Source organism: Salmo salar, chromosome ssa10 (genome assembly GCF_905237065.1).
Source record: "Salmo salar chromosome ssa10, Ssal_v3.1, whole genome shotgun sequence".
NCBI lineage: Eukaryota > Metazoa > Chordata > Actinopteri > Salmoniformes > Salmonidae > Salmo > Salmo salar.
The window spans coordinates 103,629,190-103,743,015 of record NC_059451.1 but is presented as its reverse complement, the minus strand read 5'-3'; the positions used below and the strand labels follow the sequence as shown (position 1 = coordinate 103,743,015).

The 113,826-nt window shown below is 42.5% G+C and overlaps 3 protein-coding genes across 6 annotated transcripts; 2 read left to right on the top strand and 1 right to left on the bottom strand.

The window, feature by feature from the left end:
- Window positions 1-12,166: 12,166 nt before the first annotated feature.
- On the top strand, window positions 12,167-45,359 carry slc17a8 (solute carrier family 17 member 8). Its single transcript, XM_014125382.2, has 12 exons — window positions 12,167-12,809; window positions 26,854-27,106; window positions 31,093-31,211; window positions 32,407-32,521; window positions 32,768-32,855; window positions 35,135-35,221; window positions 38,464-38,606; window positions 40,134-40,283; window positions 43,644-43,776; window positions 44,102-44,212; window positions 44,641-44,768; window positions 45,018-45,359. Exons 1-12 carry the CDS (start codon window positions 12,709-12,711, stop codon window positions 45,357-45,359), a joined length of 1,770 nt encoding a protein of 589 aa, XP_013980857.1. The 5' UTR covers window positions 12,167-12,708.
- A 12,191-nt stretch (window positions 45,360-57,550) lies between these two features.
- Window positions 57,551-94,596, top strand: LOC106561422 (bile acid receptor). 4 transcript variants are annotated; one of them, XM_014125384.2, is made up of 10 exons: window positions 57,551-57,732; window positions 65,583-65,799; window positions 67,705-68,082; window positions 83,692-83,832; window positions 87,959-88,101; window positions 88,587-88,682; window positions 89,468-89,567; window positions 91,712-91,858; window positions 93,528-93,641; window positions 93,929-94,596. In XM_014125384.2, exons 2-10 carry the CDS (start codon window positions 65,703-65,705, stop codon window positions 94,165-94,167), a joined length of 1,455 nt encoding a protein of 484 aa, XP_013980859.2. In that variant the 5' UTR covers window positions 57,551-57,732; window positions 65,583-65,702; the 3' UTR covers window positions 94,168-94,596. The 4 variants fall into 4 exon arrangements, with proteins under 4 accessions (XP_013980859.2, XP_013980858.2, XP_013980860.1 ...); XM_014125383.2 differs by having other exon boundaries at window positions 88,584-88,682; XM_014125385.2 differs by lacking the exons at window positions 57,551-57,732; window positions 65,583-65,799 and adding an exon at window positions 66,131-66,274 and having other exon boundaries at window positions 88,584-88,682.
- A 6,044-nt stretch (window positions 94,597-100,640) lies between these two features.
- On the bottom strand, window positions 100,641-105,571 carry LOC106561423 (complement C1q tumor necrosis factor-related protein 4). Its single transcript, XM_014125386.2, has 2 exons — window positions 105,483-105,571; window positions 100,641-102,361 (listed from the first exon to the last, which is right to left on the bottom strand). Exons 1-2 carry the CDS (start codon window positions 105,511-105,513, stop codon window positions 101,268-101,270), a joined length of 1,125 nt encoding a protein of 374 aa, XP_013980861.1. The 5' UTR covers window positions 105,514-105,571; the 3' UTR covers window positions 100,641-101,267.
- Between the last annotated feature and the right edge of the window lie 8,255 nt (window positions 105,572-113,826).

The window sequence follows — 113,826 nt, the reverse complement described above, 5'->3', positions numbered from 1 at the left end:
TGACCCTTTACTCAGTACTTTATTGAATCACCTTTGGCAGTGATTACAGCCTTGAGTCTTCTGGGGTATGATGCTACAAGCTTGCACATCTGTATTTGGGGAGTTTCTCCCATTCTTCTTTGCAGATCCTCTCAAGCTCTGTCAGGTTGGATGGGGAGCGTCACTACATAGCTATTTTCAGGTCTCTCCAGAGATGTTCGATCAGGTTCAAGTCCGGGCTCTGGCTGAGCCATTCAAGGACATTCAGAGACTTGTCCAGAAGCCACTCCTGCGTTGTCTTGGCTGTGTGCTTAGGGTTGTTGTCGTGTTAGAATGTGAATATTTGCCCCAGTCTGGGGTCCTGAGCGCTCTGGAGCAGGTGTTCATCAAGGATCTCTCTGTACTTTGCTCCGTTCATCTTTCCCTCGATCCTGACTAGTCTCCCAGTACCTGCTGCTGAAAAACATCCCCACAGCATGATGCTGCCACCAACATAGGGATGGTGCCATGTTTCCTCCAGATGTGACGTTTGGCATTCAGGCCAAAGAGTTCAATCTTGGTTTATCAAATAAACTTTTGTTTGCCACATGCGCCAAATACAACAAGTGTAGACTTTACCATGAAATGCTTACTTACAAGCCCTTAACCAACAGTGCAGTTCAAGAAGAAGAAAATATTTACCAAGTAGGCTAAAATAAAAAGTAACACAATAAGAATAACGAGGCTATATACAGGGGCCACCGGTACCGAGTCTGTGTGCAGGGGTACGAGCTAGTTGAGGTAATCTGTACATGTAGGTGGAGGCGAAGTGACTATCCATAGGTAACAAACAAACTGCGGGGGGCGGGGGGTCCGGTGCCGATTTTTATGAATTGTTCAGCAGTCTAATGGCTTTGGGGTAGAAGCTGTTGAGGAGCCTTTTGGTCCTAGACTTGGCGCTCTGGTACCGCTTGCTGTGAGGTAGCAGAGAAAATAGTCTGGAGTCTCTGACAATTTTATGGGCTTTCATCTGACACTGCCTATTATATAGGTCCTGGATGGCAGGAAGCTTGGCCCCAGTGATGTACTGGGCCGTTCGCCCTACCCTCTGTAGCGCCTTACGGTCAGATGCCGAGCAGTTGCCATACCAGGCGGTGATGCAACCGGTCAGGATGCTCTCGATGGTGCAGCTGTAGAACCTTTTTGAGGATCTGGGAGCCCATGCCAAATCATTTCAGTCTCCTGAGGGGGAAAAGATTTTGTCGTGCCCTCTTCACGACTGTCTTGGTATGTTTGGACCATGATAGTTCGTTGGTGATGTGGACACCAAGGAACTTGAAATTCTCGACCTGCTCCACTACAGCCCTGTCGATGTTAATGGGGGACTGTTCAGCCCGCCTTTTCCTGTAGTCCATGATCAGCTCCTTTGTCTTGCTCACATTGAGGGAGAGGTTGTTGTCCTGGCACCACACTGCCAGTTCTCTGACGACCTCCCAACCTCAGGAGGCTGAAGAAATTCAGCTTATCACCAAAAAAACTCACAAACTTTTACAGATGCACAATCGAGAGCATCCTGTCGGGCTGTATCACCACCTGGTACGGCAACTGCTCCGCCCATAACCGTAAGGCTCTCCAGAGGGTAGTGAGGTCTGCACAACGCATCACCGGGGGCAAACTACCTGCTCTCCAGGACACTTATACCACCCGATGTCACAGGAAGGCCAAAAAGATCATCAAGGAAAACAACCACCCGAGCCACTGCCTGTTCACCCTGCTATCATCCAAAAGGCGAGGTCAGTACAGGTGCATCAAAGCTGGGACCGAGAGACTGAAAAACAGCTTCTATCTCAAGGCCATCAGACTGTTAAACAGCCATCAATTACATTGAGTGGCTGCTGTCAACATAATGACTCAACTCCAGCCACTTTAATAATGGAAAAATGTATGTAATAAATGTATCACTAGCCACTTTAAACAATGCCACTTTTATATGTTTACATACCCTACATTACTCATCTCATATGTATATACTGTACTCTACCATCCACTGCATCTTGCCTATGCCGTTCTATACCATCACTCATTCATATATTTCTTTATGTACATATCCTTATTCATTCCTTTACACTTGTGTCTATAAGGTAATTGTTGTGAAATTGTTAGGTTAGATTACTTGTTGGATGTTACTGCATTGTCAGAACTAGAAGCACAAGCATTTCGCTACACTCGCATTAACATCTGCTAACCATGTGTATGTGACAAATAACATTTGATTTGATTTAAGGATGATGGAGGCCACTGTGTTCTCGGGGACCTTCAATGCTGGTACCCTTCCCCAGATCTGTGCCTCGACACAATCCTGTCTCGGAGCTCTACGGACAATTCCTTCGACCTCATGGCTTGGTTTTTGCTCTGACATGCACTGTCAACTGTGGGACCTTATAAAGATAGGTGTGTTTCTTCCCAAATCATGTCCAATCAATTGAATTTACCACAGGTGGACTCCAACCAAGTTGTAGAAACATCTCAAGAATGATCAATGGAAACAGGATGTACCTGAACCCAATTTTGAGTCTCATAGCAAAGGGTCTGAATACTTATGTAAATAAGGTGTTTTTTTATTTATTTGTAATACATTTTCACAAATTTCAAAAAATCTGTCATTATGGAGTGTTGTGTGAAGATAGATGAAGAAAAAACATATTTATTTAATCAATTTTAGAATAAGGCTGTAACGTAACAAAATGGAAAAAGTCAAGGGGTCTGAATACTTTCCAAATGCAGTGTAAGTTGTCTCCAATAAAGGGGGTGATTTAGAATCCTCAGAGACTGTTCTAATAGCATCTGTGTCATATCATGAAGATTTGAATCATTAGGGTCTTTTTTAGTCAGAAAGCTACGGCCACCGCTGACAAAAAAAAATCGCTTTTCAATGCAGACCTCTTTTACAGCACTATACAGCTATTTTCTAATGTACTGTTAATGATATATAAGTTGTCTCCAATAAAGGGGGGTGATTTGGTATCACCATGGGCATATAAAAGTTCCAGAGTGGGATCTTATGGCCCATTTTTAATAGAGAAATTGGCATAGGATGCAATGAAACCGGCAAGTATCCTCGTGGTTAGAGGTTTGGGCCTGTAACCGAAAGGTTGCTAGATCGAATCCCCGAGCTGACAAGTTAAAATCTGTCATTCTGCCCCCGAACAAGGCATTTAACCCACTGTTCCTGGACCGTCATTGCCTAGTTAAATAAAGGTTAAAAAAATAAATACAAACAATATCACAGCCGTCCTTTTACTTGCACATCCTGCAGAGGGTGAACACTTTGAATCCATTTCCACATTTACTCTGTTGTTAATGCTTACAATTTGGATTCTAACTCTAAAAGTAGCAGATATCGCACTCTAAACTTTGATATGCCCGTAGAGTATTATGTTCAACGCTTCCTTCATTCCAGGAGGTAGAGAGAGTATGCATGGAGACCGCAAAAGCCCTGTCAAGCCCCATTTGTACAATCTAAACTTTTTTAGTAGCTACAGTATTAGAACACAAAAACCTTGGACTTTTTCGACTAACCTGCATTGGCAAAAATGATGGAGCATTTTAGTTTCATGCATATTCTTTCCCTCTGATCATACACTATTGGACAGCGTCCTGAAGACTTTTACAGTGAGTACAGAGCTCATCATTGAGTGAGGAAGGTGTTATAATTTTCGTATTTCTCTGTATTTTGCAGTACATGAACCCTTTTCCATTTCTGGATTTGAACATTGAAAATAATAGTTCCATGACAAACACTATGATCTTGTTCCAATACTGTTGATATTGCTGTGTCTCTGTATGGTTGGCTATATAGTTGGTATATATGGGTCAGTAATACTGAAGTCAGTTCTGGTCCCAGAGTGAGGTCTTAATACTATGATAACCAAGTTACCCTGAATAAATTAATTCTGTATAGTTAATTATTGAATAAATGAATAGAATAAATGAATTATTCTCTGAATAAAACCAGAATAAAAAAATAACAAGATGTTCTTGTCATTATTTTATTTTAACTTTACATGATACTTTGTATTATAATTGGTAACTGGTGAATAGACTACACACTGTATTCACATTTCTACCCACATTTCTGTCCACAAATTTTGAATCAGGTAATAATTAATCAAATACATGTACTGTCTGTCCAATTGATGTAAACATCGAAACACAAATATTAATTTTAAAAAGCTAAAGACCTTCACAGCATAGGTCTGTTGTTTTAACAATGTAATACAATTTATGTTACACGTGTCAATAACAGTTTATAGTAGTGTAACATAACTGTTTATAACAATGCACAGCACATCTACCAGTCCACTGATGCCTTTCAAGAGCATAAACTATTTTGTTTCTGAATCCAGAGACCACTTACTAGGTGCTGCATGGGGGACAGTGCCATCTAGGGGAATGGAAATTGAAATATTATTCCAGATATTATTTAATGAAGACTATTGAACTGTCAAAAATGAATTCCTTTTCAAGTCATTCATATTTAACATTGTTTTTTAATACACATTTTGATTTACCCTTATTAACATAACATTAATTACGTTTTCTGATTGCATATTTTATTTCATTTACCTCAGTAGGTTTAATTTCTTCCCTGCACGGGACCTCCCAAGCACGTGCACCCAAAAAAATGGGCATACTGTACCAGCCCGGCGCTGGACGTTCTGCCACACTATGCGACACAAAAAATTGCCGCCCAGATCCTAATCCGGTTTAACTATAATAGGCTAGTGTACAGCAGGGGTTCGCTATAGGTTTGGCCGCGGGCCAATTCTTCTCTATGCTAATAGTTGGCAGAACATAATAGCGGCCCAATTCATAGGCAAATTAAACAAGAATGTATAATCAGTCAAATGTCAATAACATGTTCTAATATCTTCTGATTACAGTGATAATATCACCAATGTCTCTATTAAATTCGTTGATTGGGGAAAAACAGCTGGCAATCAAGAGAAACTTTCGCTCTGAAAAAGTCTCAAAGGAAAGGTGGAAAATGAAAAGGGATGTTTCAGGGAATAATGGACAGCATAATAGGCTTTCTTACCATGTAAGAAAGCCTATTATGTCAAACCAGAGTGTTTTGTTGGCAACGAAACAGTTGGCAAAATGCCGCCCTTGTCAAACTGCAGCTCTAGGCGGCTGCCTAATCCTGCCTAAAAGGCGTGTCGACCGTGGGGCTTAATCATATAATTATATTTAAAATCACTATGAATTCAATAACATCTCTGTGTGCCTAGAAATCAAGATTTGTCATTTAACTTTTAAAATGTAATACCTTTTATATTGGCATTAACACAACCAGTCATGATGTTTTCATCTGATTGTCAAACAAATCACTTCAAAGGGCTCCTTTACTAGGCTACCCGCGCATGTTCATCCGTTCACAACATATTTCCAGCCTCCAAACAGTGGTGAATGGAAAGAGACATCTGTTACACAAAACACCAAAAAGTGTAATGATGTTTGGTGATTGTCATTAAACCAGAATTAATGCCTCCACTGCTGTCAGCGCATGTCTCGGTGTCAGCCACTCATCTCTGCCTTGGCAAAACCACATTACATTTTGGAGTGTAGGCTATAGGCCTACCACCCGTTTTTAAGTCCATTCGCTCATTTTTCATGTCTCTGACATATGGTAATGATAAATAATGATGTAATAGTCTACAGTTTTCTTGACATTTTGTTTTCATTATTGTGATAGGCTGATGATTTACCGGTAGGACATACACCCGCTATTTATTTTGCAGGTACATTTATTTTATCCACCTTTGCAGAGTACCTATTTACAATTATACAATGGGTGGGTCTAATCCTGAATGCTGATTGGTTAAAACTGAATTCCAGCCGGTGTCTATTCCACAAGTTACCACTGGCTAAAACTATGACCTTAAAATGCCTATTTACTCTGTTCCAACTGACTCCACAATCCACTGTCTCATCAGCCCAGCCAGGCAATTTATAAACTTGATCTCCTCTATAAAAAGCATCTAGACATTATCTCACATTTCTTTTAGACTAACATTCCATTTTCAACAGCAGAGATTTGTATAAACCTTGCTGTCTGTCTCTCCGACATTTACAGCATTGTTTCAATATTCAAATTCTATCTCCAGCTGTTCCATAGTAATGCACGTGTCGGGAGTCGGGGTGAGACAGACAGGTAGGCAGCTGTTCTCAGCCAGTCGAAATCTTGAATCAGCATAATTTTTATGGATATATACAAACAACTATCAATAGAAAACAGACAAAATGAAATGAAGTGCTGCTAGTTTGAAGTCTTTCCAACTTTAGTTTGAAGTGACTGTGTTAGCTGTGTTGTTTGCTAGCTTTCGAACAACAGTGTCTTGACGAAAGATAAAAGGTTCTATGCCAGGTGAAATGGAGCATGATGTATCCAAATAAATGTCACTAGACAACAGCTTAAACAAATGCAAATGCAGTTACTTCGTTGTTATTCTGGCTGCACTGTTTGACGTGACTGTAAATTAACCGTTGGCTAGCTACAGTGGTTCCTCCTTTAAAGGTTTTGAGCTTACACTGCAGGACATAGAGGTACCCAGCGTCACGGCTTCATTGCTCCAGACCACCGCAAGGGGAAGTTAGAGCACTCATTATGCATTTGGGTCCCAAGGTTTTTATATGACCAATCATATCGAGTGGTTCCAATGACGAATTTGACGCGAGCCAACCGTCCCTGGTGACTTTCTTCAGCAAAGATGGCTGACAAAACATTACGGTGGAAGCTAATTTAAGTAATTATCCCGTCATAACAAGTCAAGCAAAACATTTACAATTGATAGGAATATGTTAGTTAATGTAGAGAACTCCAGCTGTCCTATAGTAATGAACGTGTTGGGAGTCGGGATGAGACAGTTTGCAGTCTTTCCAGCTTCAGTTTGAAGTGATTGTGTTAGCTATGTTGTTGGCTAGCCCCTCTGAACAACCGTGTCTTGACGAGAGATCACACGACAGGCGAAATTACGCCTCATTAGCTCATTGTTATGGATGTATCCAAATAAATCTCATCAGAAAACAGCTTAAACAAATGCAAATGCAGTTGCTTTGCTGTTTTGCTGTTATTCATGTTATTTGACATGACTCTAAGTTAGCCGTAGTTGGCTAGCTAGAAAGCAAGGGATAAGAACGTTGCCAGCCAGTATGGCAATGGAACATTTAGAACGAACGACTGGGTAGCGTCCATAGATACAGAACAAGACTGAACAACTGGGTCGTGTCTCTGGCAACCGAATGAACGACCAGCCAGCTTGGGAAGCAACCCTAGATTTGTGTCGAGACTATATCTTGTGGAAGGATGAAATAGTATGAATAAATTCATCAAAATAACATTTTTTATTAAAATATGTAAATCATTATTTGAATATGTTGGTAACCTGTTGTATAAAAGTGATAATGCATTACAGGCAACATCCGCATTGAGCTAAAGGCTAGAGCTGCCGCTTTCAGGGAGTGGGAGACTAATCCGGACGCTTATAAGAAATCCCGCTATGCTCTCAGACGAACCATCAAACAAGCAAACTGTCAATACAGGATTAAGATTGAATCCTACTATACCGTCTCTGACGCTCGTCGGATGTGGCAGGGCTTGAAAGCTATTAAGGACTACAAAGGGAAACCCACACGCGAGCTGCCCAGTAATGCGAGCCTTCCAGACGAGCTAAATGCCTTTTATGCTCGCTTCGAGGCAAGCAACACTGAAGCATGCACGAGAGCACCAGCTGTTCTGGATGACTGTGTGATTAAACCAAGCCATGAGGTCGAAGGAATTGTCCGTAGAACTCCGACACAGGATTGTGTCGAGGCACAGATCTGGGGAAGGGTACCAGCATTGAAGGTCCCCGAGAACACAGTGGCCTCCATCAACCTTAAATGGTAGAAGTTTGGAACCACCAAGACTCTTCCTAGAGCTGGCCGCCCGGCCAAACTGTGTAATCGGGGGAGAAGGACCTTGGTCAGGGAGGTGACCAAGAACCTGATGGTCACTCTGACAGAGCTCCGGAGTTCCTCTGTGGAGATGGGTAGAACCTTCCAGAAGGACAACCATCTCTGCAGTACTCCACTAGCAAGGCCTTTATGGTAGAGTGGCCAGATGGAAGCCATTCCTCAGTAAAAGGCACATGACAGCCCACTTGGAGTTCGCCAAAAGGCACCTAAAGAGTCTCAGACAATGAGAAACAAGATTCTCTGGTCTGTGTGGTAACGCTCTCTGTAGCCAAGGCGAACAAAACCTTCAAACAGATCAACATTCACAAAGCCGCTGGCCCAGACGGATTACCAGGACGTGTACTCAAAGCATGCGCGGACCAACTGTCAAGTGTCTTCACTGACATTTTCAACCTCTCCCTGACCAAGTCTGTAATACCTACATGTTTCAAGCAGACCACCATAGTCCCTGTGCCCAAGGAAGCGAAGGTAATCTGCCTAAATGATTACTGCCCCGTGGCACTCACGCCAGTAGCCATGAAGTGCTTTGAAAGGCTGGTCATGGCTCACATCAACAGCATCCTCCCAGACACCTTACACCCACTCCAATTCGCATACCGCCCCAACAGATCCAGATGCAATCTCAATCGCACTCCACACTACCCTTTCTCACCTGGACAAAAGGAACAATGCTGTTCATTGACTACAGCTCAGCGCTCAATACCATAGTGCCCACAAAGCTCATCACTAAGCTAAGGACTCTGGGACTAAACACCTCCCTCTGCAACTGGATCCTGGACTTCCTGACGGGCCGCCCGAAGGTGGCAAGAGTAGGTAACAACACGTCTGCCACACTGATCCTTAACACTGGGGCCCCTCAGGGGTGTGTACTTAGTCCCCTCCTGTATTCCCTGTTCACCCACGACTGCGTGGCCAAACACGACTCCAACACCATCATTAAGTTTGCTGACGACACAACAGTGATAGGCCTGATCGCCGACAAACGATGAGACGGCCTATAGGGAGGAGGTCAGAGAACTGGCAGTGTGGTGCCAGAACAACAACCTCTCCCTCAATGTGAGTAAGACAAAGGAGCTGATCATGGATTACAGGAAAAGGCAGGCTGAACAGGCCCCCATTAACATCGACAGGGCTGTAGTGGAGCGGGTCGAGAGTTTCAAGTTCCTTGGTGTCCACATCACCAACAAACTGTCATGGTCCAAACATACCAAGACAGTCGTGAAGAGGGCACGACAAAACCTATTCCCCCTCAGGAGACTTGGCATGGGTCCCCAGATCCTCAAAAGGTTCTACAGCTGTACCATCGAGAACATCCTGACCATTTGCATCACAGCCTGGTATGGCAACAGCTTGGCATCTGACCATAAGGCCCTACAGAGGGTAGTGCGAACAGCCCAGTAAATCACTGGGGCCAAGCTTCCTGCCATCCAGGACCTATACAATAGCCGGTGTCAGATGAAAGCCCATAACATTTTCAGAGACTCCAGTCACCCAAGTTATAGACTATTTTCTCTACTAACTCACGGCAAGCGGTACCGGAGCACCAAGTCTAGGACCAATATGCTCCTCAACAGCTTCTACCCCCAAGCCATAAGACTGCTGAACAATTAATACAATCGCCATCGGACAATTTACATTGACCCCACCCCCCCTCCCTTTTGCACACTGCTGCTACTCGCTAGTTTATTATCTATGCACAGTCACTTCACCCCTCCTACATGCACAAATTACCTCAACTAACCTGTATCCCCGCACACTGAATCGGTACCTGTGCCCCCTCGTTATTGTTATCCTTATTGTATTACTTTTTATTTTAGTCTACTTGGTCAATATTTTCTTAACTCTTCTTGAACTACACTGTTGGTTAAGGGCTTGTAAGTAAGCATTTCACGGTAAAGTCTACACTTACTGTATTTGGCACGCGTGACAAATAAAGTTTGATTTGATAATGCCTTCGAAGCCGGTGTTTGGAGGATATATTTACACGGTTTGCAGGCCCTTGACTTGGTCTCGGGCCTAACAACACCCGTTCAAATATATCCTCCAAACACCTGCTTCTCGGGCATTATCACTTAAATAAACACTAGAACTCAACAATAAGCCTTAATACCTACTAAAATAGCATGAATGGGAGAGGGTGGAATCAGAGAAAAATAACGTATCTTGAAACAGGAAAAATGTGCTACGATTTGTTATCTTGTGTTCAAGGAAGCTGAGAACTTTTATTTTGAAACGTTTTGCTCATTTAGACCCATTAATGTTGCTTAATGCCGCAGATTTCATGGAGCTGTGAGAGTCAACGTAGCCTACAGTAGTCGTCACTACCACAGCCACAAAGTCCTAAACCCCGCCTATTTCTTAGATTTCTCTTCTTAAAATCTGATTTTTAACCTAACCCTAACCACACTGCTAACCTTATGCCTAACCTTAAATTAAGTCCCATAATCTGATTTTTGTTTTGATAAATTTTTATAATATAGCCCATCTTGACTTTGTAGCTGTGGTAACTAGTGACAACCGCCTACAGCAGGTGATCTATTCTACTGTATACAGCTATGTACTCAACAGCAGGGGCGGTACCAGAAGGGGGGCCGGGGTGGCACCAGCCCCTCCTTGTGTGCCAATTTTCAATGCTATTTCTGATACAATTTGCAGATTTTCCATGGCCACCCATGACTGGTTCTTGGTCCCCCCATTAGAATATTACTAGAAACGCTCCTGTTCAACAGTGAGGCATTGGTCTAGCTATGGTTGTCCATGACCCATCATCGACAGCTCCAATGCCCTCCACATTCATCCAGCGCAGGTTTTGATGGATTTAAACTTAAGGTATCTTGTATGGAGGGCTGAGGCTTTAACATGGAAATAGGCAGACATACTATCCAAATTAAATAGATAGACACGTTCTTTTCTCTCTGGAATTATTAACAAAGAAGAGGTGAAGCAATTGTGCTTAGAGAACCACTTTAAATTATGCACCTTTTAGAAAGGGGTTATAGACTTAGCAATCGGTTCATTATAGATATGGTCTAGGCCTGTACCTCCTTCTAACCACTAGATGGTAGGCACGGCTTTTCCTGAAAGTGTAAAGAGAAGAACCCAAAAGGAGTTGAATGTACACTCCGGACCCCATTGTCTCCGACAGGTGGCATCATTTTAACGTGACACATCTCAAATGAACATTAATGCAAACATGAAGAGTCGTTGCTCTATCTGACGTGAGACAACGCTCCAGGCCCAAGTTTTATGGCCCTATCAATGACCCATCATATGAAACCACAACCAACATATCATAATGTCGTCCCAGATAGCATCTCCATCCCAGATAACTCCATACTGAGTTACACTCCTAGAGCATCATCTCCACCTCAAGGAAAACAAAATCCAGAATTCCCTCATTTCCTCTTAGGCTAAATGTTCTTGCCACCGAATTGGAGGGTCTGGATAGTGGGTCCTTGCAGAAAAAGTGGGTGCAGGGCATTTTCACAACACACACACACACACACACACACACACACACACACACACACACACACACACAGCACTGCCCCAAGCCGTCACTCTGGAGCAACCCATTAGTGAAACAGAGTCTAGAGCTCGGTGCACCACCAGCAGTCTACTGATACATTTTTAAATCTCAATATCCCCATGCATATTTAATGACCTGGCAAATAAAGAGAGTCACACTGGAAGAAGGTGGGCTGGTGGGGCTTGCCCGTATCAGTTAAATAAGCATGAAGTTAGGGAAACCCCCATAAAGGTGTCATTTGGTGTGACTGAATAGATGCACATGCAGGTAAGTGTATACCTGCAGAGTAGTATGACACTGGCGATAGTTAGCTACAGTATCTCTGTCTGAATAGCTCACAGGTAGCTAGCTCTGTTGCTGCTGACAGATAATCCAAGTGATAGTCCTATGGAAAAGCTGCCAAAGAATGGGGAGTGGTGTACCGGGAACATGATTATAGTTGAGTTTTATGTTTCACCACAGCAGCCACGGTACTCTTGTCTCTCTTTGAATGCGGCTTGTCAATATTTAATCATTCCTCCACTAGGTTGGTATCAGATGAACATGGTTGGCTGAGGAGGTGGGGCTAGAGGGCTGGGAGCTAATGAGGGAACAGGGGGTGGACTTCAGGAGGGGAGGCAGACAGGTACCCCAGCCCCTCCACGCAACGAGTGGTGGAGCTATCAGAAGGCGAGGAAAGCAAAGGGGGCTGTTCACTCCTACTGCACCCACCCACACAAAGCTCACCATGCGAAGATACTGAGGTGGTGGATTGTACTCTTTCACTCTCTCTTCCTCCCTCCATGTATCTCTCTTCCCACTGAACCTTCTGAAGGTGACGTGACCCATGCCATGCTAGGAGTTCTATCTGGTGCCTTGGACCTTGAGGTGTACATCTGCACACCCTTAGCCACAACAAGAACACCTCCACCTAGTCATTCCTCACTGTGCCCATCATCCCCTTGCCTCCCAGTCTGATCCCCTAGTCACGCCAGAGAGAGGCAGACAGCACAAGCCCATCTCACATCTGAGGAACATCTGAGGGACCCGTGGCACCACACAAAGGCGGAACCAGCCCCATGGTGCATAAGAACTCAGGAAAGATGAGCAGCCACATCTAGCAGATCTTTTTTGTCTTTTTCAGAGCAAAGCGTGCAAGAAATAGGGGGAGAGACATACTCCTGTGAAATAAAGAGAGGGAACAGGACAGGGAGAAACGGAAGAGGATGCCTTTTGGGGGGTTTTCGGGGCTGAAGGAGCGGGTTCTGAAACCAGGGAAGGAGGAGGTGAAGAATACAGTAGGAGACGGTCTGGGGAACCTGCAGAGGTGAGTCTGGGACTGTCTGGAAATTATGGGGGAACTGGGATTGTATAGGTGTGAATCCCTACTCTCTGTCTGAGAGATGTGTGTGACTCAATGGGGGTGAAAGCACGGCACGGTGCGGGTTTGATATCTTCTTATAGCAATAGATCCGATAATTTCACATAAGTGAGTTGTAAGATAATATTTCGGAGTACTTGTAGGTATTGTATCTTAGTTATCTTATTGTATTTTAGGATCTTTATATAAAAATCTGTATATATACACACTGTTAAACAATTGTGGTCCTATAATCCCAAACATGGATCATTTGGTCAAAATTCTTAAATCTATGAACAAAGCCAGTGGTGGGGACGAGGAGGGTTGAAGAACCTTAGAGGCAGAACATGAAGCTCACCATGTACTGTACCCAGAGATCCCAGAGATAAATATTTCATTCTTTTTCTTGCCAGGCAATCCCAGTGATGTAATCACAGGTTTTATTTTAAGACATTATGATACATATTTCATATCTGATACATATTTCACAAGGGGAGGATGATGAATATGGAACTTCCATGTATGAGGTAGATTGTTGTCTTAAAATAGATAAACCAAGTAAGTGGGCAATTTCCTGTGAAAGGGAATTTTGCATGTTGAGAGCCAGAATGTTCACTGTGCAGTCTGAAATAGATCAAGAGCAAGCCAAACAGTGTGAACAGTTGATTGATTATTTCGGAATCTACAATATGAAATTGTATAAAGAAGGTGAACTGGACATATTTATCCAACAAGCAGTTATCATGTATATAAGGATTGTAATATCAGAACACTAAAAATGTGTTTTCATTCCAATTGTATCAATCTGTGGTCAGCTAACTTTTTATTTTATGTCATACATTTACTTCAGTTTAATTTGAAACACTGTACAAACACAGGGAAAATGCTGAATTAAATGTTTTATTAAAGTCTACAAGGATCCATGCCGTGGGAAAATGCTATTCCACCAAACTGCTAAAATCAATACTAGCAGGTGAAACTAAAGAAATGCGAATCCAGAGAGACCAAGAGAGGAAAAGAGGAATTAAGCATGAGCAGAATGAATCATTAGGCTTAATCTCATTTTCAGATGAAACCTGTTTGTTTTTTCAAGAGGGTATTCCAGATTGCTCTGGGACAGACTACATTATTTATCGAGTTATATATTATGGATCCAGTTAATCACTCTTTCAATTTTGCCTTATGAATCAATTATAGCCTGACTATAAAGTGAGCATCATGAAAATTATTCCATTTAGTAATTAACTTAACACTTCATTTGACACAGTACAGAAATTACCAGGTATTTTCTACCAAACAACCGCGCTAAATGGTAAAAAAAAAAAAAATCATACCAAAGCAAAATAATTTTTCCCATGAGACGTAATTTTTGGTCTGAAATACAAAAATCACACGGAATGACATGGTTCTCTCAGTAGGGTCTCTCTAGAATGTTGCAGATGCTGACTAGTCTGACTGTTAACTGACACTGTTTAAGCCCATTCGTAATAACTTCTTTAAATATAAGCTGTCCTTGGTACAAAAAAGGTTGTGAGATAATGACATTGAACAATAAAACACACAGCCTCTGTTCTGTATGACCTGAGTGACAACTCAACAGTCGTATAACTTCATAGACACAGTGGTGTAATGTAAGTAAAAGTACTACACTCTAAAAAGAAAAGGTTCCTGGAGTATCCTTGAGGGGTTCTTCAAATTGAAACTGTGGGGGAACCACTATAACATATTTGAAAAACCCTTTTTGACCTAACCCTTTTTGTCACGCCCTGACCTTAGAGAGTCTGTTTTATTCTCTATTTGGTTAGGTCAGCGTGTGACTTGGGTGGGCAAATCTATGTTTATATTTCTTTGTTGGCCTAGTATGGTTCCCAATCAGAGTCAGCTGTTTATTGTTGTCTCTGATTGGGGATCATACTTAGGCAGCCCTTTTTCCCACCTGAGATTGTGGGATTTTGTTTTTGCATTGTGCTGTCTAGCCCTGCAGAACGTTACGTTCGGTTTTGTATTTTGTTGTTTTGTTGGTGTTCATCTAATAAAGAAAGATGTACGCTTACCACGCTGCACCTTGGTCTCCTCATTCAAACAATGAGCGTAACAGAAGATCCCACCACAAACGGACCAAGCAGCATGGTCAGGAGGAGAGGACACGACGGAAACCCGAGGGGTGAGTCCGAGACCGAGGAGGAATTCTTGGATCGTTTGAGCGAGGAGTGGTTGGCAGTGGAGAGGGACGAAAGAGCTTGGAGGGGTTGGAGTCTGGAGCAAGACAGTCGCTTTGAGAAGCGTGTGACCTTTCAGGCACCATGTTTTGCGGAGATACGCAATGTGTCTCCAGTGCGCATCCACAGCCCGGTGCGTTCTGTGCCAGCTCCTCGCACTTGCCGTGCGAAAGTGAGCATTCAGCCAGGACGGGTTGTGCCGGCTCAGCGCTCCTGGTCTCCAGTATGCCTCCTCGGTCCAGGATATCCTGTGCCAGCTCTACGCACTGTGTCGCCAGTGCGCCTTCACAGCCCAGTGCGTCCTGTGCCAGCGCCCTGCACTTGCCGGGCTAAAGTGAGTATCCAGCCAGGACGGGTTGTGCCAGCTCTACGCTCCAGACCTCCAGTGCGCCTCCATGGTCCATTATATCCTGCACCGGATCAACGCCTCAGGTCTCCAGTGCACCTCCACAGCCCAGTACGTCCTGTGCCTGCTCCTCGCACTCTTCCTGAAGTGCGTGTCCCCAGTCAGGTATGTCCTGTGCCTGCTCCTCGCACTCGCCCTGAGGTGTGTGTCACTAGTCTGGTGCCACCTGTCCTGGCTCCACGCACCAGGCCTCCAGTGCGCCTTCCCAGTCCAGAGCTTCCGGCGACAGTTCCCAGTCCAGAGCTTCTGGCGACAGTACCCAGTCCAGAGCTTCCGGCGACAGTACCCAGTCCGGAGCTTCCGGCGATGTTTCACAGTCAGGAATCTCCAGAGACGGTCCACAGTCCTGAACCTCCTGAGACGGCTTACAGTCCGGAACCTCCTGAGACGGTCCACAGTCCGGAACCTCCTGAGATGGTCCACGGCACGAAGCCTCCAGTGGTGATCCATGGCACAAAGCCTCCAGTGGTGATCCATGGCACGAAGCCTCCAGTGGTGATCCATGGCACAAAGCCTCCAGTGGTGATCCATGGCACGAAGCCTCCAGTGGTGATCCATGGCACGAAGCCTCCAGTGATGATCCATGGCCCGAAGCCTGCAGTGATGATCCATGGCCCGAAGCCTGCAGGGATGATCCATGGCCCGAAGTCTCCAGCGACGGTCTGCGGTCCGGAGTCTCCGGCGACAGTCCCCGGTCAGGAGCCTCCGGCGACGGTCCCCGGTCAGGAGCCTCCGGCGACGGTCCCCGGTCAGGAGCCTCCGGCGACGGTCCCCGGTCAGGAGCCTCCGGCGACGGTCCCCGGTCAGGAGCCTCCGGCGACGGTCCCCGGTCAGGAGCCTCCGGCGACAATCGGTGGTGCGGTTCCTCCAGCAGTGATCTACGGTCCGGAGTCCGTGAAGACGATCTACGGTCCGGAGTCCCCGGCGACAATCCCCGCACCAGAGGTGCCACCGAACTGGGGGGAGCCTTAAGCGGAGCGGGGTCTGCGTCCCGTACCGGAGCCTCCACTGAGATGAGATGCCCACCCGGACCCTCCCCTATAGGTTCAGGTTTGCGGCCGGAGTCCGCACCTTTGGGGGGGGGTACTGTCACGCCCTGACCTTAGAGAGTCTGTATTATTCTCTATTTGGTTAGGTCAGGGTGTGACTTGGGTGGGCAAATCTATGTTTATATTTCTTTGTTAGCCTAGTATGGTTCCCAATCAGAGGCAGCTGTTTATTGTTGTCTCTGATTGGGGATCATACTTAGGCAGCCCTTTTTCCCACCTGAGATTGTGGATCTTGTTTTCGTGTTGTGCTGTCTAGCCCTGCAGAACGTTACATTCGGTTTTGTATTTTGTTGGTGTTCATCTAATAAAGAAAGATGTACGCTTACCACGCTGCACCTTGGTCTCCTCATTCAAACAACGAGTGTAACAGTTTTGATGGATCCTCGAATAACCTTTTGAATAACATTTTTGGGGTTAATTTTTTAACTACCCCCCCTCCCCTATTATTATTAATATGCATAACAATAACACAATATTTTTGTTGTCAGTGTTTATTTTAATGGCAAAGCAAAATTAAGAAATCAAAATAGGAAGTAAACTCCCAGCAGAGCCCCAAGTCCAATGGATATATCCTCTTGCGTGTTGATGTTAATGTGTGGATGTTATCCGTATCCATAGACAGAAGGATTTTGCAGTGCATGGTGATCAAACAAGTTTCCTGTTATATTCATCAGAGGTTTAGAGAGGGGGAAATCTGTGAATCCAAAAAATAGTAATTATACAGATGATTAACAAAACATGCACACAACAGTATTCATACCTTGGTTTTTGTGGTGAACGTGAATTAAAAAAACTGTTTTGATTATGGTTTTCATACACATACCTTGTCCATAATCTAGAGGCCTATGGGATATTCATTGAAGAGGTAAGAGAGGAGGATGGTAAACGTGATCTGCATAACATACCATTACCAATTGACATACCTTTGTATGCCTCCTCCTCTGTATACCTGCAGACACAGACACAAAAGCAGTTCAGTTATCTTCACCTACATATAGCCTACATATTCTTACCTATTTGATTGATATCCATTGAATTGTGTCCATTTACTGTTTTAGAAAGATTTGCACAAATATGAAAAGATTGATGGTATCATCATAAAACAATATCAATTTAGATATTCCTTCTAACCCCCCCCCCCCCCCCTTAAAAGATTTAGATGCACTATTGTAAAGTGGTTGTTCCACTTGATATTATAAGGTGAATGCACCAATTTGTAAGTCGCTCTGGATAAGAGCGTCTGCTAAATGACTTAAATGTAAATGTAAATCATACAAGGGACAAACCTTACCTTAAATTGAGGAGATCCTTAAATATTTCAGTTAAGTGCCTGCACCTGCTGTCCTTTCAAATCCAAATGTTTCAGTTGGGCAGTTAGGTTCCTGCAAGAACCCCCACCTCCTATGGGGTTCTTGGAGTAACCTTTTTGTGGCAATTTTCAGTGCAAAAAACTCAGTTTTTCAAAGAACTTTGAGGATCTTAAACAAACCCTTGTTGAACCCATCATTTTTACAGAAGTATTTGGGGGGAAACTGTACTTTCCAATTATTCATTTTTTTTACTACTTTTACTTTTACTTCACTACATTCCTAAAGAAAATATGTACTTTTTACTCTCATACATTTTCTCTGATACCCAAAGGTACTTGTTTCATTTCGAAAGCTTTGCAGGACAGGAAAAAGGTCTAATGTACTTATCAAGAGAACACGTAGTCATCCCTACTGCCTCTAAACTGGCAGACTCACTAAACACAAATGCTTAATTTGTAAATGATGTCTGAGTGTTGGAGTGTGCTTCTGGCCATCCGTAAATGGAAAATAATTGTGCAGTCTGGTTTACGTAATATATTTAATTTGAAGGGATTTATTGCATTTACTTTTAGTTTTGATACTTTTAGACTTTACTAATGTAATATTTTACTGAGTGACTTTTACTTTTACTTGAGTCATTTTCTATTAAGGTATCTTTACTTTTACTAAAGTATGACAATTGGGAACCTTTTCCACCACTGGATAGACATAATGACGTCATGGACCTCATGCAGACAGGATGATGTCACACTTAACTTTCATCTGACTGGAAAACAATAAATCACTTTGGATTTATCAAGACATTTATCAATTAAATGTTGTTCTTGTGATTTTACATATCACTTTTAAACAGGGATCCATACTCTTTCTCTTTAAAAGACAAGGAGATCAACAAGGAAAGCAACTTTGTTTATTATACCATCAGTTGACATGATATGTCAGTTGAATGTCAGAAAGTACAATATAGGTTACAGTTGGCTGTTTGTGTGTTTTTGATGTTGCCACTTGCCACTGCAGCTTTGACCAAAATGATGAAATTGAAAACAAGCTCTTGAGAAAGAGAGTTGTTTTCAATTCTCTGTTGAGGCATAATTATCTCCATGTTTTTTATCCACTCGGTAGATCAAAGATCAATTTGGTCTACTTAGAGGATAGAAACGACTTTATTAAAAAGGCACTAATACTATTTTATTAGTGTTGAGGCGAGCCAAGCATCATTTCCTCCTTCTGATAATGATCAACCATTCTCATAGCATTTGTCCAGTCTATTTTAGATAACAGAGAGCACGATCTGTGAGCTAGGAAATAGGGATGGGGGATGGAGAATGCAGGGGTCCCTTACGGAAAAAACGGCTGAATTTCACAAGATCTTTACATGTGACAACATGCAAAGCAACGTGATAACATGAAACTACACATGTGAAAACATGTTCACATGTAAAGTGTTCCAAAATAAATAATGTAATATTCTGTAAGAGGTGAGTTGGGGAAGATGGATAGGGGCTGGGGATGACAGGGGTGAGTTGGGAAAGACAAGGGTGGCAAGCTGTGGGAGGCAGGGATGAGTTAGATTCTGCTTGCTAATTGGTAATGGGAGAAAACAGGCTTTTGTTCATTTACGAATGTGGGCCTTTCAAGCAACTCCTCATAAAGGTGTTCTTGCACATGAAAGACTTGTAAAAGAAGAGGACTGGATAGTGTACATACTATAGACCTCTAAAGAGTGCATGGGAGTAGGAATGGAGCCCAACATCTTTGACAGCAGGGGACTAGATAAAAAACTATATATATACAGTACCAGTCAAAAGATTGAACACACCTACTCATTCAAGGGTTTTTCTTTATTTGTACTATTGTCTACATTGTAGAATTATAGTGAAGACATCAAAACTATGAAATAACACATATGGAATCAGGAAGTAACCAAAAAAGTGTTAAACAAATCAAAATATATTTTATATTTGAGATTCATCACAGTAGCCACCTGTCACACTTGTCTTCAAGAATGGACCAAGGCGCAGCGGGAATGTGGATACTCATAGTTTAATTCCAAACACAAGTAAAGCATCCACAGGGAAAACAATAAACGGTACTCACAAAGACAGGAACAGTTTTGCAGGCACACAACACGCAGTGCAAAAACAACTACCCACGAAAACCAAACAAACACACACCTACTTATGGGACTCCCAATCAGAGGCAACTAGAAACACCTGCCTCCAATTGAGAGTCCAGCACCCAAAACTACACATAGAAAAACAAACCTAGAACCTATACCAAACTAATACACCCCACTACACCACACACAAAACAAATATACCTCTGCCACGTCCTGACCAAATATAATAGAAATAATACCTAAATATTGGTCAGGACGTGACACCACCCTTTGCCTTGATGACAGCTTTGCACACTCTTGGCATTCTCTCAACCAGCTACATGAGGTAGTCACCTGGAATGCATTTAAATTAACAGGTGTGCCTTCTTAAAAGTTAATTTGTGGAATTTCTTTCTTTCCTTCTTAATGAGTTTGAGACAATCAGTTGTGTTGTGACAAGGTAGGTGTGGTATACAGAAGATAGCCCTATTTGGTAAAAGACCAAGTCCATATTATGGCAAGAACAGCTCAAATAAGCAAAGAGAAACGACAGTCCATCATTACTTTAAGACATGAAGGTCAGTCAAAGAGGAACATTTCAAGAACTTTGAAAGCTCCTCAAGTGCAGTCACAAAAACCATCAAGGGCTATGATGAAACTGGCTCTCATGAGGACCGCCACAGGAAAAGAAGACCCAGAATTACCTCTGCTGCAGAGGATAAGTTAATTAGAGTTAACTGCACCTCCAATTGCAGCCCAAATAAATGCTTCACAGAGTTCAAGTAACAGACATCTCAACATCAACTGTTCAGAGGAGACTGTGTGAATCAGGCCTTCATGATCGAATTGCTGCAAAGAAACCACTAATAAAGGACACCAATAATAAGAAGAGACTTGCTTCGGCCAAGAAACATGAACAATAGACATTAGACTGGTGTAAATCTGTCCTTTGGTCTTATGAGTCCAAATTGGAGATTTTTTTATTCCAACCGCTGTGTCTTTGTGAGGCGCAGAGTAGGTGAACGGATGATCTCCGCATGTGTGGTTCCCACCGTGAAGCATGGAGGAGGAGGTGTGATGGTGGTGTTGCTTTGCTGGTGACAATGCCAGTGATTTATTTAGAATTCAAGGCACACAGAACCAGCATGGTTACAACTGCATTCTGCAGCAATATGCCATCCCATCTGGTTTATGCTTAGTAGGGCTGTCATTTGTTTTTCAACAGGACAATGACCCAACACACCTCCAGGCTGTGTAATGGCTATTTGACCAAGAAGGAGAGCGATGGAGTGCTGCATCAGATGACATGGCTTCCACAATCACCCGACCTCAACCCAATTAAGATGGTAGGGGATGAGTTGGACCGCATAATGAAGGAAAAGCAGCCAACAAGTTATCAGCATATGTGGGAACTCCTTCAATATTGGAAAAGCATTCCAGTTGAAGCTGGTTGAGAGAATGCCAAGAGCGTGCAAAGCTGTCATCAAGGCAAAAGGTGGCTACTTTGAAGTGGCTACTACTTTCAGGCCAGGGTTTTAGAAATGTTTGCACATGTATAATTTTTTTTTAAACAGAAATACCTTATTTACATAAGTATTCAGACCCCTTGCTATGAGACTCGAAAATTAGTTTCCAATGATGATCCTTGAGATGTTTCTGCAACTTGATTGGAGTCCATCTGTGGTAAACTCAAATGAGTGGACATGATTTCGAAAGGCACACACTTGTCTATATTATAAAAAAATGTTTTTTAACTAGGCAAGTCAGTTAAGAACAAATTCTTTTATACATTGACAGCCTAGGAGCAATGCATTAACTACCTTGTTCAAGGGCAGAATGACAGATTTTTACCTTGTCAGCTCGGGGATTTGATCTAGCAATCTTTCAGTTACTGGCCCAACGCTCTAACCACTAGGCTACCTGCCGCAGTGCACTGTCCCACATGCACTGTCCCACAGTTGACAGTGCATTTCAGAGCGAAAACCAAGCCATGAGGTCAAAGGAATTGTCCGTACGGCTCCAAGACAGGATTGTGTCGAGACACAGATCTGGGGAAGGGTACCAAAATATGTCTACAGCATTGAAGGTCCCCAAGAACACAGTGGCCTCCATCATTCTTAAATGGAAGAAGTTAGGAACCACCAAGACTCTTCCTAGAGCTCGCCGCATGGCCAAACTGAGCAATTGGTGGAGAAGGGCCTTGGTCAGGGAGGTGACCAAGAACCTGATGGTCACTCTGACAGAGTTCCAGAGTTCCTCTGTGGAGATGAGAGAACCTTCCAGAAGGACAACCATCTCTGCAGCCCCCCACCAATCAGGCCTTTATGGTAGAGTGGCCAGACATAAGCCACTCCTCAGTAAAAGGCACATGACAGCCTGCTTGGAGTTTGCCAAAAGGCACCCTCAGACAATGAGAAGCAAGATTCTCATGTGTGATGAAACCAAGATTGAACTCTTGGGCTTGAATGCCAAGCGTCACGTCTGGAGGAAACCTGGCACAATCCCTACAGTGAAGCATGATGGTGGCAGCATCATGCTGTGGTGATGTTTTTCAGAGGCAGGGACTGGGAGACTAGTCAAGATCGAGGGAAGGATGGACGGAGCAAAGTACAGAGAGATCCTTGATGAAAACCTGCTCCACATTCACCTTCCAACAGGACTACGATCCTAAGCACACGGCCAAGACAACGCAGGACTGGCTTTGGGACAAATCTCTGAATGTTCTTGAGTGGCCCAGCCAGAGCCCGGACTTGAACCACAGTACTGAGTAAAGGGTCTGAATACTTATGTAAATGTATATTTAATTTTTGTATTTTTTATAAATTTGCAAAAATGTCTAAAAACCTGTTTTTGCTTTGTCATTATGGGGTATTGTGTGTAGATTGATGAGGGGGAAAAAACAATTTAATTCATCTTAGAATAAGGTTGTAACGTAACAAAATGTGAAAAAAGTCAAGAGGTCTGAATACTTTCAGAATGCACTGTATATTGCATTTATGGTTGTTCTATGTTTTGCTACCGCTAATGCTTTGACTAGGGTTGCAAAGCTACTGGTAATTTACCAAAGTTAATGGAATAATGGTAATTAACAATCTATGGTAATCTATGGCAAGTCTGGTCATTTATCATTGGGAAAAAAAATATTACGATTGTCACGGTTGTCGTAGGAAGGAGCGGACCAAAGTGCAGCGTGTGTCGTTCCACATTATATTTTCACTGTGAAACTATGCAATACATACACATAAACTAAAGAACAAAAACAACAAACCGTGAGGCAGAGGTGAAACATACACTAACTCAAAAACAATCTCCCACAAACCCAGGTGGGAAAAACACCTACTTAAGTATGATCTCCAATTAGAGACAACTATGACCAGCTGTCTCTAATTGGAGATCATCCCAAACAAAGCCCAACATAGAAATACAAAACTAGAACATAACAACATAGAAAATCTAAACTAGAAAACCCTCCCTGTCACGCCCTGACCTACTCTACCATAGAAAATAACAGCTTTCTATGGTCAGGACGTGACAGTACCCCCCCCCCCAAAGGTGCGGACTGCGAACGCACCTAAAAAAAAAAGGGCGGGAGGGTGACAAATGTCTATGGCGGCTCTGGTGCAGTACGCAGAACCTTCTCATCCCGCGGATCCTCCTGCAGAGGAGGCGGCTCCGGTTTGGGCCGTATCCCCCGCTCCGCCCGCTGATCCCTCCGCTTTTGTGTCACTGGACCCTGGATCGTCGCCAAAGGACCCGGACCGTGGATCATCACCGGAGGTTCTGGACTGCATACCGCCGCTGGAGACTCCGGACTGCGGACCGCCGCTGGAGACTCCGGACTGGGGAACGCCGCTGAAGACTCCGGACTGGGGAACGCCGCTGAAGACTCCGGACTGGGGAACGCCGCTGAAGACTCCGGACTGGGGAACGTCTCAGGAGGTTCCGGACTGTGGGCCGTCTCAGGAGGTTCCGGACTGTGGGCCGTCTCAGGAGGTTCCGGACTGTGGGCCGTCTCAGGAGGTTCCGGACTGTGGGCCGTCTCAGGAGGTTCCGGACTGTAAAACATCGCCGGAAGCTCTGGACTGGGCACTGTCGCCGGAAGCTCTGGACTGGGAACAGTCGCCGGAAGCTCTGGACTGGGAACAGTCGCCGGAAGCTCTGGACTGGGAACAGTCGCCGGAAGCTCTGGACTGGGAACAGTCGCCGGAAGCTCTGGACTGGGAACAGTCGCCGGAATCTCTGGACTGGGAACAGTCGCCGGAAGCTCTGGACTGGGAACAGTCGCCGGAAGCTCTGGACTGGGAACTGTCGCCGGAAGCTCTGGACTGGGAACTGTCGCCGGAAGCTCTGGACTGGGAATGCGCACTGGAGGCCTGAGGCGTGGGGCTGGCACAGGTGGCGCCAGACTGGTAACAAGCACCTCAGGGCGAGTGCCGGAAGCCGGAACAGGACACCCCGGACTGGGCAGGTGCACTGGAGGCCTGATGCATGGGGCTGGCACAGGTGGTGCCAGACTGGTGACACGCACCTCAGGGCAAGTGCGAGGAGCAGGCACAGGGCGTACCAGGCTGGATAGACTCACTGGAGGCTGGGTACATGGGACAGGCACAGGATATACTGGGCCGTGGAGGCGCACTGGAGGTCTCGAGCATAGAGCTGGCACAACCCATCCTGGCTGGATGCTTACTCTCGCCCGGCAAACGTGGGGCGCTGGCACAGGACGAACTGGGCTGTGAATACGCACTGGCGACACAGTGCGCAGCGCTGGCGCAGGATATCCTGGACCGAGAAGGCGAACTGGAGACCAGGAGCGCTGAGCTGGCACCACCCTTCCTTGCTGAATGCTCAACCTAGCTCGACAAATGCGGGGCACGGGCACAGATCGCACCGGGCTGTGATCGCATCCCTTCACATGGTTTAAGAATAGGTAAAGACACATTCACATATGAAAACCATGTTCCATCCTGTCCTCTTCCCTTTCTGATATTCTGCATAGCACCAGAGACATATAAAAGACAAGCCTGACCTCTCCCTTCTCTGGGCCCCAAATGACTGAGCCCCAGCTGAGGGAAGAAGTACAACTGCCAACACCAAAGTCCAAAGGGATACATTCTAATAACAAATATATCACATAAGCATATTATGCAGATAAGACATCTTAATTATCTATGTTACCCAACTAATTCTGATTCATCCACCACAATATGGTTCAAGAGAAAATAGCCTAATTAATGAAAAAGCATCTTATCAACAATGGCATTATTTTCAGTTAACTCTGCAACTCTTCCAACTCTTGTCTTTTTTCACAACTGCCCCAAAACATTTACAACAAAGACATTTTGACATAGTAAAATAAATAAAAGTGTGTAAAAAAAACAATAGAATGTGTTGAAATCCTCATATTAAACATTAAATACAGGTTTGTTATTTTTTTATTTTAAAATCAGAAGGCCACACAGATTGCCAGAGATAATTAGACACCTCTTATAATCTGAAGTACCCCCAAAAAAGCCAATAGATTTCATCTGATCAAATTCTATATATTCCTTGAAAGTTAAAAAGCTTCTGGTAGTTTACTGGTAAACTTCAAAAGTTTCAGGTAATATACCCTTCCTTTGCAAGCCTAGTTTTGACACTTATTATGTTTTTAAGTGCTTTTAAGGTGCACTTTACCGGTTCTGCAGCAGATAAAATTAGCGCTCTATAGTCATTTTTACATTTTAGTCATTTAGCAGACGCTCTTATCCAGAGCAACTTACAGTAGAGAATGCATACATTTCATACATTTTTTCTCTGTACTGGTCCCCCGTGGGAATCGAACCCACAACCGTGGCATTGCAAACACCATGCTCTACCAACTGAGCCACACGGGAGCCACTTAGGGAACCTGATTATGGTGCAAATTCTAAAATGGCTGACATAGTGTGTCAATGGACAACGCAAAACACTATGGCTGAAGACAGTTGATAAGATGCTTCTCTCATTCATTTCAATGGGTTGGGTCAAAGGTAGCAAATAAAGCCTCTACAGCTTCTCTATAGGGCATGGTTTCCTGGCCCTTAACATAACAATTGTAGCAAACAAGGGATTTTTTCACGGTGTCTTATAAGATTGGATACGAGTTTGCAAGACTCTCCTTTTTGCCCTGTCCATCAAACACTCTGTCTGTAAGCTGCCTGGAGGTGTGTTGAGAATATCTATTACACTGTCATCCATTGGGTTTGTGCTGTGCAAATGAACTCCACACCAATGTAACAAAGAGGCTGATACTGTTTACATTCAGTTTGTTTGTGATGGATGGGATGATGCGTCAAACACTGACCGTATTTGCCGGTGTATCACGACAGCTGTCCATATGAAGGGGATTGAAAACACATATATATATATATATATACATACCATTCAATAACAATGGCTGTCTGTGCTAGGGAGACCAAATGCATGATTAAAACAAGACCCCTTGAACCCCATATGAATTTCTTCCCAGATAGAGGTACTCAGGTGGAGATCTGAAGCGGCCAGATGAAAGCAATACCTGCTCGCTGCGGGATGAGGGCAGAGAGGGACGCTGGGTAGTGGAACAGGTGTACAGAAGTGGGGAGGAGGGTGAGGGGGAACCAAATATCAGATGCACAGTGACCTTTTCAGAATGGCATGCTGAGTTCACCTTGTAACTCTCATGGGTAGTGGGCAGTTTCCTTTCCTTCCTGTCTTTTAAAAACTGTTTTAAATATCATAGTAGATTTAATGTAAAGTGTCATTCAAGGGTATCAGGTATACAAATACTTTTTGTATACACCATACTTGTTTGTAGTAGGCCTGTGTAGTGTGGTATGACAATGTCATCCATTAAACACTTACCAATGTCATCCTGTTGAACTTCGTAGGAACGTTGACTGTTTTCTCAACTCCCATGTTTTGTGTTACAGGAAAATTGATGGGACCAATGTGGACGAGGATGACCAGATGGAGCTCACGGAGGACGGGCAACCGGTGGCTCCTCGCCACAATCCCCCTCTATTTGACTGCGGTTGCTGCGGCCTGCCCAAGCGCTACATCATCGCCATTCTCAGTGGGCTGGGCTTCTGCATCTCCTTTGGCATCCGTTGCAACCTGGGGGTGGCCATTGTGGAGATGGTCAACAACAACACAGTCTACATCAATGGAACACCTGTACTCCAGGTGAGAGAGAAAGACAGAAATCACTGACATAAAATAAATAAATAAATGATCCATAGGGGCCTCCTGAGTGGCGTTACTACAGACCCGGGTTTGATCCCAGGCTGTGTCACAGCCGGCCGTGACCGGGAGACCCAAGAGGCGGTGCACAATTGGCCCAGCGTCGTCCGGGTTAGGGGATGGTTTGGCCGGCCGGGATTTCCTTGTCCCATCGCACTCTAGTGACTCCTTGTGGTGGACCGGGCACCTGCAAGCTGACCCCGGTCGCCAGTTGGATGGTGTTTCCTCCGACACATTGGTGCGGCTGGTTAAGCAACCAGTGTGTCAAGAAGCAGTGTGGCTTGGCAGGGTCGTGTTTCGGAGAACACATGGCTCTTGACCTTCATCTCTCCTGAGTCCATAGGGGAGTTGCAGTGATGGGACAAGACTGTAACTACAAATTGGGGAGAAAAAGGGGTAAATGTACCAAAAAGGATTTAAAAAATATATATCCATAGTGCATTATGTGTGCATTATGGGGTGTGTATAATAGGAACCTTGTAGGATAGCAGTTGTAAGGGCAATGAAGCAGCATAAGTTCATATGTGGAGCTGTGGTTCCAAGGCCTATTTACAAAGTTCAAACTTCAATATTCAAAAGAAAATAACCTTCAGGCTTGAATGCAGCAACACATGACCCCACTGCCTTTAAATGTAATTGGCATTTCACCAAACTCCTATATTCCAATCATACATGGTTGTCTTGTAAAAATATTGAAACATACTTAAATATTTTGTCACTGAAAGGTCTGGACACAAGACAGATTGGTAGGCGGGCATCAAACATTTTGGGGAAATACAGACTCAAAAGAAAGTAACAGTTTCTTGAGCGAAATAAAAAACTTCTTCCTCATGAATTTAGTAAAAAACCGCAGCTCCGAGTATCAAACAGTAAATAAATGCAACAATATGTAGTACTGTATATCTTTTTTTATTGTCACATACACCAGATAGATGCAATGAAATGTTTTGTTTCATCCATAGTAGTACAGCACCCCTGGAGCAAATTAGGGTTAAGTGTCTTGCTCAAGAGCACAACAACAACTTTTGCACCTCGGGTATTCAAACCAGCGACCTTTAGGTTACTGGCCCAATGCTCTAACTGCTTGGCTACCTGCAGCCTTATAATGAAACAGATAGGAAACACACTAGTTGAATCAACGTTGTTTCCACGTCATTTCTATGAAATTACGTTGAACCAACGTGGAATAGATGTTGAATTGACATCTGTGCTCACTGGGTAGCTGTCTACAATGTTGCAAAAAAACGGAATGAAGCGATGTAACAATAGCGATTATTGTAAGATTATATTGAATATAGATTTAAGAAATATGCTGTTTAACTTGAGAAAACATAAAGCATTTTCAGTACAGAAACAATGCGTTTGATCAATTGGCGGGAATTTGGAGAGTGCACCAGTGGAGAGACGAGCTTAGTGTGGCTTCGCCACAGAATGATATCAGTGCCAGCAGTGCCAGTGAATGAATTTTGCCAACATACCTTTTTTATATCACTCCATAGTAGTGAATGGGCATGTGTAATAGGCTTCTTAGATGACAATAGTCAATAATCAATGTGTTACGCTCGTCTGAAGAAGGAGACCAAGGTGCATAGTGGTTGGCGAACATTTTTCCTTTATTAAAAATGAACACCGTCAAAACAGCAAAATACAATACAACGAAAGTAAAGTTCTGCAGGCTACACAGATACCTAACAAAAACAAGATCCCACAAAAACCCAGTGGGAAAAGGCTGCCTAAATATGACCCCCAATCAGAGACAACGAAAGACAGCTGCCTCTGATTGGGAACCATATCAGGCCAACATAGAAATACAATAATCTAGAATGCCCACCCAAATCACACCCTGAACTAACCAAATAGAGGAATAAAAAGGCTCTCTACGGTCAGGGCGTGACAGTACCCCCCCCAAAGGTGCGGACTCCGGCCGCAAAACCTGACTCAATAGGGGAGGATCCGGGTGGGCATCTAGCCTCGGTGGCGGCTCCGGTGCGGGACGTAGACCCCGCTCTGCTCGCAGATCCGCCATCCTCGGTGGCGACTATTTTGGGGGTCATCGCCGAATGATCCGGACCGTGGGTCGTCGCCGGAGGACCCGGACCGTGGATCGTCGCCGGAGGGTCCGGATCGTAGATCGTCGCCGGAGGGACTGGACCGCCGACCGTCGCCGGGGGCTCCGGATCGGGGACCGTCGCTGGGGGCTCCGGACAGGGGACCGTCGCTGGAGGCTCCGGACAGGGGACCGTCGCTGGAGGCTCCGGACAGGGGCCTGTCGCTGGGGGCTCCGGCCCATGGATCGTCGCTACGGGCTCCGGGCCATGGATCGTCACAGGAGGCTTCGCGCCATGGATTATCACTGGAGGCTCTGGGCCATGGATTGTCACTGGAGGCTTCGTGCCATGGATCATCACTACAGGCTCCGGGCCATGGATCATCACTGGAGGCTTCGGGCCATGGATCATCACTGGAGGCTTCTTACGTGGAGCTGGAACAAGTCTCACCGGACTGGGGAGATGCACTGGAAACCTGGTGCGTGGAGCAGGCACCAGATACACTGGGCCGTGGAGGCGCACTCTAGGTCTCGAGCGTAGAGCTGGCACAACCCGTCCTGGCTGGATGCTTACTTTCGCCCGGCAAATGCGGGGCGCTGGCACAGGACGCACTGGGCTGTGAAGGCGCACCAGAGACACCATGTGCAGAGCCGGCGCAGGATATCCTGGGCCGAAGAGACGCACCGGAGACCAGGAGCGCTGAGCCGGCACAATCCGTCTTGGCTGAATGCCCACTCTAGCACGGCAAATGTGCAGGCACAGAGCGCATCGAGCTGTGAATGCGTACTGGAGACAGTGCGCATCACCGCATAACACGGTGCCTGACCGGTCACACGCTCCCCACGGTAAGCACGGGGAGTTGGCTCAGGTCTAAACCCTGACTCCGCCAATCTCCCCGTGTGCCCCCCCCCAAAAAAAAGTTTTTTGGAGCTGCCTCTCGGGCTTCCGTTGTTGTGCTAATTCCTCGTATCATCGCCGTTCCTCTCTTGCTGCCTCCATCTCCTCCCTTGAACGGCGATACTCCCCAATCCGCGTCCAGGGCCCCTTTCCATTCATAATTTCCTCCCATGTCCACTCATCCTGGCCACATTGCTTGGTCCGTTTTTTGGTGGATCTTCTGTTTCACTCGTCTGAAGAAGGAGACCAAGGTGCAGCGTGGTAGGCGAACATTTTTCCTTTATTAAAAATGAACACCGTCAAAACAGCAAAATACAATACAACGAAAGTAAAGTTCTGCAGGCTACACAGATACCTAACAAAAACAAGATCCCACAAAAACCCAGTGGGAAAAGGCTGCCTAAATATGATCCCCAATCAGAGACAACGAAAGACAGCTGCCTCTGATTGGGAACCATATCAGGCCAACATAGAAATACAATAATCTAGAATGCCCACCCAAATCACACCCTGAACTAACCAAATAGAGGAATAAAAAGGCTCTCTACGGTCAGGGCGTGACACACTGATTAATCTAGCATCACCGGTTAGCCAGTCGTCAATGTAGTCATCAATGTAGATCAGAATACCAAATTAGATTGCATATCAAAATCTTTGAGTTTAATTCTGTCAATTAACTCCATGAATCATCCATTCCTGAAACAGGGGAACATGATAGGAGATGAACAAACCCTTGAATGTTGTTTTATGTTGTATTATAGTAGCATTGTAATTCAACAGCTGATATTTGGATGGAAAAGTTCAAGCGTTGTTCTGAAGGACAGCAGCATCACCCAAACAGTCCTCTGGCTCTATTTTCAATCTCAAACAACACAATAGCACCCGACACTCACACACACACACACACACACACACACACACACACACACGTGAAAGAACTCGTAACCAGTTAAATACCCTATATTATATAACTCTGTTCCCCAGCCAGCTCAATTCAACTGGGACCCAGAGACTGTGGGACTGATCCATGGCTCCTTCTTCTGGGGTTACATCGTCACACAGATCCCTGGAGGCTTCATCTCCAACAAGCTGGCCGCCAACAGGTTAGGCCTTCCCACTGCTAATGATCTCCCTCCTTGAGACTCTGAAATTAAAGGGAAATGTAAGGTATTTTGATAGAACTGGTTTGTGGGTGGACTACAGAGGGTTAAATAGGTGACTAGGGTGGGTTTGGAATGGATACTTGTGCTGAGGGCAGGAACAGACAGATTGGGTGTCTGAAATAGGCAGTTAGTCAATGTGTGTGGTGAGGTTTAGAACAGAAAGATAGGGTATTTGGAATTGTTAGTCAGTGTGTGGAGTCAGAGCTATAAGAGAAACGTTTTAGGAGCCTAAGTGAAAAGGGCATGTAGTTTGTGTGTGTGGTAAGGGTTAAACTGGTGTGTGTGTGTGTGTGTGTGTGTGTGCACGTGTGTGTTTGTGTGTGTTAGGTAAGGGTTAAAGCAGCAAGGGGTAAAGCCGTCTGGTGTGTGTGTGTGTGGTGAGCGTGCAGATCTGATGGGGCCGATAGCAGTCCTGTAATAAAAGTTTCACAGGAAAAGAGGACACGCCATTGACAGAGTTAATAATGAAAGATCCTGCCTCTGATTTCTCCCTGAGACGCCAGCCACTGGAATATTACAAGTGTCACTTACACCCGGTTTTGGAAAAGGGATGGGTGGAGCGAAGAAAGAGGGGAGCAATGTTAATGAAGCATAAACGTATGGGATCTCTGTATCTCTGTCTGTCCTTCAAAGGCAGATATATTAGATCTGTCATATTGTGATGTTGGATTGGTCATTTTAAGCTGGCACCTGCCAGAAGGGCAGGTTAGGGGAGAACTAGTCTTGCAGTGCCATAGATCACACTGTATTCTCCTAGAACGGCTAGAGTAGAGGATAGGGGAGACCTGGGAGGGACTGACTAATTCAGGAACATTGATGATTGGTGTTGAGTTAATGGAGGTAGTCTTTGGTGCTCACATTTTTTCAACTGTGACTGTTTATGACATTTAAGTCTACAGCAGTACAAACCATGACAGTATGTGGTGGGTTGTTGTTGACTTGGTTGTTGTATGTCACAATTGGTCAATGTTCCATCAAGCTTTTCAAATGCTCTAAGTAGCTGTTATGTTACATTCACAGTATTTTTAGCTCATATGTCATTTTGTATGCATTATTGAAAGAACGTGCAATGCTACCCTTTTTTTCGCCATTGTTGTCTACAACCTAGTCACACTATAATGTAATGTTTCCACAGAGTGTTTGGGGCGGCCATTTTTCTCACGTCCATACTGAATATGTTCATCCCTTCAGCAGCCAGAAGGCACTACGGCTGTGTCATGTTAGTCCGCATCCTGCAAGGTTTGGTGGAGGTGAGTCGTCTTCAGTGTTGCCAGATTTCATTGACACTTTCAGGTCGAATCTAAGACAGAATCTCACAAAATCTACTAAATGTAGCCCAATTGAAGGTGTCAACAGTCGTCGTCATAATGACTGATCATTTGACCAAGCTCATATACAGTACATATGTAGACAGTACAGAAACACATGTTTATCTGTATCTCTTTACTCAGGTTGATTATTCAGAATAATGATGCCATATAATGTTTCTTGTACAGGGTGTTACCTACCCTGCATGCCATGGGATGTGGGCCAAATGGGCCCCTCCCCTGGAGAGAAGTCGACTGGCCACCACCTCATTCTGTGGTAAGTGATATGAAAATTGACAAGCTTAATATAGGTGCAATGTTTGAGTCAAATAAAGTTAATCGAATTTCTTCCCATTCAACTGTTTTTCTTCCCATCCAATTGAGCTTTATGAAATTGTGCTGACGATTTTCCACAATAGCAAAACTTTCAAGTGAAAAGATGTGGTAAAAGACAGGAAAACAAAAATGTAATTCATTCAGTAAATCAAATGGATATTCAAAAATACCCTGCCTGCCTTTCTGTTGAATCCATAACCACAGTCAACCCTATTAGTTTAAAGGCCTAATGCATCCATTTTTATCTCAATATCAAATCATTTCTGAGTAACAAGTATATAGCTTGTGATGGTTTCAATTAAAATGGTCAAAAATATTTTAAAAAATAGATTCTTAGTAAAGACAAATTCAAGCAAGAATTTTGCTCGGACTGTCTCAGAGTGGTCTGAGTGGGGAGGAAAAACTGAAAACTAGCTGTTAATGGCAGAGGTTCGGAACTCTCTTTTTGGTCTATTAACAAAATAGCCGTCTGGTGTTTTCACCAGACAGGTCAAAACCTCCATCCCACCAAAACAAGCTTACATTTCAGGCGGTCTTTTCCAGTGGTGTAAAGTACATAAGTAAAAATACTTTAAAGTACTACTTGAGTCGTTTTTTGGGGGTATCTGTACTTTCCTATTTATATTTTGGACAATTTTTACTTCACTACATTCCTAAAGAAAAGAATGTACTTTTTACTCCATACGTTTTCCCTGACACCCGAAAGTACTAGTTACATTTGAATGCCCAATTTGTCGGGGCGTGGACTCTACAAGGGGTGGTGGACCATTCATGATACACGCGGGAAACTGTTGAGCATGAAAAACCCAGCAGCGTTGCAGTTCTTGAGTTCTACAGACCAGTGTGCCTGGCACCTACTACCATACTCCATTCAAAGGCACTTAAATATTTTGCCTTGCCCATTCACCCTCTGAATGTCACACATACATAATCAATGTCTCAATTGTTTCAATACTTAAAAATCCTTATTTAATCTGTCTCTTCCCCTTCATCTACACCACAGGAGGTTGGTGGCACCTTAATTGGTTTCCATTTGTTTAATGCCATTCCATTTTCTCCGTTCCAGCCATTATTATGAGCCATCCTCCCTTCTGCAGCCTCCACTGATCTACACTGATATATGTGGATTTAACAAGTGACATCAATAAGGGTTCATAGCTTTCACCTGGATTCACCTGGTCAGTGTAAGCCATGGAAAGAGCATGTTTTGTATACTCAGTGTATACAAAACACTGAAAACTATGTTTTTGGCTGCACTGGGCCTTTAACTGAATCCATTGAATAGATATATCATTGTTCTCTGCCTAGAGATGTTTAGCATTGTGGTAAAATGGCTGAAAATAGGGACTGGGAAGCTTGTTTTGTTTTGCAGATGTCGGCTGTTGTTCCCCATGAAAATGCATTAAAACAGCCATCTTTCAGAATAAACTGGTGCCATGACAACCGGCGCTTCCAAACCCTCTTGACATCGCCTCTGAATGAAAGATTGCCCTCACGCGCTTCACCTGCTCACTCTGAAGGAGGTCCTCTCCCATTCAACCCAAATGAAGTGTCATATTGCCTACTGTCCAAAAGCACAGTCATGCTCCCGGGCCTCTACAAATCGAGAGTGTTTATAAGGCCATCAGATAATAGAATATACATTAAAACATCCTCTCCCAAGGACAGTTTCAATGAGTCCTAATTTGATGAGTCCAATACGGTTGCTGTTGCATCTTTATGCTTACCAAGATGACCTATGAGACATGGAATACTTTTCTACACTCTTAGAAAAAAAGGTTCTATTTACAATCAAAAAGGGTTATTTGGCTGTCCTCATTGAAGAACCCCTTTTGGTTCCAGGTAGACCACTTTTGGTTATAGGTAGAACCCTTTTGGATTCCATGTAGAACCCTTTCCACAGAGGGTTCTACATGGAACCCAAAGGAGTTCTACCTGGAACCAAAATGGGTTCCCCTATGGGGACAGCCACAGAACCCTTTTGGAACCCTTTTTTCTAAGAGATGTTTTTCTAGTCCTGTGTTGAAGAAGAGTTGCTGAGAGGCTGCAGACTGATAATAATCTAATAGTCAAAGTGTTTTCACCTACCTCTGGATCGTTGTGATACCTTGGCATCACTATTTAATCATTTTATTGGGGTTTCCTTTAGATGGAGTCCCATTACACACCAGACAGAACTACAACAGTGGCATAGTCATATTTCCCTTTCCTTGTTTCCAGGTTCCTATGCAGGTGCTGTGATTGCCATGCCTTTAGCAGGAGTCCTGGTTCAGTTTGTTGGATGGCCCTCAGTCTTCTATATCTATGGTAAGATTCAAAAAGTCAATATAAAGGCAAATTGTTAAATAGAATTGCTGTGATTTACAGTTCTTTCATACAGGTATGCAGATCAAGGATTTCATATTGAGTTTGGGTAGGGAAAATCAGTGAAATGCATTCACCTAAATTCAGATACTCCAGATGACTGACATTACCAAAGATAGTGATCTTTGTAAAACAGGGAGATGTCTATGATCTAACTAGCGATAGGGTGAAAATTGTCTATTGAGTTGCTAAATGTGTATCCAATCTCAAATGATCTCAATGACTTCAGAACAGCATTCACAAGACCAGGCCTAACTATGATAAAGTGGGTGGATGATTCCCATTTGAGCAGCAATCCATGTATTACACTAGGTGTCACTTGTGTGACATGCAACGCATTATACCATCAGTATTACACCAGTCTCAGGTTGTTCTCTGTTTTGCTTCATCAGTTTTGTCCATTTGATCTAAACTGTTATTTAATTAAGATATATTCACAATCTCATAAGACTCTTTGTGCCTGCTGCATTTCAATATCACTTCTGTAGCTCTGTTGTGATCTAATCACATGATTAATTGACTGAAATTAATGTTTTCCTGTCTGGGATTTCTACTTAATTAATCTTTCATTTTGTTTGAATAATAAAAAATCATTGAGGTCTAGAATAGGTCAAGGCCCAGTTCTAATTAGTTTGCCATATCACTTACATAGAGATGGATAGAGGGCGCACTTGCATCATTTTAAAGTTGTCAACTGTGTGGGACTTCCTATGGGTTAAAGGAATAATCCAACACAAACCACTAATTCCTATGATTAACAGTGTTAAATAACACTACTTTGTGAATAATTTTTTGGGGGGTGAACAAATGTTTCATTGTGTTGGTAGAAATATGTGAAAATTGTTTTTGGAAATCTGTTGCAGCTCAAGTCTACCTCAAAACCCGCAATGCAATGCCCTCTGAACTGGCTGGGTAGCTAGCTAGGTATAAAACAAAGCTACGCACAAAAATACCAGTCATTATCAGCATGTGAAGTAGCTAGCGACCTGTAAAATCGGTTTAAAAAACTGCAATATCAATTTAGGAGTCTATCTCACTGAGTCCAACGTGCAGTTCGTCTCTGACCAGAGCGTGAGCAGAGTACGTTTCTTTCCCGCAGAGATAATTTTGAGGAGATGGGAAACTCCGTTAGAATCGTATTAGCCCCATTGTGTACATTGCCCATGCGTCGCCAATGGGCCGCACGGTGCATTCTGAGCGATTCTGGGACAAGGAAAGCTCTCCTTCAAGGAGTGAATGGGAATCAATTGAGTGCTAGCTCAAAAACTGAACATTAGCATGTATTTCGTGAACAAGAAGTACAGCGTTGCAAATATTTTCCAAGACGTGAGATAATTAACTTGTTCTCTGTAATTTCGTACTGCTTTGGAATCGTGACATTACGTACCTTCGAGGAACATACATTCCCTGACTTTGAGAAGGGATTGTGTGACGATTAGTTTAACAGCCGCGTGACGCAGCATGACAACATGAATGTGATGGGTCGACAGTCAGTTGGGTGGGATGTTTCTCCATTCATTGCCCAATGGGATTCCTCTCTCCTCCTTTCTGTAATATTTTTTTTTTCATTTTCTTATTTTTATTTTTTAAATGTATTTTTTAAATTTTTATAAAAAACTTTTTTTCCTCTTTCTGTAATATCTCTGTTTCCCCACAGACATAGAGCACAAAGCGACATATGGTACAGTACTTGAAGGAGAAGGAGAGTTGAATAATTTGGAACACAGTTTAAATTGAGCACATCTATGTAATATAAACGGATGGATGTGTTCTAAACAAGTATGCCTATACCATATATTGGCTAATTTGGTGATATGGAGTGCAGGAAACTGTTTTAAAAGTGTTATGAAATGTGTTATCCCTCATCTCCAGTGATGAGAATGATGTAGCTATGACGTGTACCTACACAATTTCCAGATTTTTACAGCTAGACCACTTAGAAGTTAAATCATGGGGAATTTTTATATTTTACCCACTGATAGAACATCGGCTTTCACCAAATTTACAGGACTTTCAGGATTTATATTTCTGGTGTGGTGGATAAGGAGGGATCATATAATTCCATTCATGTCAGCAGGAGAGATTTTTTATTTTTGTATTTTATTTCACCTTTATTTAACCAGGTAGGCTAGTTGAGAACAAGTTCTCATTTACAACTGCGACCTGGCCAAGATAAAGCAAATCAGTGTGACACAGACTTACACATGGAGTAAACAATAAACAAGCCAATAACACAATAAACAAGTCAATGACACAGTAGAAAAAAAAGAAAGTCTATATACAGTGTGTGCAAAAGGCATGAGGAGGTAGGTAATAAATAGGCCATAGGAGCGAATAATTACAATTTAGCAGATTAACACTGGAGTGATAAAAGAGCATATGATGATGTGCAAGTAGAAATACTGGTGTGCAAAAGAGCAGAAAAGTAAATAAAATAAAAACAGTATGGGGATGAGGTAGCTAGATTGGGTGGGCAATTTACAGATGGACTATGTACAGCTGCAGTGATCGGTTAGCAGCTCAGGTAACTGATGTTTAAAGTTCGTGAGGGAAATAAAAGTCTCCAACTTCAGCGATTTTTGCAATTCGTTCCAGTCACTGGCAGCAGAGAACTGGAAGGAAAGGCGGCCAAATGAGGTGTTGGCTTTAGGGACGATCAGTGAGATATACCCGCTGGAACGTGTGGGTGTTGTTATCATGACCAGTGAAATGAGATAAGGCGGAGCTTTACCTAGCATAGACTTATAGATGACCTGGAGCCAGTGAGTCTGGCGACGAATATGTAGCGAGGGCCAGCCGACTAGAGCATACAGGTCGCAGTGGTGGATGGTATACGGTGATCTGGTAACAAAACAGATGGCACTGTGATAGATGAGCCAATGAATGAGGTGTTCCCTCTTTCCATCTCTATGATCTTTTACAAATCCTGGACACAGATTAAGCCTAATCCTGGAATAAAAACATTTTCAATTCAAATTCTCCATTGATCTTGCTTTTTAGTCCAGGACTATGCTTTTTAGTTCAGGACTTTGCTTAAACAGTGTCCAGGAAACCGCCCATAAATGCTTCACATTTACAATATGAAAAATCATCTGTAAATCTGTTGATAACAGACTAGTTTGTTAGATCCATATGACGATATGAGCATTGATGATAACCTGTATTTTTTATTTCTATGCATTCAGGTGTATTTGGGATTATATGGTACATCTTCTGGCTCCTGCTTGCCTATGGGAGCCCAGCCGCCCACCCCACTATAAGCGATGAGGAGAGGATCTACATAGAGACCACCATTGGCGAGGGTGTCAAAATATTGAGCGCCACTGAGGTATGCCTCTGCTCAATCTGGCTGTGGTCAGATGCATTAGTATAGACTATCATACACTGAAAAAATATATAAATGCCACATGTAAAGTGTTGTTCCCATGTTTCATGAGCTGAAATAAAAGATCCGAGAAATTTTCCATATGCAAAAAAAGCACATTTATCTCAAATTCCGGCACATATTTGTTTACATCATTGTTATTGAGCATTTCTAATTTGCCAAGATAATCCATCCACCTGACAGGTGGGGCATACCAAGAAGCTGATTAAACAACATGATCAATACACAGGTGCACCTTGTGCTGGGGACAATAAAAGGCCACTCTAAAATGTGCAGTTTGTCACACAACACAATGTCACAGATGTCTCAAGTTTTGAGGGAGCGTGCAATTGGCATGCCGACTGCAGGAAAGTCCACCAGAGCTGTTGCCAGATAATTGAATATACATTTTTATATTTTTCTCTAAAATGACGTTGTACGTCCAACCGGCCTCACATGTATGACGTGATGTGTACGAGTGGTTTGCTGATGTCAATGTTGTGAACAGAGTGCCCCATGGTGGCAGTGGGGTTATGGTATGGGCAGACATAAGCTATGGACAACGAACACGATTGCATTTTAGCGATGGCAATTTGAATGCACAGAGAGACGAGATCCCGTGACGAAATCCTGAGGCCTGTTGTCGTGACATTCATCTGCCGCCATCACCTCATCTTTCAGCATGATAATGTAATGCCCCATGTCGCAAGGATCTGTACACAATTCCTGGAAGCTGAAAATGTCCCAGTTCCTCCAATGACCTGCATATTCACCAGACATTTCACCCATTGATCATGTTTGGGATGCTCTAGATTGAGGTGTACATCAGCGTGTTCCAGTTTCCGCCAATATCCAGCAACTTCACACAGCCATTGAAGAGTAGTGGGACAACATTCCACAGGCCACAATCAACAGCTTGAACAATTCTATGAGAAGGAGATGTGTTGCGCTGCATGAGGCAAGTGGTGGTCACACCAGGTACTGACTGGTTTTCTGACCCACGCCCCTAGGTTTTTTTTTAAGGTATCTGTGACCAACAGATAATGTACATATCTGTATTCCCAGTCATGTGAAATCCATAGATTAGAGCCTAATTCATTTATTTAAATTGATTGATATCCTTATATGAATTGTAACTCAGTAACGTCTTTGAAATTGTTGCATGTTGATATTTTTGTTCAGTATAGGTATAAGATTTATGTTATTTCAAATATTCTGTTCTTGTAAGTACTGTACTTAGAGAAGTTTTATGACACCCATATAAGATGTTATCAAGCTTGACAAATGAAAACATAAATGGAGACATAAGCAGGTTTAACAACAGTACTGCACAGGCTACCTATTTGAGTGCAGTTGACCCTTGAAATTGGTGACAAGCTTGACAAATGAAAACATAACCCAATACATAACCCAGGTTGACCTCTGAAATTGACCCATGAAATTGAGCCATGAGTCAGTGAGATCAGGTCCCTCTTCTCTGGCCCACCACAGAAATTCAAGACTCCATGGCGCCGTTTCTTCACCTCCATGCCTGTCTATGCCATCATCGTGGCTAACTTCTGCCGTAGCTGGACCTTCTATCTGCTCCTCATCAGCCAGCCAGCCTACTTTGAGGAGGTGTTTGGCTTCTCCATCGGCAAGGTTGGTCTCACAGTTACTCTGTGTGGTATAGATCTAAGAAGTCTCAATGCAATTTGTTATCCATGAAAAATGGGACCACAATCATGGGCGAATTGGACATAATGGCCATTCTGGCAAATGCCAGACGGGCTGGATCATGGGCTGGTCGAAATTGACACAGATACAAAAAAGTTTTATGTAAAAAAAAAACTATGAAAAAGGTGACATGACCAGCAGTCCATGTGCCTGTTTTTTGATGTTGCGTAATTTCTCTGTTAAACTAATCTATTATGGATGGTTTTCTGACAGGCTGAGCTGAGGACATGCAAACTCACATTCAAAGTTAAACGCTTCATCAGCAAAGACCTGCTCCGACTCTGTCATCAGTTAGACAGCCAAGATCATGGATTGTAAAAAGCGGTAAAGGTGCCTATAAATGTTGAAAGAGCGCAGCAAATGGGACAACACATTGTATACAATACTGAGCAGTACAAGTGGAATCAATTATCATAAGACTCAAATGGATCATAATTTTCAACATCTAGATTATGTCATACATGAAAGAAAGTACAAAATGTTAGAGAAATGTTTGGCATGACACTAAACATAATATTAATAAATCAAATCAAATCAAATTTTATTGGTCACATACACATGGTTAGCAGATGTTAATGCGAGTGTAGCGAAATGCTTGTGCTTCTAGTTCTGACCGTGCAGTAATATCTAACAAGTAATCTAACAATTTTACAACAACTACCTTATACACACAAGTGTAAAGGAATGAATAAGAATATGTACATATAAATATATAGATGAGCGATGGCCGAACGGCATAGGCAAGATGCAGTAGATGGTATAGAGTACAGTATATACATATGAGATGAGTAATGTAGGGTATGTAAACATTATATAAAGTGGCATTGTTTAAAGTGACTAGTGAAACATTTATTACACCCAATTTTTTATTATTAAAGTGGCTAGAGATTTGAGTCAATATGTTAGCAGCACCCACTCAAAGTTAGTGATGGCTGTTTAACAGTCTGATGGCCTTGAGATAGAAGCTGTTTTTCAGTCTCTCGGTCCCAGCTTTGATGCACCTGTACTGACCTCGCCTTCTGGATGATAGCGGGGTGAACAGGCAGTGGCTCGGGTGGTTGTTGTCCTTGATGATCTTTTTGGCCTTCCTGTGACATCGGGTGCTGTAGGTAGTTTGCCCCCGGTGATGCGTTGTGCAGACCTCACTACCCTCTGGAGAGCCTTACGGTTGTGGGCGGAGCAGTTGCCGTACCAGGCGGTGATACAGCCCGACAGGATGCTCTCGATTGTGCATCTGTAAAAGTTTGTGAGTGGTTTTGGTGACAAGCCAAATTTCTTCAGCCTTCTTCACCATGCTGTCTGTGTGGGTGGACCACTTCAGTTTGTCCGTGCTGTGTACTCAGAGGGACTTAAAACTTTCCACCTTCTCCACTACTGTCCCGTTGATGTGGATAGGGGGGTACTCCCTCTGCTGTTTCCTGAAGTCCACGATCATTTCCTTTGTTTTGTTGACGTTGAGTGAGAGGTTATTTTCCTGACACCACACACCGAGGGCCCTCACCTCCTCCCTGGAGGCCGTCTCATCGTTGTTGGTAATCAAGCCTACCACTGTAGGGCTGTCTGCAAACTTGATGATTGAGTTGGAGGCGTGCATGAACAGTCATGGGTGAATAGGGAGCACAGGAGAGGGCTGAGAACTACCCTTGTGGGGCCCCAGTGTTGAGGATCAGCGGGGTGGAGATGTTGTTTCCTACCCTCACCACCTGGGGGCGTCCCGTCAGAAAGTCCAGGACCCAGTTGCACAGGGCGGGGTCGAGACCCAGGGTCTCGAGCTTAATGACGAGTTTGGAGGGTACTATGGCGTTAAATACTGAGCTGTAATCGATGAACAGCATTCTTACATAGGTATTCCTCTTGTCCAGATGGGATAGGGCAGTGTGCAGTGTGATTTTGATTGTGTCGTCTGTGGACCTATTGGGGCGGTAAGCAAATTGGAGTGGGTCTAGGGTGGAGGTGATATGATCCTTGACTAGTCTCTCAAAGCACTTCATGATGACGGAAGTGAGTGGTACAGGGCGATAGTCGTTTAGCTCAGTTACCTTAGCTTTCTTGCGAACAGGAACAATGGTGGCCCTCTTGAAGCATGTGGGAACAGCAGACTGGGATAGGGATTGATTGAATATTTCCGTAAACACTCCAGCCAGCTGGTCTGCGCATGCTCTGAGGTCGCGGCTAGGGATGCCGTCTGGGCCAGCAGCCCTGCGAGGGTTAACAATATTTTACTCACGTTGGCTGCAGTGAAGGAGAGCCTGCAGGTTTTGGTAGCGGGCTGTGTCAGTGGCACTGTATTGTCCTCAAAGCGAGCAAAGAAGTTGTTTAGTTTGTCTGGGAGTAAGACATCAGTGTCCGCGACGGGGCTGGTTTTCTTTTTGTAATCCGTGATTGACTGTACACCCTGCCACATACGTCTCGTGTCTGAGCCGTTGAATTGCGACTCTACTTTGTCTCTATACTGACACTTAGCTTGTTTGATTGCCTTGCTGAGGGAATAGCTACACTGTTTGTATTTGGTGATGTTTCCGGTCACCTTGCCATGATTAAAAGCAGTGGTTCGCGGTTTCAGTTTTGCGCGAATGCTGCCATCAATCCACAGTTTCTGTTGGGGAAGGTTTTAATAGTCACCGTGGGTACAACGTCACCGATGCACTTGCTAATAAACTCGCTCACCGAATCAGCGTATACATCAATGTTGTTGTCCGATGCTATCCGATGCTATCCAGAACATATCCCAGTCCACGTGATCGACGCAATCTTGAAGCGTGGAATCAGATTGGTCAGACCAGCTTTGAACAGACCTGAGCACGGGAGTTTCCTGTTTTAGTTTCTGTCTATAGGCTGGGACCAACAAAATGGAGTCGTGGTCAGATTTGCCAAATATGAGGGCGAGGGAGGGCTTTGTATGCGTCGCGGAAGTTAGAGTAGCAATGATCCAGAATTTTGCCAGCCTTGGTCACGCATTCAATATGCTGATAAAATTTAGGGAGCCTTGTTTTCAGATTAGCCTTGTTAAAATCCCCAGCTACAATACATGCAGCCTCAATATATGTGGTTTCCAGTTTACATAGAGTCCAATGAAGTTCTTTCAGGGCCGTCGAGGTGTCTGCTTGGGGGGGATATACACGGCTGTGATAATAATCAAAGAGAATTCTCTTGGTAGATAATGCACAAGGAGTGCACATTTAGTTTTTTGCGTTAGCACTACACAGCCAATAAAAATAATCAACTCATCCTCTAGCCTGATGCTCTTACCATTATTTCTGGGTGTTGTCTTGTTCCTCCTCACAGGTGGGGCTCCTGTCTGCTGTGCCTCACATGGTGATGACCATCGTAGTGCCCATCGGTGGCCAGCTAGCCGACTTCCTACGCAGTCGTAAAATCATGTCAACTACAAACGTCCGGAAAATCATGAACTGCGGAGGTATAGTACCCAGGACAGAATGACTTCATTTCCCTTACATTGTACTTAGGAAGGGCATAAAACTAGCACTGATACAACGTGACTCCATACTTTTTTATATAACAATTATGGCATTTCCTTCTCCTAATGTTGACATTTTGAAAACATTTGTGGAATATTATTTCTCTGACTTTAGCTGAAAACAAAATTGAGATTTCCTTGGAATGTTTCCTAGCGTTGTAAGAATGTTCACTGTTTGCTGGTTATGGTACTGTATCATGTCTGATAAAGCTAGTAATCAGGATTTGATAAGGTGGCCTTTGACCTTGCCCTGTGACCCCTGCAGGTTTTGGAATGGAGGCGACTCTGCTGCTGGTGGTGGGGTTCAGTCATACACGTGGGGTTGCCATCTCCTTCCTGGTGCTAGCTGTGGGCTTCAGTGGCTTTGCCATCTCAGGTAAAAAGCTTCAGTTCAGCACCATTTAAATGTATTTATAATGTATATAAGCCGTATTCAGTCAAATCAAGTTCCAAACATCGTTATTTGTGTGTTTCTGATGTAAAGTCCTGAGCCCATGAATAAATGTTGAGTGTGGGGTTTTATCCTTCTCTTACTCCTGTATGGGGCAAGTAAGAGTAAGACAGATATTTAGGGTTTTCCTCCTGACTTGGTGCATTACATTACTGTTTGGCTAAATGGTTATTTATTAATTCAAATTGACATTTTTAAAACAACATTCATAAGAGACAGCATCAATAGTGTGTGGTATTCGATATCTAATAATAAATAATACATGAGATTTATGTAGCGCTTTTCCCAAATATGCTTCTACAGTGGGGTACAAAATGTATACTGATATACTGTACTTGTTATGGCATCCTCAGGGTTCAATGTAAACCACTTGGACATTGCTCCTCGCTATGCCAGTATCCTAATGGGCATCTCCAATGGTGTTGGCACACTGTCTGGAATGGTGTGCCCCCTTATTGTTGGAGCACTGACTAAACACAAGGTATTGTAACATTCAACATTACAGATACATTCTAACAGCTGTCAATGAGATGAGCAAAATTTGCAAGCATAAGACCTCTGCATCCATATTAGGATGTCCCTCAGTTGTCAGACAAAACTCCCCCTAAGGGACTTCCTAATATGGATACCGTATGTAAGTAACATTACTGGTGAACTAGACTATGACATACTTATTTTACAACATTGTCACTCATATCAAATGTTACCATGTCTGTCCCCTTCCCCGTAGACCCGTCTGGAGTGGCAGAACGTGTTTGTGATAGCCGCCATGGTGCACTACACAGGGGTCATCTTCTATGCTATCTTCGCCTCAGGCGACAAGCAGGAATGGGCAGAACAAGAGAGCACCAGCGAAGATAAGGTCGGTATTATCGACGAGGATGAGCTGGCCGAAGAGACAGAGCTCAACAGCGAGATTGCCATGGCACCCAATAAAAGCTATGGAACCACAGAGAACTCATCGGGTCGCAAACAGGGCTGGAAGAAGAACAGAGGAGTCACCATGCAGGAGGATAAGGATGATGGGAACTTGCACCACGGGAATGGGAACTACCAGGAGCAGTATCAGTGATGCACCTAATAATCAGGGGCATTGGCTGTACTGTTTTTCAAAATTTTCCTGGAGTGTGCATTTGCACACTTTATCGCATAGAAAACCAGAGGAAACCAGAGGAGGCTTAGTGGGAGGGGCTATAGGAGGATGGGCTCATTGTAATGGCTGGAATGCAATGAATGGTACGAAGTCAAACATGTGGTTTCCATATGTTTTATGTGTTTGATACCGTTCCATTAATTCTTACAATGAACCTGTCCTCCTATAGCTCCTCCCACAAGTCTCCTCTGGTGGAAACTCCCTCCAGTCAATGCTTACACCAATCCTATGCTTTTATATCCATGAGGTGGAGTGTGCAAATGCCCACTTCTGGAAAAGGTTATAGAATCTCTATTGACCCCCTATTCACTGTGCACTACTACTACAGAGAATAGGGTGGCACAGTCACTTGAGCAGCACTGCAGGACTTCCCCTTCAAGTCAACATCCAGTGAAGGAAGAAGAGTAAAATTCACACAGCCTGGCAGAACTATCAGTGGTCATTCTTCTGAGAAGTTACAAAAGAAGTTACAGCATCTATCATTGACCACAAACTGACCTTTTGTTGTCGTTTGGTCATTTGTGACGACCACCTCTATTCGGTTGCAAAATTTGAAATTGTGTTTTTTACATAGGATAAAAGTAGAGAGTCAGAGCTAAAAAATGGCACATCCTACTCTGCCGTTGAGGAACAATGGGAAAGTAATTCTGCTTTGAAATTTGAACAACTTCTAACCCCACTTTTGAGAAAATGGCCCTTTGTCTACAACTATTCAGCATTGTTCACACCCTCTTAAGCCCCACACATCTCTTTAAGGATCCACATGTGAGGCCAAGTGCTAAACAGAGTGAGTAAGGTAGTGTAGTAAACAACCAAAGATTTCAAGACTAAAAGTGGTGAAAGTAGTAGCCTACAATAAGGAAAAACACCAGGTAAAAATACACGTTATCTAGTCCTTTGCCTATATCCTAATCTGACTTTGGTACAGGTCATGTTGTTCTTCACATTACTGTCTATTGTAAACACACACTGTATCAAATAAAATCTAAGTTTATTTGTCACATGCACAAGATACAGAAGATGTAAATGGTTACTTACATATTTGCATAGTAGCAATATCAAAAATAGAAAGTGTCCAGTCACTTTTGTCTAGACATGTACACATGTTCATGAAATCCAGTAGATGGCCATAATCACCCCCAGTCACACCTGGCTAACTTGATGGGTCATGTAATCATCTGGCAAATTGGAGTATTTTGTTTAGAGATGTGAACCATAAACTAAACCCATAGTACTAGCAATACAAATGGATTGTCATAGCTAGCTACCATGCATGAAATGCTGTAGTATGAATCTGCAGTTAGCCAAAGCTAAACAACTTGGTTAAATGTTAGCTAACTAGCTAACATTAGGCTATAACTAGCAATGCAAATGGTTTTCTGAAATATGAATAATATTACTACACAGATCATTCATGTTACGTAATGTTAGCTAGCGAGCCAGCAAGCTAACATTCGCTAGCTAGCTAACAGTATGCTTTAACTTGCAATGAAAACAGCTTTGAAAAAAATAAAAACGTATAATATGTAGCTAGACTCTTACCTGTAAACATGGATGAACGCTTCACGGCAGACTGGAACCCTTTTAATTAAGTAAGACATACTGTGTCGTTTCCGTTTTGTTTGTGCAGCTTGTTTGGCCCGCTGTGTCAAATCACTCTGGTTTACACTGACTGTGTACATAAAGTAGTCCATCGCAACCTTTTCCCACTGATCTTTGTCAATAGCACCAGCTACATTCTGGGCAGCAATGCTGTTGAGAGCAGTAGCAAAACTTGTGCAGTTCTCCATGATTAATGTTATATATTTCAAAAAAGCCGTGGTAGCAAGGACTATCTACACATACTGAGCAGCTCATGTTAGCTAACGACAGAAACGTGCTACAATGCAGACCAATATGAACTCATCTCTTGGCATGTACAGCCTGTCCATTATCTCAGCCAATCATGGCTAGCGGGAAGGTTCCTGTCTTTTTCAGTGGCTAAACCGACTAGGCTCGTAATTTAACAATTTTATTTGTATTTACAGATGGCATATAAGTTCGTTATTAAGGCACATGAAATTTCATATGTTCCAGAAAGAATTTCTGTCCAAAAAGCCCGATGTAATAATTACGTTAAAATGCCTCTCCTGTGAAGTAGTGATGTGTGACTTACGCCTAGCTTCATGAAACGGGTCACATTTTGTCCATTTGACGGTTTTACCTCATACCAAGAAATCTTTTCATTATTGTGTGGTCCCTGATGATGAGGACATTTTCAGTTACAAAGTATTGAGCCTGAGGCTGAGTAAGTGTTGTCATATGAGAGACAAATTAGTCACATTTGTCTGGTAGGAACTCATTACAATATTTGATGTAAAAAAATATATATTCAGCTACATGAATGTATTCAACTTGGGTATAATACTACCTTCAATTGCTCCTTGGAATCTCATATTTCCCATTTGTGAAGTCGTAAAAAAACGACATAATTGTGTTCAAGTTTTGAAGTCAGAACAATTATCAGACCAATAAGATTTTAGCTAGCTAGATGAGCTAACTAACGTTGATAATAATAAAGTAAGCTAGCTTACTAACATTTTCAACAGTAATGTTAAACTAGCTACATCATCCACATTGTCAAAGTTTAACATTGTGAAAAATTAATTTGATTTATCATGGGAAAGGCCAGTGATGAAATGTCACAACTCATAAACTTGCGAATCAAAATTATCCCCACTTTCCCAATTATCCCCACTTTCCCACTTTGACTTGGAGGGTCGTTCAAGTTGTTATTTCCAACTCTGAACCTTGTAATTCCAAATTTCCTACAGCACTTGAAGGCAGCATCAGACATGACAAATTAATACATTCATATTTTATGTCATTATAAATCTAATCAACATCTAATTTTTATTTATCAAGCACTCATTTATACAGTATTGGTCTGTACATAAAAACCGATTGATCAAATGCAAGATCAATCAAACATACAAATATTCATAAATGGATACCACATCAGAATTTCTACGACACATGGTTTTGATACACTAACATGTTTTTAACTCAATTTATCTGAATCTAAAGAAACGTAACACTTCTGTCATACCTCTCTCTCTTCCTTACAACTGCTGACCAACCTTCTTTGCACAGTAAGTGCAGATGAAACCTACTGTAGTGTGGCTTACCTTTCATTTAATGTAAATAGCTTTGTTTGGTGTCAGCTATGCAACTAAGGGGTATGTGCATATCATGAATGTGACTGGTTTTCTTTCCAATAAGAAGACCACAATGTTAAAATGTTCTGCCTTGTTTGTTGCTTGTACCGATTTGCTACTGTTCAGTGATGACACTCTACCACAGCATTCAGCCTGCTGTCCATGACTTAGCAGGCCCTAGTCCCACTGTTCCCCTTTAATGCACTATTTTCAGCATTGCTATGTGTAATTTTGGTGCTGTAAGCTCTCAGTAAGACAAATGTACTGTGGAATGTAAAACTGCACATATTCTCCAATTCAATATCTCATGGAGTGGGTTGATGTCACATATCATCATGCAATCATCTACTGTTTATCTATTTGATATTCATGTTTATTCCCAAAAAATGTAAATCATTTTCTGAATGTAAATAAGAGGTAGATTGACTACTCCTCAAACTACTGCAATCTATTGATGCAATTACATTTTAGTCAATATTATATGGGATAAATATTATTATTGCTATTTTTGGGACTATAAAATCAGTGATACATGGATTGTTTAGTTTTTTGTACAGTATTTAATTATTTGTCCTTCTATTGTTTGTGGAATAGCTGATTTAATATATGGACTTTACTATTTTCAGATTTGCCAGCTTTTAACCTAATATGATCTATTCGAGGTTTATTGTTTAAAAAAGTAACCACACTGAACAAGTCTTAACTATGGATCATTGAGTAATGTAAACCAAGTTGTTTTTCATTCCACCACTGATTGTTCATTTCAAAGTTCTTTGTGGTAAATCCACCATCAAGTGCAATTCGTCAATTGTTTTATTTCAAAATAAACCGTACTGTTTGAAACACAATTTGTCCGATTGTAAATGGGGGCAAAGCTGCTTTCAGGCTTGTGTGGACGTAATTATTTACACTCCAACTTGTACACCTCAAACTGATCTCACACACAAGGTCAAAGAAACCACAAGGCCTTACGGTAAATTCCATGTATGGTTTGAAGGTAAACATTGTTTGCCATGAGTAATTGAACGCATTAATAAAAACCACATTCACACCGGTTTCCTCCCATGGAAGTTGGACTGTCTTTATCTGTCACTATGACACAAAATGGCCACTCCACAATCAACACTAAACTGTGTGTTTACATTGGTGGCTCAAATTAGCTCTCTGAATCAATGTGACAACTCCACAGACCGCTCTGTTTCCCATCTTTCAGTAAACATCCTTCCCCTTATCTGTCCTGTTCCTAAACACTTAGATCCATCAGTAAGCTGCTTCATTCTCACATTGATTGATAACTAGCAAATTAGTGGGCCACTTTAGTTTACAGTAATTTGTGTAGGCAAACACTGTGTTTATTGTAATTCCTGATTTAAAATGGGCTACTATAAGTGGAAAGCTCAAGCGGTAGCTCAGGATGAATATAATGAATAGAAAATAATGAATTGAAGCGTGTAATTTCAAGATAGGCTATTACATGTTCTTTCTATCCTGTATAAGACTAGTTGTAGGGATTTTCAGAGGAGGGGAATGCTGTGTCAGCTTGCTATATTCTTGTTATCTGCTATTGTACAGTATGTTAACAAGTTGTTCTGACAGATAGACCTGAGAAGGGTTCAAGGTTATGGACCTTGTTATTGGTTCATATTCATTGCCATTTTTGCGACAGTCCTTGGAGGTGGTTCAAAATAGTAAACAGTCAGCTTTTCCATTCACAATCAATAACTAAACATGAGGTGAAAGGAGAAAGGGTGAACGTGCATGAGGAGTGAAAAGGGATAGCATATTGTACACTACAAAAATAAGGGTGATTTATTTTTTGAGGGCCATACTATACCGTATATGAAGCAAGCCATTCAACACTTGTCTGTGCTTTGCTATGACACCACAAAAAATGCTGCATCTGTAGCACCATTACTTCTGGCAGTGTTTATTGGTAATGACCACACTACAACATGTCCACCACGATAAACCAATGGAAATTGCACCCATACCCTCACTCAAAAACACCACTGGAAAGCAATACAATCTATGTAATAGTGGAGAAAATACAGTAGCCTACTGTACATGTTACATGGTTCTCAGACCCACTACGTGTCCTTCTCATGAGGCTATCACAAACCAGTCACCTCCAAGCCCTTGGATACAGAGCAGCTATTTAGTCCACAAACAGGCAGCCGTCAAATGCAAAGGTCTGTTGATTTCAGATCGACTGTCTGTTCTGTTGACTCAGAAGGGCCTCTTTGGATGGAGCAACAGACCCATTAATGATTAAACGCTTGTTTTTTAAATATATATATATATATATATATATATATTCCCCCTACGTATTTATTTGGACTGTCACGTCCTGACCAGTATAAGGGTTATTTGTTATTGTAGTTTGGTCAGGACGTGGCAGAGGTTATTTGTTTTATGTGGTTCGGGGTGGTGGTTTATTTAGTAGGGCGTTTGATTTATTATTTCCGGGTTTTGGTTTATGTTCTATGTTTTGTACTTCTATGTTCTATCTGGGTTGGTGTATTTCTATGTGTAGGTTAATGGGGGGTTGGACTCTCAATTGGAGGCAGGTGCTTTCTCGTTGCCTCTGATTGAGAGTCCTATATATGGGTAATTGTTTGGTTTAGTGTTTGTGGGAGATCGTTTCTTTTTTTTATTTCTGTTTTATTTTTATTTTTTTATTATTTTTTTGTACATTTTTTGTCCTGTGTGAGCGTGACAAGACTGCTTTGTTGTTCGTGCGTTTTGGTGTTCTCGTTATTTAAAATAAATATCAAGATGAGCATCCACATTCCTGCTGCGTTTTGGTCCTCCATTCCAGACGACAACCGTTACAAGGACAATGAAGCTGCAACTTTTAATTTGTCTCTATACTCCAGCATTTTGGATTTGAGATCAAATGTTTTATATGAAGTGACAGTACAGAATGTCATCTTTTATTTGAGGTCATTTTCATACATATTTGTTTTACCGTTTAGAAATGAATGCACTTTATGTAGCTAGTCCTCCCATTTGAAGGTGTCATAAGTATTTGGACAAATTCACTTATAGTGTATTACATTTAGTTAAAAGTATATTATTTGGTCCCATATTCCTAGCACGCAATGACTAAACTCAGCAAAAAAATAAATGTCCTCTCACTGTCAACTGCGTTTATTATCAGCAAACTTAAAATGTGTAAATATTTGTATGAACATAACAAGATTCAACAACTGAGACATAAACTGAACAAGTTCCACAGACATGTGACTAACAGAAATTGAATAATGTGTCCCTGAACAAAGGGGTGGGGTCAAACTCAAAAGTAACAGTCGGTATCTGGTGTGGCCACCAGCTGCATGAAGTACTGCAGTGCATCCCCCCCTCATTGACTGCACTAGATGTGCTAGTTCTTGCTGTGAGATGTTACCCCACTCTTCCACCAAGGCACCTGCGCGTTCCTGGACATTTCTGGGGAGAATAACCCTAGCTCTCACCCTCCGATCCAACAGGTCCCAGACGTGCTCAAAGTGATTGAGATCGGGCTCTTCACTGGCCTTGGCAGAACACTGACATTCCTGTCTTGCAGGAAATCACACACAGAACAAGCAGTATGGCTGGTGGCATTGTCATGCTGGAGGGTCATGTCAGGATGAGCCTGCAGGAAGGATACCACATGAGGAAGGAGGATGTCTTCCCTGAACGCACAGCATTGAGATTTCCTGCAATGACAACAAGCTCAGTCCGATGATGCTGTGACACACCGCCCCAGACCATGACGGATCCTTCACCTCCAAATCGATCCCGCACTAGAGTACAGGCCTCGGTGTAATGCTCATTCCTTCGACAATAAACGCGAATCAAACCATCACCCCTGGTGAGACAAAACCGCGACTCGTCTGTGAAGAGCACTTTTTGCCAGTCCTGTCTGGTCCAGCGATGGTGGGTTTGTGCCCATAGGCAACATTGTTGCCGGTGATGTCTGGTCAAGCCCTCAGTCCAGCCTCTCTCAGCCTATTGCGGACAGTCTGAGCACTGATGGAGGGATTGTGTGTTCCTGGTGTAACTCGGGCAGTTATTGTTGCCATCCTGTACATGTCCCGCAGATGTGATGTTCGGATGTACCGATCCTGTGCAGGTGTTGTTACACGTGGTCTGCCACTGCGAGGATGATCAGCTGTCCGTCCTGTCTCCCTGTAGCACTGTCTTCAGTGTCTCACAGTACGGACATTGCAATTTATTGCCCTGGCCACATCTGCAGTCCTCATGCCTCCTTGCAGCATGCCTAAGGCATGTTAACGCAGATGAGCAGGGACCCTGGGCATCTTTCTTTTGGTGTTTTTCAGAGTCAGTAGAAAGGCCTCTTTAGTGTCCTAAGTTTTCATAACTGTGACCTTAATTGCCTACCGTCTGTAAGCTGTTAGTGTCTTAACGTCCGTTCCACAGGTGCATGTTCATTAATTGTTTATGGTTCATTGAACAAGCATGGGAAACAGTATTTAAACCCTTTACAATGAAGATCTGTGAAGTTATTTGGATTTTTACATCAAGCTTGTGACTCTACAAACTTTTCACACAATAGCCATAACGACAAAGTGAAAACATGTTTTTAATCTTTTTTGAACATTAAAATGTTATATCTCATTTACATAAGCATTCACACCCCTGAGTCAATACATGTTAGAATCACCTTTGCCAGCGATTACCGCTTTCTGGGTAAGTCTCTAAGAGCATTCCACACTTGGATTGTACAATATTTGCACATTATTCTTTAAAAAGTTATTTAAGCTCTGTCAAGATGATTGTTGATCATTGCGAGACAGCCATTTTTAAGTCTTGCAATAGATTTTCATGCCGATTTCAGTAAAAACTGTAACTAGGACACTCAGGAACATTGAATGTTGTCTTGGTAAGCAACTCCACTGTATATTTGGCCTTTTGTTTTAGGTTATTGTCCTGCTGAAATGTGAATTTGTCTTCCAGTGTGTGTTGGAAAGCAGACTGAACCATATTTTCCTCTAGGATTTTGCTGGTGCTTAGCACTATTCTGTTACTTTTTATTTAAAAAACTCCCTTGCGGATGACAAGCATACCCATAACATGATGTAGCCACCATCACGCTTGAAAATATGAAGAGTGGTACTCAGTGATGTGTTGTGTTGGATTTGCTCCAAACATAACGCTTTGTATTCAGGACATAAAGTTCATTTCTTTGCCAGATTTTTAACAGTTTTACTTTAGTGCCTTATTACAAACAGGATTCATGCTTTGGAATATTTTTTATTCTGTATAGGCTCCCTTCTTTTTACTCTGTCATTTAGGTTAGTATTGTGGAGTAACTATAATGTTGTTGATCCATCCTCAGTTTTCTCCTATCACAGCCATTAAACTCTGTAACTGTTTTACCATTGGCCTCATGGTGACATCCCTGAGCGGTTTCCTTCCTCACTGGTAACTGAGTTAGGAAGGATGCCTGTATCTTTGTAGTAACTGGGTGTACTGATACACCATCCAAATTGTAATTAATAACTTCACCATGCTCAAAGAAATATACAATCTCCCTGGACTTTGTGGTTGAATATGTGTTTGAAATTCTCTGCTCGACTGAGGGACCTTACAGGTATGTGTGGGGTACAGAGATGAAGTAGTCATTCAAAAATCATGTTAAACAATATTATTGCACACAGAGTGAGTCAATGTAACTTATTATGTGACTTATTAATCAAAGTTTTACTCCTGAACTTATTTAGGCTTTCCATAACAAAGGGATTGAATACTTATTGACTAAAGACATTTCAGCTTTTACATTTTTATTAATTTGTAAAAATGTCAAAAACATTATTCCACATTGACATTATAGGGTATTGTCTGTAGGCCAGAGACACAAAATCTCAATTTAATCCATTTTTAATTCAGTAACACAACAAAATATGGAAAAGGTAAATTGGTGTGAGTACTTCTGAAGGCACTGTATGTTGTGCCCAATAGAAATTAATGGTAAATAATGTTTAATTTTGGAGTCACTTTTATTGTAAATAAGAATAGAATATGTTTCTGAGCACTTCAACATTTATGTGGATGCTACCATGATTGTGGATAATCATGAATGTATCGTGAATAATAATGAGTGAGAAAGTTACAGATACACAAATGTCATATCCCCCCAAAAATACTAACCTCCCCTGTTATTGGTAATGGTGAGAAGTTACCATGTTTTGGGGGTCATAAACAAACTGCAAATGCATCCAACAAGTTTGTAGAGTCACAAGCTTGATGTGGTCATTGCGTGCTAGGAATATGGGACCAAATACTAAACTTTTGACCAAATGTAATACAATATAAGTGGATTTGTCCAAATACTTATGACACCTTCAAATGGGGGGACTACAAATATAAAGTGCATTCATTTCTAAACGGTTAAACAGTATGCATGAAACTACCCTCCAATAAAAGGTGACTTTCTCTTCTGTGGCCTCATATAAAACATTTGATCTCAAATCTAAAATACTGGAATATAGAGCCAAATTAAAAGTTGCAGCTTCACTGTCCAAATAAACACGTAGGCGAGTGTGTATTATGTAGAAGCTTATAGAGACACTGGGGCCTATTCCAGACAGTATTCTCGTCATAGCTTTCCTCCTACTACATCCAGCTGTGGATGGTCAATCACCGACCATTTAGAATCCCACCGTACTTTCTCCACTATGCAATCTGGTTTCCGAGCTGGTCATGGGTGCACCTCAGCCACGCTCAAGGTTCTAAACGATATCATTACCGCCATCGATAAAAGACAGTACTGTGCAGCCATCTTCATCAACCTGGCCAAGGCTTTCGACTCTGTCAATCACCGCATTCTTATCAGCAGACTCAATAGCCTTGCTTTCTCAAATGACTGCCTTGCCTGGTTCACCAACTACTTCTCAGATAGAGTTCAGTGTGTCAAATCAGAGAGCCTGTTGTCCGGACCTCTGGCAGTCTCTATGGGGGTGTTTCTCTGTATATATCAATGATGTCGCTCTTGCTGCTGGTGATTCTCTGATCCACTTCTACGCAGACGACACCATTCTGTATACATCTGGCCCTTCTTTGGACACTGTGCTAACAAACCTCCAAATGAGCTTCGATGCCATACAACACTCCTTCTGTGGACTCCAACTGCTTTTAAATGCTAGTAAATCTAAATGCGTGCTCTTCAACCGATTGCTGCCCGCACCTGCCCGCCCGACTAGCGTCACTACTCTGGACAGTTCTGACTTAGAATATGTTGACAACTACAAGTACCTAGGTGTCTGGTTAGACTGTAAACTCTCCTTCCAGACTCACATTAAGCATCTCCAATCCAAAATTAAATCTAGATCCACCTTACTATTTCGCAACAAAGCCTCCTTCACTCATGCTGCCAAACATACCCTCGTAAAACTGACCATCCTACCGATCCTTGATTCGGCGTTGTCATTTACAAAATAGCCTCCAACACTCTACTCAGCAAATTGGATGTAGTCTATCACAGTGCCATCCGTTTTGTCACCAAAGCCCCATATACTACCCACAACTGCGACCTGTATGCTCTCGTTGGCTGGCCCTCGCTACAAACCCGTTGGCTCCAGGTCATCTATAAGTCTTTGCTAGGTAAAGCCCCACCTTATCTCAGCTCACTGGTCACCATAGCAACACCCACACGTAGCACGCGCTCCAGCAGGTATATTTCACTGGTCATCCCCAAAGTCAACACCTGCTTTGGCCGCTTTTCCTTCCAGTTCTCTGCTGCCAATGACTGGAACGAATTGCAAAAATCATTGAAGCTGGAGTCTTATATCTCCCTCACTAACTTTAACCATCAGCTGTCAGAGCAGCTTACTGTACCTGTACCTGTACACAGCCCATCTGTAAATAGCACACCCAACTACCTCATCCCCATATTGTTATTATTATTATTTTTTGCTCTTTTGCACCCCAGTATCTCTACTTGCACATCATCATCTGCACATATATCACTCCAGTGTTAATGCTAAATTGTAATTATTTCTCCTCTATGGCCTATTTATTGCCTTACCTCCCTAATCTTACTACATCTGCACACACTGTACATAGATTTTTTAATTGTGTTATTGACTGTACGTTTGTTTATCCCATGTGAAACTCTGTGTTGCTGTTTTTGTCGCACTGCTTTGCTTAATCTTGGCCAGGTCGCAGTTGTAAATGAGAACTTGTTCTCAACTGGCCTACCTGGTTAAATAAAGGTTAAATAAATTTTTTTTAAAAGCAGTGAGGGGAATTATTTCTTACTGTATGGCCGCCACATTGGCGAAACAAACTAACACCAGGCTCCAAATCAAGACACCCTTGAACAGTGTTTTATGAAGAGGATCCCTTATCTGAGTTGAGACTGCCAACATGTCTACCCGCAAAATACATATTTTTTTCTTCAGCTCTACAATTATTATTTCCTTATATTTTCTTGCTTTAGCAACTTTTTCTGCAATCCATCAAAACTTAGAGTGCTTTATCTACACTACAGTATATTGTATAAACACACCTTACAATAGGTGGCCTAGCCAGGAGAGCAATTCCAGTGTGTCTGCCTATAGGCCTTGTGTTAAGGTACTACTGTAAATTATTACATTCTAAACACAGCATCATAGAATATTTGTGTTCGTTATGATTTATGGAAAACATGAACTACAGTATCTAATGAATTCCTTGCCTCACAACTTATTCACTTGTGCCTCATCCAAGACTTACTTCCTGTGACTAATTGTGTGTGTGTCTGTGACGTGTCAGAGGGAGTGTGCTGGTCTGGTTATCTCTATGTTAGGCAGCAGACATGGCCACCACATCGCTTGGTTGGATGAGGAAGGTTTTTGGGGATGGGAGGAGGCGGGGGAGGAGGGGGAAGAGGGGTAGTGCGTTCATGGAGAGGAATGGACAGCTTAATTAATAACCACTGTCCTCTTTCGCCATGACCCCAGCCAGTCACACATACTCTTCCTACAACCCCAGACAGCCAGATGCTCATTAGCAAATATTGATGATTCTGTACTTTACGTGGAGATCAGAGAGAGGGTGAAGGCTGGGACTAGACTGGATTTACACAGGGGAAATCCACAGGGAGGAATAAGGTAAGGACGAATGATAACTCAAACATGTATCACGTATAGCGAGCGGTAAAAAAAATTACTTGTAATAACTGGTGAGAGGGATAGGTTGACTCGTTGTGTAGGCTGACAAACTGGCCTTGACGCCCTCGTTGGGATCTTCATGTGGGCTGCGGTTTAATCTCTGGGGAAATTAGCCCTGAGTAATTAATTAAAGCTACGTCAGGTAAGATTTATAAATCCAATGGTTCACATCAGGGGTTGGAACTGAAATTATTTCCCAATCGTGTCATTCTAAACAGAACTATACATTTCTTTGTTCCATTCCACTGTTCTGACCAGAAAAAAAACAGTTTTGAACCCCCAAAAAAGTATCAGTTTATATTGTTTCTTTTTAAACCGCTGAAATTGACATTTTATACATTTAGCTCAACATAAAATGAGTTCACCAATCTGTGCGGATAGAGCAGCTTGATATAGAGCAGGCAAGCTATAGTTGTTTACAAGCATTGGACAGATAAATGTAGGGTGCAAGATGCCACTGAAATTTTGCTTGTGGGGAGAGAGTCGAAAGAGGGTTGAGGAGGAGCTTGGCATCTTGTTATGACATGCATTATTTGAATAAGTGTAACGTCGACACAAGGAATCAGGAAGCAGGTGCAGTTAGTGAGTTTAATATTAACGAACGTAGACCGATACAAAACGGAAGACAAGATAACATAACCAATACTGCCTGAGGGGTGAGTACAATGAAGTGCTAGATAAAGGGGGAGTAATCAGGGAAGTGATGAAGTCCAGGTGTGTCTGATGATGAGGTGCAGGAGTGTGTAATGAAGTTTGCCAGGTGTGCGTAATGATGGGTTGCTAGGACCGGTGGTTAGTGGACCAGCTGACGTTGAGCGCAGAAGAGGGGGAGCAGATGTGACAGTACCCCCGCCGACACGCCACTCCAGCCGCAGGATGACGCCGGCCAGGAGGACCGTCCCGAGGGCATGGAGTAGGTCGGTTCGGACGGCGAAGGCGGAATTCTCTGATGATGTTGTCATCTAGAATGTCATCCACCGGAACCCAGCACTGCTCCTCTGGACTGTACCCCTCCTGGTCCACCAGGTACTGGAGCCGACCCCCACGACGTCCAGGAGTGATCTGACGGTATAGGCGGGACTCCCATCGATGTCCAAGGGAGGCGGAGGGGTGTCATGGGGGACGGCATTAGCCAGGGGACCAGGAACCCCCAGCCTGAGGAGGGAAACATGAAAAGAGTGTCCGGTAGTTAGTGGGGAGCTGTAATCGGTATGTTACCTCATTGACCCTCCAGAGGACTTTGAATGGCCCCACAAACCGGGGGCTCAGTTTCCAGCAGGGCAGGCAGAGCGAGAGGTTCCTGGTGGAGAGCGAGACATGATCACCAGGACGGGAACCTCACTGCGGTGGCGGTCCGCCTGCTTCTTCTTCTGGCAGACGGTGCGTTGGAGCCGGACGTGGGCAGCTTTCCAAACCTCCTCTGCACGCCGGAACCACTCGTCCGCCGCAAGAGCGTCGGTCTGGCTCGGGGTCCACAGAGCCAGGGCTGGCTGGTACCCCAGGACGCATTGGAAGGGAGACAGCCTGGTAGAGGAGTGACAAAGTGAATTCTGGACGTATTCAGCCCAAGGAAGGAATCGGGCCCACTCACGCTGCCGGTCCTGGCAGTGACTCCTCAGGACCCTCCCTTGCTCCTGGTTAATCTTCTCCACCTGCCCGTTAGATTGAGGCCGGTACCCAGAAGTGAGGCTGACCGTGACCCCCAGCTTCTCCTTGAAAGACTTCTATACACGTGATGTGAATTGGGGGCCACGATCGGAGACAATATCCTCCTGAAGGCCCTAGTGCCCGGAAGACCTGCTGGAACAGTGCCTCTGCGACCTGGAGAGCAGTTGGGAGACCAGAGAGAGGGATGAAACGGCATGATTTTGAGAATCTGTCCACAACCACAAAAATGGTGGTGAAACCATTAGAGGAGGGTAGATCAGTGATGAAATCAATGGAGAGATGAGACCAGGGACGCTGAGGCACAAGAAGGGGAAGGAGTTTCCCTGCTGGAGAGTGCCTGGGAGATTTAGATTGAGTATATACTCAACATGAGTTGACATAGTGTGCAACATCCTGCGCCAAAGGGGGCCTCCAGTATTTCTCAGAAAGGGATTGAATGTTGCGGGTGATAACTGGGTGTCCAGTGGCGAGGGATGTGTGTGCCCCGGTCAGCAACCGATCTCTGACCCCCGTGGGAACGTAGATGTGTGCCGGATGGCAGGTGGCAGGAGCGGGTTCCCTCCCCAGAGCCTGGCGGATGTCCACATCTACATCCCTAAACACGAGGCCAACGATACGGGAGGACCGATTGATGGGCTGGCAGACACTCACAGGGCCCTCTACTGACATGGAACCACAGGGTGCGGGAAATCAGGTCCTCCGACATCCTGGTCTCCAGGCGGTAATACTCCTCTCTGACCAGGAGATGGTGGGATTATGGAGTTGAAACTACGGGAGATCAAGGATGACTTTGTGCAAGGGTGCGGAGGTGATGAGGAAGGAAAGGCTTTCCTGGTGCTTGGGTCCCACGATGAGGAGCTGTGACTGTGCGTAATAGTACCGGATCCCAATGGTCGCATATCCAATGCTTGGACCGGAAACGGAAAGGAGAGCGGGTATGAGGTGATGTGCAGGGAGGAGACAAGGGCCTGGTCAATAAAATTCCCGGAATCCACTAGAGCTGTAGAAACAATAGATGAGGGACAGCCAGCTAGTGAAATGGATACTCATGCCTAACCCAGGAAACGGATGATCACAGGGCTGTCCCTCTGCTCTCATGGATTCCGGTTTGAGACGTACCGGACACCATTGGAGCTGGTGCCCCTCCTGGCCGCAATAGGGACAGAGCCCTAACTGCCTCCGACGGCGTTGCTCAGCCGCGGGGAGGCATATGGCCCCTACCTCCATGGGTTCAGGCTCTGAGTCAGAGCGGTCAACGAAGGAGGGAGAGAGGCGATGGGGGTGCCGACGCTCCCGAAGAAGGTCTTTCCCAAACTGTTGCCACAAAGTTGGAAGCACAGAATCATCTACAATGTCATTGTATACTGTAGCGTTAAGATTTCCCTTCACTGGAACTAAGGGGCCTAGTCCGAACCATGAAAAACAGCCCCAGACCATTATTCCTCCTGCACCAACTTTACAGTTGGCACTATGCATTGGGTCAGGTAGCGTTCTCCTGGCATCCGCCAAGCCCAGATTCATCCGTCGGACTGCCAGATGGTGGAGCGTGATTCATTACTCCGGAGAATGCGTTTTCACTGATCCAGAGTCCAATGGTGGCAAGCTTTACACCACTGGAGTAAAAGTAAAGACACCTTAATAGAAAATTACTCAAGTAAAAGTGAAAGTCACCCAGTAAAATACAACTTGAGTAAAAGTCTAAAAGTATTTGGTTTTAAATATACTTAAGTATCAAAAGTAAATGTAGTTGCTAAAATATAAGTATCAAATGTAAAATTATAAATAATTTTTAAGTCCTTATATTAAGCAAACCAGACAGCATCTTTTTCTTGGTTTATTTATTTACGGATAGTCGGGGGCACGCTCCAACACTCAGACATCATTTGCAAACGAGCATGTGTGTTCAGTGAGTCCGCCAGATCAGAGGCAGTAGGGATGACCAGGGATGTTCTCTTGATAAGTGTGTGAATTGGACCATTTTCCAGTCCTGCTAAGCATTCAAAATGTAACGAGTACTTTTGGGTGTCAGGGAAAATGTATGGAGTAAAAAGTACATCATTTTCTTTCGGAACGTAGTGAAGTAAAAGTAAAAGTTGTTAAAAATATCAATAGTAAAGTACATATACCCCAAAAAACTACTTCAGTAGTACTTTCAGGTATTTTTACTTAAGTACTTTACACCACTGGAGATTACATGGCTGTGTGTGTGATTTTATACACCTGTCAGCAACGGGTGTGGCTGAAATAGCCAAATCTACTAATTTGAAGGGGTATCCACATACTTTGGTATATATAGTGTATCTACCTCAATTACCTCTCATCGTGTATTTATTGCTCGTATTATTATTTCTCTTTTTTTCTCTGCATTGTTGGGAAGAGCCCTTAAGTAACATTTAACTGTTAGTCTACACCTGTTGTTTTACGAAGCATGTGACAAATAACATTTGACTTTATTTACTAGACTATGCTTCGGAAGGGGATGTGCAGGTAGCCTACACATGCACACACACTGGCAAATAGTTTTAGCTGGCAGGCAGACACTGGAATAAGTTTCTGAGTGATAGAGTGAGGGATTTGCATAGGCACTTTGTTGCATTTTTTGGTGGAAAGTATAGATCCCTTTTGTTACCAGTTCTGATTCTGTTCCTCAAGAAATGTCTTTATTTTCTGTTTTTCTGTTCTGTTGCCTGAACCGGTTCCAACCCTTGGTACACATGGTGATTTACCTCCTCTCTGTTCACTGCAGCCTGATGTCAGTTATGGCCACCATGGGTGCTGCTAGTCAGTGATAGATTCAGGGAGTCCATGGAAAAGTTTGGGGAAAGGACTGTGTTTACTTAACTGTGATATTAGAGGAATAGAATAACACCTGTGTACTGCACAGGAACAGACCTCATTCATAGGGGTTGGGTTAAATGCGTAAGACACATTTCGGTTGAAGGCATTCAGTTGTGCAATTGACTAGGTATCCCCCTTTCCCAATACAGAATGTAACCTAAAGGGATTCAGTGTGGTTATGGTTACACCAAAAGGGAAACAAGACATGACACGAGACAAGGTCCTGAGGAAATTACATTTTCAGTGGCTTTAATGCAGCCAATCTTACCAAATGTAACCAGCGAAACACAAACTGAAATTAAATTATTTGACAATGCATGCTATTGTATTATACATAGCCTGTTATAGAAAGTAAATGTTGGCTTTCTCTACTGTTTATGCACCATTGTTTTCAGCAGTTCATTATCAAGTACAGTAATTCAATAGTATTGGATTATCCAATGAGATGTTTTGAGGAAATAGAATACCATAATACTGGGAACCTCAATTTACGGCTTTCGTTCGTTCCAGTAGCCAAGAGACTTGGAAGTCTGGCAACACAAGACTACTGTTTAGTAAACACTTTAAGACTACTGTATAGTAAACACTTTAAGTGGATGGCAAGTGTACTCCACCACAGTAGGCTACTTCATTGTTAATAAACCAAGATAGCTTTGCCCAGCCCATTAGTGTTGTATGGTCCCTTCCAGAGTTTTAATAAGCACCTATCTTACCCCTCTCCTTCACCTCCTACGGGGAACACTCAGAGTGTCACCTCACCTTGGCCTGTATGTAAAGAGGACCTGTCAGGTGTGTTGGTATAAAGACTTAGTACCTGAGACTTAATTACTGTACGTCAGAGGGTAATACTGTCTTACCCAGGTCAACGGCTATTGTAGCACTGGGGAGAGTTGCAAGGGAGGTCCCATATACTGTAAGCACAGAGGAGGGATGCATTTAATTTTTCTGCGGTAGATGAGGAGTTTCTTTCTTTTAATATGATGAATTAAGCCATTTACATTCCTTCATAAGAATTGTAGAGGTATGGCCATTGTTAAATTTGCATAAATCTGCAAATACCATAATTACCATAATGTAGAATAATGCATTGCCAATGTATACAGTGCCTTCAGAAAGTATTCATACCCCTTGACTTATTCCACATTATGTTGTTACAGCCTGAATTCAAAATGTATTAAAAATAATAATAATCTCACCCATCTACACACAATACACCATAATGACAAAGTAAAAATGTGTTTTTAGGAATGTTTGCAAATGAAATAAAGAAATATCTTATTTACATAAGTATTCACACCCTTGAGTCAATACTTTGTAGAAGCACCTTTGGCAGTGATTTCAGTTGTGAGTCTTTCTGGGTAAGTCTCTAAGAGCTTTCCACACCTGGATTGTGCAACATTTGCCCATTATTATTTTCAAAATTCTTCAAGCTCTGTCAAATTGGTTTGTATGTCATTGCTAGACAACCATTTTTAGGTCTTGCCATAGATTTTCAAGTAAATTTAAGTCAAAACTGTAACTCGGCCACAACTGTAACTCGGGAAATTCACTGTCTTCTTGGTAAGCAACACCAATGTAGATTTGGCCTTGTGTTTTAGATTATTGTCCTGCTGAAAGATGAATTCATCTCCCAGTTTCTGGTGGAAAGCAGACTGAACCAGGTTTCCCTCTAGGATTTTGCCTGTGCTTAGCTCTATTCCGGTTTTTTTTATCAGAAAACAACTCTGTAGTCCGTGCTGATGACAAGCATACCCATAGCATGATGCAGCCACCACTATGCTTGAAAATATGGAGAGTGGTTATCAGTAGTATCTTGTATTGGATTTGCCCCAAACATAACACTTTGTATTCAGGACAAAAAATAAATTGCTTTGACAAATGTTTTGCAGTATTACTTTAGTGCCTTATTGCAAACAGGATACATGTTTTGGAATATTTGTATTCTTTACACGCTTCCTTCTTTTCACTCTGTCACGTTAGTGTTGTGGAGTAACTACAATGTTGTTGATCCATCCTCAGTTTTCTCCTATCACTGCCAATAAACTCTGTGACTGTTTTGAAGTCATCATTGGTCTGATGGTGAAATCCCTGAGCGGTTTCCTTCCTCTCCGGCAACTGAGTTAGGAAGGACGCCTGTATCTTTGTAGTGACTGGGTGTACTGATACACCATCTAAAGTGTAATGAATAATTTCACCATGCTCAAAGGGATATTCAATCTCTGCTTTTTTTTTACCCATCTACCAATGTGCATCAAAGCTGGGACCGAGAGATTGAGAAACAGCTTCTATCTCAAGGCCATCAGACTGCTAAACAGCAATCACTAACTCAGAGAGGCTGCTGTCTACATTGAGACCCAATCACTGGACACTTTAATAAATGGATCACTAGTCACTTTAAACAATGCCACTCTAAATAATGCCTCTTTAATAATGTCTACATATCTTACATTACTCATATCACATGTATATACTGTATTTTATACCATCTACTGCACCTTGCCTATGCCACTCGGCCATCGGTCATCCATATACTTATATGTACATATTCTCAGTCACCCCTTTAGATTTGTGTGTATTAGGTAGTTGTTGGGGAATTGTTAGATTACTTGCTAGATTTGTGTGTATTAGGTAGTTGTTGGGGAATTGTTAGATTACTTGTTAGATATTACTTCACTGTTGGAACTAGAAGCACAAGCATTTCGCTACACTCGTATTAACATCTGCTAACCATGTGTATGTGACCAATACAATTTGATTTGATTTGAATAGGTGCCCTTCTTTGCAAGGCATTGGATCCCTGGTCTTTGTGGTTGAATCTGTGTTTGAAAATCACTGCTCGACTGAAGGACCTTACAGATAATTGTATGTGTGGGGTACAGAGATGAGGTGGTCATTCAAAAATAATGTTAAACACTATTATTACACAAGCAACTTAGTAAGTGACCTACATTTTTACTCTTAAACTTATTTACGCTTGCCATAACAAAGTGGTTGAATACTTATTGACTGAAGACATTTTCGCTTTTCATTTGTAAATAACATAAAAACGATTCAAACAACATAATTTCACTTTCACATTATGGGGTATTGTATGTAGGCCAGTGACCAAAAAAATCTAATTTTAATCCATTTTAAATTCAGTATGTAACACAACAAAATGTGGAAAAAGTCAAGGCTTGTGAATACTTTCTGAAGGCTAAAGAGTTGTCCGTGAGGTATTTAACACCAAGTAGCTTAACGAAATGTCAAAACTAACACTAACATTATGTCTGGGTGTATCTTAGTTTTCTTACAGGATTGGACTGGAAAGAACTTACTTCTTAATTCCCTCCTTGTGTTTTGGCCAATCACACCATCTTTACTCTGAGCTGAGGTTCTGAGCTGAGTTCCAACCAGATTTGTGAATGAATGAGTGGGTGGGCCACGACGTCAATGTGGTGGGACTACTACAGATCCCTCCCAACGATGGATTCCCACTGTCTGAGAGCTCACACTTCTTTGGTAAGCAACCTCCAATGACTAGCCTGGTCCCAGATCAGTACTGTATGTGCTTCATCCAACTCCTCTTACTATTTGTGTCATGCAATACATAATATGCAGTGTACCATGTTATATACAGTATATGCATATGGCATGCCAATGATAGGGGAGTTGGCACATGTCGATCTGGGATCAGGCGATCCAGTTGACACCTATGACACACATTACCTCTCAGTCAGTTGCAGCCAGTCACACAGGCCAGATGTGAAAGTGATTTTACACATTACCAAAACAACTACGTTATTGATGGGCATAAATGTGAATGTCAAGTTAATAAGTAACCATGAAAACCTTTGCTCCCCTTTTTCATTCCTGAGTCAGTCCTCAAGCAAGCACAAAACTGTTCTGTTTTAGGACTGTTGAACCAGCATTTTAATTGAGAATTTCCTTTTCTGAAGACAATAGAGAGAGTTATGCTGAAGTAGAAGAAGTAACGGTAAGAGTAGAGCCGCAGAGGGGGATTACTTTTCAGTTGGTCAGAGAAAGAAAGAGAGAGAGAGGGATGGAGAGAGACAGACAGAGCGACAGAGAGAGAGAGACAGAGCGAGAGAGAGACAGAGAAAGGGGAGGTTTTTATTCTGGGTGCCCTGGGTCACCCTGAGATGGCCATGGTCCAGATCAAATCTTCAGGTCAGTGTCTCACGCCTGTCGATCGTGTTGCGTCAGTTTGGGTTATGTGTGTTATCAGATGAGTTTGGATTAACTCAACACTATAAAACTGTACGGCTACATTCCAGCTGTTTTTTGTTGTTGCCCAGTATGTATTTTACCTTAATGTATTTTAATGAATAAAAGTGGAATTAAGGTATCAAAATGGTTCAAATGCTAGCTGACGTCTAACCTTCAAGGGTTCACGCTGACAAAATAGGAATAGGATTATTATATTTTATGACAGAGTAGATAAACCTGATGATTAAGCATTTCTGAAATATATAAATATGTATAATATAAGTAGAAATATAAGTATAGATATATGCAGTAAGTACAGGGCTGTCAGGTAGCCAAGTGGTTAGAGCATTGGGCCAGTAACTGAAAGGTTGCTAGATCGAATCCCTGAGCTGACAAGATAAAATCTGTTGTTCTGCCCCTGAACAAGGCTGTTAACCAACTGTTCCTAGGCTGTCATTGTAAATAAGAATTTGTTCTTAACTGACTTGCCTAGTTACAGTAAATTAAGGTTAAAAAGTACTATATCTCTTTGGAAGTAGTTAGTTAGACCAAGCTGTCCTTTCAGTCTGTTATGGCAGTGTTCTGTGAGAGCATGAGGTTAAAGGTAGACTCAGCGAAATGATGTTGCCACAGATATTGAGATGAGCTACATGCAAGACTTTGCTCTTACACAGTCACACGCAGAATCTGTGCATGTGCATGGGTTAGCTTCATGCTGTTACAGTGTGGTAGCCAGCACATCAAAACAGTGGAGAAGTTGAGCCTCGTGCTTCAACGCTCTTAGTTGTTGAAGAAATTGACCCACTATGCTGTTTACTTTTTGCATCTACTTCATATCGCTGAGTCTACCTTTAAGTTTTTCTGGGTTTATATGTGACTGTGTAGATTACTATCCCCTGTTATGTTAACGTTTAAATACTCTAATTCAGTCACTATCTAATACTACTGTAGCTTCTGCTGGGAAGTGTTTTTTGTCCGATCAGATAAATGGTTTTGTTGTGACTCACTATGCTTGGGAAAATACAGGACTAATTGGCTTGGGAAATGTGTAGCTATTGTGGCTTTTCTGAACCATGCTGAAAAATATGCAGACTATTGGCTATAAAAACTTAACATCATTAAAATCATCAGTTTATTGCACACTTCTATTCAGTGATACTATAATTTAATCTATGCCTCTTTCTTTTCTCCTTCCAGATATTCTGTCAGAACAAGGGAGCCCTCTGGTCCAGGAACAGGAAGTCTTACCCTTCACCAGCTATCCCAGCATGCAATACCCCTCGGTGGAGCCCACCATGTCCTCCCCGCCATACTACTCCAGTCAGAACTACTACCCCCAGTACAACGGCGATGAGTGGTACTCACCCACAGGGATGTGTGAACTGAGGAAAGGACCCCTAGAGGGCACTTATAATGCTGAAATGGAAGAGGCATCCACCATAGTGCCTGCGGTGTGCGATAAGACCCGGCAAACATCCCACACAGGCAGTGTCAAAGGGGAGGAGCTGTGTGTGGTGTGTGGGGACAAGGCATCCGGGTATCACTATAATGCTCTCACCTGTGAGGGGTGTAAAGGTATCAAAAAATGATTAAAAAATTGTCACACGCTTTGAAAACAACAGATGTAGACTAACAGTGAAATGCTTACTTACGGAAACTTCCCAACAATGCAGAAAGACAGAAAATACAGAAATAATAGAAAAGTAATAGCACAAAATAATACAAGTAATATTAAATACACAATGAGTAATGTTAACTTCGCTATGTACACTGGGTACCAGTAACGAGTCGATGTGTAGGGATTTGAGGTAATTGAGGGAGATATGTTCAGTACCAGTCAAAAGATTGGACACACTTACTCATTCAAGGGTTTTTCTTTATTTTTACTATTTTCGTTGTAGAATAATAGTGAAGACATCAAAACTATGAAATAACACATATGGAATCATGTACAGTTGAAGTCAGTCGTTTACATACACCTTAGCCAAATGTGTTTAAACTCAGTTTATCACAATTCCTGACATTTAATCGTAGTAAAAATGCCCTGTCTTAGGTCAGTTAGGATCACCACTTTATTTTAAGAATGTGAAATGTCAGAATAATATTAAAGAGAATGATTTATTTCAGCTTTTATCTCTTTCATCACATTCCCAGTGGGTCAGAAGTTTACATACACTCAATTAGTATTTGGTAGCATTGCCTTTAAATTGTTTAACTTGGGTCAAATGTTTTGGGTAGCCTTCCACAAGCTTCCAACAATAAGTTGGGTGAATTTTGGCCCATTCCTCCTGACAAAGCTGGTGTAACTGAGTCAGGTTTGCAGGCCTCCTTGCTCGCACACGCTTTTTCAGTTCTGCCCACAAATTTTCTATGGGATTGAGGTCAGGGATTTGTGATGGCCACTCCAATACCTTGACTTTGTTGTCCTTAAGCCATTTTGCCACAATTTTGGAAGTATGCTTGGGGTCATTGTCCATTTGGATGACCCATTTGTGACTAAGCTTTAACTTCCTGACTGATGTCTTGAGATGTTGCTTCAATATATCCACAGAATTTTCCTGCCTCATGATGCTATCTATTTTGTGAAGTGCAACAGTCCCTCCTGCAGCAAAGCACCCCCACAACATGATGCTGCCACCCTTGTGCTTCACGGTTGGGATAGTGTTCTTCAGTTTGCAAGCCTCCCCCTTTTTCCTCCAAACATAACAATGGTCATTATGGCCAAACAGTTCTATTTTTGTTTAATCAGACCAGAAGGCATATCTTCAAAAAGTATGATTTTTGTCACAATGTGCATTTGCAAAGCGTTTTCTGGCTTTTTATGGTGGTTTTGGAGCAGCGGCTTCTTCCTTGTTGAGCGACCTTTCAGGTTATGTCGATATAGGACTCGTTTTACTGTGGATATAGATACTTTTGTACCTGTTTCCTCCAGCATCTTCACAAGGTCCTTTGCTGTTGTTCTGGGATTGATTTGCACTTTTCGCACCAAAGTACGTTCACCTCTAGGAGACAGAATGCATCTCCTTCCTGAGCGGTATGACAGCTGCGTGTTCCCATGGGGTTTATACTTGCGTACTATTGTTTGTACAGATGAACATGGTACCTTCAGGCATTTGGAAATTGCTCCCAAGGATGAACCAGACTTGTGTAGGTCTACAATTTTGGTCTTGGCTGATTTGTTTTGATTTTCCCATGATGTCAAGCAAAGAGGCACTGAGTTTGAAGGTAGGCCTTAAAATACATCCACAGGTACACCTCCAATTGACTCAAATGATGTCAATTAGCCTATCAGAAGCTTCTAAAGCCATGACATTGTTTTCTGTAATTTTCCAAGCTGTTTAAAGGCACAGTCAACTTAGTGTGTGTAAATGTCTGACCCACTGGAATTGTGATACAGTGAATCACAAGTGAAATAATCTATCTGTAAACAGTTGTGTCATGCACAAAGTAGATGTCCTAACTGACTTGCCAAAACTATAGTTTGTTAACAAGAAACTTGTGGAGTGGTTGAAAAACGAGTTTTAATGACTCCAACCTAAGTGTATGTAAACTTCCGACTTCAACTGTAGTAACCAAAAAATTGTGTTAAACAAATGAAAATGCATTTTTAATTTGATTTTCTTCAAAGTAGCCATCCTTTGCCTTGATGACAGCTTTGCACACTCTTGGCATTCTGTCAACCAGCTTCATGAGGAATGCTTTTCCAACAGTCTTGAAGGAGTTCCCACATATGCTGAGCACTTGTTGGCTGTGTTGTGACTTTACTTTCATTAATCTGATGAATGTTTTTTTTATCTAATCAACTATGTTTAATTGTTACCCGATTAAATGAATCATGTAACAATTAACTCATTAGGAATTGGGGCACCATGAGAGCAGTTCTTTACCTATTATCTCCATAAACAGTCAACGTATTAATCATAACCTCGTATCATATCATCATTCTGAACAGTCGTAACCTCCTGCATCTGCAAAAACCCCAGCCTTACTTATGATTCAGTACTACACAAATTGGTTTCATTGTTTATTTGCTAGCTAACTAAATGGTAACACAGGATAAACATACATACTTAACCTGTTATGGCTAGGGGGCAGTATTTTCACGGCTGGATAAAAAACGTACCCGATTTAATCTGGTTACTACTCCTGCCCAGTAACTAGAATATGCATATAATTATTGGCTTTGGATAGACAACACTCCAAAGTTTCTAAAACTGTTTGAATGGTGTCTGTGAGTATAACAGAACTCAAATGGCAGGTCAAAACCTGAGAGATTCCTTTACAGGAAGTGGCCTGTCTGACCATTTATTGTCTTTCTTTGACATCTCTTTCTAAAACTAAGGATCTCTGCGGTAACGTGACACTTCCCACGGCTCCAATAGGCTCTCAGAGCCCGGGAAAAACCTGAATGTCGTCATTTCAGCCCCAGGCTGAAACACATTATCGCCTTTCTCAAGTGGCCGATCAAGGGACTGTGGGCTTGGGCGCGTGCACTGGCCGCCCCCGCCTTTGTGTTTTTTCCTCTGTTTGCAAAAAAGGAGATTCCCGGTCGGAATATTATCGCTTTTTTACGAGATAAATTGCATAAAAATTGATTTTGAACAGCGGTTGACATGCTTCGAAGTACGGTCATGGAATATTTGGAATTATTTTGTCACGAAATGCGCCATGCGCACGACCCTGATTTACCATTTCGGATAGTTTCTGGAACGCACGAACAAAACGCCGCTATTCGGATATAACGATGGATTATTTTGGACCAAACCAACATTTGTTATTGAAGTAGCAGTCCTGGGAGTGCATTCTGACGAAGACAACAAAAGGTAATCAAACTTTTGTAATAGTAAATCTGATTTTGGTGAAGGCTAAACTTGCCGGGTGTCTAAATAGCTAGCCCGTGATGGCTGGGCTATGTACTTAGAATATTGCAAAATGTGCTTTCACCAAAAAGCTATTTTAAAATCGGACATGTCGAGTGCATAGAGGAGTTCTGTATCTATAATTCTTAAAATAATTGTTATGCTTTTTGTGAACGTTTATCGTGAGTAATTTAGTAAATTGTTAGTAAATTCCCCGGAAGTTTGCGGGGGTATGCTAGTTCTGAACGTCACATGCTAATGTAAAAAGCTGTTTTTTGATATAAATATGAACTTGATTGAACAAAACATGCATGTATTGTATAACATAATGTCCTAGGGTTGTCATCTGATGAAGATCATCAAAGGTTAGTTCTGCATTTAGCTGTCTTCTGGGTTTTTGTGACATTATATGCTAGCTTGAAAAATGGGTGTCTGATTATTTCTGGCTGGGTACTCTGCTGACATAATCTAATGTTTTGCTTTCGCTGTAAAGCCTTTTTGAAATCGGACAGTGTGGTTAGATAAAGGAGGGTCTTGTCTTTAAAATGCTGTGAAATAGTCATATGTTTGAAAAATGAAGTTTTTGTATTTTTGAGGAATTTGTAATTCGCGCCACGCCTATCATTGGATATTGGAGCAGGTGTTCCGCTAGCGGAACGTCTAGATGTAAGAGGTTAATACATTTGAAACAGGTCCCTAGTGGACTGACACAATATGGCAGCTTGTTACTAAAATCGATGGAGAGGGTAGGGGGGCAGAGAGTGACAGTGTAACGGTTCTCGTCGGATTGAGACCAAAACGCAGAGGGTATATGTTACTCATCATCTTTTATTACGGAAAGAAGGAAAAACCAACATTAACATGTACACCAAAAGAACACAACGACGAATAAACAGTCCTTTAAGGCCATAAGCTATACATGGAACAATCTCCCACAAACACTAAATCAAACACCCTACTAAATAAACCACCACCCCGAACCACATAAAACAAATACCCTCTGCCACGTCCTGACCAAAATAAAAAAAAAATACTCCCTCTACTGGTCAGGACGTGACAGACAGAGACATAATACTTACATTTAGATACTACTCTCACATGAATCATATACTTTGCACATGAACCGCCACCCGTTTGGAGTAAGAAATCATGAATGTACAGTGGGGCAAAAAAGTATTTAGTCAGCCACCAATTGTGCAAGTTCTCCCACTTAAAAAGATGAGAGAGGCCTGTAATTTTCATCATAGGTACACTTCAACTATGACAGACAAAATGAGAAAAAAATATATCCAGAAAATCACATTGTAGGATTTTTTATGAATTTATTTGCAAATTATGGTGGAAAATAAGTATTTGGTCAATAACAAAAGTTTATCTCAATACTTTGTTATATACCCTTTGTTGGCAATGACACAGGTCAAACGTTTTCTGTAAGTCTTCACAAGGTTTTCACACACTGTTGCTGGTATTTTGGCCCATTCCTCCATGCAGATCTCCTCTAGAGCAGTGATGTTTGGGGGCTGTCGCTGGGCAACACGGACTTTCAACTCCCTCCAAAGATTTTCTATGGGGTTGAGATCTGGAGACTGGCTAGGCCACTCCAGGACCTTGAAATGCTTCTTACGAAGCCACTCCTTCATTGCCCGGGCGGTGTGTTTGGGATCATTGTCATGCTGAAGACCCAGCCACGTTTCATCTTCAATGCCCTTGCTGATGGAAGGAGGTTTTCACTCAAAATCTCACGATACATGGCCCCAATCATTGTTTCCTTTTACACGGATCAGTCGTCCTGGTCCCTTTGCAGAAAAACAGCCCCAAAGCATGATGTTTCCACCCCCATGCTTCACAGTAGGTATGGTGTTCTTTGGATGCAAAGTTTTTACCAAAAAGTTCAATTTTGGTTTCATCTGACCATATGACATTCTCCCAATCCTCTTCTGGATCATCCAAATGCTCTCTAGCAAACTTCAGACGGGCCTGGACATGTACTGGCTTAAGCAGGGGGACACGTCTGGCACTGCAGGATTTGAGTCCCTGGCGGCGTAGTGTATTACTGATGGTAGGCTTTGTTACTTTGGTCCCAGCTCTCTGCAGGTCATTCACTAGGTCCCCCCGTGTGGTTCTGGGATTTTTGCTCACCGTTCTTGTGATCAACCCCACGGGGTGAGATCTTGCATGGAGCCCCAGATCGAGGGAGATTAACAGTGGTCTTGTATGTCTTCCATTTCCTAATAATTGCTCCCACAGTTGATTTCTTCAAACCAAGCTGCTTACCTATTGCAGATTCAGTCTTCCTAGCCTGGTGCAGGTCTACAATTTTGTTTCTGGTGTCCTTTGACAGCTCTTTGGTCTTGGCCATAGTGGAGTTTGGAGTGTGACTGTTTGAGGTTGTGGACAGGTGTATTTTATACTGATAACAAGTTCAAACAGGTGCCATTAATACAGGTAACGAGTGGAGGACAGAGGAGCCTCTTAAAGAAGAAGTTACAGGTCTGTGAGAGCCAGAAATCTTGCTTGTTTGTAGGTGACCAAATACTTATTTTCCACCATAATTTGCAAATAAATTCATAAAAAATCCTACAATGTGATTTCCTGGATTTATTTTCCTAATTTTGTCTGTCATAGTTGACGTGTACCTATGATGAAAATTACAGGCCTCTCTCATCTTTTTAAGTGGGAGAACTTGCACAATTGGTGGCTGACTAAATACATTTTTGCCCCACTGTATTTACGTGTAAATGTCTTGGTTTTTCGTGAATTTCTGTCAGAGCCAGGCCTTCTTGGAAAGGGTGTTGGGCCTTTTTTGCGGCGCGCTTTTAAGGCACTAATTGTCCAAAAGGGGTCCCCACCCGTCTTCGTCTGTTGCTCTCCTCTGCCGTCGCCCAGCATCAATCAATCAATCAAATGTATTTATAAAGCCCTTCTTACATCAGCTGATGTCACAAAGTGCTGTTCAGAAATCTAGCCTAAAACCCCAAACAGCAAGCAATACAGGTGTAGAAGCAGCGGTGACCCGTTGGCATCCAGCGACCTGTCGTGTAGTCCTAAACAGAACTACAGAGCTCACTCTACTTCCACTCGCTCTGAAAGATGATTCTTTGAAGATAGATGGTGTGTCGATGGTTCTCAGTGGGGTGATGAGAGTAGCGTACTACGGTAATTCGAGAAGAGTAGTGGAATAGTCCCACTTAAATTTGCTTTTCGAGATACTTTACTTTGGTCAGCTAATCAGCCGTACCAGTGATTGTCCGGAAGGTGACGTTAATGTCTCTACCTTGTGTTGAGATTGTGTTCGAACCACTTTGGACGTGAGCTGCAGCTACACGTCTCTCTGGTCTGATGTGTTAATTCTTAACCCATCATTTTATACAGTTCTTCTAAAGGGGGGGTTCGTGAGGCTGAAACACACTCTCTGAGGGGGGGGCTCAAGGGGGGGGTGTGACTACTTACTTGTACAAAGTTATAGAATAAATTTCCTCTTATAGTTTCTAAGATCACATCCCTCTCTTAACAAAAACACTTTCATCAGGTTTCATATTTCATACAAAACGAAGAGGATGGACACTTCACAGATATAGTGTGCATACTTTTGAAGTTACAGTATTTCCTTTATAACATTTTTAATGACATCAAAAAATAATAACCAAACAACATTAGTGGTCTTTGGGTTGCCTCTGACCATTCCCCACGTTCTATGTTAGAAATATTGTTCCAGTACTCGCTTTAGAACATGTTAGAGTTTCAGCTGGAAAATGTCTATAAAACAAAGGAACATTCCTGTGTGAATTTGGAGTGGGATGTTCTCTCCTTGATTTACAACAGGCTGTGGGTTGTCAAACCCCCACCAGTTCCCTCCTTCCCCCCCTGTGGGTGAGAAATGGTCTGGTTGAAGTTATCCATTGCAAAGCTGATCTGACCCATTCAGATCCTCACAGGACAGTCATGACAGCTGCTTTTCCTTCAGTCTGCGGTCCAACTCATCCCAAACCATTTCAATTGGGTTGAGGTCGGGGGATTGTGGAGGCCAGGTCATCTGATGCAGCACTCCATCACTCTCCTTCTTGGTCAAATAGCCCTTAAACAGCCTGGAGGTGTGTTTTGGGTCATTGTCCTTTTGAAAAACAAATGATAGTCCCACTAAGCACAAACCAGATGGGATGGCATATCGCTGCTGAATGCTGTGGTAGCCATGCTGGCCATGCTGTGCCTTGAATTATAAATGAATCACTGACAGTGTCAGCAAAGCACCCCCACACCCTCACACTTCCTCCTCCATGCTTCACGGTGAAAACCACACATGCGGAGATCATCCGTTCACCTACTCTGCGTCTCACAAAGACACAGCAGTTGGAACCAAAAATCTCCAATTTGGACTCATCAGATAAAAGGACAGATTTTCACCAGTGTAATTTCCATTGCTTGCGTGTCTTTGCCCAAGCAAGTCTCTTCTTCTTATTGGTGTCCCTTAGTAGTGGTTTCTTTGCAGCAATTCGACCATGAAGGCCTGATTCACATAGTCTCCTCTGAACAGTTGATGTTGACATGTGTCTGTTACTTGAACTCTGTGAAGCATTAATTTGGGCTGCAATCTGAGGTGCAGTTAACTCTAATGAACTTATCCTCTGCCGCAGAGGTAACTGGGTCTTCCTTTCCTGTGGCGGTCCTCATGAGACCTAGTTTCATCATAGCGCTTGATGGTTTTTGCGACTGCACTTGAAGAAACTTTCAATGTTCTTGAAATGTTGCACATTGACTGACCTTCATGTCTTAAAGTAATGATGTACTGTCATTTTGCTTTGCTTATTTGAGCTGTTCTTGCCATAATATGGACTTGGTCTTTTACCAAATAGGGCTATCTTCTGTATACCACCCCTACCTTGACACAACACAACTGATTGGCTCAACCACATTAAGAAGGAAAGAAATTCCACAAATGAACTTTTAACAAGGCACACCTGTTAATTGAAATGCATTCCAGGTGACTACCTCATGAAGATGGTTGAGAGAATGCCAAGAGTGTGCAAAGCTGTCACCAAGACAAAGGGTGGCTACTTTGAAGAATCTGAAATAAAATCTATTTTGATTTGTTTAACACTTTCTTGTTTACTACATAGTTCCATATGTGTTATTTCATAGTTTTGATGTCTTCACTATTATTTTACAATGTAGAAAATAGTACAAATAAAGAAAAACCCTTCAATGTATAGGTGTGTCCAAACCTTTGACTGGTATTGTACATATAACTAGCAATAAAGTGACTAGGCAACAGGATAGATAATAAACAGTATTAGTAGAGTATGTGATGAGTCAAAAAAAGTTTGTGCAAAAAGGGTCAATGCAGATAGTCTGGGTAGCTATTTGCTTAACTATGCAACTAACTATTTAGCAATCTTATGGCTTGGGGGTAGAAGATGATCAGGGTCCTGTTGGCTTCAGACTTGGGGTATTGGTACCACTTGCAGTGCGGTAGGAGACAGAACAGTCTTTGACTTGGGTGGCTGGAGTCTTTGACATTTTTAGAGCCTTCCTCTGACACTGCCTGGTCTAGAGGACCTGAATGGTAGGCAGCTCGGCCCCAGTGACGTACTGGGCCGTACGCAGTACGCTCTGTAGTGCCTTGCGATCGGATGCCAAGACGGTGCCATACCAAGCGGTGATGCAGCCAGTCAAGATGCTATCAAGGGTGCAGTTGTAGAACATTTTGAGGACCTGAGGGCCCATGCCAAATCTTTTCAGCCTCCTGAAGGGGAAGAGGAATTGTCGTGCCCTCTTTACAACTGTGTGGATAATGATAGACCCTTAGTGATGTGGACACCAAGGAACTTGAAGCTCTCGACCCGCTCCACTACAGGCCTGTCGATGTGACTGGGGGTTTGGCACTATCTTTGCAGTCCATCTGTTTCCTGTAGTCCACGATCAGCTCCTTTGTCTTGTTGACATTGAGGGGGAGGTTGTTGTCTCGGCACCACACTGCCAGGTCTCTGACATCCTCTCTATAGGCTGTCTCATCGTCATCGATGATCAGGCCTACCACTGTTGTGTCATCAGCAAACTTAATGATGGTGTTGGAGTTGTCTGTGGCCATGCAGTCGTGGGTGAACAGGGAGTACAGGAGAGGACTAAGCACACACCCCTGAGGGACCCCCCGTGTTGAGGGCCAGGGATTCCAGGATCCAGTTACAGAGGGAGGTGTTCAGTTTGAGGGTCCTTAGCTTAGTGATGAGCTTGGAGGGGACTATGGTGTTTAACGCTGAGCTGTTATCAGGTATGAAGGTAACACTCAGATGCAGACCAAGTCAAATAAACAATAGTTTAATATTTCAACAGGGGCAGGCGATAGACAGGTCAAGGAAGGCAGAGGTCAGTAAACCAGAGGTGGGGCAACAGTACCCGACGGCAGGCAGGCTCAGGGTCAGGGGCAGGCAGACTGGTCAGGCAGGCGGGCTCGGATTCAAGACAGGCAAGGGTCAAAACCAGGAGGGCGGGAAAAGAGGGACTGGAAAAGCAGGAGTTGAGACACAAAACGCTGGTTGACTCGAACAAGCAAGACGAACCGGCAACAGACAAACAGAACACAGGAATAAATACAGAGGGGATTATGTGGAAGATGGGCGACACCTGGAGGCGGGTGGAGACAATCACGGAGACAGGTGAAACAGATCAGGGTGTGACAGTACCCCCCCCTCTAGTCCTTAACTGGCAGATTCATTAAATAGTACCTGCAAACACCAGTCTCAATGTCAACAGTGAAGAGGCGACTGCGGGATGCTGGCCTTCTAGGCAGAGTTAATCTGTCCAGTGTCTGTGTTCTTTTGCCCATCTTAATCTTTTCTTTTTATTGGCCAGTCTGAGATATGGCTTTTTCTTTGCAACTCAGCCTAGAAGGCCAGCATCCCGGAGTTGCCTCTTCACTGTTGACATTGAGACTGGTGTTTTGCGGGTATTATTTAATGAAGCTGCCAGTTGAGGACTTGTGAGGCGTCTGTTTCTCAAACTAGACACTCTAATGTACTTGTCCTCTTGCTCAGTTTTGCACTGAGGCCTCCCACTCCTCTTTCTATTCCGGTTAGAGCCAGTTTGCGCTGTTCTGTGAAGGGAATAGTTTACGAGATCTTCAGTTTCTTGGCAATTTCTCGCATGGAATAGCCTTCATTTCTCAGAACAAGAATAGACTGACGAGTTTCAGAAGAAAGTTCTTTGTTTCTGGCCATTTTGAGCCTGTAATCAAACCCACAAATGCTATTGCTCCAGATACTCAACTAGTCAAAAGAAGGTCAGCTTTATTGCTTCTTTAATCAGAACAACAGTTTTCAGCTGTGCTAACATAATTGCAAAAGGTGTTTTCTAATGACCAATTAGCCTTTTAAAATGATAAACTTGGATTAACTAACACAACGTGCCATTGGAACATAGGAGTGATGGTTGCTGATAATGGGCCTCTGTACACTTAGGTCGATATTCCATAAAAAATCTGCCGTTTCCAGCTACAATAGTCATTTACAACATTAACAATGTCTACACTGTATTTTGGATAAATTTGATATTATTTTAATGGACAAAAAATGTTGCTTTTCTTTAAAAAACAAGGACATTTCTGAGTGACCTCAAACTTTTGAACGGTAGTGTAGGTGTTATTTTTGTCCAGGTAGGAGAGGGCAGTGTGGAGTGCAATAGAGATTGCATCATCTGTGGATCTGTTGGGGCGGTATGCGAATTGGAGTGGGTCCAGAGTCTCTAGGATTATGGTGTTGATGTGAGCCATGACCAGCTTTTCAAAGCATTTCATAACTAAAGATGTTAGTGCTACGGGGATTGTCATTTAGACAGGTTACCTTGGCGTTCTTGGGCACAGGGACTATGGTGGTCTGCTTGAAACATGTAGATATTACAGACTGGATCAGGTAGTGGTTGAAAATGTCAGTGAAGACATTTGCCAGCTGGTCAGCGCATGCTCTGAGTACGCGTCCTGGTAATCCGTCTTGTGAATGTTAACCTGTTTAAAGGTCTTACTCACGTTGGCTAAGGAGAGCGTGATCACACAGTCGTCCAGAAAAGCTGGTGTTCTCATGTATGGTTCAGTGTTACTTGCCTTGAAGCGAGCATAGAAGGCATTTAGCTTGTCTGGTAGGCTTGTGTCACTGGGCAGCTCGAGGCTGGGTTTTCCTTTGTAATCTGTGAAAGTTTGTAAACCCTGCCACATTCGAAGAGCGTCAGACCCGGGCGTAGTAGAATTCGATCTTAGTTCTGTATTCACGCTTTGCCTGTTTTATGGTTCGTCTGAGGGTGTAGTGGGATTTCTTATAAGTATCCGGATTAGTGTCCCGCTCTTTGAAAGTGTCAGCTCCAGCCTTTAGCTCAGTGTGGATGTTGCCTGTAATCCATGGCTTCTGGTTGGGAAATGTACGTACAGTCATCCTAGGGACGATGTTGTCGATGCACTTATTAATGAAGCCAGTGACTGATGTGGTAAACTCCTCAATGCCATCGGATGAATCTGAAACATATTCCAGTTTGTACTAGCTAAACAGTCCTGTAGCTTAGCATCTGCTTCATCTGACCTCTTCTGTCTTGGGCTCGTCACTGGTACTTACTGTTTGAGTTTCTGCTTGTAAGCAGGAATCAGGGGTATAGAGTTATGGTCAGATTTGCCAAATGGAGGGCGAGGGAGAGCTTTTTATGCATTTTTGTGTGTGGAGTAAAGGTGATCTAGAGTTTTTAGCTTCTAGTTGCACAGATGACATGATGGTAGGAGTGTGTCCACCCGATGAGCATGTTTTTTTTTGCGCCATCTTTTTCTCTTCCAAGTCTCGGGGATTAGGGCCTGGTCCGGGATGAGCAGTATGTCCTGCGCTGTCGACTCGTTGAAGTAGAAATCTTCCTCCAAATCGAGGTTAGTGATTGCTGTTCTGATGTCGAGAAGCTCTTTTCGGTCATAGGAAACGATGGCAAAAACATTATGTGTAAAAAAAAACACTAAATAGCTAAATTAGTCAGGTGCCTGTAAAACTGCAGCTATCCAGCTATCCAGCACCATTGTTTTTTGTAAGAACAGTGGTTAAGTATTACATCTAGATCATACCTGTAGACATTGAAGTGCTATTGACTGCAAAGATAGTGCCAAAAAATAGCATCTTCAACATTCAGCATTTGAGAAAGCCCTCTATGGATCGGCTCACATCTTCTAAAAGTCTGTCACTTTTGGTGAGGTGATTCTACATGCACATGTGTGAAATAAAGTCTTGTTAACAGCTGAACACTTGAAGCACTAAATGCATTTCCAGTCCTAATTTGGCTCATTAATCCTTCCGGCTTGTTGGTTTAGTAATGATGTTCCACAGGGGAAATTCAATTATGAGGAGGGAGAGACGTTGATCCCACAAGAGACTCATAGGAAATGTGTTATTGAAAAGAACTTGTAGTTGATAAGAATGTTGTTTTCGACTGGCGTTGCGTTCATAGAGGACAAGAATGAAAATAGGTGACCTGGTGGTGATGAGGTTCTGTTACTCTTCAGTTCTTTTGAAGATTACTCCACTGCAGGGTCAAGTAAGGCGATACGGTCTGGTACTGGTGTCCCGGCAAAATAAATAGTGGGGTTATGCCTTACCGGTAAAACATATCACAATAATTAAAACAAAATGTCAAGAAAACTGTCGGTTATTACAACGCTTTCTATCATTACCAAATGTCAGAGTTATGGAAAATCAGCGAATGGGCTTGAAAATGGGTGGTAAACTATAGCCTATTCTCTAAAATGTGATGTGGTTAGACTAGAACACAGACATTTTGCGAAGGGAGAAAAGAGTGGCCGACACCAAGACGTGCACAGACTGCAGTGGACACATAAATTCTGTCCTAATGACTATCGCCAAATGTCATAACACTTTTTGGTGTTTTGTTTAACAGAGGTCTCATTCCATTCACCACTGTTTGTTTCTACTTTCACCCTAGCTCCACTGGTATGACAAACACTCAGAAGGTGATCAATATATACTGCTCAAAAAATAAAGGGAACACTTAAACAACACATCCTAGATCTGAATGAATAAAATAATAATAATATATACTTTTTTCTTTACATAGTTGAATGTGCTGACAACAAAATCACACAAAAATAATCAATGGAAATCCAATTTATCAACCCATGGAGGTCTGGATTTGGAGTCCCACTCAAAATTAAAGTGGAAAGCCACACTACAGGCTGATCCAACTTTGATGTAATGTCCTTAAAACAAGTCAAAATGAGGCTCAGTAGTGTGTGTGGCCTCCACGTGCCTGTATGACCTCCCTACAACGCCTGGGCATGCTCCTGATGAGGTGGCGGATGGTCTCCTGAGGGATCTCCTCCCAGACCTGGACTAAAGCATCTGCCAACTCCTGGACAGTCTGTGGTGCAACGTGGCGTTGGTGGATGGAGCGAGACATGATGTCCCAGATGTGCTCAATTGGATTCATGTCTGGGGAACGGGCGGTCCATAGCATCAATGCCTTCCTCTTGCAGGAACTGCTGACACACTCCAGCCACATGAGGTCTAGCATTGTCTTGCATTAGGAGGAACCCAGGGCCAACCGCACCAGCATATGGTCTCACAAGGGGTCTGAGGATCTCATCTCGGTACCTAATGGCAGGCAGGCTACCTCTGGCGAGCACATGGAGGGCTGTGCGGCCCCCCAAAGAAATGCCACCCCACACCATGACTGACCCACCGTCAAACCGGTCATGCTGAAGGATGTTGCAGGCAGCAGAACGTTCTCCACGGCATCTCCAGACTCTTGTCACGTCTGTCACGTGCTCAGTGTGAACCTGCTTTCATCTGTGAAGAGCACAGGGCGCCAGTGACGAATTTGCCACTCTTGGTGTTCTCTGGCAAATGCCAAACGTCCTGCACGGTGTTGGGCTGTAAGCACAAGCCCTACCTGTGGACGTCAGGCCCTCATACCACCCTCATGGAGTCTGTTTCAGACCGTTTGAGCAGACACATGCACATTTGTGGCCTGCTGGAGGTCACTTTGCAGGGCTCTGGCAGTGCTTCTCCTGCTCCTCCTTGCACAAAGGCGCAGGTAGCGGTCCTGCTGCTGGGTTGTTGCCCTCCTACGGCCTCCTCCACGTCTCCTGATGTACTGGCCTGTCTCCTGGTAGCGCCTCCATGCTCTGGACACTACGCTGACAGACACAGCAAATCATCTTGCCACAACTCGCATTGATGTGCCATCCTGGATGAGCTGCACTACCTGAGCCACTTGTGTGGGTTGTAGACTCCGTCTCATGCTACCACTAGAGTGAAAGCACCACCAGCATTCAAAAGTGACCAAAAAATCAGCCAGGAAGCATAGGAACTGAGAAGTGGTCTGTGGTCCCCACCTGCAGAACCAGTCCTTTATTGGGGGTGTCTTGCTAATTGCCTATAATTTCCACCTGTTGTCTATTCCATTTGCACAACAGCATGTGAAATTTATTGTCAATCAGTGTTCCTTCCTAAGTGGACAGTTTGATTTCACAGAAGTGTGATTGACTTGGAGTTACATTGTGTTGTTTAAGTGTTCCCTTTATTTTTTTGAGCAGTATATATCAATAAGGAAAAATGTATGAATTGTTTCTGGACATTACATAGTGCCAAGAGTAAGCATTACTTTACAGTACCATGTACAAATTACGAGCTCAGTCACACCAAAGTGACAAACCACAACTAACAATCTATCTTTAATTGTTTTATGACAACATTGTTTTATTCTATTTCGTGTAAAACCCCAGGTGAATGGGTGCAAGTGTAATTCCACCCTGTTGGGGTGGACAATGCCAAGGTTGTTGTCACTGGGCTGTCCTGCCTCATGTCTGAGTGTAGGTTTGAGGTTAGACTGTCCCTCCTTGGTTGGTTCACCCTCCGGATAGGGTTCCCTGTCAGCTTTCATCTGTATAATGGCGGAGGGAACCGGAGCTAAGCAATGTTAATGCATGTCATTGTACTCATCACCCTGCACTTGAATGTCTAATTACCTGTTAGAACTATGAGTTACACTGTTGAAAGGGGTTAATGTTAATGGTTTGAAGCACCACTTGGGCATATGTCAAGGCAAAGGGCAGATTGTATAGATCAACCAAAAATCCAATGCCATCGTTCCATTAAAGGTGTAATTTATGGGTGACCGTGTACCTGTATCGTGTCATAGTATTTGTAGGGCAAGTCTATCAGGTTTATTCCAATATTTCTATTGAGCTAATCAGTTTCAAGGACACTCCACCTTTACAGTACATAATATCAATAGTATTTCATCATATGACCAAAGACTGAGGTCACTGGGTAATTGTGTTGATCGCTGCCTTCAGGCTTCTTCAGACGGAGCATCACCAAGAAAGCTGTGTACAAGTGCAAGAATGGAGGGACCTGTGAGATGGACATGTACATGCGGAGGAAATGCCAGGAGTGTCGTCTCCGGAAGTGCAAAGAGATGGGCATGCTGGCAGAGTGTGAGTATCAGTCCCCGCCAACAGCTGTTCTCCATGATACTGTACTCATGATGCCACTCTTAATGGTACAGACTGTGAAGTACTGGTATAATGAATAAGGAAAGGGACTAATAGTCAAAACAAACGATAAACCATCATTCATGAAAGATGTACAGTACATTTTACAAGAAAGTCAATGACATGCTTATTCACTTTGATGGTCTTTACTCCAGAATCCATGTAGATGCAGCAGTAGCAGTGTGTGGGTAAAATCACTGAGGAAGCCAAGCCAAGCCAGTAAAAAAATCCATATTACAACCTATGTTGTGATAATTGCCTTGTATGCTCTATAACCCATTCATTCATATGCCACCATTATATAATAAGGCCATGACAACAAAAAGACAACAGTCACACAGTGGCAGAATAAATTAAACTACACATACGTTTGTTTCATCACAGAACCGGAGAGCAACATCTGTCCGGTGAAGTCCACAAAGCAAATTTTCATGCAAGTTAATGTTTTTGACAGTTTATTAAACAACTACTGATTTATAAACAAGGAGTTACTGCAAGTCAGCACAAAGAGAACAGGAGCAATGCCTATTTCAGCACCTTTTCTTCTTAGACATTGTCACGTAAATGCTGGGAGTCAGGAAGCAGGTGCAGAAGGTGAGTATAATAATGAAGAATGCCGATAAACAAAACATGAGAAGCGTACAGACCGTGAATGAAAACAAACCAATACTGCCTGATGACTGAGGCTACTGAGGGCTAAATAAAGGGAAGGTAATGAAGTCCAGGTGTGCGTAATGATGGGGAGCAGGTGTGCGTAATGATGGGGAACAGTTGTGCATAATGATGGGGAGCAGGTGTGCGTAATGATGGGGAGCAGGTGTGCGTAATGATGGTTGCCAGGACCAGTGGTTAGTAGACTGGCAACTTCGAGCGCTGGATGGTGTTCCAATTCAACCCAAGGTGTTCGATGGGTTTGAGGTCAGGGATCTGTGCAGGCCAGTCAAGTTCTTCCACACCAATCTTGACAAACCATTTCTGTATGGACCTTGCTTTGTGCACGGGGGCATTGTAATGCTAAAACAGGAAAGGGCCTTCCCCAAACTGTTGCCACAATGTTGGAAGCACAGAATCGTCTAGAATGTCATTGTATGCTGTAGCGTTAAGAATTCCCTGCACTGGAACTAAGGGGCCTAGCCCGAACCATGAAAAACAGCCCCAGACCATTATTCCTCCTCCACCAAACTTTACAGTTGGCACTATGCATTGGTGCAGATAGCGTTCTCCTTGCATCCGCCAAACCCAGATCCATCCGTCGGACTGCCAGATGGTGGAGCGTGATTAATCACTCCAGAGAACCATTTCCACTACTCCTGAGTCCAATTGTGGCGAGCTTTACACCACTCCGGCCGACGCTTGGCATTGTGCATTGTGATCTTTGGCTTGTGTGCGGCTGCTCGGCCATGGAAACCTATTTCATGAAGCTCCCGACGAACAGTTATTGTGCTGACATTGCTTCCAGAGGCAGATTGGAACTCAGTAGTGAGTGAGCTCAACGCTGATTGGCTAATTATTTTATAAAAAAATTATCAAGGGAGGCCAAATGCTTGCTGGCATCAATCAATCAAATGCTCCAGCTGCAACATATCATACTGTTTTGGTCCAGACAGCATCAGATACATGGGCTACACATACTGAGACAGAGGGGCGCTGGTTCCCTCGCTCAGATTGTTTCTCCAGTGGGATTCAGCCACTTGTGAATTGATGGAAAATTATAAAACCACAGAGAGAGAGTGAGAAAGAGAGAGAGAGAGAGAGAGTCGAAAGGTAAATTATTATTATTATTTAAAAGCCTGGCTTCCCTTGGCATCCATGAATACATGCCACTGAGTTGCAGTTGCATGGATATCCTACACTCTTAGAAAAAAAAGTTTACAAAAGGCTTCTTTCGGCTGTCCCCATAGAAGAACCCTTTTTGGTTCCAGGTAGAACCCTTTTTGGGTTCTATGTAGAACCCTCCGTGGAAAGGGTTTAATATGGAACCCAAAAGGGTTCTACCTGGAACCGAAAAGTGCTCTTCAAAGGGTTCTCCTATGGGAACAGCCGAATAACTCTTTGAAGTTGTAGATAGAAAATGATTTAAATAATTTTCTAAGAGTGTACTGCGTGACTAACCATATTGCTATTTCTTATGTGCAACAGAATATCTTGCTAACATCAGGAAATGAATTTGGTGATAACACCATCTCTTTGATATACTACTATGTGCATTTATTACTTGAGAGACTATATTGTAGATTTTATTAACTCATGGTACTTGTTACTTGATGCACATACTATACGGTATTACCTGCCCGTACAAAAATTCATATTCAAACCCTTTGTTTTAATTCAACTGAAGCACAGACATATCTAAGGGCACCTCCTTTAAGAATAAGTGCACCTGTTCTTTCCCGCTAGAGCAGGGTTCCCCAACTGGCAGATCGCGGGCCGAATTTATTGGACCCCCAAATTTTCTGGGCAATTGTTTTTCAAATTAAAAAATAATAATAATTGTGTTGGACATAAAAGACTGTAAAAACACCAGCAAATCAGCTCCAAGTGATTATAATTTTGGAAACCTGTTCCAAAGTATTCCCACGCATAATAAAGAGATATAGAAAGATATATGTCACATTAGCGCACGTTAGCTCACCACGGGTGGGACACTGATCCTGTAGAGAATATAGAGAGATATATGTGATCGTATATGCAAATTTAAGCAAGGTTTGAAATTATTATGTTTTAGGCAAATATTATATCTCTTTGGGCTACTTGCGGTCAATTTGCAGTCTACTAACGATTTTTTATTCTTTTTTATTATCTTGGATTTCTTCAATAGTATTGCATTTTACCATTCATATATCAATTTACTTTTGATCAGTTTAGGATCAACATGATTAAAACAGAGCTATCTTTCTCTCAGTATTTGATTCTGATTGACATGCCTAGCTGTGATTGACGTGTGTCTTGCTGTGATGGACTTGTGTCTAGCTGTGAGCCTGACCCCTGACTATCTCTTCATAAGACTGTGTGATAGTATCATACTGTTCTTTCAATGCACTGGAGGCAGTCTCAGATCAAGCAGAGAAGTGTCTTTGTGGATTCTGACACGACTGCTTTGAATTCCACCGAGGGAAAGTGTGTCATACCTCTCACAATAGAAAGGTCTCACCATTGTTGCTCTTAAAGGAAAGACTGTGGAAAGGGAAAGGGAAAGGGGGAAACCTAGTCAGTTGTATAACTGAATTCCTTCAACTGAAATGTCTTCCGCATTTAACCCCACCCCTCTGAATCAGAGAGGTGCGGGGGGGGGGGGCTGCCTTAATCGATATCCACGTCTTCGGCGCCCGGGTTGAAAGGTTGAAAGATGGGAGGGAGGGAGGGAGGGAGGGAGGGAGGGAGGGAGGGAGGGAGGGAGGGAGAGAGAGAGAGAGAGAGAGGGAGGGAGGGAGAGAGAGGTGGGGGGAGTCAGGAGAGCAGGAGGAAGGAGTTGGGCTCATGTTGCTCATAAATGTTGTAGGAAGTTGGGAAGAATATTGCAGGTAGCAGGCATTCAACAGCCCTGTCTGTTGGCGCTACAGTGCTCCCCCCGATGACTCCCAAAGCTATTTGTTAGGCAGGCCTGGATGGCAATCATCGCCTGTTCTCGGCAGTCTCCTTTGGTCTCAATGTTAAAAGAGCCAATTCTGAAGGTTTTCATTCAAAGGAAACACTGATCATAGATTTTTCCCTGGTTGTCAGAACTTTACTGAAAGGAGTAACATTGACATACTCCCTACATTAAATAAGGGGTTGTATAATTTAGAATAATATCACACTGATAGAATTTGTAATAATGGAGAAATCCCCAGTCATCGAAAATAATTCCCTAATTATCTGAACTTTATATCTGTCCTAACTGCTTACCTTAGGTGAAAATCATTGTTCAAAACGTTCTCAATAACTTTCTCAAACCCATAGCTATACTATGAAGCCACTTGAATAAAATATCAAACTACAGTGGCATTCACAACGATAATAATTATTGAAGAAGTAAGGGTGAAATTCCCCTTCAGCACTTTGTGCTTGAACCCATCATCAATGCCCGCAGGTCTGCTGACAGAGATCCAGTGTAAATCTAAAAGGCTGAGGAAAAAAGCCAAGGTCTCACCAGGACAGTCCACCGGGGACGAGACAGAGGGGGGAGACAACGGAGACACCAAACAGGTCACCTCCACCACCAAACTGTCAAAGGTAAACTCTCCCCCTTTTACTCTTTAGAATGTTTTTTTGCTCTTCAAAATGGGAGACATGTCAGTGATTCCCAATTGAGGAATCTAAATACTATCAACAAAATTATTTTAGATGTTTATAGACTCAACAAAACTAACTTTTTCCTGAAATACATTTCTTTGTAAAAATAATAGTTATAATTGTTTTTTTCTTTGGTTGTCTACCTGTCTTTATCTAAATATAAATGCCCTACACTGATTACTGCATATGGGAATTACATGAAAATGAGGGAAGAAAAGGTTCCTCAGCTGCAGTTGTCTGTGATCCCCATAAACCCAGTGTTAAAGTAAACCATGAATATTTAAACATGTCTAAAGTCCTGTTGCCACCAAGGGATTGTATTACTCACAGCTGAGACTGCCACTTCACAAAGTATGACTCATAAATAGCCCTAGTATTACACAGAAGAGATTCAAAACGGATAGCTAATGGTTTTATTTCAGGAGAAGCTTGAACTCAGTCAAGAGCAGCAGGCTCTCTTGAGCTTCATCGTAGAAGCTTATCAGAAACATCGAATTCCTCAAGACATGGCCAAAAAACTGGTACGTGATATCTCCTACAATTCTAGCAAATTCTGTCCCACTGGGCACAGATGTCAATCCAATGTCTATTCCATGTTGGTTCAACGTAATATCAGTGAAATGACGTGGAAACAACGTTGATTTAACCAGCATGTGCCCAATGGGGTGTGTTTTTCACCAAGCCATAGTGTATGCTTTTACAAATCAGACATATTCATAGTTCATCGAAGACAGTAAGATACCCTTGTAACATATCCCAGAATAGATATGACTTACACTACATGCTCTCTATCCAAGTAGAAGTCAGACAGTTTTTTTCCCTCAAGTCGTAAATGAAGTTACATAAAAGTCGTTATCAGCCAGCAGTGTCACTCCACACACATTCTGTAATTATCAGCCAGCAGTGTCACTCCACACACATTCTGTAATTATCAGCCAGCAGTGTCACTCCACACACATTCTGTAATTATCAGCCAGCAGTGTCACTCCACACACATTCTGTAATTATCAGCCAGCAGTGTCACTCCACACACATTCTGTAATTATCAGCCAGCAGTGTCACTCCACACACATTCTGTAATTATCAGCCAGCAGTGTCACTCCACACACATTCTGTAATTATCAGCCAGCAGTGTCACTCCACACACATTCTGTAATTATCAGCCAGCAGTGTCACTCCACACACATTCTGTAATTATCAGCCAGCAGTGTCACTCCACACACATTCTGTAATTATCAGCCAGCAGTGTCACTCCACACACATTCTGTAATTCTCTCCCTTTTGTGTGTCCTTGTTGTTTCTCCAGCTACAAGAGCAGTTCAATGCAGAAGAGAACTTCCTTCTTTTGACAGAGATGGCCACCAGTCATGTTCAAGTGCTGGTGGAGTTTACCAAAAACATTCCAGGTCTGGACATCTATTAGGCTATGATGATCATGCCAATATTTTCAATACATAAAAGGTTTCTATAAAGAGATTACTCCCATGGATTATCAGTCAACATCGATTATCAGTCAACCTCTGGCCTTTTGTACCTCGGTACTCCATAGTTATAGTCTAATCGGCTCCTTGGCATCATCATAGCAACAAATAGCTTGTATGACTTAACATAATAGTACCGAGCATGACATCGGTCATCATTCTAATTCAAGACTGTATTTTTTGTTGTTTTTAACTTACCTTTATTTGACCAGGGAAGACATATGAGACCTAGGTCTCTTTTTCAAATGTGCCCTGCACATTACAACACAAAAATACACATTTTACACAAAATATACATATATACACATTAAAATACAAAAACACAGTCATGGGAAGCACAAATAAAACATCCCAAATCACCCAGAAAAACAGTTACATTCCTCCACAAACAAGTCCCCAATCAATACTTTAAACTGCCTGAACGGCACCACAACATTAAGTTGAAATGTATTTCGAATTTTGTTCCATCAATAAGGTGCATTAAATAAAAGCAGAGTTACTTAGCTCGGTGGAGACCCTGGGAACCTCAAGTTAACCAATCCTGTGAACGGGTTAGGCAACTCAGGTGTCTATACTTCAACAGCAAAGTTAGATAAGACAGAAGTTTATGAAGTAGGGCCTTGCAAACAAAACGGGAGTAATGTAAAGATCTACAGGTCTTTAGTGAAGTCCAGCCAACCTTCTGACACAGGATGCAGTGCTGAGTATCAAAACTGTCACCTGTAACAAAATGAAGGGCACTATGGTAGACGGCATCCGAAGGTTTAAGAGTAGTAGCTGCACTATAATAAATAATATCACCATAAGAACAAATTAAAAGGTTGACTGAATAATCTACTTCCTATTGCTTAGAGAAATGCACAATCTGTTTCTGTAGAAAAAGCCAACTTTAAATCTTAGCATCTTAACCAGTTCATCTAAATGTTTTTTAATCGTCAAATCCATATCAATCCAAATGCCTAAGTATTTATATGCGGGAACACGTTCAATTGGAGAACCATCTAATGTAGTTCATCTGAAACATTCTTACGAGAGTTTAAAAACAACATGTAGTTCCTTTTGTCCGTATTAAGTTTTCAATCAGCAAGGGATTCCTGCATAGCTATAAAATCTGATTGTAGTTTTGACACAGCCAGATCAACAGCCGGGGCAATAGCGTACAAAATAGTATCAGCCGCAGATAGATGAAGTTTACAATTTTTAACAGGTTGACCAGTGGTGTTTATATAAATAGCGAAGAGAACAGGTCCCAAAATCAACCACTGTGGTACACCTTTATGCACTTCAAGAAATTCAGACTTAACCCCATCAATCATGATGGCTTGAGCTCTTTCACAAAGATAATCATTAAACCATGAACAGGAGTCAGAGCTCAGGCCTATCGAGGACAACTTATTCAATAAAATAGCACGATCAACAGTATCAAAAGCTTTTGACAGGTCCACAAGCAAAGCAGCACATTTCATTTTAGTGTCTAAAGCATTGACAAGATCATTAACAACCCCGAAGTGGCGCAGCGGTCTAAGGCACTGCATCTCAGTGCAAGACGCGTCACTACAGTCCCTTGTTTGATTCCAGGCTGTATCACTTCCGGCCGTGATTGGGAGTCCCATATGGCAGCGCACAATTGGCCCAGCGTTATCGGGGTAGGCTGTGCCCAGGCCTAAACCCGGATTAGTTTACATTCAAAATACATTTCTCAGATAAACAAATAACAAAGTTAGACATTTACCAAGGACTCAATAATCTTAGCAAGACAAGGAAGGTCTCAGGCAATGTAACTCATCACACAAGCGTTGTTTACCAAACCACCTCTGTTATATTGAAATGGAAAGGTCTTCCTTAACTAGTCTCTTTCTGTTGTTGAGGCATCTACTGAGTGAGTTTATTTAGCATAGTTTTATTTACAAATAGGATTTTTTACGGTTCAGTATTTTTAATTTCTCACAAACCATAGAGGAGGTCCATTCTCGCCTTCCTCCCTGCAATAGCCTCCCCTGACTGTGTGTGTGTGTCTGTGTACGTGTGTGTCTGTGTGCATTTGTGTGTGGGTGGGTGCATGTGTGCAGGTTTCTCAGCCCTGGACCATGAGGATCAGATAGCACTGTTGAAGGGCTCGGCAGTGGAGGCCATGTTCCTGCGCTCAGCACAGGTGTTTACCAGGAAGCAACCCCATGGACACACAGAGGTGTTGGAGGACAGGATACGCAAGAGTGGTGCGTTCATACTGGGAAAGTGGCGCATACAAGTGAAAATACTACAACAATACTCCAATATCCATCCACAAGTCTACTACTGCTATTAGAACTAAATGGAGGTTATCATTATCATTATCATCAGTATCATGATCCTCGAAAACATCTTCAGCTCATTCATCAACATGAACATCACCTTAACATGTCAAACAAATTTTTACCACAATCCATGTCCATGACATTGATAGGCATCCGGCCTTTCATCACACACACACACACACACACACACACACACACACACACACACACACACACACACACACACACACACACACACACACACACACACACACACACACACACACACACACACACACACACACACACAGGTCTGGTGTGAATAATAGATAGGACTGCTTTATCTGACGATCTAGTTGACGAGGAGACTGGCAGCCTAGCAGTGTACTGACCTGTTGATCCTTGGCCAGGTGTGGGTTACCCGGGTAAACGGACCCCTGCCTACCGGATAGCATTTCATTCCATTGTGAGCGTGTATGGGCAATGTGCCAGGTAGGGTGGTAAAAGAGGGCTGTCTTCAGGTGCTAGCTAGACTGGATCAGTTAGAACTATGCACATGATTTATCGTCCATAAATGCTGTTAGTGTTGGGTATCGGATGGCAGTGTGGTGTAAGGTGGCATGAATAATTCACTAAACATCCAATTAATTGTACTGGTCATAACACATCAAACGAGAGGATCTGGCTTTGATATTCTGATTTGTGTGTACAGTACACAAGACAACACATTACCCCAGCGGGCAAAGCTGGTTGAAATGACATCATTGAAACCAGTTTTCTCACTGAAACCAGTTTGCTAACTGGGATATTACAATAATTACTTTTAATAGAGAAGCCCATATTTCTGAATCGATGATTGGACCTTTTGTTGTTGTTAGGAAATCTTCAGTGTAATCCCTAACTAAATTTATTTCCGCATCTTTATTTATGAAACTCACTTTCATATATTTTTTAAAGAGTGCAGCAGTCTGGCTGCCTTGATATCTAAAGCCTACTGTATTGCTGTAATATGCAGTCATATCTGAGCTGTCACTTTGATACCCCTGGTTGGACAGTTGAATATAGAGTGGTAGAGATGGCTGCTATGTGTGCGTCATTACATCTCTTGGTGCAGGTCCTGAGTGAATGGATTAGTTGAGAGACATTCAAGCTAAAGGCCAGTCTGAGGGGAAAGAGAGAGATGTCTAAAGAGGCTATTGTTCTTTATCTAAACATCAAGAGCTCTATTGTCCCCCCTCTCTCCCTCTTTGTGCGCTCCTGGCATTTCTGAAGGCTTATGGCTCTGTGATTTGACTGACTGGATTGGGTGGATTTCTAAAATGGTTTTGGTGGTAGTAGTGGTGGAGGTGGGGGTTGTCCTGCTCTCAGGATTTTTTTTATGGAAATCCGGAAAAGTCCAATGGTATCCTCAAATGGTATACTACCTCTAATTTTATATCACATATTTTGGTTCATTACAGTGGGACGTTATGGGAATTATACTAGATATCAGTATATCATCTATACCGTTGAACAATGTTTGAACACGTTCCCTGTGATCTATACTGCATAGATGGACAACACTGCCATCCAGTGGTTGTGTATTGATCATGCACCTCCACATGTTTTCCAGGCATATCAGAGGAGTTTATTACACCCATGTTCACCTTCTATAAAAGCATCGGGGAACTTCAGATGACGCAGGAAGAACACGCCCTCCTCACCGCCATTACCATCCTGTCACCAGGTGAGCTGCCACCTGGGCATGTGGCACAAGTTAAAATGTCATGGTCAAATCAACAAAAATCAACTTGATTATTTGGTTTGACCTTACTGAAAGGTGATTGGGCCTTTTTTTAAATGTGTCGAATACCCCTATCACTCCTTCTTAGCTATCGATGGCTAAAGTTATTTGAAGTTTGTAAACCGAACCATGAAATACAGTTTCTCCTTCTCCATAGACTACTTTCAGGGTGAGAAACGATCTATCGTTTAGTTGTAAAATATTGAACTTTTCTTTCATCTCCTCTACAGACCGGCCGTACGTGAAGGGCCAGCAGGCGGTGGAGAGGCTGCAGGAGCCCATGTTGGAGGTGCTCAGGAGGTTCTGTGCCATACAGCACCCGCTGGAGCCCCAGCACTTTGCCCGTCTCCTGGGCCGTCTGACTGAGCTGAGGACACTCAACCACCACCATGCTGAGATGCTCACCTCCTGGCGCATGAGCGACCACAAGTTCACACCCCTCCTCTGCGAGATCTGGGACGTACAGTAAATGGTACAGAGGCTGCATGGATGGACGGATGGATGGACGGATGGATGGGTGGATGGATGAGGGAGAGGAGAGGAAAAACAAACGTTTCACCTTAGTGACTCCTTTGACCATTTTAGATGCTGCAACCTTTTCAGAAGCTGACTATTTTACCGTTTCTGATGTTCTGACTTTGGACTTAACACCGCTTTGAGATGTTGTGAAGGAATATTGTGTAGGCTATGCTCAGGTGTTCTGTGAGCTTTTGTGATGGACTACTTGAATGTGACCACCTGTTGCCAAAGAAACTTGGAGACATTATTTAAACATCTCCCAACGGGATAATGGACTTATATTGTCACATTTGCCAGATTTTGGAGAAAGCAATGTGATAACACCCCTAGCATTGACAATTCATGTTTTAATCACTCATTAAACATATTTTGACTAATAGACTTTGTTTACTGTAGTCATGTTATTGTCCTTTAATTGTGTTTATACTCATTGGGCAGGTTTCCCGTAAGCACGCTGAGTGGAGAATATTCATTGACATTGCTTTTAAGTCCAGGCTTAATTTGGAAACCGCCCCATAATATTTCAGTTTGGGTAGTCAAACTAAGCTCAACTCATAACCTAGTTATGAACCACAGATGTTTACACTTGCTGAAATATTTCTCACAACATAACTAGATTGGAATACTCCTATAACATAGTTACTATTGTGGTGGCAAATATAATTAAAATTAGGATTTTAACCTCATGTGGAACCTATGGGGTCATATTTCAGACTTTCCCAATACGATTGCTTGTCGATAGCATGATATCATATCCCCTGTTTATGTTCAGATACAATACATTAAAGAGAAGCCGTTGTTCATGAACAATGCCATTGCTCAGATTGTTCATTGTTCAGATAGCACACATATGACATATTCTTACGTTAAGGATTCTGTTTATACTCAGATAGATTAGGGAATGATTATAATGGTTTACAATCAGACTGACATGCAAATGGCACCTGCTTCCTGGTATCGTCCCTTCTGTATACCTGTGTCATGAATCTAACAATTTGACCCAATTATGTGAGTAAATACTCACATGTATTATTAAAAAACTTCCCAATGACTCTTTCTTTTTATATCTTTAATTTGCATACCCTTATGACAATACCTCTAACAGTGTTGGGAAAAGTGACAAATTGTCATACTTGACTAAAAGTAAAGATACCTTAATATAAAATCACTCAAGTAAAAGTAAAAGTCACCAGGTAAAATACTACTTGAGTAAAAGTATAAAAGTATCTGGTTTTAAATGTACTTAAGTACAGTGGTGTAAAAAGTATTAAAGGATCATGCTTGAGTAAAGTACAAAGTAAAAATAAATGCTATACATCAAATTCCTTACATTAAGCAAACCATGTCGGCACGATTTTCTTTTTTTTTTTTTATTTACTGGACAAACAAAAACACACTCCAACACTCAGACATAATTTACAAACTGAGTACTTGTGTTTAGTGAGTTTGCCAGATCATAAGCAGTATGATTTGCTGTATATTGATATGTGCGTACATTGGACCATAATTCTGTCCTGCCTCAGCATTCAAAATGCAAATGAGTACTTTTGGTGTCATGGAAAATGTATCCAAAGTAAAAAGTACATATTTTCCTTAGGAATATAATGGAGTAAAAGTAAAAAAAATATTAATAGTAAAGTAAAGTACACCACTGAAACCACTGACCTCTACTAAAATGGGGAACTAAAGGGAAGAACACTGACCTGATCATTAAAAAAGAGTGAGGAAAGAAAAGAAGCTCTGCTTCAGGTTTGCTACAGCATTTGTTTGACACGTTCATGCATTTCTAATGTAGTTCCATTTGTTGAGAAACCCATAATATTCCTGGAATTTTAAGATCAAAGTAACAAACAAAAGAAACAAGGAAACATATGACAAATGTCCCTCCTCAATAAATGGCACAGGTTGGGAACACATAGCAGTTCTAAGAACATGGTCCATCCTCCAAGTGCTTATTATGCTAATTTACTGTGAGAACACTCTCATTTGTCACAATTGGGAACGTTGGGTGCATAACATTTTGAGACACCCGTTTCAACAATGTGTATTTAGCTTAGGAAATCAGGGCTGTGAACTTAAGCAATGAAACACTTGTATTATTTTTTTCCCCGTCACTGAGTTTACTTTACCTACATGAGGGACTCACAACTCTTATATTTGTGTATGATGCACAAAATGCATCATACACAAAAGAAATTGCCTGGGGATCAAAATGTAATTTATAGACAAGGAAGTTAGCAACATCTACAGCAGAAACTATGATATGTATTTTCCCCTACAAAATGTACCCTCCCCTCCCACTCTGTGAACCAGAGCGTCTAGTCTATACAAACCTCACAGGTTCTTCGCTGCACGATAACAATAGCACAATTACGGATAAGGAACAGAGAGAGCTTACATCCAGGTAACTCACCCATTTTCATAAAATATGCAATCTTTTTCTATTTGAATCCATAATTTCCCTTTTGGGATTAATATTAAGTATTCCGAATCTATCATCTATCTTATGTATCTGTTTTGTGCAAGTGATTTAAAGGCAAAAAGCTATACAAGTTATATTTTATTGATTCTAAGAAATGTTTTAGGAACTATTTTTCTGTGATATGACTTTTTCATATGTTATTCATAAAAAAAACGGATTCTGTGAGTACATTAACTAAAAATCCATTTCAACATACAGTATTTTATGTAAATGTATGAAATAGAGTCTATTTATTTTCTGGTTAGTTCTACGTCTAGATAAAACCCTGTACAGCTGATGTTATTTTGATTATTTTGGAGTCATGCTTCCTGCTTCTGATAATACTGTCGAGCAACACCACCAACACGGTTCCCGCTGGCCAAAAGCCATGCACCCTCTTCGCCGCAGTCAGCTGTGCATTGGTTTGCACCAAGCCTCCTTCTCCTCGTCAAAAGTCTGTGGGAATTCATCTTCAACAGCTCTGAGAAACCGACAAGGAAGACAGTGGTGTGGGTAAGCACAGGGTGTTTGATGGGAATTCATCCCTTTTATTCCCCATAAAAATGGTTACCTGTAACTATGGCGGGTTGTCTCTTTGCAGGAGCAGTATGACTTCCAGTAGACACCTCAGAAGGTGTTCCATTCTCTAGCATTCCATTTGCTTTCCTTTACCTACAGTACTCCTATTGTAATCTTCATGTAGTTGGATCTGTGTGTTCCAGGTGCTGTGTATAGAGTTGCTGGTGGAGGTGGGAACAGCGGTCCTTACCATCGTCATCGTGCCGTTCTTCGACATCATGACCAACATTAAGATGTTGAACAGTGTTGTCTTCCTGTCCTCAGTCCTCCAGGTGGGTGCCCAGTATGTTGCCAGAGAGCAGAATAGATTCACAATTCCCTCCATCCTCTCTATCGGCCTCATTCTGATAGGCTTCCTGCTCTTCGCCCTGAGTTACCTGCTGGGAGAACAGCACAGAGAGATGGACCTTTGGGTTGGCATGGCCATCACTGGGACCCACTTTGTCTCCGTGAACTGGTGGGAGAACTACAGCAGCCTCTATAGAAGCGCCTTCCTGTACAGTATCCTGAGGACATTGGGAGATCCAGGAATGTGGTATGTATTCTCTCCAGCCTGGTCCGACTCCTGGTCACTTCGGCTGTGGTGGGGGGCGTACGTCCCTCTGTTAGGGGGTGGGTTTGATGTTGTCCACTGGGCACATCTGGTTCCTCCAGACCCAGTGCACTGAGAGGACCCAGGACCTGTTTGTATGGAAGATCCACAAGGGGGCCTTTCTGGAACAGTCCATGCTGCTCAACGTACGTTTTGAGATTCAGAAGGACAGAAAGCAAAAAAGGTAGGATTTGTCCAGTTTCTGTGAAGTGTGAGAAAGTGTATGTGTGTGTGGTGTGTGTGTGGTGTGTGGTGTGTGTTTATAATACTGTATTTCCTTCATCACTAGGGAAACAGATCCAGCTACAGAGACCTGTGACGAGATTATGAAAATAATAATCCACATTTTCAGGTAAAGTCTGAAAGCAATCATTCTTTCCCACTAATGATAGAATGATGAATGATCTCTTTCTTTAATAGGCTGGACAAATACAGGCCAAAGAATAACCCCACCAATGATGTGAGCTTTGAGTCCCACTATCATGACTCAGGATGAGACCCAGATGGTAAATGGTTCAAGTCTCAGAGATGTATTGAATATACGGTGGCAGGCAAAAGGCAGGTTGAGGGCAGGCAGAGGTTCATAATCCAAGGCAGAGTCAATCAGGGACAGAATGGCAGGTGGGCTCAGGGTCAGGACAGGCAGAAAGGTCAAAACCGGGAAGACTCGAAAACAAAACTTCAACGCAGGAGAAACGGAAACACGCTGGTAAGACCTAACAAAACAAGACGAACTGGAAAAAGACAAACAGAAAACGCAGGTATAAATACACAGGGGAAAATGGGGAAAAATAGGGGACACCTGGTGGGGGGCGGAGACAAGCACAAGACAGGTGAAACAGATCAGGGTGTGACACCCACATTTACTTCAATGACACCTTTAATGAAATACACCCTCTCCCCCGTTTTATATAGATGACGTTGAACTATTTCATCTGCACTGCCATGTGGCTGGTGGCAACATTCTGCCATTAGGTCTTTGGAACCTCGGTCTACATCAGAATCCCAAATCTCTATCTCAATTTTTCCCAGACTGGGACCCATATCTACCTGGATCCTATGGGACTGATGGTTTGGTTGAGCTTTACATCCTTGCTACTGGTGTAGTTCCTTGCCAGGGTGTATCACAGGTGATTTTGTTTTGAATCTGTCTTTAGTTTTCATCCAATTCTAAACCCTCAAATGCAAAATACTCTCCGTTGTACACTGTGATTTAATTTAAATTTAACACTGTGATTTAAATCTGAAATCCTTGGTTGCTACATCCATTTTTGGACATATAAATGATTGATTCTTGAGGAATATAACTTAGAAATGCCTCATGAGTTTATTTCAACTGTTGTACCCCATCAGAACCCAAAATAGAAGCTTGTTTTATGTTTGTAAACAAAGTAAACAAAACATGGTTAAAGCTATCATTTGGATATCATGGTCAGTTTTTGCATCCATAGCTCTGTTTATGAATTTGAGAGTGATACAATTTCTCCATGCGCATCCCTCAGCTTTTTACCAAAACACAGTTGAGGTGACCGCTTTGTTATTGTTTCAAAGTATTCTAGCTTTAATAGCATGAACTTTTAATCCCATTGCCGGTACGTCCCATTTTTCCATTCTAAAACAGATATTACATTGTTGTTCAATTTGTTTTATTTTATTATTATTTTATCTACCCTCGGATCCATTTTGTGGCGTTTGTGGCGTTTGTGGACACAGAATCCAAGACTAGGATAAGACTTGTGAAACACTCATAGCAGGATTCAGTCGATGAGAAGCAGGTAAATGTAATAAGTAAGTCAATATTTTTTGGGATCATCTTGTTGACTTTTAAGTCATAAGTCAGAAAGTCATCAAAATCATTGTATAAATCATATCATAGCAATATCATTCTTGATATGTAGTTGTGTATCTTTATCCTCTAACTCTGAACGCTTCAAAGATTACGCTCATAGAAGAGACAAACAGGGTCAGGTTTCTGTGCATTCAGAATCCGGTTGCATGGCTCAGTAGCAGTGACTGTGTGAGGTTTAAATGAGTGTCTGATATTGGAGAATCCACTGCTAGTTGGTGATGGATAATGGTGGCTGAGCTGGAAGCATTGGGTCTCTCACAGGATAGGGTGCAACCTGCAGCCAAAGATAGACTCCAGTGGCAGAAGATTTTTGCAGCCTTATGTCCACACTTGAGATGAGGAGAACAGAGTAAATACTGCTTGTTGAATTCAGAACAAACATTGACTGCATGTTGTATGTCAAGCAAAGTTAGAAAGTGCTTTGCTAAAGTCTATGAGGTTTCAAGGAGTGTCTGCTCAAATTGAGCAAACTGCACATGAAATCAACTACTCAGAATCAGCAATGTCACACTCTTTAGAACACATATCTGAGTATGAAGTAAGCTATGTTAACTATCTACTACCTGTGGTATTTACTGTATTTACCTCTGAATCACTGTATTGACAATTGTTTATGTCATGCAGATGTGCTATTTATAAAATGCATAGCGATATCTCATCTGAATTCTTACATCAAATCTGAACAATGTTTTTGTTTGAGCTCAGGAAAGAAATCTCAGATCAATTTGAGAAAGGCTTGAGAATCGCTAACACTGGTTGAGAATGTTGAGTTCCTGATAATCTTGTAAATTGACCTTTAACAATATTCTTTCACTATGCATTCAGAAAAGATCAAACATTCATAACTACATCACATTCAGGTTATGTAACTCCATACAGTCAGTCAGGCAAACTGTACAGTATTTACACAGTAGTCTCTACTCAGTGCAATCACTACAGAAGTTAAAGTATTAAATGGTTTTATGAGTTGTTCTGAGACTTGCATAAACATCTGGATATATAAAGATTACATAGGAAAGCTTTACTTATTATAACTCATAGCCTTTGGTGAATAAGAAAAAAAAGTCAATGAGATTCATGAGGTATCCAAGGAATCCTGATGGTCCAGCATCATACTAACATATTGCCTCTAACTTTGGTTTGAAACGCAGCCAAACACAAAACATAACATTTTCCATCGTTTTACAGAAAATGTGCTTATAATAAGAAACATTACATGATTATGTGTGATAATGTCATAAGCTTGTCGATGTATGAACAACAAAACATTACATCATCTTGTGGAATGATATAATACTTCAAAGGAAATTGCTATTTAATCAATAGAAGAGCAAACAAATGTGTATCTGTGTATAAGATATGTACATATTTTCCCCATTTTTCAGCGGTCGCTGCTGTTGTTGTTCAATCCACACCCAGAAAGTGACTGCAGCGGTTCTACACAAAGCCTATAAAGCATTCACACTTTCACAACTTTGGTTTTGTAACCATAGCACCATGTACATTTGAAGGAGGGTCCAGTGTGTTTTGAAGAACTCAGAGCCCTCAGACGTGAGTTCTGTCCTAGTCCTAGTCCTGGCTGGCTGTGGTGGTGGGCTCAGCGTCTGGGTAGACCAGGAAGCCTGAGAAGGTGGTGTAGCGTCCCTGGTTGCTGTAGACGGCATAGCGCTCATCCTGCTGGCTGTAGAGCCACACAGTGTCCCCTCTACGCAGCGGCAGCAGCAGACTCTGGCTCTGCATCTCCCTCCTTCTGGACATGTCCTCATCGAACACCATGGCCTGCACCTCGCCGTGGCCCGTCATCAGCTTGACCGACACTGCCCTGTGCGGATGCTTCCCCACAGTGAAGGCAAAGTAGTAGGCCCCAGGGTAGCGGCAGGTGAAGCGGCCAGACGTCTTGTTGAAGTGCGCTCCGATGTTGACGTACTCCACGTCGAAGGTCAGAGGCTCCTTCTCTTGGTGCCCGCCACCATTCTCCCCCAGGACCGGGGATGTCCTGGCCACGGAAAAGGCAGAGCGAGGCTCTTCAGGGGCCTTAGCACTACTGCTCAAGCCATGCCTGTGGTCTCCAGGAGGAAGGCAGTTGGGGTTGGGGTAGGGGTAAGGCTGCCCAGGCAGGGATAGGTGGTTGTTGAGATAGCCAGGTGCGGGGATGTCGGGGTACACCAGGTAACCGGTGAAGGTAATGTAAGGGCCAGCGGTGCTGTAGAGAGCATGCTGAGGACTGTCCTGCAGCATCAGCCACACTGTGTCCATGGCCCTCAGGCTGATCATGACACTTTGACTCTGGACCTTCCGCCCTTTCTTTTTGTAGTCATCGTAGGCCATAGCCTGCACCTCCTGCCCATTCTTCACCAGTATGACAGATAGCATCTTCTTAGGATATTTCCCCACTGTGAAAGAGAAGTAATAAGCCCCAGGGATTCTGCAGCGGAAGTGGCCGGTGTCTGGGTTGAAGTCACTTCCTGCGTTGACCAGGAGCCTGTTGAAGGTCACAGCCTTCTGGGTGCCTCCTAGGATGCTATTGGTCCGTGTGGCCGAGAAGGAGGAGCGGAGGCCCATCGTCACAGGAGCCACATGGAGGGGTGTGACCGACCCCAGGAAGCTGAGTATGCCCAGTAAACAAGCCAGGTGCCAAGGACTGCTCCATGATGTCCGTTCAACTTGGAGAGATAAACAACAATGAGTAAAAATACTTCCTTTTCCTTCAAAAACAATTTACAACAGTTATATTTATCAGCCAGTCTGGCTATTCTATTCTATTTTTGCTTCAACCAGCTGTTTCATTGTAACAATGTAGCATTTTTGTTGTTGCTTGGAAACATCAAGCCACAGTTTTCTTCTTTGGCAGTCCACCTTATTAACTCCATACTTTTCAAGTTTTTGAAAATATAGCTTTTTTGTGGATTGTAAAATGTTGTACCTTATACAGTCAAATTGGGCAAAATAGTTTCATTCCTGCACAGCATTTCACACTTTCACAATGTAAACCTTTTTAAAATTATTATTCTGTTAAAAAAGGCAAGATTACAAGCTAAGATTGCGTAATGTGTCATTGTGTGATGGGCCGGCTGAAATACTATATGAGTGGGTTAGGAAGTCTGGTTGAGCCCTGTCAGGACAGATCCTGCTCATCAAATCAGATGCCCTGTGGAAGCAACAGCTCCTCTAATTCAGCTGGTATTGTCTGTTCTCTCTGTGCACTGAGAAAACGGACTAGATTAGACCCTGGTTCATCTGTTCCTGTGTGTCTGGACAATGGAAAATTTGGGATGGGGAACGACGTGGGGCAGGGCATCATGGGTAGTGTGGGTTAGGGACAATTTTTTTGTTGTATAAAGCCTTATGACATGGTGGACAATTGGCGGACGAAGATCAGAGTGAGACCATGGGAGGGATATGTTGTGGGTCAATTGTGGGAATGAGGTTGTTTTCAGGACAACAATCCTCAATACTTTATCATTATGTTATACATGTATAGATTTTTGAATCTTGATTAGACTGTTATAAAAGGCACTGTGGAAATGTTGAAGTAAGTTGTCATTTCAGGGCCTAAGCAAATGTTTCAGCAGCTTCCTATTGTTACTTGATGTTCTCTGTCTGTGTTATTTCTAACCTGTTATTTCTAGCTCTGGTAGATGCATATTGCATGGTTGAAAGGGTGGGGATCTCCCATCCCAGAATAGTTATGGCTTCACTTATGAATTAAGCCTCTTTTCTGGAGCATTTGACGTCCTCTAAGAAATGTCATTATTACTCATCAAATGGGTTTGAGCTAACTGAGTATGAGAAAATAAACAGTATATCACTCAATGAACAATTCATTAATATATTTTAAAATAGATTTTGCTTATGTAAAACATTTGATCACATTTTTTAAATTTAAATGACTAAAGCTCCAACAAATCCAGATGGCCGAACCATATTCTATACAGCACTAAACGTATGGAAAACCTGCACCTAGTAAATAAAATATACAGTACATTACCACCAGTAATTACAGTCTTATAACCTGAGGTTTTAAACCTGGTTACTTTCATATGTCTACCATTATTGCCTGTAATGTTCATTCATAATCACTGTAATGATACACTACATTAGCAAAAGTATGTGGACACCTGCTCGTCGAACATCTCATTCCAAATTCATGGGCATTAATATGGAGTAGGCCCCCTCTTTGCTGCTATAACAGCCTCCCCTATTCTGGGAAGGCTTTCCACTAGATGTTGGAACATCGCTGTGGTGACTTACTTCCATTCAGCCACGAGAGCATTAGTGAGGTAGGGCACTGATGTTGGGCGATTAGGTCTGACTTGCAGTCGGCGTTCCAATTCATTCCAAAGGTGTTCGATGGGGTTGAGGTCAGGGCTCTGTGCAGGCCACTCAAGTTCTTCCACACCGATCTCGACAAACCATTTCTGTATGGACCTTGCTTTGTGCACTGAGGCATTGGCATACTGAAACAGGAAAGGGCCTCCCCCAAACTGTTGCCACAAAGTTGGAAGCACAGAATCACCTAGAATGTCACAGTATGCTGTAGCGTTAAGAATTCCCTTCACTGGAACTAAGGGGCCGAGCCCGAACCATGAAAAACAGCCCTGACCATTATTCCTCCTTCACCAAACTTTACAGTTGGCACTATACATTGGTGCAGGTAGCGTTCTCCTGGCATCTGCTAAACCCAGATTTGTCCGTTGGACTGCAGATGGTGAAGCATGATTCATCACTCCAGAGAATGCGTTTTCATTGCTTCAGAGTCCAATGGCGGTGAGCTTTACACCACTCCAGCCAACGCTTGGCATTGCGCATTGTGATCTTAGGCTTCTGTGCGGCTACCCGGCCATGGAAACCCATTTCATGAAGGCCCCGACGAACAGTTCTTGTGCTGACGTTGCTTCCAGAGGCAGTTTGGAACTGGGTAGTGAGTGTTGCAACAGCCCTACATGCTTCAGCACTCGGCAATCCCATTCTGTGAGCTTGTGTGGCCTACCACTTCATGGCTGAACCATTGTTGTTTCTACACGTTTCCACTTCACAATAACAGCACTTACAGTTGACCGGGGCAGCTCTGGGAGGGCAGAAATTTGACTGACTTGTTGGAAAGTTGGCATCCTATGACGGTGCCACTTGAAAGTCACTGAGCTCTTCAGTAAGGCCATTCTACTGCCAATGTTTGTCTATGAAGATTGCATGGCTGCATGCTCGATTTTATACACCTGTCAGCAACCGGTGTGGCTGAAATAGCCAAATGTACTAATTTGAAGGGGTGTCCACATACTTTTGTTTATATAGTATATACATTAGCACTGAAATCTGTGTGTTTCAATAAGTTGAACTCTGTGAAACCTATACTGAAAGAACAGAACAGTTGACAAGAGAGGCAATTTTTATCAACTGCCAAAACTCAAACTGAAAATGTAGATATTTATTTTTACTTCAAGAGAATATTCAAAAGTCAAACTATGTTCTTCTATTTAGTGATGTGGAAACATTTCGCCCCAGAACATATTTTAAGATATGACAATTACAAAGAAATCAGTGTCGAGATCAAATAAGATTACAAGTCAATCAAACAGTAAACTCTTAGAAATGATTTGAATGAGGTCAGGTTTAGTTATGATTCGTACAGAAATACAGCAGCAACAATCCCATAGCTCTTACATCTCTCAAGCCATCTCACAAAATCATGTAACTTCTGTATTGGAACCTTTATATATACAGTCTATGTAATTGACATGACAGCTAATGACAGAGAAATACAAACAATACAAGTTTGGGTCCTACCTGTTCTCGTGTTCTGGTACAGAGTGTTCATGTCTGTAGTCAGCTGGTCACCTTCTCTCTCGTTAGCCTTTCCCCAAAGTCCCTACCACTGTGCTGCTTAGATAATGTCCCCCCCCCCCCCCCCAGCCTCACCGTCAACCCATTGGGCAATGGTATATGTCCATTGGGATGAGTCAAGAGGTGGAGCTCCATGGGTCCCATTTTACACTGCTGACCCCTGCATCCTGGTCTGGGTGTTTATCATTGAAGGGAGGAAATACACAGGTTTGTTTAGTCTCATAACGGAACAGAACATCTAGTCAACATTGTGTTGAGTTTATAATCCTTAAAAACGACCATGATACTGGTTTTAAATTGTAGAGCACCATGTGCACAATAAAGTGGTCATAGGCCTACCTTTTTTAAGTAAAAAATAAAAGCATATAGTCCTTTCAATTGGCCCCTCAGCAAGAAATGACTTACACTTTGAAATTGATCCAAAAGGGATAGGGTGCCTGTGTGATGGAGCTTAAGCCTACCATGTCTATTTCACAGCAACAGTAGGACTAACATGAAACAAAATGAATCACAGATGTTTTAACAAGCATCACTTACTTTATCTCATTCATGTCCATAACCGAAATGTATCATTTATGTTGGCACACGTGTTGTCTGAGCTTACTGATGGACAAATCTGAAGCTGTCACGCCCTGACCTGAGAGAGTCGTTTTTCTCTGTTTGGTTAGGTCAGGGTGTGACATGGGGTGGGCATTCTATGTGTTGTATGTCTATGTTGTTTTTCTTTATTGGCTGAGTATGGTTTCCAATCAGAGGCAGCTGTCATTCGTTGTCTCTGATTGGGAATCATACTTAGGCAGCCTTTTCCCCACCTGTGTTTGTGGTTATTATTATTTCTGTGTGTATACGCCACAGTTGCGTTACTTGCTGTTTACCTGTTTATTGTTTTGGTGTGGTTTTCTTCAAATAAAGATGTGGAATTACTGGCACGCTGCGCCTTGGCTCATATATGACAGGGAATTTGAAGATAGAGAACGTGACAGAAGCCATGTTTTCAATCAGCCAAAGCACTTGTCTACAATGGGAGTTTTTGATATTGTACTATATTTAGTCTTTGGACACATTGGGTTACTGTTTTTTATAATTTCATGTGAATATATGTTCAAATGATCAGATCTTAATAATGTTTGCTATATAGATTGTCCAGACCAATATATATATATATATATATATATATATATATATACACATGAAAACAATATCTAAAGAAATCCACACACACCTATAGCATATGCAGTATAAGCAAATTCAATGGAGACAGTCATTTTACAGCGTAATCTCTCTTTTTCAGATCTTAAAAATTGTCTGGACCAATATACAGTACTTGTCAAAAGTTTGGACACACCTACTCATTCAAGGGTTTTTCTTTATTTTTACTATTTTCTACATTGTAGATGTAACGTGTACGCTGGGAGTCAAAAAGCAATTGTATGGGGGCCTGACGAGCCGGCTGAGACATGGGAGCCTGACGAGCCGGCTGAGGCATGGAAGCCTGACGAGCCGGCAGAGGCATGGGAGCCTGACTAGCCGGCTGAGGCATGGGAGCCTTATGAGCCGGCTGAGGCATGGAAGCCTGACGAGCCGGCAGAGGCATGGGAGCCTGACGAGCCGGCTGAGACATGGGAGCCTGACGAGCCGGCTGAGGCATGGAAGCCTGACGAGCCGGCTGAGGCATGGGAGCCTGACGAGCCGGCTGAGGCATGGGAGCCTTATGAGCCGGCTGAGGCATGGGAGCCTGATGAGCCGGCTGAGGCATCCCCGGTTGCTTTGGCAGCGGCAATCGGACATGACGTAATCAATATAATAAAAAATATCCCTGTTGCTTCCCTTTGGTGAGGCGTTATTCTGTAACGTGTACGCTGGGAGTTGGAAAGCAAGTGCAGTTGGTGAGTTTAATACATTTTATTTTACTGGGCAAGTCAGTTACGTATAAACAGAACATTTAACAAATACGAGTAGAGCATAGACATGAAACACATAACCAGAAACAATAACACATGGGGAAAAAACCAAAGGTAGTGACAGATATAGGGGAGGTAATCAGGAAGGTGATGGAGTCCAGGTGAGTGTCATGACGCGCAGGTATGCATAACGATGGTGGCAGGTGTGTGTAATGATTAGACAACTGGCGACGTTGAGTGCCGGAGAGGGGAAGCGGGAGTAAACGTGACAGTAGAAAAGTAGTGAAGACATCAAAAGAAATAACACATATGGAATCATGTAGTAACCAAAAAAGTGTCAAACAAATTAAAATATATTTTATATTCAAAGTAGCTACCCTTTGCCTTGATGACAGCTTTGCACACTCTTGGCATTCTCTCAACCAGCTTCATGATGAATGCTTTTCCAACAGTCTTGAAGGAGTTCCCACATATGCTGAGCACTTGTTGGCTGCTTTCCTTCCCTTTGCAGTCCAACTCATCCCAAAACACCTCAACTGGGTTGAGGTCGGGTGATTATGGAGGCCCGGTCATCTGATCCAACACTCCATCACTCTCCTTCTCGGTCAAATAGCCTTTACACAGCCTGGAGGTGTTGGGTCATTGTCCTGTTGAAAAACAAATGATAGTCCCACTAAGCGCAAAACAGATGGTGTATCGCTGTCGAATGCTGTGGTAGCCATGCTGGTTCAGTGTGCCTTGAATTCTAAATAAATCACTGACAATGTCACCAGCAAAGCACCCTAAAACCATCACACCTCCTCATCCATGCTTCACCATGGTAACCACACATGCAGAGATAATCCGTTCACCTACTCTGCGTCTCACATGACATGGCGGTTGGAACCAAAAATCTAAAATTTGGACTCATCAGACCAAATTACAGATTTACGCTGGCCTAATGTCCATTGCTCATGTTTCTTGGCCCAAGCAAGTCTCTTCTTATTGGTGTCCTTTAGTAATGGTTTCTTTGCAGCAATTCGTCCACGAAGGCCTGATTCACGCAGTCTCCTCTGAACAGTTGATGTTGAGATGTGTCTGTTACTTGAACTCTGTGAAGCATTTATTTGGGCTGCAATTTCTGAGGCTGGTAACTCTAATGAACTTATCCACTGCAGCAGAGGTAACTCTGGGTCTTCCTTTCCTGTGGCGGTCCTCATGAGAGCCAGTTTCATCATAGCGCTTGATGGTTTTTGCGACTGCACTTGAAGAAACTTTCAAAGTTCTTGAAATTTTCTGTATTGAAGTAAATAATGATGGACTGTCGTTTCTCTTTGCTTATTTGAGTTGTTCTTGCCATAATATGGACTTGGCCTTTTACCAAATAGGGCTATCTTCTGTATACCACCCCTACCTTGTCACAAAACAAATGATTGGCTCAAACACAATAAGAAGGAAAGAAATTCCACAAATTAACATTTAACAAGGCACACCTGTTAATTGAAATGCATTCTAGGTGACTACCTCACGAAGCTGGTTGAGAGAATGCCAAGTGTGTGCAAAGCTGTCATCAAGGCAAAGGGTGCCTACTTTGAAGAATCTCAAATATAAAACACATTTTGATTTGTTTAACACTTTTTTGGTTACTATATGAATCCATATGTGTTATTTTATAGTGTTGATTTCTTCACTATTATTCTACAATTTAGAAAATAGTAAAAGTAAAGAAAAACCCTGGAATGAGTAGGTGTGTCCAAACTTTTGATTGGTACTGTATATAAAAACAATGTCTAAAGTATTCCACACACACTCACACGCACTCCTAGAGTACATTATACAGCAGAAACATATCCAATGCAGAGTGAGGCATGCTACTGTCACACCCTGATCTGTTTCACCTGTCTTTGTGCTTGTCTCTACCCCCCTCCAGGTGTCACCCATCTTCCCCATTATCCCAGTGTATTTATACCTGTGTTCTCTGTTTGTCTGTTGCCAGTTCCCCCTTTGAAGAGGGGGATGACCATGGCAGCTTTCCAGTCTTTGGGGATCTCAGCTTGAATAGGCAGGTTGAATAGGCAAGTAGTAGGGGTTGCAACAATTTTGGCAAATAATTTTAGAAAGAGAGAGTCCAGATTGTCTAGCCCAGCTGATTTGTAGGGATCCAGATTCTCTTAGCTTTTTCAGAACATCAGCTGTCTGGTTTTGGGTGAAGGAGAAGCGGGGGGCTTGGGAAAGCTGCTGCAGGGGGTGCTGAGATGTTGGTAGGGGTAGCCAGGTGGAAAGCATGGCCAGCCATAGAAAAATGCTTATTGAAATTATTGTATATTTATCGGTGGTGAGTGTTTCCTATCCTCAGTGCAGTGGGCAGCTGGGAGGAGGTGCTCTTATTCTCCATGGACTTTACAGTGTCCCAAAACTTTCTGGAATTAGTGCTACAGGAAGTACATTTCTGTTTGAAAAAGCTAGCCTTAGCTTTCCTAGCTGACTGAGTATATTGGTTCCTGACTTCCCTGAAAAGTTGCATATCACGGGGGCTATTCGATGCTAATGCAGAACGCCACAGGATGTTTTTGTGCTGGTCAGTCAAGTCTGGGTTGAACCAAGGGCTATATCTGTTCTTAGTTCTACATTTTTTTAAATGGGGCGTGCTTATTTAATATGGTGAGGAAAGCACTTTTGAAGAGCAACCAGGCATCCTCTACTGACGGGATAAGGTCAGCGAGTAGGCCTTCAGGATATGCACTATACTTTATCATCACATTTTGTAATGCATGTAAATGCACAAAACAAGTTACAGCGTTCTTACTGTTCTACCCTCAGAATTGACAGAAGACCCTATGGTGGTGGCCGTGGCCAGTGGTGGAAATAGTAAAGGGCCGGGAATGACATACGACTGCTATCTTAAATAAAGCAGGCCATTGAGGAGAACGATGACACCTTTGCCAATGTGGCATCCATCAGCCTACCAACAATTGCTCGACATTTGAAGAGGCACCAGGTATCTATGAAACACATTTACCTGGTGCCTTTTAAGAGAAACAACGACCAGGTGAAACAACTGCGGGTCGAGTATATTCAGGTACAGCACTATACTGTATTACTGTTACTATTTGATGCACATGCTACTTCACAATATCATTTTGGAACTATACTGTAAAAATAACTGACCAAAATATATTTTTAGAGGGTGATGGTGCTTGATGCTGCTGTGAACCATCACAAGTATATCTTTGTTCATGAAGCGTAATTCAACCTGGCCAAAACTCGTGTCGTGGGCGGAACCTCATCGGTCAACAGGCGACCGTCCTAGTCCCTGGACAATGTGGGTTAAACATCTCTATGTGCGCAGGTATCTCTGAAGATGGTGTGGTAGGATGTATGGTAGGATCCTACAATGCTGCACACCTCATTGTGTTTCTCAATGAAATTGAGCAGGCCAGTCAAGCTGAAGGGGTCACCTACTGTATGTCGTTGTGTGGGACAATGTCAGGTTCCATCATGCAGAGGTGGTTGAGGCATGGTTTCGGGCCAATCCCCGATTCGTGACCCCAAACTCTACTTTCCTCAACCCTATTGAGGAATTTGTTTCAGCATGGAGGTGGAAGTGTGTACGATCACACTTCCACCCATCCCCATGAGGCATGTGAAGACATCAATGCAGACCAATGTCAAGCTTGGATTCACCATGCCAAAAGGTTTTTCCCATGATTGCATGAACAATGAGGACATTCATTGTGATGTGGATGAGAATTTATGGCCAAATGCTTAAGACAGGCTTGATCCAAATTAATGGTTTTATTTTCATTTGTTTCATTTAATTTCTTACATTTGATTACAGACAGTACACCTATGTTGCAATTATTTCTGAAAAATATTTTGCATGAATGATTGAGCACACCTTTGATTACACATTGGATAGATATTATGTAAATTATAGATTTTCTGTCAATTTTGTTGGATAATGTAAGAGTTTTCACATTAGGCAATACAATGTAATTTACAGTACTGTAGCATATTATTTTCAGCACTTCTAAGGTTGATTTGAAACATGTATCTTGCATTGTTTTCTATTCCATTAACTGGTAGTTAAAACAACTAAATTGAAAAGATATCACTATGTTTTAGTGATTAAACAAATCTTCTCATTAAATTTCACAAACTTCTATTTTGAATCAATGGTTGTGTGGTGAGAGATGTTTACAATCCAAAAGAAAGCACAATTACAGGTTGTTAACGAAAAACTGTCTGTGTGACCAGTTTGGAGTTCAGTACTAAGATTTGTCAAAATGTACCACACACCTGTGAAAGGAGTACCAAAGCGATTTAACAAAAAAAAAACTAAGATTTGAACATGTATTCACAGGATTTGATTCATGAAAAAAAACAGTAACCCCATGTGTCCAAAGACTAAATATAGTACAATACAGAAACTGTTGTAGTTCACAAATGACAAAGAGTTGACTAATATACAGTGCATTTGGAAAGTATTCAGAACCCTTGACTTTTTCCACATTGTTACATTACAGCTTTATTCTAAAATGGATTAACCCTCCTGTTGTTTGTTTCATGTTAATTAATTCTGTGTTCCCGGTCCAAAATGACCGCTCCATTATAGCTGATTATAAATCCATAATATATTATCACCTAATATTGTGTTAGATCTTTTTATCAACTTAAGTTCTTGTGAAAATTACAAGTTTTGAACTTCTATTTGATATTTATGGCCTGTAGGCCTCATTGACCTGAGCTCATACAACTTGTTTTTGAGTAAAAAAAAGCATTAAATAAGGATTATTTTTACTATAACAAATACTCAGATGAAACATTGTGCAATTTATCACAGACTACTTTGTGTCAAAATTTAACAAGGACTCTCTCCTCCTTGCCAGTGTCACGATCAAAGATATAATCAAGAGCCTCACATACAGTATATCGTTTGGTCATTGTGCAGCCACAGAATGAATTGTGAGCAAGGCCTCAAAAGCTTTATATACCGGGAACACAGGTGTACAAAAGTTAAAACACCCAAAATGTAATGAAAATCATCTAAATGTATTTTGTGTGTTCAGATGCCCTGTGTGGACAAAGTCATAGAACCTTATGACAATCAGATTTAATGAACTACATTTTTCAGAGAGAAAACTTGTAAATTTGACCAATTTGACCGGAACACAACAGGAGGGTTAAATAAGCAATTTTCCTCATAAATCTACACACAATACCTCTGACTGGAGTTAAAGGTTCACCTTCAACAGGTCAATGACCCAAAGCACACAGCCAAGACAACACAGGAGTGGCTTCGGGACAAGTCTCTGAATGTCCTTGAGTGGCCCAGCCAGAGCCCGGACTTGAACCTGATAGAACATCTCTGGAGAGACCTGAAAATAGCTGTGCAGCGACGCTTCTCATCAAACCTGACAGAGCTTGAGAGGATCTGCAGAGAAGAATGGGAGAAACTCCCCAAAATCAGGTGTGCCAAGCTTGTAGCGTCATAACCAAGAAGACTTGAGGCTGTAATCACTGCCAGAGGTGCTTCAACAAAGTACTGAGTAAAGGATCTGAATATTTATGTAAATGCTTATTTAAAAAAAAAAAAACATTTTCTAAAATTCTGTAAACCTGTTTCTGCTTTGTCATTATGGTGTATTGTGTGTAAATTGATGAGGGAAAAAAAGATTTAATCAATTTTAGAATAAGGCAGTAACGTAACAAAATGTAGGAAAAGTCAAGGGGTCTGAATACTTTCCGAATGTACTGTATTTGGCATATTGGGGCTTAGAACAAGTCAAATAACAATACTATGCTTTTAAACAATTTAATTCTGAAATATTCCATTGTCAACTTTGATTAACATTTCAATGTGACCTGTCTAGATACTTGTAACTAAATTGAAAAAATATATAAACGCAACATGTAAAGTGTTGGTCCCACCTTTGATGAGCTGAAATAAAAGTTCCCAGAAATGTTCCATATGCACAAAAAGCTTATTTCTCTCAAATGTTGTGCACACATGTGTTTAAAATCTGTAATAAAGCCCTTTTGTGGGGAAAACTCATTCTGATTGTACTAAATATAGTACAAGGATGTGAATGCGATGTGGATCTGTCCAATCAAACACTGTCACTTATCATACCCATTAACCATAATAAAACTACATTTTCCATAATCTTTAATGATGGTCTCATGACGCAGAACTGCAGAACACCGGAAGACGTGTGTGCGCGCGCCTTTCGCTGTCAATGCAAACGAAAGAAAAGAAGCAAGAGAGCTACAGCAAAGATTTTTATAGCTAACCCAAGATAGACCACTGCCTGTCCAATCGGAACAAAGAGTCATAGTTGCCAGAACAAGCAGGGCGGTGACCAGAGCCAAGGACAAGCTAGTGAGATCCTATTGGCGCGTTCTCT

Bases quoted from the DNA above. Each gene is read 5' to 3' on its own strand.
- LOC106561422 (XM_014125383.2), top strand. From the start codon at position 65,703: ATGAATGAGTGGGTGGGCCACGACGTCAATGTGGTGGGACTACTACAG. The intron at 68,083-83,691 runs GTATCAAAAAAT...CGCTGCCTTCAG, and splicing joins CACCTGTGAGGGGTGTAAAG to GCTTCTTCAGACGGAGCATC. The intron at 89,568-91,711 runs GTCTGGACATCT...GCATGTGTGCAG, and splicing joins GTTTACCAAAAACATTCCAG to GTTTCTCAGCCCTGGACCAT.
- LOC106561423 (XM_014125386.2), bottom strand. From the start codon at position 105,513: ATGAACACTCTGTACCAGAACACGAGAACAG. The intron at 102,362-105,482 runs GTAGGACCCAAA...TATCTCTCCAAG, and splicing joins GTACCAGAACACGAGAACAG to TTGAACGGACATCATGGAGC.
- slc17a8 (XM_014125382.2), top strand. From the start codon at position 12,709: ATGCCTTTTGGGGGGTTTTCGGGGCTGAAGGAGCGGGTTCTGAAACCA. The intron at 35,222-38,463 runs GTAAGATTCAAA...CTATGCATTCAG, and splicing joins CTCAGTCTTCTATATCTATG to GTGTATTTGGGATTATATGG. The intron at 44,213-44,640 runs GTAAAAAGCTTC...TGGCATCCTCAG, and splicing joins CAGTGGCTTTGCCATCTCAG to GGTTCAATGTAAACCACTTG.